At 37.7% G+C, this 124038-nt stretch overlaps 2 protein-coding genes across 7 annotated transcripts in view; one reads left to right on the top strand and one right to left on the bottom strand.

Annotated features, from left to right (window-relative positions):
* Positions 1 to 32490: 32490 nt before the first annotated feature.
* On the top strand, positions 32491 to 99670 carry pappab (pregnancy-associated plasma protein A, pappalysin 1b). Of its 2 annotated transcripts, none has more exons than XM_052555597.1 (22): positions 32491 to 33008; positions 38094 to 39165; positions 48909 to 49054; positions 49222 to 49515; positions 49680 to 49872; positions 50811 to 50932; positions 57152 to 57653; positions 64475 to 64603; positions 65797 to 65888; positions 70074 to 70270; positions 73846 to 73953; positions 74479 to 74614; positions 74717 to 74930; positions 75650 to 75818; positions 82422 to 82605; positions 82771 to 82978; positions 85052 to 85271; positions 85658 to 85805; positions 86126 to 86241; positions 89626 to 89697; positions 91077 to 91175; positions 98492 to 99670. In XM_052555597.1, the coding sequence occupies exons 1-22, from the start codon at positions 32627 to 32629 to the stop codon at positions 98594 to 98596; spliced, it is 4908 nt and encodes a 1635-aa protein (XP_052411557.1). In that variant the 5' UTR covers positions 32491 to 32626; the 3' UTR covers positions 98597 to 99670. The 2 variants fall into 2 exon arrangements, with proteins under 2 accessions (XP_052411557.1, XP_052411558.1); XM_052555598.1 differs by having other exon boundaries at positions 32524 to 33008; positions 85052 to 85244.
* A 22682-nt stretch (positions 99671 to 122352) lies between these two features.
* Positions 122353 to 124038, bottom strand: part of LOC127958450 (regulator of G-protein signaling 3) — a 40735-nt gene continuing 39049 nt past the window's right edge. For 3 of the 5 annotated variants that reach the window (XM_052557324.1, XM_052557323.1, XM_052557325.1), the window contains one exon: positions 122353 to 123358. In XM_052557324.1, the coding sequence (XP_052413284.1) occupies positions 123164 to 123358 (195 nt within the window). In that variant the 3' untranslated portion in view covers positions 122353 to 123163. The remainder of the gene's footprint in view (positions 123359 to 124038) is intronic. The other 2 variants (XM_052557326.1, XM_052557327.1) reach the window with 2 other exon arrangements.

Genomic DNA, 124038 nt, shown 5'->3' with positions numbered 1-124038 from the left:
ATCATTGACTTTGATTTTGCATTATTGAGACACTGTTTTCCAAATGAATGTTGTTCAGTGCTTTGACGCAATGTATTTTGTTTAAAGCGCTATATAAATAAAGGTGATTGATTGATTGATTGATCATCGGCATGACTGGACAAAAACATTAAAACCCATTACAAACGAGTCAGTTGTTGCATCCAGTGGGGATATAATTACTGATTATAATGACTTATACTGTCTTTTTACACGTTGCTTTGCATATTGCGCCAAGTAAACATAAAACCATGTCTGCGTTTGTGATCTGAGAAATGACAAACAACAAGTGCTACTCTACACTGCTCATAATTCGCATTTGAATCATAAGGAGCAAATCCTTTAATATGTAAATGTACTAAAAGTCTGTGAGTCAGAAGGGCCAGACTGTCCTTGCAAGAATGATGAATGGCCGACTGCTAGAGTGAGGAACTGCTTGTGGCTTGAGAGAGGAAAGTCCAGTGGGCTTGATTGAGGATCGGCCGGGGGCTTGAGTGAGGAATGGCCGGGGCTTAAGGCAACCACATGTGATGACCATGGGGCTGGACTCATCTTCGTCCACAGTGAAAACCGATCCAGTGATCGAGAGCATGAAGTTGATGTATTTCCTCAGCAACCAGCATGGATCAGCTCTAGGCATGACATAGCAGATACCGTGCTCTTTTGGAAGGCCAAACAAAGTTGTTAGTTAATGATAGTATTTCTGCCCGAATCCTAGTGACTGAGTTTACAAAAAGAAATCGATTAAAAATTAAATGTCTAAATTAGTGGTGCCCAACCCTGTTCCTGGAGATATACCTTCCTGCAAAGTTTAGCACAAACCCTGATAAAACACTGCTTTTGAAGATCTCCAGGAGCACTTGATAATCACAGGCAGGTGTGCTGAAACAGGGTTGCAACTGAACTCTGCAGGTAGGTAGATCTCCAGGAAAAGGGTTTGGTACCACTGGTCTAAATCTTATTTGACCACTGCAGAGCACTGACCATTGCAGAGTAACTGCTGCATTTCACTGTAAATTGCATGCTTAAATACTGAAGGGAAAAAAAATACTTACAAGAACAATGTTTCATTCTGCTCCACCACAGCGAGTAGGAGCTGTTAAGAATAAAAAAAAAAAAGAAAAGAAAGGAAAAGCATGTGAACTACTGAAATTTGAGATACTGCCATTAACTCACATGCTACTGCCATTTACAGTTACTGCCAGTCACAGTTACTGCCATTAACTCACATGCTTTTCCTTTCAATTGATTGAATTGACTCTGCAAAATGGCGGCCAGGATGCTGAACTCCACAATTCTTCTGTTGTTTTTGTTTGTTTGTTCTGTTTTTTTGTCATTCTTCTTCTATAGGTTTTACCAGAGACTAACTCCTTAAAGGGATAGTTCACTCTCAAATTAAATTTTGATATGTTTTAGCTTACCTCAAGGACATCCAAGATGTAGGTTTCTTTGTTTCCTCAGTATTTCCCATTTTTATATTTTAAGGTCCCACCGTTCTTGTCTGTGACTCACATAATGGATGTCTATGGTCACCACCTCAAAGAGCATGCACAGAGGAGTCAAAATTAAACAGTTCCACATTGTAAGTACACATTGATGACCTAAGACACGAAAGGAGCGGTTTGTGTAAGAAAACAGTATTTATATCGTTTTTACCTCTTGTACACAACCACGTCCAACTGATCTGAGTGCACGAGTGCTTCCCGATGTGACGTGCGTGTGCGCTTTGGCTTTAGTCTGTGCAAGCGCGGAAAGCCCCGGATGTGATATCTGGCGCACGCACATCACTCATTGTTTACCACACGCTACGCCCCCAATCTGCACTGTCTGAAATATAATGCAGTAATTGTAATTAATTAATTTGTTTATAATGCACCATATAATCGTTGCGTTTATAATAAAAATACAACACATTACTCACTTGACAGCGTGCCATTGGGTCCCTCTGGCATTGTACATCGCCTCCAGTTTATACGTGGCAAACTAAACACAATGTGCAAAACGCTGGGTCTCATCAGCGGAGAAAACTAAGGATCTTCAGTCAGGCAGGTAGGTGTGTGATGCGATACTGTCAATGTCCTCGTCGTCATCTTGTAGTTGTTCCATTCGTGACAACATATGCTCTCCACTTCTGTTGGCATCTCACATCACTTGCTACTAAAACACCACCAGTTTTGTGAGAGATCTCTGTCTCTCTGAGGCTTGAAGGCATGCTGCTGCAGCGGATCGCTCCTGAGTACTTGGTCTGTGTATTCTGGTTCAGATATAAATGGTTGTCTATGGATATATTGAAATCGTCTTCCATTGCAATTTCCTGTATGTCTAAATATGTTTAGATCTTCACAGTGAAAGGTAAAACTTCAGAAATCTGTGTAAACCATAGGCAGTAAGTGTAAACAATGAGTGACGTACAGGCACGAGAGATCGCTTCCGGCGCTTTCCGCGCTTGCGCAGACTAAGCCAGAGCGCGCACGCACGTCACATCAAGAAGCACTCGTGCACTCAGATCAGTTGGATGTGGTTGTGTACAAGAGGTAAAAACAATATAAATACTGTTCGTTTTCTTACACAAACTGCTCATTTCGTGTCTTAGGTCATCAATGTGTACTTACCAGTGTTGGGTATAGTTACTTTGGAAAGTAGTTAGTTAGGTTACAACGTTACCATCAATTAAAAGTAATCAGTTATGATACAGCGTTACCTATTCATAAAAGTAACGCGTTAGAGTACTCATGCGTTACCAAAAATTAAAAGCCGTTCGCAGCGGCTCACACATGACAGACACAGCCCCCGGCCCCTTTAAATGCACCTAGAAGTCGTGACTCCCGACAATGAATAACGTCAGTCATCCGACTAAATTAACACTGCATGATAACAATAACAGGAAAGACAGTCAGCAATCGGCTATTCCACATGGCGTTTTATTTATTTATTATCACAGAACATATTATTAAACAAAATTCGCACCTAACGTTACCCAGCCCGGGTAGCCTAGGCTACTGTATATTATGAGCACCACAAGATAACTCCTGATTTTTCTTTAACTTTAAATAATGCAGTTATCAAAGTACAAGTATGCTTACTTGTAAACACAACCTTAAACAGGCTTGCAGATTTAAATCCATTTAGAAATGATGAACAACCAGCCAGCCAACGATCTAACAGAAATTAACAGCTGCCTGTCAAACAAAAATGATAACAAACCGAATTAAATCCTTCACTGCCACACAGGCAAATGACAAATCGCTTAATAGCAGAACTAATTATTATTAAAGTGTCACTCACAGTCACAAGCCTAAATTCGCTTTAACACAGTCCTCTTACATTTACTCTTCAAAGTAGTGATTACAACGTAGCGTTAAATTTGAGGTAGAATTTTTGGCGGTCGACAGAAGCTTTTCACCAAAGCAGAGTGTGCATTTTACCGTTATGTTCTTTTCTTTTTCGTTGACAAATTGAAAATAATGTGCGTACTTCCATAAACCAAACGCTGTCCTCTCTGCTATCTTGCCGGGAGTTCGAAAAAAAAAAAAAAAAAAAAAAACCCCACACACACAGGGTCAGGCGCAGGGCACAGACGCATCACAGCCATTGACTTTACGATCACAGAGCTTCGGCTCCGCTGATACATCCGCAGGTGGCACAGTAGACCTAGGACTACTGTCTGACAAAAAGCAGGCTGCAGTCGGGATTTTCCTTTCCTTAAAATAACGGATTACTTTTTTAAAAAAAATAACGAAGTTACTGATTACTTGCGCACGAAACTAACGCGTTAAGTTACAAATTTCAGGAAAAAAGTAATTAGAGTACTCTAACGCGTTACTTTGTAACGCGTTACCCACAACACTGGTACTTACCATGGGGAATTGTTTAATTTTGACTCATCTGTGCATGCTCTTTGAGGTGGTGACCATAGACATCCATTATGTAAGTCACAGACAAGAATGGTTGGACCTAAAAATATCAAAATGGGAAATACTGAGGAAACAGAGAAACCTACATCTTGGATGTCCTTGAGGTAAGCTAGAACATACCAAAATTTAATTTGAGAGTGAACTATCCCTTTAACATTAGACAGCACATCCCAGACAACATTTTTCCAGTTTTTGATTATTCAGCATTATGTTGGACATTCTAGTCAGAGGTACAGCTGTGTCATAAACTGTAAAACTTTCTACTTGCCGTGAATCAAAATCAAATCAATTATCTACTGTGAACTGTCAAAATACAATCAGCACATTATGTGTCCTACCAGAGACAATAATATATTGGATCAATGTACACAGCAGTAAAGGATGGATATAACTCTGTCCCACAGGCAGCTTTGGGGCTCTCTGATCACTGTTTGGTTTTGCCTACAGGCAGAAACTGAAATCAGCTAAATCTGTATTAAGGACTGTTAAAAGATGGACTAATGAAGCAGAGAGTGATTTACAAGCATGTTTTGACCTCCCTGATTGAAATGTTTTTGTAGCTGCAGCCACCGATCTGGACGAGTTCACAGAGACTGTAACTTCATATATCAGTTTCTATGAAGATATTTGCATTCCTACCAGGAAATTCTTATCATTTAATAATGATAAACCATGGTTTACTGGGAACCCAAACAGGTCCGTCACGCCAAAGAGGGTGCCTACAGAAGTGGGGATAAAATATTGTATAACTTGGCCAGGAACAGACTAACAAAGGAGATCAGAATGGCTAAAAAATACTCTGAAAAGCTGAGAAAAGAGTTGTCAGCAAATGATCCTGTGTCAATATGGACTGGTCTGAAGAACATCACCATGTAAAAAACACCTCCCCCACAGTCTGTGGAGAATCAACAACTGGCTGACGATCTGAATGTATTTTACTACAGATTTGAAAAGGATAGTCTACCACCCCTATCCGCTCTGATCTGGATTTCACACATTCACTTACCACCCCTGCAACCCCTTGTGGACTTAACGACCAAAGACCTGTCGCTCTCACGTCTGTGGTCATGAAGTCACTTGAGAGACTGGTCCTGGCCTACCTGAAGGGCATCACTGGACTCTTTTGGATCCTCTTCAGTTTGCCTAAAGAGCAAACAGGTCTGTGGATGATGCAGTCAACATGGGATTGCATTATATCCTGCAACACCTCGACAGAGCTGGGAATTATGCAAGGATCCTATTTGTGGACTTCAGTTCGGCCTTTAATACCATCATGCCTGACCTTATTTCTGACAAACTCACACAGCTCTTCGTGCCCATATATATATATATATATATATATATATATATATATATATATATATATATTCAGAGTAAATCTTAACTGATATTTTTAAATCTTAACTGTGGTTTGTGTTATATTGCTTCATTTTAGAGTGTTTATAGTAAAAACAATAATTTTACATTACAAATAACATGTTGTGCTTTGCAATAGTTTGAGTATACCAGTTACTTTTAAGTTAAAAACTATCAAACGTGTGAACTTTGAATATTGGTATACTGGCTATTTCTGCTATTGGTTATTCCCCTGTGCATCACTATGGTCTATTTCAGCGGTTCTCAATTCCAGTCCTCACAACCCCCTGCTCTGCACATTTTGTATGTCTCTTTTATCGCTTCAGGAAAAGGAACATAAATAGAACTTTGATCGTTCTCACCAGAGCTGGGTCCACTTGCGGGTGGTTCTGAGCAATTTCCTAGAATGCATATATGACACAGCACGGGCTACATGTTGTGCCGAATGGTAAGACTTGTTATTCGTAGAACTTAGGCTGCTCTGTCCTCTGCATGTCTCTCCACAGAAAGCATACAATAGGCTTATAACTTGGCAAGAGGCGAACCTGATGGAACATACCCTTCACATCTCCACTGATGGCTAAAGGATGTTCACGGAACCTCAGTAAGACACCAAGTAACGATGGACCAAGAATGGGTCCAGGCAGAAGGATGTAATTTAAATCATGGCTTAGTGAATAAGAACAGTTGAAAACAATTCTGTCCTTGTTGTTATACATCACCATATGGTGAGTGATGTATCATGACTCTGGGGATTGTTCAGCTTCTTATGTTGAAATATCTGCCACATAGCCAGCTTTTGCAGTTTCTTCATTTCAGAACAGTAAGACTCAGCTCGCCTAATGTCTTTAGCAAGTTAACACACAGTGCTTCGAAGGTTTGCTATCATTGCTTCTTTAGGGGCTTTAAAATGTTCAACACTGGGTCGTCTGAGCAAGAGAGTGGCGTATCGCATAACTCCACTGACTTTTACCCTAGTGGTATGTTTCTGGAGAAGAGAGAGGGCATACTGGTCTTTCTTGGAGTGATTGGCTGTCTTCTCATTTACATAGGACAGGGTATTAATTTGCCAGAGGTGTTCCACATTCTTGAATAGCTCAGTATTCTATGTGGTTGTATTTATGTGGAGACACTGTGGGGTGGAAGGGGTGGTTTGGCTGAGCCCAATGGGACTTTAGAGGTCCAACCAAGTCTGATACAGATGGCAATCAGTCCATTTGCAGGTCCCATACGTACTCTTTGGACAAGAGTAAGCAGGTGAGGCATGTCAGACCTGATGAGGTTGGGCTTGGTAAATCAAGGGTAATGGCAAGGACCTAAGATGCTCATACTTGCGCTGAAAAGTGGACACAGGGCAGGAATGTTTGGAAAGTCTCAGGTTGTCTGTGGTGAAAGCATGAGGAATCATGTCTTCCCTGCGTGGTCTGTGCAAGGGTGACACATAAAGGGAAACAGTGGCTCTGTGCAGATTAACTACATCGTGATGGAATGTGCATAGCGTGATTGTTCCAGGTTAAGTAGGGAGATTCAACTGATCTACATCCTGTGACAAAACAATGTTACATCTGTCCCTTCTAAAGACTTTAGCTTTACCATCAGTTCAAGTCCGAAAGGGGAACAGAGTCGCATGACAGACACAGTAATGAAGCTCATATGTGTTTGCAGTACACAATCCAGGGACGGTTAAACAGCTAACTCCACTGTGTGACCCTGTCTCTCATTCCTCCTTAAATACACGCGCATGAACACACATCCAAAACTCTGCATTTGAACATTCTGTATCAATAATAACAAAACATACTTACGGTAGCTGATTCATAGTGCCAGATTGTCATAGCAAAGTCAGAATTACCTCCACTCCTAGGTTCACGAACCATAAAATGCGTTCGAACAAGTTTGAACAAGCCATTTTATTGGGGCGTGGCACAGCCTTAACTTTGACAAAGAATATTTCTTTGGATTTGAGACTTAAGTCTTTGCGACTGTAATGTGTACAGCAGGTAATATGGGGGAAGGCATTACAGATAACACAGGTTCAAAGTTAACATCGCAAGGGGTAGAATGCCTAGGTATTACTTGGGCAGATGATTTAAGATCAGTGGTAGCAGCAACCCTGTGTTGCTGAGTGCTTACCTCAGGCAGAGGATCAGTAGCTAGGCTGGACTGTGAAGCAGCAACATTAACATCTTGAGATTCCTGTTTAAGAAGTACACAAACATATTTAGCAACCTCAAGCTCATTTTGAACCTTTTTGAGACGCTGCTGGTTTTCCACCTGCTTAGCTAGCAACTCTCTAGCCTTAGTGGCTTGTTCCTGTCAATACTGCGCTTCTCTAGCCTGAGCATAAGTCTCTCACATTCTTTATCTACAATGGTGTCCTCTTCGATCTGCTCTTGAAGTTCTTCCAGGTCCAGAGTCTTTAGCCTTTCCTCCAATATGGCAGCTTGAAGATCAGAGAGTCCATGTCTGGGAGATCTGCGTTGTGCACTGCGATGAGATCTTGATGAAGTACTGGACACTGTGCCAAAAGAAATGGATCTAGACACATGTCTTGATGGTCTCTGTGAAGACAAATCAGCAGGAGGTGGCTCCGGACATAGGCTAGAAGGGATGTCATAACCAGCTAGATGAGCAGGAAGGTGTCTCTTTCTTGGAGGGTGAGGTTGGACGACGTGTTCAGTTGCACTGGGAGTTTCAGGATCCATCTTGATGCCCATTTGCCTCGAAAGACTATATACATGCATTTGGGATGCTCAGTGGGTTCAGGTGTAGTGCAGCCAAGATGGTGGTGTATGTTTCTGGTAAGAGAAACAGGGGGGCTAATCCCATTTTAACTGGTTTACTCAAAGGAGATTATGTTGTGTTACTTCACACATTTCGTCCGTAAACATTTACACACTGTTAAAACATACAAAGTTGAAAAAACAGTCCAGTCAGCCTGATTTGTAGCCTACTGCTGTCGTGACAAAATGTCCTCTCCTAATTGTGCTACAGTATGTATGCTACATTAGGGCTTTCTCACAGCCATGATTCCAGTTTGAAGCAAATGTATATGTTCCATTCAAAGTGCATTGAAGTGTGCAAGACGTTAATATTATTTAGTCACCGAGGTATATGATGTCACACTTGTCCGTGTGTGAAGACGTTGCGCAAATCCGTTAATGAATGTTCCGAAATAAAGTAAACTTCAACAGATTTCCCCTGCTCAGGGAGTAGGGAGCAATGAACACAGTTCATGCACGGAGCTCACTTCTAATGACCTGATTATCTGAATCACATGTGTTAACAAAGAGAGACATACAAAATGTGAAGAGCAGGGGGTCACAAGGACTGGAATTGAGAACCGCTGGTCTATTTGAAAAGCAGCACCGTGTGATTAATTTTTACAATCTTATTTTCTTTCAGATGATACATATCAAATTCATAAAATGCAAACCATCAGTACACATCCTCAAATAGTCACCCTAGGCTGTTCTGGGCCCTGCATTAAATTTCACTGTAATTAAGGTTAGACTATAACATTGATTGCTTAATTCAAGTTTATTTGTATAGTGCTTTTTACAAAACAAATCGTTACAAAGCAACTTTACAGAAAATTATGTTTCTACAATATTTAGTAGTAGCTAGTAGTTTGTGCACATTTGACAGGATTTTAGAAAAAATAAAAAAAATAATAATAATAATACAAGTAGTCATAATAATACGTAAGTCAATAATACGTAGTCAGCTAGACGATGAACTATCAATATTATTAATTAAGTTATTATATGATTCAGTCACACATTTAGCAATAATTGTTAGTTCTGTTTGTTGATTCAGGGTTAGCATCATCTGAGGTCCTCTGAGGGTCAGCATCATCTCTTCTCAGGTGTTCTGGATCCAGACTGGAGCTTGTGTAAATCCTAGTTACCACGGGATGTGAATCCCGTGGCGAAACAGAAACAAAATACAGACATCATTAGCATAGCTGCTGATCCAATAAAGTAAAATTAGTTTAACCCAAGCTAATGAATAAAAAAGCACCTTTGATCAGATGCAACTACACTCACAATTTAAAAGATACATTATTCGAATGCTTGGCGAAAGAGATGTGTTTTTAATCTAGATTTAAACAGAGAGAGTGTGTCTGAACCCCGAACATTATCAGGAAGGCTATTCCAGAGTTTGGGAGCCAAATGTGAGAAAGCTCTACCTCCTTTAGAGGACTTCGCTATCCTAGGAACTACCAAAAGTCCAGCGTTTTGTGACCTTAGGGTGCGTGATGGGTTGTAGCATGGTAGAAGGCTAGTTAGGTACGCTGGAGCTAAACCATTTAGGGCCTTATAGGTAATTAATGATAATTTAACTGATACGGAACTTAATAGGTAGCCAGTGTAGAGACTGTAAAATTGGGGTAATATGATCATATTTTCTTGATCTCGTAAGGACTCTAGCTGCTGCATTTTGGATTACCTGCAGCTTGTTTACTGAAGAAGCAGGACAACCACCTAGAAGTGCATTACAATAGTCCAGTCTAGAGGTCATAAATGCATGAACTAACTTTTCTGCATCAGAAACAGATAACATGTTTCGTAGCTTGGCAATGTTTCTAAGATGGAAGAATGCAGTTTTTGTAACATTGGAAATATGATTTTCAAAAGACAAATTGCTGTCTACTATAACACCCAGATTTCTGACTGTAGAGGAAGTAACAGTACATCCGTCTAGTTGCAGATTGTAATCTACAAGATTCTGTGTAGTGTTTTTTGGTCCAATAATTAGTATCTCTGTCTAATCCGAATTTAATTGGAGAAAATTATTTGTCATCCAATCTTTTAGATCAAGATCACTAAGATCAAGTAAGACTAGAAATGAGATGCAGCCTTGGTCTGATGCAAGGAGCAGGTCATTTGTAATTTTAACAAGTGCAGTTTCTGTGCTATGGTGGGGCCTAAAACCTGACTGAAATTCTTCATACAGATCATTTTTATGTAGGAAGGTGCTCAATTGAGCAGACACAACTTTTTCTAAAATTTTAGACATAAATGGAAGATTTGAAATAGGCCTATAATTTGCCAGTACACTAGGATCTAGTTTTGGTTTCTTAATAAGAGGCTTGATAACCGCCAGCTTGAATGGTTTTGGGACGCGTCCTAAAGATAACGACGAGTTAATGATATTGAGAAGCGGTTCTTCGGCTACAGGTAACAGCTCTTTCAGTAATTTAGTGGGTACAGGATCTAATAAACATGTTGTTGGTTTAGATACAGTGATAAGTTTATTTAGCTCTTCCTGTCCTATGGTTGTAAAGCACTGCAGTTTATCTTTGGGTGCGATGGATGAAACTGAAGTGTTAGATGCTGTAGAATCTACATTCGCTTTTGTATTTCTAATGTTATCTATTTTATCAGTGAAGAAATTCATAAAGTCATTACTATTTAACGTTGGTGGAATATTTGAATCAGGTGGCGTCTGGTAATTTGTTAACTTAGCCACTGTGCTAAATAAAAACCTTGGATTGTTTTGGTTATTTTCAATGAGTTTGTGTATATGCTCTGCCCTAGCAGTTTTTAGAGCCTGTCTATAGCTGGACATATTGTTTTTCCATGCAATCCTAAAAACTTCTAAGTTAGTTTTTCTCAATTTGCATTCAAGACTACGAGTTACTTTCTTGAGAGAGTGAGTATTACTGTTATACCATGGTACAGTACGTTTTTCTCTAACTTTTTTCAATTTGATTGGGGCAACAGCTTCTAATGTATTAGAGAAAATAGTGGCCATGTTGTCAGTAATTTCGTCTAATTCATGTGTATTTTTGGGTACAAATAGCAGTTGAGATAGATCAGGCAGGTTATTTGCGAATCTTTCTTTGGTGGCTGGAACAATAGTTCTGCCCAGACGGTATCGCTGCGACATATAGTTAATATCAGTTATACGCAGCAGGCACGATACAAGGAAATGGTCTGTAATATCATCACTTTGAGGTACAATATCTATAGCAGTAAGATCGATTCCATGCGATATAATTAAATCTAGTGTATGATTAAAACAATGAGTGGGCCCGGTGACATTTTGCTTGACTCCAAAGGAGGTCAGTAAACGCAAGTCCTAATGTATCATTTGCATTATCAACGTGAATATTAAAATCTCCCATGATTAGCGCCTTATCAACTGTAACTAGAAGGTCTGAGAGGAAATCTGCAAATTCTTTTAGGAATTCTGTATACGGCCCTGGTGGTCTATACACAGTAGCCAGAGCAAGAGATACATTAGATTTCTTTTGCATGTCTGACAGTGTAACATTTAGCAGAAGTATTTCAAAAGAGTTAAACCTGTATCCTGTTTTCTGGGTAACATTGAGAATATCACTATATATTGTTGCAACACCCCCGCCACGTAGGGTAGTAGGGTACAAGTTGTTCTTGAATCTGAATAGATCAGTGTGTAATAATAAAATAAAAAAATTGGTGGGGGGTAATATTACTAACTTTATGAGAGTCAAAAGAAGGCAGATTTTGCAGCTTTGAACCTCTGAAAAATATCTGAGCTTTTTTCCTTGTGGTTATCATGCACCTTGTTCTTGTAAATTCACCTTTTCCTTATTATATATATGCTGTGAAAATAAACAAAAGTTGTTCATAAAATAACATTATGTTAGTCTTCCCATATCTGACATTTTTGTGATGTTCTCCGCATAACAACATTCTTTGTGATCTATAACTGCTGTAAATGAGTAATTTAGCTGCCTAGAAGTTTCGCCAAGATTTAAATGCTTGTGAGTCCATGAGATACGCTTTTCGTGCGATTTATATCTGTTTGCAGTTATGATGGCAGCTCACCAACACTCTTTTGCTTGCAGCTTTGGCAGCTTGAAGCTCACTGGATTTTCCCCATCTATGCTCAATCAGGAGAGCAAAAACAGAACCGCAGGCAAGTCCAAGGAAGGATTTTATTTCATTGTTTATGAGAGGAGAGTTTGTTTATGGTGACAGGTAATGCCCTGGCAAGCCCGGTTGACACCACATCTGTACTTCCCCTCTGTTACATCCCAAACAAACCCAGGAAAAGCAGCCACACATCAATCAGATACTCATTCCTGTCACCACACACATTATGTCTATCAGGCATGTGTCTTTTTCCATTTTCATATGCCACATCTCTCATGTTAAATATCCTGTGAGTCATTTAGAGTATTTCGCTTCTAGGTGGCCAGTTTTCCAAAGTGTGAGATGAAACCTCAGAGTTTGATTCTTATTTGTTGAATGGTTTGGATGAAAATGTCGTTTTGACAGGCTTCTCGGATTTGAACATCAGAGTTTGATTCTTTAGGTTCGACTAAAGGCCCAGAAGTGAATCTATCCCACACAAAATCTGTTTTCTTTGGCACAACTTAGCTGTAACCATTTTTGTCTCTTTTCATCCCTGAAAGACAATGTTTTATTTTAGAGACGTGTATGGTTGTTTTTATACATTCTTTCAGGACATAAAGACCACTGACAGAGATAACAGTTTTAGTTGAGTTCGGATCCAAAGACAACGTCTGCCCAGCTAATGACTCTTTTTGAGCATGCATGTGGATATAGTTTCACACTGGGATGTACATATGGCAGTCGAGTCTAAGTTCACAAGAAACCAATGGCCGTGAAACTGTAGTCGATTCTGGGGGTAGTTGATCTCGAGAGAACGTTTGGCACATGATCAAGGAAGCGTGGCCTTAAAGACTGAGCTCGAGCATCTTTATTATCTCAAACAACAGTTTATTATTCATTGATGTCCAGACGTATATTTTATTCTTTAAGTCTGGAGCGCACGGGTTCACTGAGAAATAACAAAAGAATCCTTATGTGGAGACCTCTCGCAGGCGAGACTTCCTCCTCAGACAGCCCCAAAAGAGATGTGAGGTGATGGGCTTAGATTCAGCATGGTGCAAATATCATCCTAAATGTCAGAGAATAAGAGTGCTAAGGAAGACTGATCTCTGAAGCTTACAGTGGGAGAGGGACATCAAAAGATATGAGATATAGGTATAAGTTATTTCAAAAGAGTCTCCTTTTCAAGTCATCAGTTATTGTTGTATTTCACTCACAAATTAAATGCTCATCCTATAGCTAGTATGAATGATGCATGAGCCTCTCTCTCTCTCCTTGTGTAAGCGTTTTGATATTTAAAATGAATAAAGAACTTCAATGTGAAAGTTTTAGTAATTTTGTTATGTTTTTTTGTAATACTGTAACTTAATTTCTTTCTTTTTTTTTCTTCTTTTTTTTACCACTCCAAGGTAAACTAAATGAAAATGAGATATGGTGACATGGAAACTTTTTAATAATAATAATAATAATAATAATAATAATAATAATAATAATAATAATAATAATAATGTTTAATTTATATAGCGCCTTTCCCAAGCTCAAGGATGCTTCACAATTACAATAGTAATACATAATAATTTTATACATAGAAGGACAATAGATATTTGCCATGTCCAAGACATGTGTGATTGCAGTTGCAGTGCAAACAGTCAAATACAGCAAACAATCAAATACACCATAACAGTTTAAGAAACAAACATATTGTGAACAGATAGGTTTTGAGTTTAGACTTAAATTCATGCAGTGTGATTATTGTCTGAAGAGCAATGAACTAATTAATTCTACAGTTTTGGATCAATAACAGAGAAAGATCTGCCTCCCATAGATTGTGGGTGAGATCTCGGAAATTAAATGACCATTTATTTTATTTCAAGTAGCAAATTTTTAAAAATAGTTTTAGTAGTGAATAATAAAGATTTTGTGGAGAATTTCCAAAAAAAAAAAAAAAAAAAAAAAAAAAAAACGTTAAGCAGCAGAATGGTTTTCAACACTGATAATATCAATGTTTCTTGAGCACCAAATCAGCATATATTATAAAGATTTCGGAAGGATTGTCAGAAATGTAAACTGAAATACAGTTATTTAAAACTGTAATTATATTTATTTGATATTGTGTTGTATTGTATTTTTTTGTAAATAAATTCAGCTGTTGTGAGAATAAGATCATACTCTTTTGAACATTTATGTATACAATTCATATTGTTCCAAAGCTGGTTTAGCTCTCGAAGATTGTTAGATAGAGAGAGAAAGCTTGGAAGAAATCAAAACCCCCTTTGTCTCCTTAGAATACTGTATGTAGATCTTATAAATGTCATTTGACATTATATCTTAAATTTATATACTGTATATATTTATGACATTTAGCACATTTGACATAAATAATCAAAATAAAATGTCAAAAGTCATTATAAGAGCTCTGTGTTTTATAAACGTCTTAAATACCTCTTTAGTGTCTTTAAAAGAAATGCCTTTTGGGCCCCTTTGACTGAGAAAATGAGGATAGGATGTTCCCAGCATACCTTAATCAGTACCATTGAGGTATCTCAGTGCACAAGCCCTCAAATCTGCACTGAATCTTCCTCACTGATGGGGGATGGGTCAGTTACAGATGACATCATCGGCTGGAGTTGTGTGCTGTGCTTGTGTGTTGCAGAGATTTTGCAGTCTTGTAAGAAGGACGAAGTCTCTCCCTGATGACCACATGAGGACTGACTTGCAGCCACATTCGACAGTTAGTTTCATGATACAAATGAGAACAAACACCCATTTGCACTTTGAAAATGCACGTTCGGTGTTAAAATTGATGTGATGGCATGTGATATCACTAGAGGGCATTACTGCCCCAACACTTACTGTATATGTGTATGCTCTTCTTTATAAAAGCAACAAATAGAATACAGGAAAGAGTGATTACTGCCTAAACCGGTATAGCTAGGAAAGTACAGCACTAAGGTTGATCCTCAAAAAGATGCTAAAATGTCAATACCAGAAAAACTGTTAGGACATCACTAAGGGGCATCGATATCACAATATTTCTTTCTCTGTTTCTACATAACATCTGGGATTGTGCAGGCAATATCCATTCTGTAACATATTTTCTGCAGTAGTTCAGGCGTCTGGTCGCCAGAATTAAAATGATTGAACCAATATGTTTAGTCAGGCTGGACTACCATGTCTTCATTGCCTTCCCATTGAGATTTACAGTTTCCTAGCAAACCGATCTGGTCATGACCTACATATATCCACTGTCATATATATGGAACTCGCTAGGACTCATTGTATGATGATTGAGAAGCTATATTCGAACCCTGAGGAAATTATGACCAGCCAATTGATAAAAGCCAAACTGAGTGCAATGAATCAAGCATATGAAGACAGCACAGAGCGATGGTTGAAGTCAGATTCGGAGGCTAGTGTTGCTCCTGTGGGGAGATGAGCGGTTCGGCAGGCTGACTTTATGCACAATGACATGGCCACAGGAACCTGCCAGAGTCCATTAAAATCTTCCCCAGTCAGGTGTCTCCTCTGCTTCTCTACACACAGTCCTCCTGCTCACCGCCAATGCACTCTGCTCCTAGAACAATCAATATGTTAGGTTACCGTCCAGAATGGAACAGGTTGCTCCAGCCTGCTGTGCCATTTCAGCAGGTTTGGGTGGAGGTCAAAGTCAGTTGTTAAACAGATATTATGGTGCAGCTGCTTCCTTGAGCTTCCTGCGCTTGGGGGAATAGAGAACGATGGATAAACAAGCTTTGTTTTATAATAAAGTTTATGTTGAATCTCTTTTGCATGACATATATGGCAGCTATAAGCACCACAAATGTGGACTCGGAGGCAATTTTAGTGTTTTTTGTGGAGCAATTCATCACTTTTTATTTGATCAAGGACCCCACCTACTGCAAATGCCAGCTGAATATGGTTATTTGGATATAGTTAAGTGAATTAATGTTCGCAGGGGATCAAGAACAGATCGCAGTGTTTATTTTACCCTCTAAGCCGAACCATATGTGGACTTCCAGTTTAGTAGGTGTTGTGTCCTCTATGACATAACATCCCACACAAGCTGTGCCAGATTGATAACTTACTGTGATGTTATGAGAGTGGTAGGGGAAAAATGTTGAATTTCCAAATTGAGAACCTCGGTTTTAATTTTAATGTCATGTCTCACTCAGAAGACTTTCACTTTCATGCATTTTTGAAAGACAATTTAAGATGTTTTTATAGCAAGTTAAGAGATGTTGATAAGTAAATCTAGCAGTGAAATGAATCTAGCAGTTTTTTGAAAATTACCTTTCATGCAGTGTGTAATACAGCTCTACTGTAAGTGAATGAAAACATCCTTCAAAGTTTTAAATATGAAACTGCACCATGTATAAAGTTATTGTCTATCAAAAGAAAGAGTGACTCTGAAGAATTAAAACTAGTCGATTTTAAAACAAATCCCAAACCGTTTCATGCTGACAATAACATGAAACATTAACATATTGCAAGCACACTTGTTGGTCTTTTATTGTTGGTCTAAATTAAAATTCATTCTTTGCCACCAGTTGTCGCTTTTGGAGCAGTAAAAATAGCGTTTTCCCCCGTAACGCTGTACACAAGTCAGCACTGCACTCACAAACGCTGCTTTATCAGGCATTACAGGCAAGATTAAATGAAAATGGGAAAAATTGGACTGATCACACAGATCAGCATCACACAAAGAAGGGGTTGAGTGTTGAGCAAGTAAGGTAAAAATAAATGCATATTATAAGACTTTGCATGCATTTCATTCTGTTGTTGGGGACTCCCAAAACCAAAATATGAACCTTTCATTACCCATAATAGGGGAACTTTAGAGAGACTTTATATTATGAACAGACTGCATTTAATTTAGGCTTTTATTTATAGGCTATAAGCCAGTGAAGTTTGTTCTTGCGTGTCACACACACACACACACACACACAGACACACGCACACATACACACGCACACACACACGCGCGCGTTTAAGCTTCTGTTTGCCATATTCAGTGTGCTCTATGTGTGTAGATGCTTACATGTGAATAAAATACTGAATTAAACCTGTTCATCATATAAAGCAATAATGGTTCTTCAGACTAAACTCCTCAAGTCATATGGATTTAATTAATGAAGTGTCAAAATTTTAGTGGAATGGAGGCATAGAAAACTCTCAGGTATTATAAAAAAATATCTTAATTTATGATTGGAAGATGAACAAAAGACTTATGGGTTTGTAAAGCCATGAGGGTGAGTAAATGATGACAGAATTTTCATTTATGGGTAAGCTTAACTAAGTTAGGAAGTGCTCATTCCAGAAAGATGAGCCATATTTTCCAGCCGACAGCTCGCCAGAAAGTTTAGTATGCTAAGAGCTTTTAGGACTCTAATTAATATAGATGTCAGTCATCCTATCAGATGTGTTGGTTTTGTAATTTTATATTTTTTACATTCTGTCTTATAAGTTGTTATTCTATCCTAGGTCTAATATCTGTTCTTTGTCCTTCCTATTAATCATTACAAGTAATTCTCTCAAGTTCTAACAGGGACAGCTTCTAAGATGTCTGTCTTCTCTCTGTCTTGTTTATTTAGTTTCATATTTCAGCATCTGTCAGATTTCTTTTCCTTTTTGACAAGCAGGAAACCAATAACATAGTAGGTGTGTTAACAATGCCAAAACTGGAAGGACGTTGATGGGATTTCAAAATTAAGAAGATTGGGAAAACAAACTATTTGCAGATATTACATTGGAAACCATTCATAAACAAATACTTACACTGTAAAATTATTTTTCAAAATTGCAAATAAAGCAGATCAATGGAAAATACTTTTTCATTCTTTCTACTTTGAAATTCCATGTTTATTTCAATGGGGTTCTTGCTGTTTTTTGTAAATGTGAAATGTACCTGTCATTTCTGAGTGAAAATTATATCTACAGTTTTTTTCAATGTATGGATATGATATTGCTCTTCTTTTTGTTTTCCTTACTAAATTTGAATGTAAGGCTCATAACACACAGTGCTTTGGTGTGAAGCCAAGAGTTGAATGTTTGCTAAAGTTTCAGGCATTTGTTGGCATTTAGTCCGTGTCTGCGCTGAAATACTTTGAAGTACTTGTTTTGGTCAGTGGCTTCAGCGTTTGGGAGAGGGGAACCCTGTTTTTGTAATGCATTTGTTTTGAATGTTCAAGGTGGGCAGGGCCAGAAAGCATTGATTTGAAAATGAGATGTCCCATGTCAAGCCTCATGTCTGAGCGGAAGGTCATGGGGGTATAGAAAGAGCAGGGGGCAACACGGAGGAGCAGGGCACAGGGGTCAGTACTCTGGAGAAACACATGGGGTGGAGGGGTGTTTGAAGTGGGTGGTCTCATGAGAACGCCTGGCAAATTAGGATGCAATCTATGAGTAACTATGGATACAACAACGCATGGCTGGAATACGCATTGGAGCGACATTGACAACAACAACACACATTCTTCACTCCACTGGCTCACTGGGTGTTGATAAATGTAAGATTTAAAGGGAACTAAGTGGTTGGTATAACATTTACTCAATCAAATCCATACAGTATATAAGGAGGCGTATTGGATAATCAGTGCTATAATTTATGACCATCTGTTGTACAGATTTAAGTTTGGACTTTAGAAAACAGATTTAAAGCTAAAGGTTTAAAAGATACATCCACAGGCAGTCCGTAGAATGTTTTTAAATCTGTGTTAAGTATTTGTATATTTTGACATGATAACATTTTCTTATAAAATAAGATAGGAAAAGACCAGATTATTTCGGATTTTATTCATTGAAGATGAGTAATGTTAGTGGTGAATCATGTTTGATTGTGTTTGTTCATTATAAAGACATAATGTAAAAGAGCGTAATTTTGTTTCTGGGGTCAAGTACTTCAAAAAAGTTTGAGAATTGTTGCTGTTGGCCACAAGAAAAAATCATATTTGAATATGATTACTGCACAAAAAGACCACTGAAAAGGTCAATTTAGGATGTATGAGGTCATTGGAAGAGTGGAGGAGGGGATTTGGTGCATCTTGGGAGGTTGGAGAGAGATTGAGGTGGAGGCTTGGGGCTGTCGCCACAAGATTGAATAACTTTTCAGACATTCGTATCACATTTTAAAGGGATAGTTCACTCTAAGTTGAAAATTCTGTCACCGTTTACTAATTGTTTACATGTATGACTGCCAACACAAAAAGAAGGTATTTAAAAAAAGGTCTGGTTTTGATCAGCATACATAAATGTTAAAGGGGTCCAAAACAATGCTGTAGAGGCAAAAAACCAAGGCAAGCCATATGTTTTTGCAACAACATGAGGGTGAGTAAATAACAGACTGTTCATTTTAAGTGAACTGTCCCTTTAACAATTGTCCCCAGATACCCTGAACATCAAATGTGAAGAACACCGAAGAAGCTGAACAAATAGAAAATGTCAGTCATCTGACCTTACTCCGCAGATAATAACATAATGAATCAAAATATACCAATACTAGCAAGAAAATGTCAGTGGCATTCAAACAAGCATGACGTACACCAAATTTGGCATACAAACAAAATAATGCAGGGACACACAAGCACTCAAGAGGAGTAGAAGGGACCTGAAATGCCATTTGCGGTAAAATGAATTCATTTATTGATGTCAACCTCTAACCATTGGCTTTGTCAGCCTCACGCACAATACCTTCAGGAAGAGTGAAGGAGATCATTGATTACCCCTCTGCCAGGATGGATAAGCTATGATCTCTTTCCTCTCACTCACATCTGTCAACCATCGTCTCCCGCTGTTTATACTGTAGTGGATTTAATTCTCCCCGAGAATAATCTTGTGATTATAATTGAAACTGATTTGAGTAGTTTCAATGAGATTTGTTTAAGAGAACATACAGTTTATGGAGCATGTTTACAGACCTTGTCATTGAGGCAACTAGATCACCAAAGGATAACTCTGACCAGGTCATTGTCCATTGAAATAGGTCAGAGTTGTCCTTCTATGACAGTCTGAGAGACGCTTGTTCCCTCTCATTCTGGATTTGGCCGAGGCCACTACTTGTGGGTCGCTGTAAAAGAGCGACCTGTCCCATGAGCTCATTCATCAATTGATCAGTTGGCAGACTGAGCTCTTTCATCAGTTTGAAAGACAGCTATATGAATCCTCTTTATATCTCGATTCACTCCCCCACTGCCTTGTAATGCCATACACAAATTAAAGATGAAGAACAACCCTTTATAAAAACCTTTATCTTCATCAGGACAATTACAGTAGTTAGATGGGAAAACCAATACTGTGTTCATTCTGTCCTTCTTACCTCAATACATCAATACATGAAACATAGGTTACTATGACTCACTTCGAAACTAAATTGCTTCAAATAATACAATACGTACAAAGCTTAGTCACTAAAAAGTTATCCAGGCTGGTTATGTTCTGGTCTGACTGGTGGACCAGCACCACCATGCTTTTTACCAACATAATCTTCAACCAGTATAATGATGGTCAACTTGCTGGTTAAGCTTTTTAACCACACCATTATCTTATTCTGTCCAAAACCTAAAAACAGACTGGTCTTTTTAACAGCGATGCTCTGCCAATTCCTCCGGCTTATCATGCACAGTACAAAATTCTTATTACAGTTTTTAAAGCTCTTCATGGTCCTGCACCGCAGTATCTAGCAGATCTTATTCATCCTACTCTCCTGCTCAGACACTTAATTCCTCCGGAGCCAATTTATTAACGGGTCAAGATTGTCCTCCATGGGTGGTAGTTCTTTCAGTGGCCCCTAGACACTGGAATTCTCTCCTGCAGTATCTCTGTGAAATTTCATCTCTTCCCACCTTCACATCTCAATTGAATATGTGCTGTTTACTTTGTGTTGTTCAGATGCTTATGTGCGCTGTCTCTTTTGTGTGTGTGTGTGTGTGTGTGTGTGTGAAATGAATTGTTTGCTCTAGTTTCTCCCCTTTTCTTTTTTCTATTATTATTTAATACTACTATTCTACTATTATTGTTATTATTATTCGCAAAATCTATAATAGTAATAATAAACTAAAATTAACTGTTGTTATTAGATTTGTGAAATAATAATAAATCATTTTTTATTATTAATTGTTATTATTATGTATGTTGTATACACAGTAATAATAAAAATAGCCTTTTATTTTAAAATATTCTAAATATTATTAATAATTATTATTATTAATTTACTACTACTAATTTGACTACTACTACTAATAATAATAATTATATATATATATATATATATAAAATTAGTTTTATTTATTTGGCACTTTTGTAATGTTGCTTTTCAGAATCAGCAAATAAATCACAATAAAAATCACAATTAAATGAGCTGTTTATAGAAATAAAAGGCATTTTTCATCCATGCGAATATAAAATCTTGTAACATAATTCTAAAGATGAGAGGTAGTCATAAACAGAAGAAAAAGACATTGAAGCTGTAAGGACTGAGTAAAGGGAGCAGGGGAGGAGGAGCGGAGGGGGTTTAAAGGTGAAGGTAGTAGCAGGGCTAAGAGTGTAACAGTATCTTTTCCCTCAACAAATGTTTCCTCACATTGCCCTGTTTGGGCTGCAGAGCTGAGATCTGTCTGTCTGCGAAGGGGAAACTGTTTATTTGAATGAAATGTCATTCCTGGGGTTCCATATGGAACTGGTATATCCTTCATTTTTATGTGGTCTGTTTGATTTGCGAAATCAGGAGCTGTCCTGCACTGCACTCAGGCTGAATGCTTCGGTTAAGGTCTTTACAGTTTCCTATAGGTACACTTTCCAGACCACAGGGGGGAACTAACTCTGTGTAAATTGGCTGAGGTCCATCATGCCGTCTTCTTAGGGTTGGAGAAACAGACAAAGTCTGTGCTGCTGTCTAAAAGGACCACTTGTTTGTTACGCTTGAGTATGACCCTCATTAATACCGGCCACTTAAGTTCTCATGGATTCTGTGTGAGCTACCTGGACCCCAACTTTAAAACAACATGGTTTCAGATTTTAAAAGTCTACTTTCCATTCAGCAAATAAATACATAACTAAAGCACCAATGTTAGGGAGAGATACTAGTTTTCTTACTGTACGGCTCCAGTTTCCACGTCTTTGGTTCATTGTCTGAGAGGAAAGGCTCCAGATCTGGTAGAAAGATCAGATCCAGACTTCCGGGAAAAGAATCACTCTTTAGCTGTTATGTGAAATATTAATAAAAACAAAACACTTTCACTTCAGTTATAACTGCAATTTTTTGCTTTAATCTTGGTTTTTGTGATGCTTCTCATTACTTCATGCTCACTTTGCTGTTAAACAAAATGATTAAGTGAATGCAGACCATTATTGCTAAAATCAATAATGCTCCGAGTGCCTAAGGATGGGAAAACATCAGAATTTTAATGATTCTGTTTCAGATTCAGTTCCTATTAATGATTACAGTTCCTTAATGAGTTCTGATTAATTCAGTAACCATTACATCATAAAAAAAAATATGTTTTTGAGAGAAGTCTCTTGTGCTTACCAAGGCTGCAATAGAAAACACTATTTTCCTGTTTAACACTGTAAAGCTGCTTTGACATCATTTGTATTGTATAAAGCACTAAACAAAGGTGACATGATTTGATCTGATATTTATTTGATACATAATTACCAATAATACCGTAAAAATTTAATATTGTAAAATAATATTGCAATTTAAAATAACTGATTTCTCTTTTAATATATTTTAAAATGCAACGTATTCCTGTGATGGGAATAAATAAATGTCACCATGGAAAGAGACTTCTTTCAAAAAAAAAAAAAAAAAAAAAAAAAAAACAAATTAAATATATATATATATATATATATATATATATATATTGTAAATCTTTTAAAAAGGTTTGATAATGTATCTGTGAACAGTAATAAACAGCAGGAAATTATCCACATGTTCAGTTTTCTCTTTTTCCCTTTGCATTGTTGAGAGCTCATGTTTTAAAATCATAACCAACTGAATATCATTCAATCAATATCACTCTGTATTTTCTTTTCTACCCATTCTCGCTTCCCAACCATATTTAACTAAAATGATAACTGATTTTTAATCTAATTGCTGCATTTACAGTTTTCTGCATAAACCAGTAAAGTGGCTTAAATTCCGCTGATTCTGAAATGTCGTGAGGTCCCTATGTAATGGCATAGGCTGATTAGAATTAATGAAAGCCCTGTTTTTTTGTTTGTTTGTCTGTTTTTTTATCCTAGACTGAACTGTTGCCAAATAAAAACACAAAACTGGTTTGATTTGCCTGTGCACTGAAACTGTTGCTTGTGTTGCCTTCTGACCGTTGGGAAGCATTTCCTTGTCCTTGACCCAGTTATACAAGTATGCACCTCTTGCGTCAAGGAGCTTCTTTTTGTCCACATAGTTTGATCATTCAGATGTTCTGTCAATCCAGGAGGGAGATAAAAAGACTGCGTGATTGATAAATGAGGGGAATTGACCGCTGCCCGTGATGACCAGACGTCAGCATCTTTGACAGGCTAATGTATCGTAATGTACTTTGAAGGGATCAGTCATGACCAGTAAGAGGCTAATAGTAAAAAAGTTCATAGCCATATGAAAACAATGAAGAGATTTTTATTTTATTTTTTTTTAGTTTCTTGGTTCGTGAAGAACAGTTCTCCAGGGTACTAGTTGCATGGAAGATACATAAACCTGTGCATCAAGCATATGTGCACACCTGTTCTCCTCTGCATCGTTGATCAAAACCAGGACAAATATAGAACTAACAAGAATTATGTAAACTACAGGAATGCAGGTTATTCATGTGGATGAAACCTCAAAGTATGAGAATGTGTTTGTTGAATTAGTTCTACTAGTACATACTCTACGTCACAAGCTATCAGCTGCTTTTAATTCACAACCCAGATTTTAGGGGAACAAAGAAAAAAAGTTGCATCAGTAAACATTTATTACTTTGTTGTTGCTGTTGTTATTATTTTCATTATTATATACCTTTATTTTTCAGCTAAGATTCATTGAAAAGCTGTGGTAAAAATGTATAATGTTACATTAATAAAGTTAGAAAATATCTCTATTCAAAGAAATACTATTATTTGTACTTGCTATTAATCAAAAAAATATGTAACAATATTGATTATAATAATATAATAAATATGATAATGTTAATATTTATATATGTTATGTGATATTTAGTATAAATATTTTTACACCAATTAAAGATTATATTTTTAAAATAAATTCAAATTTACAACAGTTGTGTAAAATTGTATTATTATTTCAAAAATATTAATTAATTTATCATTTTTTTTGTCTTGCTATATTTTTGATCAAACAAATGCAGCCCTGGTGAGCAAAAGAGACAAAAAATCTCACTGACAAAATAAAATAATAATAGTGTGTGTGTGTGTGTATATATATATATATATATATATATATATATATATATATATATATATATATTCTCTTAGTCTAAATGGTTTGAAATATTTCATTTCTATCTCTTTTTGTACGCGGTACTTAGCTCACTTTTTCTCCAGGTGCTGGCTTGACTTTTTTCAGTCAGAATCTGTGCTATGCTCAGTGCCGGAGCTGGCACTATACATCACAGGGATGTGCTCTTTACGGAAGGATAACCTGTCACCCGCGCTGCAGGGTGACCTGAGGGAGTTGAGCTCTGAATGTTCCCACCACGCTGTACCCAGGCAGTATAACTGTCACACAGAGGAACACGTCCTGACTCATGCGTTCCCTTACGTCTTCCAGAGCAAAGGACACAGGTCTCTGAAGTGGGGACATCTAATGCCCTCGGAGGGATCGTCTTATGTAAAGAACTGAAATATTCATTTGTCCACATGAGGGGGCTTTTCACTGCAAACACCTTAGTTGTGCGCACACACACAATCTAGGTCAGCCAGTGTATGTTCTACTGTTATGTCAAAACTATATATATATATATATATATATATATAATGTCCATCAGAGACCTGCCATTGTGGCCAGTAGTTATTGGTAATAAAAATGTAATTATTCTAAAGCGTAACTGTATTTAAAAGTAAAAAAAGATTTTCATGACTGCAAAATGAAGTGTAAATACTGTAAATGAAGTGTCTACTTGCAATAGTTCCACTTTAGCACAATCAAATATACTTAAGTATAACTTTAGTTAGACCTCAGCTCTACTTCTGCGCAATTAAAGTGCATTAAGTACAAAATTAGTTGTTCCAATTTATTATGCTAAAAGTACAATTGCAGTGTATTTTTATTAAGCGCATAAATATGTAAATGTATTAGTAATATAAATGAGTAAAAAAAAAATGAGTTGAAATTTGTGTTTCAAACACATTTTAGTAGCCTATATATGTTTTTTTCACTGGGGTAATTGAAGTGTTTAAATTAAGTAAAATTAGCAACTGGAAAATATTTTTTTTTGCTACAATTTAATTTAATTTAATTACATTTCGTTAAATTTAATTTTAAATTAAAGTCTTTAAGGTTTTTGGATTTTGAGGTTGAATTAAGTTTACCTTTATCACACTTTTCAAGTGTATTATTGCAATTTACAGTATCTTTGGGTCTTTTCATCAGTTATTATCGTGTCTGAAACTAACTGACGTAGGAAATCATCACACCTACTATAGTACAGTGTGAGTAAAATGGGAATAGTGCGTTAGAGGCAGCAGGGAGAGGAAACAGGCACGAAAGAGGAGGGATTTCCAGGAACTGCTCATAATCTTACCTTTATCAACTTTCCTCCCTCAGGGCTGATTGACTGGCCTGGTTGTGACATAAAGCAGAGTATAAAACAAACACATTCACGTGCTGTACACCAGTGGTCACCAACCTTTTAAAGCCCAAGATCACTGTCCTCAGCTTTGATGAAAGACAAGATCTACCTACTGAAGAACTGATAGCAAAATGTACCTTCAGTGACACATTCATGAAGAAATGTAACTGTATTTTTTGTGTTATTATTGGGATCATCTTGATGGGTTGGCGAACTGCTGTACAGCCATGTCTACATCGTGAAGGGTCCCTGGTGAATTTAAAGGGTTTGTGTTGCTGCTCTATCAAAATGTGCATTATCTCGTTCTGGGAATCTGTGTTTATTGTGTTTTTTAAAAGGTCACATGGGTGGCCAGACTATGACACAACTTTCCGTCTGTCAACGAGCCATAGCTTAACTTGTTAATTGACCCTTCGCAAAGAGCTTGATTGATCTAACCAATCATAACGCCGAATAATGCCCAGACTTTATTTCATAACAGAAATAACCTGTTCTGTCTTGTCTGTCGGCGTGTTGTCAGTTTCCTATCTGCTCCGCAGTGTATTTTTTCACTGCGTGAGAACATGATGTGTGGTGTGAGAGTGGCATGGGTTGTCGGACATAGCAACAGTAACTAGGGAGGGTAGGTTTTGCGAAGGGTCACTGTAAATACATTAAGGATTCATTTTAAAGCTTTTTTTGTTTCGTTTTTTTTTTCTTCAAAATGCTTTTTGAAGTTTTTGTTCTTTGCAATAGCCAAATCCTGATATAATCAGAAGCTGAAACTTTGAAAATTGTTTATCCTTTAATTAAATTGTGAACACAGGCTTATCTTATAAAAATATAATTAATAATAGTACAATTGGTGATATAGTGTGGATGTTGTCACACACTTTACTGCTGTGAATTATTTCTTGTTTTGGGTTTATCAAATTCTCAAACAAATCTCTTTAACATCTCTACCATTATTGCTTAAAATGAGATCTTGGAACACAAAAAAAATTACTATGGAAACTATGTTAATATTTCAGCAAACAGTGGAAAAATTATGATCACAAAACCTTTAATGAAAACAGCAAGCATGTAAATGGTATAACAAATAATGTAAATAAAACTAAAATTTATAACCAATATGACACTGAAGTACCCTCGTTCTCAGTTGCATACATTTTTAATTTTTTTATTCTCTAGTTATTAAAAAACAGATAATTCAACAATATGATAATATGATGATAAACCATCATACAAAACCAGTGCTAGAGTAAACAGGTGTCTTAAAAACTTCCTGGTGTGACATCTTGGCCCAGTCTATAAAAGGTGTTACTTCTGCTTGATCAGTGCTGCCAGAATGAATAAATGTTCTAGAAACAAAATGATGTCATATGCTGTTCTCTCTTTTCCTTCCTCTCCTTCCCTATCCAGAGGGTGAATACAGATCAAACTTGCCAACTTTGCAAAAGGAAATGGGTGGAGCAGATGTTTGTCTCAATGGCTCAGTGGTGAAATATTGATTCAGAAGTTGAGAGAAATTATTTGATTCATTAAAAGCTTTTGTTGCTTAGAAACACGGATCAATTACAGCAGTAATTAGAGACCCAGGCAAAGCCACTGTCCTCTGGGAAATTCTGTTTTTGTATCTTATACAGTCAGAATGTGATTATGAAATGTAAGCTGGCTCTGCTAAGTGTACACTCTTAAAAATAAAGGTGCTTCTTCACAGCGATGTTCCACATAGAACCATTCAGTCAAAGGTTCTTTACCATCTCTTTCTTAGATTTTTATAATCTGAAGAACCTTCTTTCGCCTTTTGTGAAACAGAAAGGTTCTTCAGATCTTGAAGGTTATTTATGGAACCATGTAGATGAAAAGGTTCTTCTATGGCTTCCTGAAGCACAAGAGTGTATTTATGTCTTAAGTTGAGTCAGAATCGACACAGACTGATTTCAGCTTAACCTACAATGACAAAAAAAGAAAAGTCTATATTGATTGAGAGCTGATGTCACGCATGCTTCATTCTCAACAGCATCACTATGAGGTTATCACTGCCCACTTTAACTGAGCTCTTGCCTTGGGCTCTGTTAAATATTCATTTACATCAGATGCTTGAGTTACAGGTGTCTGACTTTGTCCATATCTGCTGAATTAAACTTGAAGTGAATGAAATCAGGTAGCTGTGCGATGGACTGTGAATATGAAATAATTCAAATAATTTATCCGAAGATTCTGAGAGGACACAAATTGGGAGCTTTATTTCAATACTTTGTTTTTCTTTCTACACAGACAAGGATTAATATACAGTGTAAAAATCTTTATTTGTTTGTTAAAGGAACATCAAAGCAACATACAGATATTCAAATCAACATTCCACCAGCTGCTATTAGTCCACCAGTAAGATCTGCTGTTCAGTTGATATGAACCAAGTTTGCCAACAAATATGTGGACTAATTGCAGAACGTTCGTTTTTGGTTATTTTGCCAACACCATCGTAATGACAACCGCTTCATGCAGCTGCGATTAATTGAATACGTTGTTCCATCACTCATTACATAATGTTCCATTGGCATTAGTACAGGGTTTTTCCAGAGTCTCCCTAATTACAAATTGATCTGTTCCATTGGGGGAACACCTTGATCTCTGGAATGAATGAGGAATGCCCATTTTTTATTATTGGATCAGATACAATAGATGTCAGAACATGCATCCTTTCCCATTTTTGTGATGGTTATCTTTTCAAAGGATGGGTACAATAAACACCAGGTGGAATTTCCCCTTACTACACACACACAAACACTTGTACACGCATACATGCTTGCTCACACATACACACATGTACATGTTGGACTTGCATAAGATTTGTTTTTAATTATCATCAGTGGCCTTTTCATATTCAGGAATCAACACACTTATCCTGCATTACATTTGCCGTGATATTAGGAAAGTTGTTTGTTGGAAAGTTTCTGCATTTACTCTCTGTACTCCCAAATTGCAGTTCATCGATAAAATCTGCTGATAAATCATAAAAAGAATTAATTTCACAATTGTTAGGGGGGATCACTTGCATTTTGCTTTTATGTGGACAAGCTGTTCACTTACTGCCAATGAATATCACACTTCTTAATGGCCCGGGAGTCTAAAATGACAGTTACTGGGATAAGAGACTTTAAGAGACGTTTAGTTGTTATTACACAATACTGTGTTAAAGCTTCTATCTGACCCAGCCCTGTGTGCAGGTGCTGGAAAATTCCACAAAGATTATTCATATGTATTTGCAGTTAAGGCAAAGGCACTATTGGTGTAAAAGAGAAAATCATGGTCTTGCATAAAAGATTAAGTAAAAAATTCCAGTGTTCAAATATGTTACGAAATCCTTAGGCCTCAGAATGCACAGAAAGATTAAGTGTTTGGTTAATTGCTCTTAGACTTTTAGTTGTAGTAGGTCTTCAGGTTTAGGAGACAAGCCAGGATCAATTCAAATGAACTGACTTGCATTTCCTGATTGCAGATGAGGGAGCAGGCAGAGAGTAAAAACCAGGATGTGTGCGTCATTGATGACATCTTCAGCTGTCTACGCAACCTGCTATTAATCACAATACAGGTCTAGTGCAGAGCTCTCTTAATGTTATCTTTGAATGATTTGTAAAGTTTAATTTATTTAATGCAGTGAGTACCCCACTAAAAATGCTGAATGTAAAGCAGTGAGTCAGTGTTGTACAGTGCAATAGCAAAACCAGAGCAGATATATGATAAAATAATAATTGACTGCACAAATCCTGGCACAAATATAAAAAAAAAAACACCACATACCTGCATGCCTTTTTATTTATTTTTTTTTTTTTTTTGCATAAATATTTCTTATATGCACTATGTATTAACATTGAAAAAGTGGTGATCATAATATTGAATTTAATACAAGAATTCAAAGTTGCAATCCTTTTGGGCAACAAATTAATCTATATCTCACATAAGAGGGCACAAAATGTTGATATAATAAATGAATAATAAAATGTATTGTTTAAAAGTATATTGACTAAGAAATAACCAGATATTTTAATGGAAAAATTTTCTTCACATATACTGTACAGTATTTTGGATATTACAGAAGGTTTGCAATTAATTAATGTTAACTTTTTGGCCAACACCCCAGAGATAAAATAGATATAGCATCAGAAAAATAATAACTTTTATGTTTGAAAATCAGATGATATTTCTGATCATTTCTCATGGCATTGAGTCAGACATGGAAAGAAATGTATTTGGAATATGCTAATAAAATTTAATAATGTATTGTAAAATGCTGCACATGTTTTTTATCCATTAATTTATATATTATATTTTTTATGTGCAAGTATCCTGAGCAAATATTAACACTGTAAACTCATTAAAGCACTCCTTCAACTTTAGATGTTTTGTTTGCTGCTCTTTATTTGTTGTTGTCGTTCATAATAAATAATGAACAATAAATGCAGCTTTCTTTCTGCACAGTAAAACCAATGGGTTGCTTTGTATAAATTCATTATCAGGGACAATAAACATTTCACCAAATTAGAAAAATCACACAACTGTTGAAATGAACTATTATATTGGTTTGGACAAGTAACAAGTTATACCATCATAGACATGAAGTGTACATGCATCCCAGAAATATGTCTGAATATAATTGCTTTGCCTCCTGAGTTTTATTAGCAAGCCTGCATCTATTTTAAGTGATAAGAGATGAGGTACTTTGGAGTATCACTGTAAAACCTTCCAGAGAAAAGGGCTTAAAGTGATTTGGACATCCTGCTGAATAAGAATGGTTGAAAGTAACTTTGAGGTAAGAACCTGCCGAATGAGGGGCTCTATAGTGGCTCACCCCAGGTTTCCCGCTGGTCCTTTAGCACCAGTGCCCATTGATATTCAGCAGTATTGACGTCACATGTTTGCAAGGAGTCCCTCTGCAGCTGTGAGAACCAGAACACTGAGATCAGGAGCAGACAATGTAGGAAGTGCATTCAGTCATTTTCCAGTCTCCCTCTGCTGCTGGCATTCAATAAGGAAAAGAAATAAGAAGAGTCTGGCTGGAAATGCTTCGATACTCTAGTTGTAGGTGTCACATGTGTATTCAGATCTGTCACTACTGTGTATGCTTCCTATGATTGATCAGTGCTTCAAAATATCCTCCCTAAATTCATCTGTGTACTCATGTGAGGGTTATTTCACAAAATAAGTGCTTTAAGATTTTAAAACCTTAATTTATTGTTAAACAAAGAATATCTTCATGTGTTAAATGTTTTCCCTTTTTATTATTTTTTTTAAAGCAATATAGTTGAAGTATTATTTTTTTCATTATTATCTGTGTATTTAAGGTCACAACAAAGTGTTTATCATAAGTAGAAAATATAACATTAAGGAATAATAATAAAAAAGAAACATTAACTTGTGCTTTACAGTCCATCCTGAAAGGATGATGTCATTTATGAGTGTATTTATTTATTTATTTATTTAGCCTATAGAATTGCAGATACGAAACAAAATATGAAAAATAAATCGAAACATTTGAACTGGAGACTGGTCACGAAGGCATCCGTGTGAAAGAAAGAAAACAAACATTTACATTTATATATGATAATTAATATTTTATTAATTAATGTCGTTTTTTTCGTTAGTGTCAGCTTTTCGTGTTTAAAGTCGTTATTTACGCAAACATATTCGTTAAACATACAAAATCACAATTTTCTTTAAATCTTACATTCATACATTTTGTCTAGCCTACTGTACCTTCTCGTTCTCGCCATCAGCATATTACGTTTGGCTTTCTGTCAGTCTGCCTCCTCAGCCAGCGCGGCACGTTAATAACAGGTCGATGTGGACAAAGGAAAGAACAAGAAAAATATTTAACGCGCCTGACCATATTTTTTTTTTCTTGTGGTTTTTCTTGAGAGTTCATGGTGTAGCCGCTAGAGGGTTCTCAACGCAGCGGTGCGCAAAATAAAAACACCGTCCCGGTTCAGACACGCACTGAGAAACAAAACAGCACGCAGGTTAACCTGCGACTCCTGTCAGAATGAACCCGGCTATTCGCACTATATGCTTTCTTTCAGATATAAACAATGTGACGTAACGAACGAGAGTTGCCCGAAACATGTAGCATTTGACAAATCCTTTCTTTTTCTTTCCAGTCGGACTGGTCGATTGAGCCAGGGGATGTGAGGTGTTATTCAACTTTAGTGTATACGCGAATCCCTCGCAAGAATATAAATACACGCCGTTCTCGTCACTGACCCCCTTCAAACGCTCGTCCATGTACGCCTATAGAGTTGTGCATGCGATATGTTTGAGCAACGCGTTTTTGCCAAGTTTATTTGAAATGCGGATGAAGAAAAAGTGAAAGGGAAATGATTTTGACCTCTCCACGCTGATTGATTACTCAGTCATCCCTGCAGTTTAATGGGATCCATTCAATTGGGAAGGTGGAGCACTTGGGTGAATTAACATATTCCTTTCCCCCCCTCAATCTGCGTTGAAGTGTCTTTGAAAGGGGCAAGGAAAGGGGGTCGTGGCTTAACATTATAAAGGAAAAAATAAGACAGCATTGCCGTCTTGGTTGGTGTTGAATACGCGTCTTGACAGGCTTTTGTAAAAGCAAAAGACCGGGACAGATCTCCAAAGACGAGCGCTAGCCTATTTAGTATTTTGAAATCATCAAATCCCCTATCCATTGACAAAAATCTCTTCTCTCCACTTGAAAATGAAACTTTTGCCCATTTGCACTTGGCTCCTATGCCTTTTGCTTTTTATCGTGTGCTTGGGATCAGAGTGTGGGACTCCACGGCGAATTGCAAGGTCTAAAAGAGACTTGGTACGCATCAGGGAAGCCAGAAGTACCTTCCCAGGACCTTGTGCCACACGCCTGCCTCGGGGCAAACGCTCACTCCTCGGGATAGATCGGCGCTCCCCTCGCCTGTCACAGGCGGGGGAAAGCAGCCCAGGTCGGCGGAGGGCTGTTTACTTTACCGGTCGAGGAGACCAACTGCGTCTGAAACCCAATGCAGAGGTGCCAAGGGGTAATTTCACCCTGGAAATGTGGATAAAACCTGAGGGTGGGCAGCGCTCTCCAGCTGTTATCGGAGGTTTGCTTTGCTTAATTATGACTTGCATTATATTCACTGCAGAAATCTTTCATAGTGTAGGCTAACTGCAGCATGCCCGCGCTTCATGAATCACCTCCAGTGTGCGAATAGTTGCATAAACACTTGCCACTAGCACTTCTTTATATCACTTTCACTATTTATGAGCCAACGCGAGCATGCACCGAGAATAGTTAACAAATAACCGATCTTTCTAGATGCGTCTTTGCTCATGTTGTTTTCTAGCTAAATAAAAACTCTCTTGGGTTTTGCATGCGGTTGGCACATGTAACTTTTGGTAGCATCTTGTAGTTTTAACGTTGTCGATTTAAACCGCCTTTCTAGTTATTCATCTTTGAACGGTTTGTGGAGGTGATGTGGAGTAAAGCAACCCAAATATCGTATTTGTTGGTGTGCTGCTGAAGTCATGGCGTTTAAAGATTTTGATTTGTTTATTTATTATTATTTAACTTTTTTATCTTTAAAACTGCATTAAAGTGTGTGCTAGAGAAAGAGAGAGAGAGAGAGAGAGAGAGAAGAAAACAATAGCGGCGTAATCTGTAGATTTTTCTGTATGATGCTGTATGATTAAGTGTCTGTGTCAGAAATCGCTTAAACAAATACGTCATCCCTTTGATGCATAGACTACAGTGTTCCTTACGTGCTCTGCTCCGCACTGAATAGCCTACTACATATACACCATACATAACCAAACTCAACATTACAGCGGGTGCTTATTTTTCTTTATGTATGCCTGTTTATAATTATATTTATATGTAAAACGTGCTTTGAAATTATGCACGCACCACAAGCGTTTGTAGTTTACAATCGAATATTGAATTATTGAAAAATCTCTACTTACGCATATTACGCATTATTCTTATGGGGATGGAGTAGCATAGGTGGGCGTGTTAGTTGCTCGGTTGTATTATCTTTTTTTTTCCTTCAAACAAATCTATGTGATTTCTTCCCCCATCCCCTTTCCAGCCAACAGAGAGCGTAATACCCGTGGAGTCGGTTTATGAATCCTGCGTGCACCCCGTGAACCTCTATAGCACGCAGTTTTGTGCGAACATAAACGAAAATGTACTGTAATGATATACAAATCAAATAGTTTTAATTATCTCTTTAAATGCTTGGGGGTTACTAAAAGGCTAAATAAAATGCGAACCCACGTGTAGTTTTTGAAAATTGCCAATATGTAAAGGGATAGTTTTGATAGCCACAGTTACCAAACTCCCTCCTAGTTTTTCTAACATGGATAGCATTAGAAATCTACAAACGAACCACATGATTAGTTCTTATTTTCTCAGATGTTATAGACAAAATGTCTTACATTGATTCAATGTAAAATGTTAACTTTATATCCAAGTGAATTTAAACACACACACACACACACACACACACAAAATAATTAGTGAGTCATGCACATGCAATTCAGTGATAGATTTCAAGATGCATGATTTAAATTGCAAATTGTAGACTCAGGACATTGCAAATTAATGTAATTATATACAGTTGGGTACGTCGTCTTTAAATAAGCTTTATATCTCCAGAGAGCTGCATGATAATAGATTGATTGAATACATCTAGTCAGTGAGTCATCTAAAATTAGTCCACTCCTCTGTCCTCAAAATGATCTCCTTAGTCACAGTAACATTAAGAAGCAACGAGGGGGCGCTGGCAGAGTTTATATAGCTTCTCCAACTATGCATCTAATAGTGTTGTTTAACAAATTTTGTTTTAAACAAAGCATTAAATGTTTGCGGTCCGTCCTAGTTGTGGCCCTTGTATATCCTTGTATATTTGTGGGTTTTAACCCACAAATATGTGCTGTTTTGGAATCAAGTTTCTTCAGGTATAGGATTATGAGAAGGGAATGCTTTAAGTGTCAGTCCAGATGGAGGAAGCTATAAAATTAGTGCCTTGTCTATCCTTTCTTCAAGTGGTTTCGTTATTGCTTGTTCTTTTAAAGATATTACAGTCCTTGCCACAAAACATCATGGAACGGACTCCTGCTTTCAGTCAGTCAGATCCTCAGATGCAAGAGCGCACACTCAGACAGATGACATTTTTACTAGTTTTACAGTATGTCTGCTGACGTAAGGCAGCAACTGTTTGTCTGAAGTTGTATGCAGTCTGATTTTAAATGTTAATACGTACATTTTGCTTTTCATTGTTGTCATTGAGGTCTCTGTGTATTACACAGTGGGATGGGATATTTTATGGCACATTACAATAACTTAATAAGCACCTCATAAAACTGTCAATAGCACCACTTAGAGGTTTGTAATTATGGCCATACAAATTTAAATATTCAATTATCATGTTGCTAAGCAGGATTTATGTTTGGTTGTTAAATATACTTTATGAGAGGTTTATGAATATGTAATTTATTTATATATAGTTAGCAATAAAAATATAGCAATAAATAAAAATTTAATATCAATTAAAAATAATAATAATAACAGTAGTCGATATATATATATATATATATATATATATATATATATATATATATATATATATATATATATATATATATTCATCCTTATTTATAAAAATACAACTGTCCCTTGTTGGTTCAAGTAAGCTAAGGACCATAAAATAAAATTAGCAATAATAATGTTAACAAATGGGACCTTATTAAAGTGTTAGCTGTTGTACTGATAAATAACATTCAGTCTTAATAATATTATGTGAGTGGAAATATCAAAAATGTTTGCACATTAAAAGGATATATTGACCACATATCTAACACAGAATGATTCAACAACTTATCAACTAAGAAATTTCACTATATCCTTACAGATGTTTAATACAAATATACACACTACAGGTGTATATACATTTATCCAAACTGCTGCTGCACTTGTCTTTCATTTCGTAATGCACACTTTGTAGTGCACTGTCCATGGTGCTGGATACTGAGTTTGAATGAACTCAAAATGGATGCTTTTTTGAAATATTGGAAAGGATTAGAAGGAAAACCATATTCGGCATGAGGAGCCAGCTGCATTAATTTCCAAAATTAAATTTTAACTTCAGCATGTACTTAATTTAATGACTGGATTGATTTCATAAAGTAAGTTAATTTGCAAAGCAAGCGGCATTTGCATTTGTGTGCAAGACTTTTTCCCCACGCTGTTGATCATACATTAGTATTTAATGCATTATCTCAGTTAAAGCTGTGTAGGGTATTCATTATGCACTGATTGTTTTAATGAAATCTCAGTTATGATCAGTATAAAATTAGCATTTTTTTAGGGCATCCATCATTCATTGAACCCCATCCATTTCCCTACATTGAGCCCCTTGCATGTCTAAAGTTCGGTGCTGGCATGAAATGTACCTGTTTGTTATTTCCCACTTAGTGGTCTCATTCCAGGATTTCACAGATTGTAATTTCCTCAGTTTTATGGCACAATTTATTTTTATAGATGCTGGCAGTGGTTCTGCTGGCAGCCTAGAAGTGAGAGGGAAGTACATGCTCCTGTCTGCTCTTTAGTAAGGCGCTCCCGAATGAATGATCTCTTTAAAGTGGTCAGTCCTAGTGGTCAAAAGATCCTCATGCATTCAGCTTCAGTAAATGGATTGAAGCAGTTCAGGTTAAATGCGTTTCCTTTTTTTGCAGAGGCATGTGTAAATTCATAGTAATCTAGTATAGTAATATTTTCCCCTGCTACCCCGGTAAGACTTAACTACATATTCGCCCTAACTGAGTTTCACCAATTACCTCTAACAAACACACTTCTCTTCGCTGTGGGAGACGAAAGACTTCCTCAGGCAGAAGACAGAATGAGGGTCACAGTTCCTCACTGTCTGTCTTCGACTTCAGGTTTCATTGCTCAGCAACTGGCTGGATAAAGCAGCACTGCTTGTGTGGATTTGTAGGACTGATTTAATTTAAATAAAATGTAATACTTAATTTTTTTTTGCCCTGTATCTGTTGAATATGCCCTATATCTGATTTCTGTTGTATTGAAATACAGCGTTTCCTATGAAATCCACGTTTACGCACTCGATTATGAAGGACGTGTACCCATTAAATGTTAGACTACGTTTCCTTCTGTAGCTCAGCGCATGGTTTCCAAACGAAACAGGAAGAAAGGGTTTTAGAGCCCCTATCATAATACGGACTGTGCCGAAAAAGGACCATTTTTGATTTCAAACATCCCTACTGCTGAGGCACATTTCAAGAAAATAGACTGAACATTCAAGTAACCTTTGCTCTGTTGATACAAGACCACACTGTCTGGGCCTGATTACTTGCAGATGCTTTTTCGTAGGCCTGTAGTCCTTGGACTGGACTGTTGCAATGATTTGATCATGGGAACCACGTTGTGTTTCCCATTTTTCTGGACAAACACATACAGTTTTTCGTCACTCTCCGCATCAGGCTGCGGTAACTTACGTCAGTGTTGTTGCGTCAGTCAGTTTGCTGAACTACTACTGTGCACCTTTCATTATACTTCTGGATAAATCAATATGTGTTATTTGTTTCTAGCATTTATTGGCCAGAAAACCTGATAAAGATATACGTACGTCTAAAAAACACAATAAAAAACTGCAATTCAAAATCAAATTTACTGAACAGAAAGGTTTAATATTTAGGGATATTAGAACTATACATATAAAGTATAACATGACAGTATAACATTTTCCCAAAAATATTAAGTGGTTGTAATAATATTTCACAGTATTACTGTGTTTAATGTATAAAAATGCTAACTTGGTGATAATAAGAGACTTCTTTAAAAAAAAAACATTTAAAAAAGTCTTACCACAAACTTTTGAATGGCAAACAAATAAATTTAAATAAATGAAATGAAGTTTTGTCACCAATTAGTCAGATGTTCTTGTTTCAGTTGGATCTTTTTGGATGATCCTTGAGAACATGAACATATTATTTTACGTGTGGAGTTCACAGAGCCTGAAAACATCTGTCATTAAAGCAACTGTAACATCAGTTACTGTAAACTCCTAAAATTCATCTACATTTTTTTTTCATTTTCACTTAAACTGTGGGTTGTTTGGACCACAATTCTCTGCTTCTTTTTGTATCTAATACCTGTCATCTTCCCACAGGTCTCTATGATAAATGCTTCTACGCATCCAGCGATAGAGGATGGTTACTTGGCATCAAAGCAGTCAGCGACCAAGCCAACCGTGACCCTCGTGTCTTCTTCTCTCTCAAGACAGACCGAGCCCACAAGCTCACCACAATCACCTCTAATGCACCCTACCCTCCAAATCAATGGCTGCACGTGGCCGTCACCTACAACGGTCTCTTTATGAAGCTGTATGTAAACGGGGCGCAGGTTGCTGTAAGTCGAGATCAATCCGGTGAGATTTTTAGCCCCCTTACCAAGAAGTGCAAGGTGCTCATGATCGGTGGCAATGCATTAAACCACAACTACAGGGGAACGATGGAACACTTGAGCTTGTGGAATCGGGCTCTGAGCCAACGTGAGATCATCAGATACATGGGTCACAGTTTGGGTCAGTTCGGTGACCTCTCTCAGCTGGTCATCCATGAGAACTTCGAGAACATGCCTAGACGGTGGCTGACGGTGAAAGATGGCAGTTTCCCCCGGCTGGAGGACTCCGACCGGAGCCTGGCAGCTGTCCTCAGCGATGCTGCACTGAAACCTCCACCTTGTGGACAGACTGTGTGTGACAATGTGGAGGTGATTACAAACTACTACCAGCTCTGGAGCTTCCGCAAACCCAAGACGGTGCGCTACCGAGTGATAAACGTTTACGACGATGAAGGACGGTGGCCGACGATTACAGACCACCAGATCAACCTTCAGCACCAGCACTTGAACAATGCTTTCCGCGTCTACAACATTTCCTGGGAGCGCACCATTCACAACGTATACAACTCGTCCTTACGTAACCGCCTAATACTGGCCAACTGTGATATCAGCAAAGTGGGCGATGAAGAGTGCGATCCAGAATGTAACCACACTCTCACTGGCTTTGACGCCGGATACTGTAAGAGGCAGAGTGCACGCTGCCCTGAATACAAGCAGGGGAATGGGGTTTGTGACCCAGAGTGCAACTGGGACAATTTCTATTACGATCATGGGGACTGCTGCAACCCCAACATCACTGATGTCACCAAGACCTGCTTTAATCCTGCATCACCCCACAGGTAATTCTCTACTGCTATTTCAAACCTATTCAGTGACACACAGAATGATGAAAACAGATTAATTAGTTCAGTTATTCATTTAACATGCAAATAACAGACTATGTCCAATACAGCTTTACCCTGTAAAGCCGGACATTCAAAATAATAGTCAGACAAATGACATTTTTACAATCATTAAATTAGAACTTTTGGTGTGAATGTTATGAAAGTTAAAACCATATGAATTCAACATGAATCATACAACTTGATTTTAAGATAACCCTTTCTTTATCTTGGACACTCTTATTTCTTATTGACCCATGTACAAGATTTTTCTTCTTCTTCTTCATAGCTGTTTAAAGATTTTGGAAGTATCAGACAAACTGTAGGGCACTATCATTTTCATTCCTATGTGTGAACCTTTCAGCGATTTTAATTCTGTTCCATTAATGTGTTATGACTTGACGTCCTAAAAACATCTTAACTGCTGAACCGGAGTCAGAGTTCTGGAGCATGAATTAATGTATACAGGGATGGGTGCAGTTTGAGGGACAGTAAAACACGGTGAAGGATGCGTCTCGGCCGTATGGTTTGGTGTGTGTGTGTGTACTAGTGAGTTTCAGGCCTGTTCTTATGTGTTTCATGTGTCCCTGGAGTCCATTTTGGCACCAAATCAGAGCTCGGCAACCAATCACGTTTTACTCTGTGGGTGAAATGAATTACTCTCGTGGTGACCAGATGTGAAGACTGAGGAGATTCTAGACATAGTTCTCCTTTTTTGTAAGCTTATAAAAGAGATTTGATAGAGAGTAACTAGGAATGGAAACTATGTCCCCCTGGACAAACAGAGGAGCCAGTCACAGCTTAGAGCAGAATCTCCAACTAAATTACTTACAGCATTAGAGACTCTTCTGGGAGTCCTGCTTAGGAAAAAGAACCTTCCAGAAATATGTTGAGGTTGTGGGGGCACTGGATACTAGGGGTAAAGCTCTGTATTTGTTCTCTGGATGGTGGGATCTGCTTTTCTCAGCAACAGTTCCTGTAGCCGTACACACTCTGCAATGGTATTGTTTAGTAGCTTGGCGTACATTTTGGATTACCTTCTGTTGCTTTCTTTAATAAACTGTTTTTATTTACTTTGGATTCATTGTCTTCATCTGTTAGGACAAAAGGTTTCATATTGATCATATGACTCAATACTGGAGAACATAATCATGCAGTTTGATCTTATGCAGGTCAATGCGGCTTGTTTCTGCCACGGGATGATAAAAAATAAAAAATAAAAAAAAACTTTTCATCTCACAATTCTGAGTTTTATTCTAGCAATTCTCAGAGATCTGAGATATAAACTCAGAATTCAGAAGAATACAAGACAATTTTAAGATAAAAGTCACGATTGCTTTTTTCTTTTTATTCCATGTCAGAAAAAAGAACAGAATAACAAGATGTAAACTTAATTAACAGAAAAAATGTCAGAGTTGCAAGATATGAACTCAGAATTACAGCTTTACTTGAAAAAAATCATGCAAACTCATTGCCTCAAGAAAAATCTAGTTACTTACAAGTTTTCATACATTTGCTTCTGAGTAAACTTGAATGTATTGAGCAAACTTAACTAGATTTAATCTTTTTTATAACTAGACTTAATCTTTCTAAGATTTTTTTCAAGTAATGTTAACATTGAAATTAACTGTGATCTAGTCATAAGTCCTAGTTTACATCATAATTGCGGAAAAATTGTGAAGTGAAAGTTGCAATTAACTTTTTTTTTTCACAATAACCTTGAATCCTGTGGGATCCTAACAAGTGTCCATTCAAATGGTTTTAAAGTTCATGTTAACTTTTCCAATACAACGTATCACTTAAATTGCTGTGCTGTGTATGGAATTAAAAACTGTATTACATAAAGCATCTTCACAGGTGGACTTATGAAACCCACTGTATGTCTGCAGCAGATTCTTGAAAACAAAACCGCTGATTATCGATAAATGCAATTTAGTTTATTTGATCAGAACTAACAAGGGTATTTAAGGACAACTATAGGCATCTGTGCCAGATTAAAAAAAAAAAAGAGAGAGAGAGAGACATGTTAAGGTCCAAGATGAAAGTTTTATTCTCAGGAACCAGAAACTGAATGATTGCATATTCAGTATCTGTAAATCTGAACAAATTATATATAAAAGGCATCACTTACCTTTGAGAGGTTCTATAAATTAAAATATTGGTTCCAGGTTTGTAACCTCATTGAAATTGTGGTACTGCTTGCAAAATTGCACAATCATACTGCTTCCTGTCCGTCTGTGGTTACAGACCCTTAGTTCACTGTATTTGTTTTTTAGTTGCCATAATTGCAGTTTGTCCTATTGACGTTTGTGTGTGTTCGTGTGTGAGATGAGACTAGAGCGTGTGGTCAAGCGGAGAGCACTCCAGCTTGTTGCTTGTTTTGATTTGATTATGGTATGTCTGGAGAGCTTTGCCGAAGGCTGCATAACGAAGTGATTTGACATTCCTTTTTGATTGTACAAGAATGCTTGAACAAAGAGTTGTGCAAGAACAGAACAATGAAATCAAATGCTGTGGTGAATTTGTTTTTGCCTAAGACTCATGCAGATGTTGCAGTCGACTTTAAGATCTGCAACTTTCAGCATAACATCTGGGTTTTATTAACCTGTTTTTCATATCTGTATTCTTTTGGTAATGCATATCAAATATTGAATTGGGTTTAAGCTAATAATAATTGACTTGCCTTTGTCTTAAAGCAAATAGCTCAGAGACAGGATGCTATTATAAAGCAGTGTTAGTTCTAACTTAGTCTCACATTGGCAGAACTTCAGACTCCTTTAATTGGCTAAAAACCACCCAAGAGGATGTCTTTCAGACATGTAAAACAACTAATCAGAGTTTTCTTTGTTTAGTATCATATTTAGGAGCGTGGAACTGTAAAGTATAATGTAGCATATTTAACATATTTAAAGTATAATGTAGCATATTTAACAAGAACTAAATGTATTTCAAATACAGTTTATTATATTTATTTTTCACTAGGGGCCACTGACCAAGACATCACACTTTCTATATGCACTTTAAGCTTATGCATTTAAATGATGCTTTTGGGTCACCCCAAGACTGCAGAGCTGGTGAGAGAAATGATGCTAGAGCGAGACAGTATAAAAATGAGTCAAGTCTGTATAATTGCATGAATCAAGACCCGTACATCTGGCTCATTTTCAAGCACTTCAGGCGAGCTCTCAGAGTCAAAAAGAGAGTGACATCATCGCTTCTCTAATCGGGTTTGGTTCAGACATTATGCAGATCTGATATAAACATAGTCGTCTCTACCTGAATTGACATCAATTTCAGGAATAAATTCAACTGAATTGCAGTATTTAGTTTAGGTGCAGTGCTTTCACTGATCTCTGAGGATTTAAAGGTCACAACACTGCAGAGAGAAAAGAAATGCATTGCTTTCCTAAAAGCATATCTCGAGTGCATACTTGTTTGTCTCAGAATAGTCAAAGGTATGTTGCTCCTGCTTTGCTCTTCTGCTTTTTTCCATGGCTTTCTTGAAGAGGAGATCCAACTCTAATAATAAGAGTTTCTCTATTAGCGCTGTTTAAGACGTCACTCTGCAGCATAATTTAAGCCACTTGGTTTGTAAACTAAGCCAGCTAATAGCCAGTTACCTTATCAAGGATTAGGACAGGAAAAGCACACTCTTATCACCTTTTTTTATTCTTCTGGAGGCTTGAGAAACCACCTGTCTACACAAGTGGCAACCTAAAAAAGTGACGCAGATCTGTCTCTCTCTTCATTGCATACAATGTTAGGCACACAACCACAGAGTCCAACCCCTGATGTTCAGAAGTAGGTTTGGATAAAGAGTTTAAGCCCCGGGGTGGGGGTGGGGGGAGAAGGGGGGGGGGGGCAGAAGGATTTCCTCTTTTTAAACTGCAGCAATTAAATAGTCCTTTAACATGCCACTGTGAGTCCAGCTGATTCATTTGTGTGCAGAGCCCTTTTCATTGGGGACTTCCACTCCACCGCATTAACAGCGCTGGACACACTTACTTGCAATGAACTAGTTTCCAGGCTTTAATTGTATTTCTAACATATTTTCCTTCTGAAATAAAGGGAGAGATTTATGAGGACCAGATAATGCTGATGCTTTGTTGCAGTGGCAGTGTTTGTGTGTCTGGCTGTCCGCATCAAATGTGATGCTACACAGCTCATGTTGAGTCAGCATGAATGTAGGCCTGGGGATACAGCTTTCAATATTCAATATATCTCTGTATTTATGTACTTGAAATAGCTCAAAGGGCTGATTTTTTAAATCATTTTTTAAGGATAATAGTTTTGAAACCGCCACTGTCTCCACATTTACAGATTTACAGTGTTTAATGCATAACACTACAATTGTTTGAAATGATCAAAGCATGTTTTTCAGATTTTTCTGGGAAAATTGTATATCAATTATTTTCCCTTTGCTTACATTCACTCACAAAAACAACGAAATATAATTTCCATTAAAACTTTTGTGAGCTAACACAAAGTTTCAAGATTTGCAAGAACGTGGAATCAGTGAAATATAAAGCTTTAGTCATTTATTTTTTCCCCAACCATGACCATGTCCCTTTAGAGAGTCCAAGGAGTAATTATATTGAATCATTTTTATATACACATATGAAGAATTGTGTAGATTTGTGTAAAATGTAGATTTTTGTCGCAATAAAATTACTAAGCTTACTGTATAAGTAAACTTCATGGGGATGAAATAATAAAAAAATATATAATAGTATAAAAGATGACAGAAAGTGGAAGTAATGGAGGACATACTGTAGGAACAGACAGTTCAGAAATGAATGTTTATAATGACTTTATGCCTCAGATGTACATACAGTAGGAACATCCGTACTATACTACGGTGGCAGTGATTGTGTACTGTATTCTTCCAGTACAATATTTCCTGCATTTATCTACTTCGGCTCTATTTCTTCATATATCAAACAGCCCTTGTTTTCCGTAGACCTTGCATAAACGTATTCTCCTCTCTTCTAGCCTCTTTTATGGTAACTGTCTGTGAATTATATTATTCCTGCAGAGGTCAGCTACAAATTATCCCACGAGCCTGTGAACTTCACGCCTGGTTGTGCATGATGCTAATTGTATATATATGATGATTGATCACTCCTCTTATGTACTTGGAGCTGATGAAAAGATCCATGAAAGGCTGAGAAAATTATAGCCCTCTCAGCCAACTGGCGAACACTGCCATGCCAACCCGCCCCGAGCAGCTCTACGCGAAACCACACTCGGTACATCTGGATGTAAGGCCGTCTTTACTGATTCAGATGAATAATACATGGGTGTAAATGGATGAAGCCATAATCACGCATTTAATAGGCATTAAATATAAATGCGTCAACACACCACTTGGAGCACTCTGAGTGCAGCCAGGCAGAACTGATCAGCAGTGACGTCTGCGCTTTTCCCCACCTTTTTTTTTTTTTTGTGCTTGTTTAATGGACAGCCTTCCCATGACACAAGCCTGTGCTCTACATGTGGAGATGTGAACGGACTGGCTTCTTTTAAGACATCCTGGAAGACTCTTTTGGCATTCTTAATGATGATCCCCTCCGAATGTGAGCCTAGTGATTCATTATGTGGCTTCAAACATTGTACTGCCAGTGTCACCCACTTCCCTACTCAGCAGAATCAGGAGAAAAAAAAAGCCTCAAATGATCCTGAGCAGCATTGTGCAATACATGACCACTGATGCCTGCATACTTTGGCTGGACAGATGAATACTTTGGCCTGCTGTTTTTGTAGTAGGCCTACGTCCACATCTGATTCGTGTTGTGTTTTTGTAAGTCAGCCAGTGGATTAAACTTAATTGAACTCAGATTAGGTGGCTTTGACCTACAGTAGTGGAACTTTTATTAAAGCAGAGGCCTACGTTTTAAAAAACAAGTTCTTTTTGCACTTACTCTATAGCTGACTTATTTATCTCCCCGTGAAACTCCCTGACCCCTTTTTCCCTTTCTGTACAGCCAAAAAGCCAGCCAAATATTTTCATAGGAAATAATGAAATTCCTGAAATTATTAGGAGGGAAACCTTATATCATCTGTTCTCCTTATATTTGTCCCCTGAGCTGGCTTCCACGGTTTCACAAGCGAACTTCTGCCGCCTTTTGATACTGCCTAACAGTTTCTTTTCGTTTTCCATTATAAAACTGTGATGTCATTTCAAGTATTCCACTATATAGGTTTACTTTGGTGCATTTTCACTAGGCTGAGTCAAGAAAAACCAGTAAGATGCATGCTTATAAGTCAAAAAAGTGAATGTTTCTTTACTGTGATCCTTGTGAGAATATCTATTCTGTTATGAGTTGTTTTCTGAATATCTGTGGAATGAAGCAGGTAATTTGAGGTCTGTACCACACAAGATGTTTCCACGCTGTGCTGCGTCTCATTGGCAGCTGTGTTGGCTTGTAGCGCCACCACCACAACTAATCATCAATGTTCTGCCGAGAGAACATCACACCCTCTGCCATGTGTTTTTTTTCTTCTTCATATTTGTGCAACATTATCACATCCCTGTCTTTCACTTTCAGACACAAAGTAGTGATAGATGGATCAATAAAATTACAACTATATATTCAGACCTAGTTTTTATTCAAAAATATGTAAGTAAAAAACATGGTTGAAAAATGCATTTATATATATATATATATATATATATATATATATATATATATATATATATATATATACACTGGCTTGAATACACTACTTCTATGATGAGAGTGTTCTTATTTAATCTTCAATCTTGTGTTTTAATTTTTAATCCTGTGTTTTTAAAACTTCAGTTATTACAATATTAGAATGATTTCTGATAGATCTCATGATACTGAAGACTGGAGTAATGGCTGCTTAAAATTCAGCTTTGCCAGTAGTGGTATAAATTACATATGAAAAAAAACATTAAAAGAAAGAAGCATTTTTTTAATTGTATCAACATTTCACAATAAATTAAATTAAATTAATGTATTTAGCAGACGCTTTTATCCAAAGCAACTTACAGTGCATTCAGGCTAACAATTTTTTTACCAAAAACATGTTTCCCGGGAATCAAACCCACAACCTTTTGCATTGCTAATGCAATGCTCTACCACTGAGCCACGGGAACAAACATTACAACTTCAATTATTCCAAACTTCCTGCCTGATTGGTGTTGGGATGTATAATAACAACCATGCTTTAAAAATAAATTGTGTATAATTGGGAATATAGTCCAGTACTGAAATGCAAAAGTGTGTTTACTAGACTTACTCTCCATGAGGCTTCTAGTGTTTCTCTTTTATGACAGAGAGTGATGACTTTACAAGACGTAGTGCTACAGTATAAGGCTTACGAGAAAATAAATACCAGGAAATGGTCATCCTGTCTCCTTAACCCGCGTCTTCCTTAGAAGGTTAATACATCAAGAACAACTACAAAGTAATACATACATTTTCATAATGTCTCAGCTAACCCAGGGCTTAGCAGCATGACAACAGATACCGTGTTTGATCGGCCCTCATGGTGAACTGGCTAACAGATGTTGCTCTTAAGATGAGGAATGAGACCTGACTGTCTTTTTTTCTCAATGAATAGTGGAGGTGGGTGTTTACTACATCTGAAAGCACTGGAGTTAGGGACTTAGCACCGCTTGTGTTCATTTTTGTTCCAGTATTTTTTCAAAAGGGAAATGTTTTTAGAGAATTAAGCAGGGCCTCCCGTAAAGACAGAGGAGGTTAGCGGAGAGGCGATATGAAATACTATACGTCTGCGCAAATATGAATATATGCATGGTTACATGCTGTTGTACTTATGGAAATGTATGTCTCCAGCAAGCCAGCATTCATCACTCCAAAGAGGCTTGTCTTTGTTTGACTTGCATGACAGTTATCACTGCAGGGGAAAGGCTTGCATGGGAATAACATGGCCAGTGTGTTTGAGGTGAAATAATAAGCATTTTAAGGGGGCCGTGTTTGAAACTATCCAAATGACACAATGCATTCCTAACTAGACAGGGCCAGTGACCTATGACCTTAGCGCTGGCCGCAGCGCGGGGCTCAGGTTTCCTTCCAAATACAAACTCTGTGTGACAGCCTCACTAGAGCCATTAAATTACAGAACACTGCTTCTCTTGACAAACATTTATACACTCACACACACTCTTTGTGTACTTTCTGTATATACTTTCCCATCAATCGTGTCCGATGTATTTCATTAAAAAAAAATTACCTCAAAATTTGGGAATTACCCTAGTAAAAGTTATATAATTAAAATGCGTTTATTTCATAATAAATTGAGTCTATTAACATATGTACTGACATATTGCTTGAGAATTACTGATATAAATACATTATTTGTAGTACTAGTTGTGTTCAACGCATGTTTCTCAATATCAATCCCAAAATGTGTTTTATTGTTAATAATGTTGAGGACTGTATGGTCTTGATATCGGTCTTTAAATGCAATATATTTAAAGTGTACCTGAAGTATACTTGCAATAGTTCCTCTTTAGCACAATCAAATATACTTCACCATATCTTTTGTTGGTTGGAATTCAACACTACTTTCACAAAACTGAAGCACAAAATTAGATTTTAAATACCAGTTTAGTATGCTAAAAGTACAATTGCATGGTATTTTTATTAAATGTATACTGTATGTATGTAAATGTATTTGTAGTATTCTTAGCATACGTGTATTTCAAATACATTAAAGTATATTTATTTTCCACTAGGGTATATTCACTCAGACGTTTAGAGAGCTGAGTAAAATAAATGTACCATTTATAAATTCAGTGATTCATATAGATATAGATTTCCCCATCTGATTCAGTTCGGACTCACAAGCTCTCAATTTGGGTATTTTTTCAGTTATAATGCCCATTAAGAGCTGGCTAATAAATGCGCAACCACAAACATTTTGGTGACATTTTTGGTAAATTATCGTGGGAAAAATGGTCCATTTTATATTGTCAATAGTATGGAGATGTATAAACCACAGCTCATACAGAAGTTAATTTCAAAACAAAAAGTTTTCTGTTGGTTACTGTAGCAATTCTATAAAAATTTAAATGTGTGTGGGCATATCTTTCATCCTCACGCGAAATTCCAGATTGTGTGAAGTTCAATTGAAACGACTGGATTTTATCCACCAAAAAAGAAAATTGTTGAACAGTGGTAAATGTGACCGCATCTTTATGAGCAACTTATTTTTTTAGTGACTCAGAAACACAAGTTGCGTGACCTTTTAAAGATTTGGTCACAAGAGTCATTTGTTGGTGTATCAGCCAATACTGGTCACTTCTTGTTTGCATTTGGGTCCTCAACAAAAAAAAACATTTTTTGCATCACATTCACAACTGATTTTTATTTTATTTTTTATGGCGCTTAATTTCCAATAGTGGAGGAGCAGTGAAAATTGATGAAGGAAACTCTGAGACACGAAAACCTGGTGCATTACAAACACTGTAAACAGACATAAAAGATCAATATTGCCATTTTTTATAATCATGATAAGTAAATGCTAGATGGTCATAAACATAAAACCCGAAAAGACAAGTGGCAGCTCAGTCAACTGAATCCTGAAAAGGATTTGGTACAGGATTATATGTGTGATTGTAAAGTCCGGTTTACAGAATATATAATTTTGAAAATAATTTTGTCTGTTTTGAATATTTTCTGTGTTAAAAAGTCTTTCTTGTTCTGTAGGGCTTACATGAACGTGAAAGAGCTGAAAGAGGTTTTGAATTTGGATGGATCCACACACTTGAACATCTTCTTTGCTAACTCATCTGATGAAGACGTGGCTGGTGTGGGCACTTGGCCCTGGGATAAAGAAGCTTTGACACATTTAGGTAAATACATAAATGCATCACTACAATACAGATAACAATCACTGGTTTAGCATAGTTTTGAAAAGCATTGCTTATCAACTTTCAGTGTCATCAGAAAAAAAAGACATTAAATGGGTACCAAAAAGGATGATGTTTATAATACCTGCTCTCGCTCTGTCTTTTTTGAGGTGGGATTGTATTAAACCCTTTATTTTATGGTACGTTTGGCCACACTCACACCATGATCCATGAGATTGGCCACAGCCTTGGACTGTACCATGTCTTCAGGGGAATCTCAGAGGTGGAGTCCTGTAACGATGCCTGCTTAGAGACTGAGCCGTCTCTTGAGACGGGGGATCTGTGTGTAGATACAAATCCCACCCCCAAGTACAAGTACTGCAGAGATCCTGAGCCAGGCAACGACACCTGCGGCAGACGTCATTTCACAAACACCCCCTTCAACAACTACATGAGCTATGCTGGTGAGACATACAGTATACAGTATCAACTCTAAATGTCTGCAGAGTAGAAGACTTCTGCAGACTCTTTTAGCATTTTCTGTGCTGATTTGGACAGGAAATCTGTGAAAGACATTTAAAATGAGTGTAACGTCTGAGAATTCTTTGTTCGTTTTGTTCCCATAAAGATGATGACTGCACAGATTCCTTCACGCTGAACCAGGTGGCCCGGATGCACTGTTACCTGGATCTGATCTACCAGTCTTGGAGACCTGGCAGTAAACCAGCTCCTGTTCCTCTACCTCCTCGAGTAACAGCACAGGACCATGACTCTGTTACACTAGAGTGGTTCCCTGCCCTCACCGGACATTACTTAGACAGGTGAAAAAATAAATAAAAAAAATAACTAGGAGGCAAGGCTGTTCCTAGATAATTATTCATTCATATTATTAATAAAGAAATTATTCAGTGAAATATTAATCAATAACTATTAAAATAATAATAATAATATATTAAAATGTAACATTCCTTGCTATTTTGAAACCAATAAGTAACATTATTTGTATTGTAAGTTACTGAAGAAAAAATACAATAAATTAAAATGTATTAAGAAAAAATATATTTTTGCAAAAACAAAAAATGACAAATATTTAGCAAATGATATGTTGTACAACATTTGATTTATTTTTAGAACCTTACAAAATCTGAATTTTAAATTGTATGTAGAAATCCCCCAACAAATACATTCTTATATTGACTTAATAGAAATAAAACATAAACTTATCAAACTAAATCAAACTAAAGGGCAAGTTTAATGTTATATAAATGTTATCGGCATGATATGTGTAGTATATTTCGTTTTAATTTAATATTTGGATAACATTTTTTGCTCCTTTTAATAAAACATTTATTTAAAAGAAAAAAAGTTGTTTTATGCTCTTTATTTGTACGAACTACATTTTTTTATTGATGTTGTGATGGTCTGTGTGTCTTTAAGGCTTGTTTCAGTAGTTAATTAATTTTTTACTGTATGTTTACATTAGGTTTTATCAGTTAATTCCAGAAATTCTTATATAATGTAAGTACCCCAATAACAATGAATGGTGAGATGCTAAACAAGTCAAGGTCAATCATGTCAATAAAGATTCAATGTAGTGCAGTACTGCACATGGCGCCCACAAGCGAGGTTTGTGTCATCTAAAACAAAATTTCTCTCTCATCATCATAGAAACGGTTTTATCCATTTTTAAAGGCATCAAGAGGATTTTGTGGTGCTGCTGTGTCTAAGTTGCTACCTTGGCTGTCTGTTGATTTCCTAGAGAAGTGGGATCAGTTTGTGACAGATGTACTGAAGTTGGAGTGCTCCTACAGTATGCCTCGAACTCTTCTTCTCCCAGACCCTGCGCTCCCTCCGGCCACTGGAGTCCTCGTGAAGCAGAAGGTAAGACTAAATAATGCTGCCGGATACTTAGCTTTAAAGATTTTCCATAAACCCCACAATAGATGCCTTCATTTGACTGATATGTGTTTTGAAATCAGATTTTCTTTTTGAAAGCAGACTGACCAGGGGAGCATTGTCCCGTTGTAAACAAAATGGCAAGGAACAAAAAATATTGAAGAAGTAATCTTTAAATGCCATTTTTGTTACAGCAGCACCCTAGTAAAAACAGTAAATAATTAAACAAGAAAATACCTATGCCATAATTTAAAATGCATTTATTTCATACTACGTATACTTCAAATACACTAGCATATGTTGACATATCTCTTAATTAATCTTTATTTTGAGTATTTCTTTGCACAATGCACATTTCTTAATGTTATGCCAAAAATGTGTTTTAATATCAACATAAATGAGGATTGTATGATCTCTGTTCAATATCAGTCTTTAAATGCAAGATAGTTTACCTGAAGTATATTTGCAATAGTTCCACTTTAGCAAAATCACCTCAGTCCTATTTTAACTACTAAGCACAGAATTTTTATTTTTATTATGCACATAAATATATAAATGTATTTGTAGTATACAAAATAAATGTATTTAATTTTTAGTATTTAATTGATCTTTTAGTATTAGTTATTATTTGCCCACCTGCGCATGTTGTCATTAATAGCAGTCCTGTATCACTGACCCAATGTGGTCCAAACATTAGAGGTTTGTGATACTGTACAGTTTCGTGTAAACACTCATAGCTAGTTGGTTAGTTTCTCTAACGATGCATTGTACTGTGGTAGTTAATCAGTGAGTTACATTGTATAGTAAACACACACCAGTCCAAAATTAAAGGTAGAATCTCATTTTAAAGGAACCGATGCTTTATTGATTTAACTCTGTCAGCTTTTTTAAATTTTATTGCGGCACTGTCCATAAAATGTTCTAGAATGTAACAATAACATAATAAGTTTTTAACTTTTGAATTCACTATCACATTAGGTCAAAATAAATCTCATTGCATATGATGAGACTTACTGGCCATTTAGTGGTTTTGTTAGTGGCCTACTTGAATCCTTTAAGGAGGTTTCCTGTCTGGATTTAAACTGGCTACTTTTGGCAAACTGAAAGAGACCTGTTTCTGTTGACACTTGGAAATTGTGTTCAATTGGTGAGTGCAGTTCAAAACCATTAATGTGCAGTTTTATTGAGTGGGATAAATGATTAAAGCATTGCACCCAATTCGGGTTGCCAAGTGAGGCCAATATTGGATGGAACAGCAAAGTAATCTATGAGGAGAAGAACTAAAAAGTGTGGAAAAAATTAGTCAGAGGGGTTGTCGTAAATTTCGATTTTCTCATGTGTTTATTTTAAGGCTAAAAATGTGGACATATGGAAGAATTGGTCCTCAGAGCTTTGTGCACATAAATGAATGTTTTTTACCACGGGGAATGAGTCATGTTTTCCTGCGCAGTATCAATGATCTTGCCCTTGTAGTTCAACCTTTGATCTGGTATCACAGAATGAAGCCAAACTGCCATGGTCAAGCTATTCTTATCGAAATTCCAAGGCATCCATTTTTTTTATTCCGATTATTCTATTTATGAGTGCAAAGTATCTGTATAATCTACCTAAGCACTGAAGAAGCACTAGGCCCTAATGGCCATGACATATGCCCACTATTTTAGCTCAAACTGCAAAAGATCTTGAAAAAGTGAATTGGACTTGACATTGAAATGTTGAAAACAACTTCAGAGGCCTACATTCCAGAGGCCGGCTGTTTTTCTGTTTAATTACTTAACCACTTCATTTGGTTTGCTTTTAAAAATGGGTGAGTCAGACTTGTGGCGGGTAGAGCCGTAAGTGCATGCTTGTATCCCTCCAAGCCAAGTTGGCCCAGCAGTGGCTTCACGCAGTCAGCTGAGAAGGCATGCCCAGGCTTGCCATGGCCACAACGCTTTAACTATGCTTTGCACTTGGATGGCTTCCCTGGTGTACTCCATTGCCCGGGCCATCTTTCCACTGTTTACAATCGGATACAAAACCTGACTTTGACTGCCTGCAGCTGGTTTGAACCTCTGCCCTTTACCGCTCTCAGAAAATCACCTGCCTGCAGTGCTCACCTCATCCAATGTATGCTCCCTGTCCTCAGTCATCTAGGTTAAAAAAGCATTTTTTTCCTCTCATTCGAGTGTCCTTAGTTGACTCTTTGGAAACGATACGCTTATCGTGTTGCTGGAATTCAATAAAAGAGCAGCACCGGCACAACAAATAGATGGATGCGAGAGTGCTGTGCAAAGTCAACTCGATTTGCCATGCAAATTACTCTGTGGTTTCTTGTGCTCATGAGAAAGATCCCACAGTTGATTGAAAACATGAAGAAGATGAGAATGAATGTGAGACACAAAACCAGGAATGCTAGGAATGACTTGTATCTCCGTCCCACTCTTACCTCAATGCTTCATTTGTCTGCAGTGCCCCCTTTGCCCAGATCTTGATTGTGTCATTGAGTCTTGCTGACTGGCAGGAGTTTCCAGTACGACTATCAGCAATCTTTTGAACTTTTTGGTTTGTTTGATGTGAGTTTAGTTCATTTGATGAGAGGCTTATGATAGAACATATTGGTTTATTTTGGAAAGTCCAGTTCTGCTTGATGGCTATTTCTGCCTTTGTCCTTTTCCATCTAATATTTCTTCTAATATTCCCTTGATCAGCAGCTGAGGTACATGGGGGATCTACGTGGGAGACATTTAGCAAAAATTAGGGCATTTGATACTGCAAAAATGCATCTAGTTTCAGAACATCCCAGTTTGTTTTGGCCATCTAACTGAGCAACAAATACCCACCCTTGAACAACGGTGATATCTGAGTCAGACATGCGAGGGAGGTTACCTAGATGCTTGGCTCAGCCAAATAAACATTGACAAAACTTTTGCCCAGCGCTTTTTCCATTTGTCATTTAACTCATAGTCAGACTCCAAATGAAGCTTGACTGAGGTCAACCAAAATAAATGTGAAAGTAGCTTTTACCTCACCTTTTTTCCATTCGTCATGCAACCAGTCAGATCAAAAAACAGCATTTTAAAAGCAACAGTGGCTTTAAAAAGGGATGCTTAAGCCACACTTAAAATGTATAAATGTAATCAAAGTAAATACAATTAAAGAGACATTTTTGTTTAGAATGTTTTTTTTTTTTCTTGTTGGTTTTATGCATTTTTCTCCTCACAAGATAAACAGTCATTATGAATACATACACACACATTTTAGACGGGACCAGAAGCAAAATAAAACTAAGAAATAAATAACGGCAGAGCAGATGTAAGATGCAAATGTATGCATTATGGCTAATATGGCAGTCAGTGGGCATCTTCAAGAAATTCCAACATGGACGTTTTTCTAATATAAGAATAATAGCATGTTTTATCCGCATTGTATTTTTTTTGTGTGTGTGTGTGATAAAAACAAGAGATGTTCTGTTCAAGCCGGGCTCACACTGCAGGAGTTTTAGGCCGATTTATATTTTCTTGTTGAGGACCTTGTTTGGTTATGAAGTTCAGCACTGCAAATGTGAGACATTTCCTCCATTGCTAATATCCAACGGGCCCATAAAGCAATTGTTATTCTAAAAGTACTGATGTAATTGTGATCATCCTGATTTAAAATCCTAAATCTCATGCATGTTTGATATGATCGTGGAGACCATAGTTTGTGGGCGAGCAGGTAGGGAGGTGCAAAATTCGATCTGTAAATGCTTCATATTACCAGATAATCCACACCGAACATCGGAACTGACCAAGGTCATCAACAATATTTTTTTTTTCTGAATCTCGGGAGGAGAAAATTTGGGAATAAATCACCCTAACTCCTGTAGTGTGAGCACGGCTTTAGTGAAACATGTTCACAGTTAATGTGATGAGCTACACCTGTGATTACTCTGCTAGGAAACTTTTAAACTTGAGGAGAACTGACTTCATACATCCACTAAAATCACTTCAACACCAGCTGGTTAAAAGTCATTGCCAAAAAGGTTCAGGAAAACAAGGCTAGTTCTAAGAAAAATTCTAGCTTCATATATTCAGGTGCCATAAGGTATTTTCATAGCCAATGCAATCACACATATTTAAGTGAGTGTCCAAACTGTATTGTGTGCATCTTCTTAGTGGTCTTTTAAATAATGGTTATTCAGAAATATTTTTGAAATATTAATTTTGAAATATTTAAGCTATATATGCCAGCTTTATTCTGCAAACTAACAAAGGTGGATGGAATTAAATCAATAGTGCTCTACAGAAAGTCATCATTGTAATATAAATGTATAATGATATTTTAGTATACAGTAGCTGCAAGCTTAAATGCATTTATTTCCCACTGCAGTGGGTCTGATTTAAGCAGAGTTTCAGTGGGGCCTCCCTGTCAAGCTCATCCCCTCTCCGGGCCCCTCCCCCTTCAGCTGCCTCACAATGACCTCTTGACAGATTCTAAAAAGGAAAAGAATTCTCCCCATGACCTCCTGCCATCTTACTGAAGAACATCATTTGGCCCACTTAGAAACTGTTTGTTTGTTTGTTTTTGAAATGCCATTCATTAATCCAAGAACCCAATAATTGGATTTAATAGCAAAAGTCATTGCAATTGATATCGCTCAGGATTATTATTATTGTTTTTATTTATGTTAAATAATTAGCAGTGCTTGCTAAGGCAAACATGGGTATTACTATTGGTCATACATAGGTTTAAGGATTTATCCACATTGCAGTACCCTGGCAAAGGCACTAGGATCCTAGTGGCATTAATATACCCCTCTCATTTTCATAACCTCATGGTGTTTTTTAGAGAAAGTAACATAACACATTTTCATCCTTTGCTGTCCTCCTTAGGTCCTGAGGATTCTGTAGAAAGGTTGACTCGTTTAGATTAATGTGTTTGTGAATTGGACTGCACTATATGTGTTCATAAGAAAACATTTTGTGAGATTCAGATAACACTTGTCACACTGTATGTTATGTGCTGTCTGAAAGGACATTTAGATGGAAAACATTTCTGATAAATCACCATTAAATGTTCTGTCCATCTTAGGTCTGAATTATAGAAAGATTCAGTATAAGAATTGAATCATTTAAAGTCATTTGTTTGTGAATCACACGGCTTAGGCTGTATGTTTCTGATTCACTAAAAATAATCATTTCATAAGAATTATTTGTATGTAAATGGGACGCTGTAAAATCTGCAAGTACATTTGAATATAAAAACCTCTAAGTAATCTTCACATTCTTACAGTTTTGTTCTCCAATCCCTAGTTGTTAACTTCTGCAGGATCCAATTCAAATGGCTTCTTTCAGTCAGTGTTGGGGAAAGTTACTTTTAAAAGTAATGCATCATTAATTTACTTGGTTACTTTTATGGAAAGTAATGCGTTATGTTACTTTTGTATTACTTTCACTTTACTTTTTTTTTTTTTTAGCAAATGTAAAACCCCTTTCCCATCGAAAGTGTAATGAATAAACCTCAGGCTGAAGGAAATGTAAATTCACATCTGTACAGTAGAACACAGGAGAAGAAGCTTCAACACTTTTCAGCAATAAAAAAAATGAAGCACAATTGTTAGTTTATATGAAGTCATTTTTGCTTATTAGTATGATTGAACTGGATCATCAAAGGCCAGCAGCAAAGACATGGAATGGGATTAGATACATTTGTGTTGTTTAACATATTTAATTATCGCAGGTTTTTGTCATATTTTGATTTCCGTTCTAATTAATTTTGATAAATACTAAATCTGTTTTTTTTTCTGAGTGGGATGAATTAATGCACATTCACATTTAATGTAGAACTACATCATGTTCACACAGCATACACAACGCCTCTGTACTTCCGCGAATAGGAAAACAAAGTAACTGGCATTTTGAAAAAGTAACTCCGATATTTTCTTGCAAATTCAAAAGTAATGCGTTACTTTACTAGTTACTTGTAAAAAGTAATCTGATTACGTAACTCGAGTAACTTGTAATGTGTTACCCCCAACACTGCTTACAGTCTGTAAAAATGGTGGGCCTATTGAACATCCATTATTTATTTTTGTCAACATTACTATTGTTCATACTTTGGATTTAAGGATTTCAACCGCATCCTGGCAGCATCAGTATACCCCTCTCATTTTTATAACCTCACAGTGTATTAACTTGTGCTAAAGAAAAGAGTCTTGGTTTCATTCTTTGCTGTCCTCTTTAGGTCCACCAGATGTAGAGCAGGCCTGTGAAGCGAGCGTCAGCACTTGGAGCCCCAACGCCGGCATAGACTCGAGTAGTGTTGGCTCAGCATCTTGCCCACCCCAGGGCTGTATGCTGCAGCTGGAGTTTGCCTATCCGCTGGTGCCTGACTCCCTTACTGTTTGGGTCACCTTCTTCTCTCCGGAGGAGACTGGACTGCCTGCAATCCACGACATCCTTCTGCTGACCCTCAGTGGTAACAACATCTCGCTGGGTCCACAGTATGTGTTCTGTGACACGCCGCTGACACTTAAGCTTGATGTGAAGGAGGAGGTGTATGGGGTGCAGTTCTTCACCATGGAGCAGCACTTGGAAATCGATGCCACATTGCTTGCCTCAAAGCCAGACAATCCTCTGTGCCGGTTGTGCCATCCTCTACGCTATAGACTGATTCGACAGCCACCGTTCACACATGCACTAAATGGGCTGATCCTCCAGGAAGCCACTCTGAGATATGTGGACAGGTAAGGATTAGGGGTGTATGGGTTATTTATAACTACTATAGCGTCTATGAATAATTTTGAATGATCTATTTTTATACTTTCACAATTTCTTTTTTTTTATTATGTGGTTTAGTTTTAGTTTGTATTTATTTCCAGCTAGTATTAAACTAAATACAAATGGGAAACTGAAGGGGGAAAAAAGCTAATAAGATTAAGATAAAATATTCATATATTTAATTTATTTCAGCTTTATTTCACTTTTTATTTCACTTTAAAAAAATGTTTTTATGGTTTTAGTTCTAGTTTTAACGATAATATCCCTGAATCTGACACCTGACAGAATCTCAAACATGTCCTGATATGATTATGATTTGATTAGATTCAGGGGCCTGTGATAACAATATAACAATATTATTTACCTATTTTACACAACCAGTTACATTCTTAAATTAAAGCTCACAAATCACAACACACAGCAGTGAACACACACACACAGTGAACACACAACCGGAGCAGTGGGCAGCCATTTTTTGCTGCGGCACGCGGGGAGCAGCTGAGGTTTCGGTGCCTTGCTCAATTGGCTTGTTCAATGAGATAAGCAATGACAACAGTTAGGAAAGTCTTTTAGTTTTCTGTGCTTCCCATGACTTGAGTTTGACAGGAGAGAATAAAGTGTCTGTGTTTTTGTTTTTTTCATTGCCAAGAGCAATGCTAGGTTGCTGCATCATGATCATCTGGCATATACATTTTAAAAGAGAATGCATTTCTTTGTGGAAGCACATAGAACAGTCACTGGACAACGTGTGGAAATGTTGCAAACATCAAAAATAAAAGTTCAAAAGTTATTCTGAAAAAGATCTTTTTCAGGTGTTGCGTTGACACATTGTATTGTTGGTCATTTAAACTGAAGTATCAGTCCATATCAATGTATCGTTACGGCCCCTAGTAAGGAGGAATTATTTGTCCCTCTATTATGAATGATTTGTTCTGGAGAACTTTGACAGGCTCTGAAAAGTTTTCTTTTGCGTGTCATCATGACATCACAACACTATTCACTATTATACATGATGTGCTTTGCCGTTGTATGAATGCCTCTTGGGAACTATGTGTGAGGTCTTCAGACATATCCTTTACTCCTTGGGCTGGGGGTTCAGGTCAGCTCGAAGAATTTCACAGCCAGCTTGTTGTCATCTGAGAGATACATGCTGAAGTGCTCCCAGGCAGTTTAACTTCATGGGATACTCATAAATTCTAAGTGGCCACAAAACAGTGGGAGAGTGTTTGAAGAGCCTCTGCCTCTTTGATAACAGCAGAAACAAACAGACTGCCAGATTGACAGATAGCCTCCAACTAGATAATCAGAAAATAATCAAAATGCCTCTTATTAAAAGGACATTAATAAAGACTTTAGTCATTTAGTAGCCAGGCATTTTGTCTGCTTTCTTTGGTATGTTTTTTGTGTTGGACTATTTTTTCCCAGGGCTTCTGAATGCTGGGCCCTCCAAAAGAACAAGACCACACCTCAGTTGGCAGGCTGCCAATAATGTGTACATTAGCTTTCACAAAAAAAAAAAAACATCTAATCAGTGCATATAAACAGGACCCAATGTGAACCCACTGAACCTCACTGTCCTCACACTGGGCTGTTTTGGGTGTCTTTTCTTGTTTCCAAAAAGTTGGCTGACAAGTGAAACTACAGTAAATACAGCGACAGCTGCAGCAGTATGTTAGGAAAAGACATGAAGATATTCTCATCGTAACAAATCAATATCTTAATATTTAAATATATATCATATTTAGAACTGAAAAAGTCTCAACACATCTTTGCAGAACTAAAGTAGTATTTATACTGACATATCCAAACATACATTAAAACGGTGTTTAGTTTGTAGTAGCACAGTCCAAGTTGTGTTAGCAAGCTATCCAGATCCAGCCAACAGCTTAATCTGTTCATATAATGTGGTTTTTAATTGAAAAGGTTTGTTTTATGTATTAATGCTGCACAGCTGTATTCACCAGATGGTGAGAAAATGTATCAGTGTATCAGCAGGCTTGTACTGCTCTGGGATCAGCGGAAAACTCCCCGCATCTGAAATTCATAAACGCAGAGCGAAAGTGCCGTTGAGAAAGCTATTTTAGGGATTAATACAAGATATTGGGAAATTCATTATTCAGTATCAGCACAAGCGATTTACAGTAACTTCTAGATCTCAGACTGTTTGGAGCACTGTTTTATTATTGCACTGAGGCTAGTCTAAATGAATGTACTGCAGTAGTTGGATTCGATATGAACAAGAAATATAAATATTTTGTAACATTATAAAAGTAAATGTCTATATATTCTTTTATTTTATTTTATTTGTTATCTTTTCTTTATTTATTGATGATAGGGCAAGTTAAAGTTACTGTTAGCTGTAATTGAGTTATAGGTTGTTGTTTTTCTCAAGGACTCCTAGGAAATGTTACTAAATTAACAGGAATCATTTGATGAGATTTGAACAGTTTACTACCTGAATTGCAGCCACGATTCTTGACAGTTATTTTGTCTTATTTTTATAACTTCTCCTCTCTTTCAGTCCTCAGTGTGGGTGTCCTTTCCTGATCCTTCATTGCTTTGTGACAATTAGCTAGAGATCGTTTTCATATCGTCCAGGAAAACAAGGGCCATAAAATGTTTTGTCAGCTCCAGAGTGGCGCAAAATTACATGGCCATTTCATCCTCCAGGTGCAAGCCTAGTTCTGCTCCAATAGAGGCAGGCAATCACTCATTGTGACCAGTGAAAGCAGCCCCAATCAAAGTGGTGTCTGGCTAAAAGAGGCAGGCTTCCTAATGAGAGCTCTTCAGCGTAGCAGGGGAATGTGCTATAATATCGGATCTCAGCCAAAGAACAGCCGCTATAGATCACTGCTGCTACAGTATGGAGAGTGATTAAGCAGCATGGCCTCTGAGAACCTCCATAGTGCTTCACACACCCCTGTTTTCATTTGCAGCTTTATCAATATGATTATGTCACAGGCCAACAAGACAAAGTGAACACACTCAACCCACAAATCAGCGCTGTGTGTCGTAAGCATGCACAAGGTATGCAAATTTAGCATTGTCTTGTGAATTTGAAGCTATAGTTCACCCAAAAAATTCAAATGTTGTGGTTACTCACCTACATGATATTCCAAAGCCATATGCTGCTGTTTTTGTTTGTAAAATGCGAACTTTCTAAACATTCTTTACCCAGATTTTTTTTGCAGAATCTTTCTTTTTTTCCATATTTCCATAACTTTTTTTAATGACGTGAGGGAAAATGTACAGTATGTATGTGTGTATAATTCTTTGATGGATAATTGCTTTAAGGCTGTGAAAAACATGCATGATTCATGACTTCAGAATAGTACCCATTCACAAGCAAGACATTCTGGGTTAGACATCTGTGTTTGTGCATCGTCTACAGTAGTAATCTGAAGAGATTACGTATTACCTACTTGAAGGTCAACATTGCAAGAATTTCACATTTTCCTCTGTCATGGATTCCAGTGGCGTGTTTCTCTTTTATTCATGGAGCATATAGTAAGCACCACTTGATGGATCTCTTGGGTTGAGTTGCGGTCCGACTAAACATCTGTGGTGCGGTAAATTATATGATTTAGGTTGTGTTGTTGTTTTATTTAGCCATATGAAATCTGATTTTGATTTTAAATGACTAATTATTTCCACTCCTTTGAAGTGATTAAGTTTTTCGATCATCATTCTCCTCCTAAACGCTTCAAGCAGCGAGCAGCTGCACAGAGGGCTTGGCATTATAAGCATCATTTTGATTTCTTTTGAAGGTATACAGCGAATACTATTATATGATTTTTCCAACATGTGGGCTGAAAGAGAGAAGTACCTTAAAAAAAAACAACTAAGGAGGATGAGTGTGCTCCTCTGTAGAGCTCAATCACAAGCAACAGAAAAGACAGACTTGTACATCTCACTCTTCTGCTAGTTTGTTTCGAAGTCCAGCTGCATTTAAGTGCAGACCACAAAAAAAAAAAAAAAAAAAAATGGGACTGACATCATAGTGCCTGTGACTCAGAATTTTAGATCTATAATTTAATCATTTATATTTGCTATTGATATTACTTGATTATACCACATTGATTACACAGTCATTAAAATTAATTATTTACATTTTTGTGTCTTTTGCAGCATCTTGAGTATGACACAGCATTCTAAAAACACAGCACTCGTGTTAAAATAAGTTTAACTTTTTATTTTTTTTACTTGTCTTTTTTAATGCAAAAATACATTCTGTCTGAAATTTGGGAAAGAAAAGAAACTCTAGAGAGGTGAAAACCCACATGTGTTGACAGAAATCAACCCATTATGATTTCAGGAAGTGAAACCGGTCATATTTATACCCAGAGATTTTAGCTGCTTTAGTGTCTGGTTACTGTCTTGCTTAACTAGCCGTGTGCTTCCTGAACACTGTCAGTGCTGCACGCTCCCAGCCTATTGACTTAAGAGCTGCGATGTTTTCCCACACTACTGCGGGGTATCCCGCATGGGGATAGTGATGATGTCATGAGCTACCACAAATTCCAGCACAGAGGCTTGAAAAATGTTGTTGTCATCCGAAAACACGAAGACAGGAAGGTGCTGTGACACATCGCAATGTTTGAGCTCCAGGGTTTCTCCGAATTATTACTCGCATGGAATTTCATTTGAACGTTGTCTTTTGTACTGTGTCTTTGTATGCGGGCTGACTTATAAAAAGTTTTATATCTGCGGGTTTATTTTTAAGAATGATAGTCTCTGAGTGTTTTTAGTATGGCACAAAAACTCCAATAAATTATTATGATTTCACAAACAAACAGCCTCGCCGCAAATTCGTAATGTAGCCGCAAGACATTGATGGCTAAATTGATACTTAGTCGATTCAATGGGCAAAATATCCTTTCCTCGTTGTGGAAGCCAAGCCAACGGTCTACCTCAGGAGTCACTGTGGCTGTTAAGGATAGCAGCAGTACTCTTTTAGCTTTGCTCTGCCTCTCCACAACAAACATGTCTTAGAAAAACACAGCCACAAGACCACATTGCGGGCCAAGATCTTCCAGCTCTTGCCTTTGGGGGTTGGCTCAGACTCAGCATGCAGTTCTAGCAAAGTGTCCTCTGGCATTCGGCAGTTCTCACACCACTGAGGCTCTCTGACCCATATTTGACTGTTTGGGAAGTCTGCAGCTGGAGGAGCTTGTGGGGTTTTAGAGCCTCATGGTGGAGCTGATTGAGTTGAGTATACCTGAACCAGCTGTGAGGCTTTCCGCACACTGCGCGATCCCTCCAAGTTTGTGTTCCTGCAGGCAGAAAGTTAAAGCGGTGTAAAGGATCTGAGCGGCACATGTGCAGACAGAGGTTTAAGGGTTGATCTGAGTCGCGATTAAAATGTTTTTGTTAACCCGAGCCCCATAAGTGGCTGGGTCGCTAACAGGAATTTTTTTTAAATATTTTTTATAAAATGGGCGTGTTGTCAGAGGGAAAAGCCTCTCTGACTGATCCTGTGCTCCCTCCACCTCCATTCTCCGTCGCTCTATTCTTGGCACTTCATTGTGAGGTGAAGATAAATGGAATGAGAGCGGAAATGCATTTTATGGGACAAGGGGGTCTTGGGTCATTTGGGTGGTCCGTGCGACGGATCCTATGCTGAGTTTAGAGGCCTGATCCTGGCACAGATGATGACTAGAGCTTTACTTTGCTGAGTCTTGTGCTTCGTGTACCTGAAGGGTTTTATTACAGCCATGAGAGCTCAGAGTGTGTACAGCACGCTTTGTACTCTATGTAGAGTCACATTTCAATAGCCATCCTTTCTTAGCATCTAATTGTTGGTGCTTGAAGATGAAAGGGGACAGTTTCAAAATCCCATAAATTAAATGCACTGAGTGGTCATCGCCTTATATAATGGCAAGCACTACAATTGTCTCATAAACACTCATTCCAAAGCAGTTTTCCATCTCTCAGATGTAAATATTTAAACAGTCTTAATTTAGGTAGAAGTAAGCAGATTGCTATTAAAGGCATGAAGTCTTTTCTTTATACTAAAGTTTTCATGATATATGTTTGTGATATGGATGTAATATAGAAAAGTGCAGTCGGGAACAGGTGCAGATCTGAAGCAGTTCTATAATAAAGTGCTAATATATAATAAAGCGATAAATGATGAGTTCTTGTCATGTTTTGTTGAGGTACTAATGGAAAGCATGCGAGCAATATATCTGTTCACCATTGTCTGTTTGGCAGCAGTACAAACTTTTACATCTAATAAAACTTTTGAAAACACCATTGAAACATATGTACCCTACCATTCCAAAGTTTCAGGAGTTGGTAAAAAAAAATATTTTATTGTTATTATTATTTGTATGTTTTTGAAAGAAGTCTCTAACCAAGTACTGCTCACCAAGAATACATTTTTTAAGAAATATTTAGAACTGTTTTATTCATTTTATAATTATTAGCATTAATTTAAAAAACAGTGCTATTTCTCTATTTTTTATTTTTATTTTTTATTATTATTATTATTATTATTATTTTTGGAAACCATTTTTCAAGACTCTTTGATTAATAGAGAGTTCTAAACAAGCATGTTTCTTTTTCTTTTTTTTTCTTTTTTTTAAATGATACATTTTTACTGTCACTTGGGTTATTTAATGTGCCTTTGCTGTATAAATATGTTCTCATTGACCTCAAACCTTTGAATGGTAAAGACCCACAACTTTAAATTGACTACAGTTTTAGGAGTGCAAGCATTGGGGAGTTGGGTTTCTCTAAATAAAAGTTAAAAAACATACTAATAGTCCTTGTTTATGTGTTCCAGGGACTTAAAGCCTGATGAGACGTACACCTACCATGTGCTGACAGTGTCCAGAAGAGCGGAGAGTGAACCATCTCCTCCTCTCTCTCACCAGCTGGGCTCACCCTACTGTGGAGATGGACTCATCCAAAAGTGAGTTCACTTTCTAAACTTTCGCTGCATTCACTATAAATCTATCGGAAATTAAAAATGTACATATCCTTGTGGTTTACTGCAACCACTGTGGGTGACAATGGTTATAGCCATGTTATGAAAATATTAGGGATTTAATGATTCACCTTATTCACACAGCAATGTGATTCACAATACTGATTTCACGATATGATTTTCTGACATGATTTTCTGATATTATATTTTTTCAAAAAAAAAATAAAATAAAAAATAAATAAATATATATATATATATATATATATATATATATATATATATATATATATATATATATATATATATATGAAAAGGTGTCCTTTCATATTGCTTGGACAAAATGTTGCACATTTCTTTGTGTAATGAATATTTGTAGAATAATATAACTAAATTTACAATTTAAAACAAAATCAAATAAATAATACAAATATAATAAATCATTCATATAAATAAACTAAGGCTTTACCTGTGCTCTTACCATTTAAAATTAGAGGCAACCACTGTATTTTATCTTGACCCAAGCAGGAGCAGTTGTTAATCTAAATTAGATTGTATAATTTTGATTGCTGAATATAAAAGCAGAATGGTCTGCTTTTAGCTTTGTGAAACTATACTAAATAAAACATCTTTACTAAAACAGCACGGGCTAATGAAAATACAAATTATGTCTCTGACAGCAGGTGGCGCTTGTGGAACAGCAGCAATACAGCGTTTCCTTGCTTGCTGTTGTAAACAAAGCAGCACTGCTACTTAAATTTGCATTATACAGAGAAAGAAAGAAAACACAATCTAAACTTTCCTAAAGACAGTCAGTTCCCCGATTTGAATCGTCACATATTTGAGTCTATTTCCAACCAGCTCGAGATGCATCGAAAATATGTAACATATTGTGAATAAAATTATCTGAAATAAACATTATTAATAAAATGGCTCATTGAATTGATTTGTTTGTGTAAGATTGTTTACAGAAGCCTTTATCTTTGTCTTCATTGAGCACATTTCCATTAGCTGTTTGGAAAAGTATGAACCTTGCCTTATTTCTGCTCATTCTTGTAACAGATGTTTTGAAAAATGACTAACTAGATGTTTATTTTTTATTTATTTAAAACAGATTTGTGGCAGTAAGGTTACTTGTGTGATTTGACTATTTTAATGATTTATGTCTGTATGCCTTTCAGATATCTTGGAGAGCAATGTGATGACATGAACTTTGCTAATGGAGATGGCTGCTCAAACCAGTGCAAGAAAGAGACGTTGTTCAACTGTGTTGGTATGTGATTGTCATCTATAGCTAGAAACATTAAAAGAATGGTTCAAACATAAATTAAGTCTTTATTTAGCCTCTTCCAACTTTAATGTAAGGTCGAATTTGTGTGTTTGAGCCTGCTTCTGAAAATACAGTGCAGTAGTATCAGGTTTTTTTTTATTGTTTATTATTATTATTATTTTATTTTATTTTTTGCTTGGCAGACATGGTCAGGCATTATAAGAAAACATAGACACTAAAGAATCATTATGCAGCTCTTTTCCATACAATGACACACATTGTATGGAAAAGAGCTGCACAATGATTCTTCAAAATACCTTATTTTATGTAAGGCGAAAAAAATGTATAACAAGCATATGTATTTGGAATAATGTGAGAGTGAACAAATAATGATAGAATTTTCATTTTGGGTTGCTTATTTTTTAGCACTATTTTAACGAGAAAGAACAATAAACTAAAGGTATATAAAGTGTAGCATCAGTTTGATTGATGTTTTGCTCCAGCAGCATTTAGCTGTATTGCACATTACTTCTCAGCGCTCTATTGATGTCAGTTCTGCCCGGTCGCCCAGCCATCAATCTCATGGCTTCAACCTGTCATCGGTGTCACATGGTGTCCTACACTGACAATGTGTGAAAGACCAAGAAAGTTCTGTTGTACTATCCCTTTATAGCACACAACTTGTTAGCTGGTTGTGATGTTAATGGAGTGCTTTAAGTTGTGAGCTAATCAGTTCTGTCAAAACAATTGGCCGCATAATTGGACCCTCTTACAGACATTTAAGTCCCCTCACAAAAGACTTTACTCTTTGCTGTAGAGCTCTAAGATCTGCCTAATGAGCACTAGCAAACCTTTGTGGCACTTCTTCCTGTTAGCAGTAATGCAACAATCCCCTTTTCTTCTAAACGTGTGGACGGAAAGCTGGAGTAGAGTAAAAAAGACAGCGAGAAGAAAAGGAGGCAGTAAAGAAGAAGAGATAAGAAGGGCTTTTTGAAGTCCGCTGTTGAATGTAGCCAACATTCATCTAGCTGAAGTCTTGTCTGACCTCTAGGACACCTCTGGAAGTCTGAGGTTGCACTAGTACAAGACAGTGCTTAATTGGCAGTTCCGCTTTTTTTTTCTCTTTTTTTCTTTTTTGGAGTAGGTTCAATGAGTTCATCCTTTACTGCATTAAAGGAACAGTTCACACAAAAAATTAAAATTAGTCATTTGCATCGAACATGCTTAAAAAGAAAGTAAAAACAACAAATGTCAAAGTGAAATCATGAATGAATCTTTTTGTAAATGAGGCTTTTTCTAACAGTGCCTTGACAGTGCACACTTTAATTACATTATGTAGTCTATTACAGTGTTACTTCGAAATCAAGATATGTGGAAAAAAAATCCCCTTGTGTGAGTTTTTGTATTATGTTTAGCTTGTATGATATAATAAAGCATTCAAAAAGGTGGCTTTCACAGTAGTACAAATACAAGTGAATAGATCTTTATTGTGAAGAATATTTTAATAATCTAAAGAAACATTCTTCACTGCAAAGAACCTTTAGTGAAATGGAAGGTTTCCACGGATGTTAAAGGTTCTCCATGGAGCCATCAATACCAGTAAAGAATCTTTATTTTTAAGAGTGTAATTAAGCAATATTGCATGAGCAGGTCTGCTGTTTTTATCAGCACAATTATATATTTGGTTCCTAAAAGAATCTGCATTTTTATATATATATATATATATATATATATATATATATATATATATATATATATATATATATATATATATATATATATATATATATATATATATATATATATAAATCAGATGAGTCAATGACTCCTTCAAAATGACACTTACTCTGTTCCTGAAGGAATACAACTACATTAATGACTCAGTGACTCTCTCGTCTCTCATCCCAAATAACTTAATTCCTTAGAATAAGAAATTACTTATCGACCTTTACAAAAGTACCTTCAGTATGATATGAATGTGTGCAGAATGGATGTAATCCAGACATACTAAATTTGTCATGTTCTCATTGTCCTCTGACCTATCTGTGTCAAATTCATCACTTCATTGCCATTCACAGCTCCTCTCCAGTGGCCTCACGGTAACCTGTCCATTGGATGTGCTCTTCAGAATCTCACCAGAAATCACTATAACTATTTAAATCATTTTAATGAACTATTGAAACTATATAGTAGTCAAGGATGCAATTTTGGATGCAGCTGCTGATTTGCCAGAAACTATTGGAAGTTTTAGTTTCCCATTTAAAGAATTGAGCCATTTTCAAGAAATTTTGGAAAACACACTCAAAAAAATCCAAGAAAATATCAAGATCCTATTTCTTTTGCCAATACAGAACACCCCAGAACAACCAGTGCAGTGCTCAAAAATTCATCTTGTGCATTTCACTGAGAAATATAAACTTAGATCTGGAAAAACATGAGGGTGAGAAAATAACAAAATTTTTAGATTTTGGCAGAAACTATCTAAATATTCCTTTAAATAATAGTCACAGACATCCAGCACATTATATTTGCTTTGCTATGTTAGTGTGTGGAGAGCAGGAGCTTTCTGTCACTTTCAACAACGTCTCAGTTTTCGGTTACTTTGCCCAAAACAGCATAACACTTGACTGATATAAAATGTCTTATCTCTGCTTAGTTTTTTTGTGCAACTCACATTTATGTTGAATGAACCCCAAGACAAACCTCTGATCAAGCAGGGCAAAGATCTAAGGCTATGTCAACCCTACGCTTCTTCATATTTTCCAGCTCCCCGTTTTTAATGTGTCACGCGAACTGTACACGGTACCACAGTATTAATAAAACACTTCCTGTGCTTTTTTAGCACAGGAAGTGATGTGACAAGGTGCAGCTTGGATCCTGCTGCCCTTTCTACATAGTAGCTTCCTCTGAATGATGTACTGCGGCTGCTGTGCGCCTGAGGATGCCTATAACTTGACATAGTCTGTCCTTGTTAATATTGTTTTATAGCTTGCCAGGGAAAGAGTGTTTGATTTGATAAGTGCACATCTTGCAAACTTGTTTCCTGACTGCTGTTTGCAATGATTGACACCTCGTAGCTGTTGATTACCAGGATGGCTGAACAGGTGACAGAACGTTGCAATTCAAAACTTGTTCCCTTAGTGTCAGCTAGACGCTTTCAGATTTTGCTGACACCTCAGGGCCTGAGCAAAGACAGGAACGGGACACATCAGTGCCCAAAACAACGAACAAACAACTCAAATCAACATTTTAAATGTCTAGACCTCTTATTAAAGACCTTCATCTGATAATGGTAGTGGGATTTTAATTGACGTGGTTAATTTGCTAGAAATGCGTCTGGGCCGCTGATACATGAAGAACATTCATAAAAGATAATCAGTCTGTCATCATGAATGTTGATTTATGGCTGTCCTTGTTTGAAAGCCAGTAAAAAAGGGCCATGTATTAACACTGTGAAGTAATGCCAAGTAAAACAACGAGTGCTCTAAACAACACTTACTGTATGGCAAACTAAAAAGAATGTTCTGTACTCAGCTAAATTAAGGATCAGCTTTTTTTTCTAATACTAATAAGTAAAATGCCTGACTCCTGTTTTATTTTTTTATTATTCCTATTGCTTAAGTGTAACTTATTTAGCTTCCATTCATATTAGTTTTAAGTTTTTCTCTCTTTTTTTATTTGTCAAATTGAACAGTGGGCTAATTTAAAATATAATTTTAAACTGTTGAAATGCTAACAAGTTATAACAGAAACGGTATTTATTTGCACATCATTTAGACTGTATAAATGTCATTTATTTGGCTTATCAATGAACTGTAATTTATTTAGCACATATTCAAATTAGCTTCAAGTTCCTTTTTGTTTTTTATTTATGTAAACAATTACAGTAAGTGAGCTCATTTCATCATTTACTTACCCACACAATTATTAATTTAACAGATTTTCCCCCCAAGCAAATTATAAATTATAGATATATAATCATCCCTTAATCCAAGACAATATAGATGCATGTGTGTGTGTGTGTGTTGTAGATAATTGCTTTGAGAGCTGCTGAAATCAAGTTCAGGACACGAATAACTGCTAGCAGCTCAAACGGTTTGCTGATCTCAGCATTTGAAATGGGCTTTTGGTGCAGTGGTTCAGTACTACTCTCTCACACAAGTTCATCTCTACCTCTCTCCTCTGAAGATGAGCCCAGCTTATGTTACTTCTACGATGGTGATGGTATGTGCGAGGACTTTGAGCGGGAGGCGAGCGTAAGGGACTGTGGTCTCTATACTCCGAGCGGCTTCCTGGATCAGTGGGCCACCGCGGTGGAGGTGTCCAATGAGGAGAAGATGCACTGTCCAGCGGAGGTGGCTGTTGGATATCCTGCAGTGACAAAGGTGAGCACTTTTCCAAGCGTACCAGCACATCTGCACATACGTCACATAGGATGTGTTGAAGACCCCATGAAAGGTTGATGACACTGAGTATGTACGTGTTATTTTAGTATTATTTTTAAACGATTATAATTTTTGTTGGTTTTATTTGAGTTAAATTTTTAGTCATTTTGTAAGTTCTTTTTTATTATTTTTATATTTCAGGTTTAGTCATTTTTGTGCATTTTCAGCTTTTCTTTTTTTTCAGTTAGTTACCGAGGCGGCAACATTTCACATTTTTTTTAGGTACAAGTGGCTCTTTGACTAAAACACAGACAATTCTCAGATCTAAAATATGATGTTCCTATTGAGGATGAAGTCAGACTGAACTACAGTAGAAGCAGATTGTGTTAAGGAGAGATTTGAGACACTGCTCTAACCCTTCACACATGGAAGTAGTAAAGAACTGGCTCTTTCTGAGGGACGGCTAAAAAAAAAAAATCTGTGTTGTTTTACTCCCGGGATATTTCAACATGATACATTTGTGATTTTACTGTTTTATTGGCCACTTCTCCTCCTCCTCTCCCCGCTCTCGTGATGTTTGTGGAGCGCGAGTCTCTTGCGCCCGAAATCGTGCAAGCTCCTGAATTAATCATGTCACAAAACTATTCCTATCACGCTGTGCGCAACCTAAGGATTTATGGCACTGAGAAATGGCCATTTTTCACAGTTGAGCTTGAACCTCATTGTTGTTTCGAAAATCTGTATTGTGGCTCGTAAGGGGAAATGGTGGCACATAGGTTACGATGACTTTGAATAGCCTTGCCAATACACCTTTGTGTGGTGGACTTTCTCTTTGCAAAGATTTTATATGAATGTAAATCAAGGCCTCGTTCGAGTTGGAAGTGTTTCAGTTGGTGATCAATGTTAGCGGCGTATCGGAATGACTAATTGCTTCTTCTCTTATTGTGTGGCACAGCGGCCGACGGAGTTGCAGGACAGGCTGCGTACAGTAGTGTACTTGACTCAGTGGAGGGGAGGTGGTGGAGTGGAGTCACTGAGGTTACTGTGGCGTGCTGAGAGAGAGCGATAAAGCGCGCGCGAGAGAGGAATCTCATGAGACTAAGCCAGGAGTGCAGAAACGAATATCCTCTCATTCTCTTTTTTTCACCCCATACTCCCTTTCTAAGACTCTTTTAAGCATTACATCAGAATTCTCTAGTTTTGCGGCTAATTTTGTAATGGTTTCATTCAAATTTTATAAGGCATTTAGAGATGAAAAAGATGTTATGAATCCCCCTGCTCCAGTCAGCTCTCTCCCTGCAGAGCTGTCTTAGAGTAGTGAATGAAGTGAACTGCCAGTCTCTTAGTCTAATTCATGTAATATTACATCACCTCTAGATCTGTGAACTGTAAGATGATTCCTCTTCGAGAGACAAATTCATTTCTGTCCAGAAAGATTATGTACATGTGAAATGTAAGAACAACTGCTGAAAAAAAAAGAAAAAAAAGAACTATTACTGGCCAAGAATTTACTGTTATGCATTATACTGCATTGCAAAAGTCAATGTTTATGTGTATGTTGAATTTCTTTCCACAAAAAAAAAATATCCAAATGTGCAATTTACATGAAAATCACAAAAATGTTTATTTTATCATTTTATTTATAGTTAGAATCAATTTCTAAAAACGAATATCCAACTATAATACTAACATAAATACAAACCATAAATCTAAACCATAAAACCATGCTGATTACTTGAAAAAAATAAACATTACTTGAAATACAGAAAAAAAAGAATAAAAAAAATTGTAGCAAGGGTAACTTTTATCATTTTTGTTTAGTTCAACTTGAAATAACTAAAAGTAAAAACTGAAATAAAATAAAATCTATATGGACATTTTAACAATAATAAAAAAACACAAAATAACTAAAACTTAACTCAATAACTAAAACTAAAAGAAAAACAGAATAATAATAACAACAACAAATTCAAAACATTAAAAAAGCTTTATCTCAATCAGTGATGTTTTCGTATAATTTATACCCAAACTATAAAACAATAAACTCAAAGTAACTAATTTTTATTAATGCAAATGAGAACTTAATTAAAGAAAATATCTTATCTTTAGTACCTTTACTTTTGCATTAAATTTGTAGAATTTGAAAAAAAAAAAAACTTGAACTATAGGTTTGAAGCACCTTTAAGCACAAAGTGAATGGATGTTAAATGGAGAGATAAATGTTTGAAGGGGAAATGAGGTCTGCGTAAAGGCCAGACAGTTATTGGCACACCTGTACTGCTGACCGAGCAGAAAATACCCTCTGCATAGCACCCCAAAAACCCTGGGGATGTCTATTGTGCCCAGCACTGCTGCCCTGATCTGCTCCCGCTGCTCTTACACATACACAAACATTGAACACATAATTAGTGTCGTTCACTCTGTGAGGAAGCATGCAGCTCTCCAGTGTCACCTAGCGTTGCAACACTGTCACCCCACAGTTGGGTTCAGGGGGTTCAGTGAGGTTCTCTGTCACATTATTCTACAGTGAAATGAAATACACTCAGTGCAATTCACCGTGAAACAAGGGCGAAGAGTCTAGAAGACTTGGACTTGGAGTTAGCTGTTCAATTAAAATACCACTAAAAAAAGCATTTAGATCAGCATTCATTTAAAACGGTCTATTAGAAAGAGGGTTTTACGTGAAAACTGGGTGGATTTTCCATCTAAATATGGACTTAGAAAAGACTGTGTTTATTTACTTAAAGTATTTTCTTCACTCTGCCCTAAAAAAAAGTCATTTTCAGCTTTTTTGATGATTAAAATGTCCTAAGCTGCCCTTAATGTCAGAAAACCAACTTTTATGATAAACTTTACTCTCACACAGAGAGTCAAATGTCTTCATGGGAGCAATTCTGTAACTCAGCAGTCGCTGGAGTTCAGGCCAGTTTTGGTCTCATTGCGGTTTGCTCTGAAGAGAGTGGTAGGTCAGTTCACCCTGTTCACCCCCATTTCACTGGCTTTAACCTGGCCACTTGTAAGGCTAATTGTGAGCTTCCAGATGGTCTAAATTACATTTTCATAGTGGACTGCAGGCTTGTAGCCTCATCATTACTCTGTTTAAGTGCCTTTGTGTTTAAAGTCCAAAATATGCTTTAAGTAAGATTTCCTTGGTTTTGAAAGAAGTGTCTATTGTCTATCACCAAGGCTGCATTCATTTGAACAACACAGGAAAAACAAAGTAATACTGTGAAATATTATTACAATATGAAAGAACAGTTTTCTGTTGGGATGCATTTTAAAATCTAATTTATTCCTGTGATGCAAAGTCATTACTCCAGTCTTCATTGTCACGTGATCTTTCAGAAATCATTCTGTTATGCATCTGAAGTAGAATTCCTGATTGATTTAACACATCCTGGCTGAATTAATGTAGACGTTTCTTTAAAAAATGGTTAAGAAAAAAACCTGTTTTTAAAGTGAAATGACTGAAACCACACATAAGAGCCAGAGGAAAAAAATGCTCATTTTAGAAGAAAAATTTCAGATGGCACTTAAGAGGCTTTTGCAAATATCTCTTATGTTTGTTTGCTCAGAGCTGTCAGTCGAAGGTGTTTGACCTGTCCCATGGCGTGTCTCAGTACGCTTGGTTTCCCTGTGATGAGTCTCAGCAGCACAGCTGGAATTCACAATATTGGTTGAAGGTAAGAGATGGCTAACCATGCTAATGTCTTTTTTTTCGGGGGGGGGGGGGGGGGGGGGGTTCAGTTGAAAAGTTTGATGTCAAGTAACATCAGGTGCATAAACATGAAGTAGTACACATTCCTGAAACAACATTCTTATAAACTAATTTAAACTGAAACAGCTTTATTACCAATCTACAGGTTTCCAGTAGTGATGAGAAACCTCTGAACTTTAGAGAATTTTCTCATTTGAAATTGGATATATCAATAGCGAATATTCATTTTTCTGGTTGAATACTCTTTGTAAGCACAATTTCTTTAAACTCCAGTAATCACAAATAACTGGTTGAGTCAGGGGAACCACATGTAGAACCTTGAATCTCATTTCCCTCAAAATGTAATAGTAGTTAGGACTAAGATTGGGGTTAAAAATAAGTTTGTTTTTGATCCAGGAGCACATGCTGCTTGGTAAAGTCACAAAAAGCAATGATAGAACTGACTGTGAAGGAGTATGTTTTTGTTTTTGTGTTTGATGTCTCCCAAAAGGCCTATTACGCTCATCCTATGGTGGCTGCGGCGGTCATTATCCACCTGGCTGCTGACGGAACAGCCGACATCGACCAGAGACAACACAACATTACTGTTCAGCTGGTGGACACTAAGGAGCAAACCCACCCACTCGGTCAGTCTCAATCTCCCCAATCTCCAATCTCAATAACATTTCAAACACACCTTTTACTCCAAGCTGTGTGTGGAAGGTGATTTTTGTGCTGGATGGTTGCAGGGGACTGGAGGCTGAGCTGCCGGAACAATCCACTGGTGATTCCTGTGAGTCATGACCTGAGTGTGGCTTTCTACCGGACAAAAGCCATTATAGTGAGCTTCAGCTCTCCTCTGGTGGCCATCTCAGGTGTTGGGCTGCGCTCCTTTCAATATTTTGACCCCATCACTATCAGCGGATGCCAGAGCAATGAAATCTATAACCCCATGGGCCAAAGGTGAGGAAATAAATCTAGCATTGCTATACGTCAGTGCAAAGACTAAACGTTTTGCCAGTCCAATGCGCTTAGATGTGGTCTGTAGATCTGTAATTATACTGTTTAAATTGTTTGTGTGTGTATCATGTTATGATGTCTATTCGTGATAAGTTGATGACACTTTTATTTATTTCACTGTTGCACAATGTTATTAAATGAATCAATTAACTTCACTTTACAAACACATGATGCATAAAAGATGGCAATAAAATGATTAATAATAAAGGACTGTCTTTAAACCAAAACCAATAAAAAGCCTTTTCTTGGTCACGCTATATCCTCACAGTCATCAGCAAAGCTTTTGTTTTTCACCCATTAAACATGATTCACAATTGTTAGTAAGACAACTTCAATTCGAACACATTTATAGTGATATAAATGATTTATTTGGTATGAGAGATTGCATAAATTTGTTTTCCTGTTAAATACCAAAATCGTACAACAGCAGAAAACATATGGGTGGACTACTATAGAGTAAATGCTGATGCATGTTTCGCATTTTGATTTAGATTTGTATTATTTATTGTGTTGTTTTATTATCATCAGTAATTCAAAACCAATGATTCATTTGATTCATTTATTTCCAATGTTGCACAGATTTGCTTTCATAATACTGCAAAATTGTACAGAAGAATTGCATTGACTCTGTCACAATGTAAGTTATTTCTGTAATCCCTCAGTTGCGTTCATTACTCATGTGACGCCATTGAATGTCAGAAGCCAATGGTCAGTAATGCAGAAATGAAGTGCAATAGTCCTGGATACTTTAATGGAGCGCGCTGTACTATCACCTGCAACCGAGGATATACACTGAAGATACACAGAGATGACGATATCATTAAAACACAGGTAATACAGTTTGGTTGATTGCCTTTGAATGTGTATTTGTGGAAGTTACACTGTGTGTGTGTGTGTGTGTGTGTGTGTGTGCTGTACTCTCTGTGTCTTACATTTTTTGCAAGGTATTTTGTCCAGGTCTGATAGAGAAGCACACAACACAAACATACACATGCACACTTGCGCACACACAGCGGTTTATATTACATTAAACAATAATCATTGACTCATGCCCTGACCACATACAGAGAAAGTAGCAGTAAAGATTTATGGCTTACGTTGGGTTTTCTAACCAAACTGTGAGACGGTAAGTGAACGGTCACAATAGCTGGCGCTCAGGCCAGTGGACTTTCTGTTATTGGCTTGATGTTGTTTTTATGTCTTTTTCTTTGCCTGGAACTGCTGGAACGGTCCGTGTGGCTCAAATAAAAGAGAAGCTGTAGGTCTTTCATAATCATTACTCTCACTCTCGCCCTCCCTTCTGACTGGAAGAGTTTTGTTGTTGTTTTTGTAATAGGCTAGAAAACAGTTTGACTGAACAGCAACCTCAGAAGTCATCTGTGATTGATGGAAAGGAAGTTTCCTTTCAGAAATCACTGTCTGGCTAACACGAACATGCCTCTTTTTCCCTTTCAGCATCCTTTTGTGATTTAACATCAGTGGTGTTTGTCTTGCTTTTGGAAATTTCCAAACAGACTTGATCCTTTTGTACAGTTCATTTAAAAAACAATTGTGCCGTATACATATGTATTTTGTCATTAGACATACTGTAGTAGTACTAATAAATGCAATGTCATTTAAAAGTTTAATAATTGTTTTTGTTTTTTTAATGGCTTATTATCGGTTTTCCATTTTAATGTGTTCATTTATTATTTCAGCAACATTACTCCTGTCTTCATTGTCACTGGATCCATCACAAATCATTCTAATATGCTGATTTGGGGCTCAAGAAACATTTTTATATTCGAATCAATGTTAAAAACACTACTTTCTTGTTAGGACATTACAAATTTTGATTCAATGACTTATGGACAGTCCATTGAATGTAATCCATTTTAATTTCAAGCCATTGACTCACGTGTAATTAGGGTGAGACAAGTGTAGAGATACATGTCAAAAAGCTACTCGCTTTACTTGTATTCAGCTTTCAGGATCAGATTCAGGTAGAGTCTGCCAGACCAGATGGAGCTGAACAGTTCACTTGTTAAATGTTTTTGTCCTTTTAATGTCATAAAGTATGAAACAGAACAGTGGCGTCCATTCCCAGGGCTCTGTCTGGTAGCTGTGTCTGCATGCGTACGTGTTTGTGTCTTGCGTATGTGTGCCATGCACATCTGTTAATTGTGCTTGCATTTTCTGGTTCACCGCTGCTTGAATGTGTGAAGAAAGTGTCCGAGTGTTGTCGGTCAGGATGCAATTTGTTCGAGTCTATTTGCCTTCAAAACAGTGGAGCACCATGCTCAGCCGCCACCGCACTCCCCGAGGACTCAGTTTAAGGCACAGCCACGGATCAGCGGCACCGGCCCAGTACACCCTCGCTAAGCAACGAGCAGCGATTACTGCAACCCATTGACCCCGGTCCCCCACACAAAAGGCCAGTGGTGGCAATGGCAATCCTTTATCCCACTCCACCTGGCCAAGGGTCTGGCGCTGCACTAACTCCACAAACCCTTGGCCATCCTTCACCCCACCCATTCACAAAGACCGTTTTGGGCCATTTGCAGCTCTGGTCTTTCAAAAACAACTCTGCTCTGTTTTCCAGCGCTTGTTCTCTTGTGATATTGACAGAAGGAGAACAAGGGGAAGAAAGAAAAGGGAAAATGCAAACGTAAAAACAGAAAAGACGAGAAAGTGCTGTGTGTTCTTTGTAAGCACTTGGGCTCTACTGTATGTTGGGTGGGTTTCTGCCAGCAGCCGCAGTCGACTGAGAAGCTTGGCCTGTGAGTTATTACGCATTTGGAAGGAAAGGCAGCAGACAGTTTTTCTCTGCTTTTGGGAGGGCTAGGCTTATTTAACAGCGGTGCACATTGGGGTCCGGGGTTGGGGGCTTCGGGGGCCATTGGGGAGATGTCTGGTCTGGTTATGTAAGGTAAGAGTGCAGAGTTTACATAAAGATGGCCACGACTGTTACCCAAACTGTAGTAGTGCTACATTTATAGCACAGCAATGTAAATATAAACTGAAATACTGAATTCTGAAACAACATTCCCCTCCTTTTACCATCACTTATCTGTTTAAAATGCACCCACAGTCACACACTGTGTTTAAACCTCTTTGTTTTGTGATATTGTTTAGTATTTGGTGTTGTCTTTAAAACAGGCCCATTTAATGCAATGTTATTATGTACAATCATAATATTTATCAATATTTTAAATGAGCTTGTATTTTTAATTTTTGCATTTTAGTTCAAGTATTAATAATTTTGTTATGTGCTTTTGTCCCTTTTTTTGTTTTATTCTTTAAATGTATCTATTCAACTTGACTTTTGTTTCAGTGTTAGTACTTAAACATTGCAAAAACAATATTTCAGATTTTCAGAAATTTATGTTTCAGTTATTTTTTAAGTAGATTGAATAATATATATTTAAAAAAGAAAATGGGATTGTAAATGGGCATTTGTTTGACAGCTCCAGAGTTTACCCTACAAAAATGTGACCATCTAAAGGTTAAAAAAGAAACTGGCGTGATGGATTTCCAAGTCTCGCTTGCGTGTGAGCAGGAGAGCTGATGACGCAGTGCGAGGGAGCCCTCGTACCTTTACAGAGCGAAAGTGCTGATCCCAGCACAGTCATTACAGCTTATCAGCCATCTCCAGGGAGCTCATAATGTGTGTTCCTAAAGGCTCTAGTCAGAGACAAATTAGCCAGTTCATCATTAACCTGTTACCGTAACATCATGGAGAGGGTGCCAATATGGTCCTATAAAAAAAAAAAAAAACATTAGGAGCTGTAACAGACAGAGATAAATGTGTGTTAATAAGGCTGTGGGCCAAGCCAAGCATCGAGGGTTATAATCTCGCAACCCATCAGGAACGGAAGACAGTTTTGGGAGCAGATAACTACAGCAACAAGCACCACTACATTGTCATGTCTTTGTGTCCGCAGCTTCCTGGCTGCCGGCCGCTTGTTTTTGCCAAGGTGTTATTGAAAGCAGAGCATGTCCTGAAATCACTGTTAGGCAAACAACATTTCAACAGAGCAGAGGGAAGCGGAGAGTTTGGGGTTTGCTTTACCCCCCGTTTCTCCTCTTCTTTTTTCTAGCGCTTATGTTTGTGTGTGTGTGTGTATGTGCCTACGTGTGTGTCGAGCGTGTTTGCTTATGTGTGTTACAATGTATTCGTGCGTGCGCGTGTGAGTGCGCGGAGAGAGAAACACAGGATGGTGCTGGGGTGTAGAAGAAAAGCCAACAGACGCATCTGTGTTGAATTAGGCACAGTAGTCAGTGGTAGTTAAATACTCAGTGGAGGAGGAATCAGCAGCTGTAAAGTTTTAAAAGAAGGAAACTCCGCACGAAGACGCCCCTCTTCCCCCCTCCACAACTTGCCACCCCCCGGTGTGACGGCAGTCCCCTTCCCCTGTGTTCACCAGAAGGAACGACCCGTCATGATATAACTTCCAAGCAGGAGCGGCGTGTGTTTATGTTTTCGTTTGTGCCTGCGGCACGGATTACGTACCGTACAGGTGGGCATTTAAACAGCCCCCTGCATGTGTGTGTTTCTTCTGTTCAACCACAACAGTTTATGTTTTCCTTTTCGTCCCACACAGCCCATGTGACTGTGGTCATTTCTTTTACTGCTCCTGTAATGCAGCCAGTGCCGGCTAATAAACCTCGTGTCTAAGCTGCCATTGAGCTTTGAAATGGCTTTGAGAGAGCCAGGGATGTCGGGGCAGGGAAAGTTAGATGACACTTTTATGTACTTCTGTAGCCTCTCGCAAGTTTTATAAAGAAGCCAGGTATGTGGACTAACACGCTCTTTGGCATTGTTATGACACAGACGGCGGTCTCTCTGACCCTAGGGGGAGATGTTGAGTAGATTGTGACTACTGTTCTGTTCTGGGATTTTATTGAGCCAGTGATATGAGGTCTTTTATTACATTGCGGCCCTCACATGAAGAAGTCAAATAGAGACTTTTTCATAAACAGTTGAGTTACTCTTCATTTTGTTTAGTTTACGTTTAGCTTTTGCTTTACCTAATTTAGTTTTAGCATTTTTGTCTTGTGCTCAGTTTAGCTTTGCTTTGTTGTTGTTTTTGTTGTTTTTACTTTTAGCTTTTGCTTAATTTCTTTTTGTTTGCTACTTTTGTCTTTATTGATTTATGCTCAGTGTAGCTTTTGCTTCACTTTTTTGTCTGTTTTTGTTGTTATTTGTTTTATTTTGTCTTTAATTGTGCTTCATTTTATTGTTTGGATATTTTTGTTGGTTTTATTATTTATTTAAATTTTGCTTCACTGAGTTTATTTTTGATTTACCTAATTTATTTAGCTTAGCTTGTTTTAACACTTTTGATTTTGTCTTTTATTTTTTTGCTTTGTTTTCCTTTTGTTTTGCTTAGTTTAACTTTTGGCTCTACTTAGCTTTTGTTTGCTTTTCTTTGCTTGTTTGGCTCTGCTTACTTTATTGTGGTGCTTACTCTGGTTTTACGTCTCCTGCTTTTTTTCTCCATTATATTTTTTTCATATTTTCACCTCAAATATTCAAGGCTCACACTTCCATGGTGAGCTGTTTTCAATAAGAGCTTCAGCGCAAGAAAAGGAAGAGGGAAAGAAGGGGGCAAAACTGTTTTGTAACTGTGTCTGGATTGCATTTCAAATGCTTCCCGCTGCTTTGCTCAGTTTTAGGTGCTGGTACATTTCCTGAGAGGGTACAGAACATTAGATAAGCTCACCACATTCCAGCCCATTTAAATCTGCAATTTCCAATAAAGAGAAAAGAGATGAGAAAAAAAAAAAAAAAGATGGCCTGGGTCACAGTAAAGCAGCAACAGAAATGCTGTTTGTACATCTTGATGTTTTGTTTTGAGTCTGCAAGTTAAAGAACATTTGCCACGATAATCTGTGCCTTGCCAGCAAAAACTTTTGGCTTCACAAAAATTGTTTCAATAAACATAGCTGACATCTTTTTTTTTTTTTGGAACCAACCAGCTTTCATCACTTGTCATAAACAAAAGGAGAAATCTGTGGAGAAGTGCATGTTTTACTCTGTGCTTCATTAAAACAGTCTGGACTCTAAGCCCACCTACGGCCCGTGTCCAAGCCGCTGGGTATGGTTTATGTTAAACATCACTTTTTACTTAATGCTTAATACCACACACAAAAATTACAACGGTCTCATAACCCACACACCATGTTAGATCACAATCTTTTTTTTTTTTTTGGCTAAGAAAAGTCTTAAATTTGCTGTCGTGCAGTAAAAGCACAAACTTTCTAAGTGGTTAACACATTTGAAGATTCATTGAGGAACTATTAGAAGAATGCAGTGTTGTGCTGCTGGTGACAAATTCATGACTGTTATTCCTGCTTTGTACACAGTACAGTTTGATTCGTTGGTTGTTTGCAGGCACAGTAAGGGATTTGTGTTAATAAAAGCAGTGATTTATGTGTTGAGTCAATAAGAGGTCTTTAAATGTCCCTGCATATTACTCAAGAGACAAGGACAACTAAATAGTCCAAATAAACTATAGGCCGACTAGTCTTCATTGTTGGACTGGATTTTGACCGAGTGAGGAGAGAGAGAAAGAGAGAGTAAGGACTCACTTTTTTACTACTTTTTTATCATGTTCTCATGCACCTTTTGAAATATGCAGTGTCTATTTTGGTTAGAGGAAGGATTCGTACTTTCTATGACCGGGATTGTTCTCATGCTGGAATAAATGAATTTGTTATTTTTGTAATAAATCAACCAAAATTACCTATGGATGTATAACAGGAGCGGGAAATACTGCTATTACTGTAAACATTACCTTAAAAACACCAGCTAGTTCATTATAAATGTTAGTGTTCAGCACCAAGGTTATTGTAATTTACCGTAAGTGTATGACCAATCATGAATTCGTGACAATTTGTAACTGTACTCTCATGTGAAAATGAGGATCTGCTTCGTCAGTCTCATTTTCACGGAACTGGGCTTGGCGCACTTGGACTCGTTCAGGGTTTTCCGAAAGAAAATCAGTTTCAAATCACTAATTAAACACAAGTCACATTATGTCATGGCAGTGATTCAACAGAAAGCTTCGCTGTTTTGTTCTTATGGGGGGTCGGGCACGTGTGTGGTTTGTGCCTCTGCTGTTAGCACAGATGTCTTTGGAGACATCACACAGGTCAAACTCACTCTGTCTTCAGTTCTGAGAGCTTTATATGCTGTACCCGAGCCCTTTATTATCACCCACTCAAACTGCTAGCGTCCAACTGCTTCCTTTCACCAAGAGATACTGGACATAAATACATTTCATTTCATTTAGTTGTATTTTTTGTCTATATAGTGTTCTTGAACCAGTGTATTATTTGATATGGTCTGGTCTGACAGATTTCTGCGGTTGCGGTGAATTGACCTAGAGAAAATAAAATGTTCTTTTCCCATGTTTTGAACTTTTGCTTTTGTTTTTTCCTTCTTAACAGTCTGAATCCACGCTGACCCTCACCTGCGCTGATGGGAAATGGAACAAGCAGGTGACCTGTGAACCTGTGGACTGCGGGCGGCCTGACAAGTACCACGTGCACCCGGCTATCTTTGAGTTCTCTGAAGGAACCACCTACGGCAAGAAGTGCACTTTTCAGTGCCGGGAGCCGGCTCAGTTAATGGGTGGGTAGACCCTGACACATCTTAAAACTAAAAGCCCTTGGGATTGAGAGGTCAGCTCTGTAAATGCCAAATGTGATATTGACAGCAACCTCAAAAAACAATGCACACTGAAGTAGGTTCGCTTCAGATCTGAAGTCAGCTTCTCCTGTTTCTTTGTCTCGGCAGGAAGTAATAACGTGCTGACGTGTATGGAGGATGGCATGTGGTCCTTCCCCGAGGCTCTGTGTGAGCTGCGCTGTCCGGTCCCTCCTCCTGTACCCAATGCTGTGCTGCAGACCAAACGCTGCAATGCCACAGGCCTCAAAGTTGGGTCTTTCTGCAAGTACAAGTGCAAGCCTGGCTACCATGTGCCCCACATAGACAAGCCCAAGAGGTGAGACTCCACTAAACGGACGTAAATGCATAATTATGACTTACATTACTTAACTTTAATGAGTTCCGTGTTCGGAACTGTATCGTCCTCTTGTTTACTGCATTGCAGATTTAGTTAATTATGTTTTGGCAAATGAATACTCAGGGCTGTATCAGTTGTTTGAAAGCTTGGATAATTTTGTAGACATTATTTACCCTGTTGGTCAATTACTCAAGTAGCCACGCGTAGCCAGACATTTGACTATAGTCGTAAATCTGATCCACTTTAAATGTCAAATTTAGATTATTCTGGCCAAAAACAACCCATTTATACAGGAAGCGTCTGTGTTACCGACATGTAACGAAACCAACCACAGTTTGGTTTTAATATATCATTTAACTCAAAATGAACGAAAATGGGACTTTGATCAGAATTTCTGTGCGTTCAAATGTAAATGTAAATCAAATATTTTATGTAATTCAGAAAAGTGCAATATACAGTCTTTTTATATTCTACTTGGGATATCTACTTGGCCTGCGACCTATGTACGACAAGCAGTTTGGAAAATGGATGGATATTTATTTGGTGATAATTTGACTCACCCTGACTCCCAGAAGTTGTGGAAAGGCAGCCAATCAGATTAGAGCTTGTCACTTTGGACAGTGCTTGCCAGTTTTGAGTGCAGTATTCATCAGATGGTCCTTACTATGGGTGGTCCATGAACCTTTTATTCTGAGAACAGCCAATTATTAAAAGCTGTTTTAAGACTGGAATACACTACACAATTTTTCAAATCTGGATTTAAAAACACTAGCCCCCGGTTTCACAGACAAGGCTTAAGCCTATTCCTAGACTAAAGTGCAAGTCTGAGTTGTTTCAACTGAAATAAACTGTCAATGATCTTAAAATATTTAATTGCCTTTGTTTTGTCTCAAGATTTGTCTCAAGTGGTTTAGGCTAAACCCTGTCTGTGAAACTGGTACTAGGTATCATACAGTAAATGACTGAAGATCACAAATACCTGACTTTTAAAGTTATTACAAATACAACACACTCACAAACACACTGGATGTAATCATAGACTGAAGCTAAAAAACCTGGCCCCTTCATTCATTCTATCATTTTCTGTGAAATCTGTCAACTCCAACTACCCAAAATCTGCAGACTGTGACTCTTTCATATTGGAAATCTGGGCAAAACTGGTACAGTGTATTCCAGCCTTCCATGTTTTAAATACTATCTGTTTCTCATTGTCTTAAAGGGATGCTCCATCCCAAAATGAAAATTATTCACTTACCCCCATGTCGTTCAAAAACCGTAAAAGCTTTGTTTATCTTCGGAATACAATTTAAGGTATTTTGGATGAAGACCGGGAGGCTTGAGACTGTCCCATAGCCTGCCAAATAAATAACAGTGTCAAAATCCAGGAAAGTATGAAAAGCATCGTCAGAATAGTCCATCTGCCATCAGTGATTCAATCGTAACATTATGAAGCAACGAGAATCATTTTTGTACATGAAGAAAACAAAAATAATGACTTTATTTAACAATTCCTCTCCTCTGTGTCTCTCAAAATCAGTGTAGTGTCATTTTGGCAATTCTGAGCTGTACGCAGGCGGTGTATACTCTTCTCTGTCAGCCGCGCTGTGCGGATGCGCTGTTTGCTTTCAAACCAAAGCGTAAATACATGTAAAATACGTATCCTTGTGATACAGTAGAGCGTACGCCGCCTGCGTACAGCTCAGAATTGTGAAAATGGCACTATACTGATTTGGAGAGACACAGAGGAGAGGAATTGTTGAATTAAGTCATTATTTTTGTTTTCTTTGTGTACAAAAAGCATTCTCGTCACTTCATAACATTATGGTTGAATCACTGATGGCAGATGGACTATTCTGACGATGCTTTTCATACTTTCCTGGACCTTTACGCTGTTATTTACTTGCCAGTCTATGGGACAGTCTCAAGCCTACCTGTTTTCATCCAAAAGAAGACGATTGAAGCTTTTACGGGTTTGGAACGACATGGGTGTAAGTGATTAATGACAACATTTTGATTTTGCGTTGGAGTAACCCTTTAATGAACGTGTTGCAGGTCAGTGCCTGTGATGTACCACAGGCGTGCGTTTAAGCGGCAGTGTACGGAGGATGGAACCTGGCAGTCGGGTGAGTGTGTGGCAGTCACATGTGAGCCGCCTCCTCCCATTTTCCACGGTACCTACAAGTGCACAAATGGCTTTCAGTTCAACAGCGACTGCTGGATCGACTGCAACAGGGCTAACCACACGGTGAGACAGCACAGCCGCTGCAAGCAGGTCTGTCGTGTTCTCTCTCTCCTCTCCTTGTTTTCTTTTTTCCACCATCGACATCTCGGTCCATCACCTCCCATTACTGCCTACAGCGCTTTCCATTCATCATGCGCACCCTATCACTCACTTTTAAGCATCACGATTGCTCTGCGTCATCCCTCTGGCTATTCATCAGCAGCTTGACTGATAGACTGATCTTGCATTCTACATGTGCTTTGTTTCATTTGTCAGTTAAACAGCTTCTAATGCATAAAATGGACAACTTAACCATAAGGCCATGCCCATCCTTGGCCTCCACCCTTACATTCAACCACATATGTTTTTTTGCCATGTGTTGATGGTTAGTGAGCTTCCTTTATGATGATTAATAGATATGTTGGCCTTTTTTCCAGGGTCCTTCAAACAACGTGATCCGATGCAGAAAGGACGGTAACTGGACCGGTTCTTTCCGTCTTTGTCCCAACCTGACAGGCCAGTGTTCCCTTCCGCAAAATCTCAGCCCGACTATCCATCTCAACTGCAAGGACGGACATGGCATAGGTCTCTGCCTATCTGCTTTTACTTCTTAGGCCCCAAACACACTGCACACACAAGTTTGCACTGCATTCTCAACATTGCCACAAGGGCCGGTGCAACCTACAACAACAGTTTTTCAGTTAGATTTAAAATTCTCTCATAATCAGAGATTTCGTTTAATCCAACTCTGTTGCATTGTATTGAAGAGCTGATTTTTGGTAATAACTCAATTGTGACTAAATATATAGTTAATGTGTCTTGTTTTTGTGGGGCAGAAATTTGCCCTGAAGCAGATGCCAATATATCATTGTCATGAATAACACCCTGTCTGTGATGGCCAACAGGAAAGGAGTGTGAGGTGGCGTGTAGAGATGCTAGCAGCAGTGTGGTCCTCCTGCCCAATAACACGAGCGCTGCAGCTGTGATGAAAGACCACTGGTGGAACCCACCCAAAGTTAAGGTGAGAGCCCAAACATGGGAAGATTTGGGTGGGCTCACTTTACTATCATAAATGGTTTGTGGTCTTAGTTTTATCTCATATTCTAAACTTGTCCATATTTTTGATTAATGTTGCACTGGATTTGTTTGGTAAATGTTTGAGACCTGGTCATAGTACAAGCTGAACCTTCAAACATTGAGTAGCTATATTTAACACCATGTGGTGCTTTTTAACACATGATTATGACATAACTTCTCAGAAATAAACTTCTGTGTAATAGTTCAGCAAAGGGTTATAACCTAAGCACTAAAAGTAGTAAAAAATAAACACCTTAAGACATAAACACACCAGAGAAGTCGGCAGTTGTTACTTAACGATTAATGATCAGATTGATCGTTAACAACAAAAATGGGAATGATACATTTTTGCTCTAGGCTGTTAAGTCCAATGTATCTTTATGTTTACGTGACTGAAATACACTGGACCACACACTCACACTCATTCGTATTGGTGACATTTGCCCTTTCCCCTGTGCCTTAGAAAGCAGGGTTAACTTACCGTCACATAAACCCCAAACTCTCCATTTGTTTTTTGTTTGTTTGTTTTTTACTTACCTTTTACCAGATATGCAGGTTGAGGTTCTCCTTTTCCTCATCCCTAAACTTATCTGGGTATGTCTGGAATACCCCAGAGGAGCATGACTAGAGGAAGGTGAAAGAAACACAAGATGCAGGTTCTGCTCCAAAGCAAATAATTGTCAGACCCACAAACAAACATTTCGTCTGTACAATAACAGCATGACGATGTGGTTGCATTGATGTTTGGACATCGCCAATACTCAAGCACTTCCTCTCAGGAAGCTTTTGTCACAAAATACGTAGCAGACACAAACAAAAGCTTGAGACAGTAATAACGCATATTTCCTTTTCATATTTCCTGAGAGAGTCACAGACTAGAATGGCAAACCGAATGATATTCTCCTCCCCTCAAACTGTGGTCAGTGATGACCAAAGAATGCAAAACCTTTGCCATGACAACATGGTGACTGTTTAAACCATTGTTTTATTGGGTTGGGTTGTAACATTTGAATGTCTTTTCTTTCACCAGCACTTCCTTTCACAGTCCTTTAAGTCTGCAAGATGAGAAACAAGTGATTTTATCTCAAAAGTAAGGTCTTTGCTTTGTGTCCTACTGACAGATGCCAACCACAAAACAGCCTGTGACTCTTTAAAACTCATGGAAAGAGTCAAAAGTGTGGCTTATTCTTCTGTATCTTTGTGGAAACTAGTGATTTCATATGACAGTATATCAATAGCTGCGGCTAGGGTCACAGAGGCCAGACAGGTCTCAAGGAATATCCATTTCCGCCTTTACTATGTCATTCATTTATATATGGACTACTGAATGGCATTTTTGGGTGACGTCATGCCCGCCAGTGGTTATGAGGTTGTCTGGATTATTCATTCCATATTTGCATTTCCTCCTCTGTACTATTGTGGACGTCCTTTGGTGTGGTGGTGCCTTTCATGCTTTTTCATTATGGTCTGTGCCATGTGGTTCTTAACTTGATTGTTTAAGCTGCAGTTAGGAAGCACAAACAAATCCACCGCCTGCATCCGAGAGCGCTGCTTAAAGTTTTCTTCAGGCCTAATTCTCCATATCATAGGATTTTTCTAGGATAACTCAGCCTCGCAAGGGGATTGACCCAATAAGGTCCTTGGAGTTTCTTCATGGAATTTGTTGGAGTGCCATTTATTCCTGTCAATTTTATTGATAGCGTTCAAATGCCGAGACTTGGAAGAAAACATCCTGCTGTCTGTATGCATCTGGTTTTCCATAAATCAGCCGATGTGTGGTGCGTACAAGGTTGGAAGCCAACAGGAAATGTCGTGTCTTGACCGTATAGGACGGAAAATACGAAAGGCCTTAAAACAGTCTCTGATACAGATAGTATAAAAGTCTATTTAATAGAAGGCAGGTTGCACTCGTGCAGCTCAGGCCTGCGGAGAAACTATAAAAACAAGCACAAGTTCAGGAGCAGACGGTTTAAATTAGGCCTTGAGTAAACAAGCCGCTTGGGTCCTTGGTGTGACACTGAATACTAAGCGTGTGTGTATGTGTGTGGATGGTCACAGTTGGCCAGCAAGGCCAAGGCCTGCTTTCTTGGAAATGTTCTGTTTATGCTCAGCCTTTCCATTCCTCATCGCATCTGGAGTTCCCCCAGACCGCGTCATTTCACCTCTCCAAACATCCTCTCTACCTGTGCTAACCCAGGAGGCCGAGCCGCCGAGGTCTGCCACCCCCCTTTTGCTCTCCTCGGCAGGGGTGGGAGCTGGGTAGCACTCCTGGAGTTTAATGAGTCTCTTACTTAGCCAAGCTCTTAAGACTGTAATCCTTCGAGCCGAGCTCGTTCACTGATTCCTAGCTGATTTAAGCATCACCACCGGAACACTGGGCTCATAGAGGGTTTTATTTGTTTGTGTTCTGTGTGTTAGGCAAATAAATCTGTCAACAAACAGAGCAAAGGTTCTCCACGTTCAAAATGAAATCGTTGCCAGCCTGAAGGCTTATAAGCGATTCTTGCTAAGGGTTTAAACAAACCCTTGACCCTGTGTGCTGAACCTTAGCGTGTAACTCGTCCTGCGCAGTGATACCTCAAATCATGAGTATTTTTGCGGGAGGCTAGGCTTAGTGTTGTTTTCTCTCAGGATTTTGGTTTGCTGGATAATAAAAGGGTTCAAATAAATCCCTTAAACTTACTTGTAGAAATCAGAATATTACAGAATATTAGAGAGACTTTGTGGTCTAACATGTAAGCAGACACAAAGAACACCATAGAAACACACTAAAAATGCTCAGAACACCTCTACAGCTGTATAGGAGCTAACCATTTATTGAGTTTTGTTTAGGCAAGCTTCACATACATTTTCTTGTCAATTTAACTGAATGAAAATGGTGTAGAAACAATATCCCTCTGAAATAAATACTTTTCACAATTAATTACACATAAATGGCAAGGACCACATAGAATTAAAAATGACATTTTGAAGTGGAAAGACTGAAGTAGTATTTTCTTGTAAGACATATTCAGATGATTGTAGTTTTATTTTAACTTTGAAAAATCTTTTTACATTTTGGGCCTAAGATGTAAAAAGCAGATAGGCAAAGACTTATCCCGTGTCTGTCCTTGCAGTTAAGATGGATAGTTGGGCTGAGATTTTGCAGAAGGGAACACTGGCCTGTCAGGTTGGGGCAAAGACGGAAAGAACCGGTCCATTTTTTACAATGTTGCTGAAAAACCCTTACAGTGACTGCATGCTATTTGTTTTGTTAAGTCACTCTAATGGAACTGTATTGTTAACACTGAATTTAAATGTTGTTATTCTGATATTTTCTCTCACACAGAATATTGTGTGCACCATGGGACTAAAGTGGTATCCTAACCCAGAGGCCCTCCACTGTATTAAGGGATGCGAGGTGAGCCCTACCTCACATATTTTTACATTTATATGTGTGCGCGCGTGTGTGTGTGTGTATTTTTAATTATATTATTATATTCATTTTATTTAATTTCTGTTTATCTATTATTTAACTTCATTTGGTGTTTTTTTTTTTAAATCATTTTGAATGATTCAGTTAATTTTCTGTTCACCATATCTGAGCTCCCACTGTAAGTTTGCATGATAACAACATTATTCCGCTGCTAGTTATAGTTTCAGGAGTGTAATCTCCTAGCCATAGCTTTAAGCTCTATGCAGTCATGGAGGTCTGTTCTCTGTAGCCTGACCTTGAACAGTTGTTTCTGCCATCTTCTCACGCTCTTTGAAGTCTAATACATAAATAAACATGCTGTGCTTAGTGTCTTCCTCTCCTTTGCTCTTCGGGCCAGTCTAGCCTAATCTGAGTCAGGTTTAACAGGGCCAACAAAAGCAGACAAGTGGGATTTGTTACCACCTTTGTTATTAAGGGCAGTTTGTTTTCTTTCTGCGTTATAGACGAACCTGGAAACCTCATTTAGAGGGTATCATGTTCCCAACTTCCTCAAATCATAGTGAGTGAGCATAAAACAATAATAAAAAAAAACAGCTACTGTGTCTTCTTGAAGAAAGAGCTGTTGAAAAATAATTTGCCACCGCAAAGACTGAACTGACATTTTGACATGTACTCTATATTGCTCTTTGAAGAAACATCATTTCTTCAAAGCACACGTGACTCTGTTCTGAAAGTGCGATTCATCTGCACCTCTCTCTCATTTATAACAAGTCTTGCTGTGGCAGTAAGATGACCGGTCCATTTTTTATTTGGGCCAGAGCTGCAGACTCTTGAACCCAGCTCATCCTGACCCAGTTTCAATGGGTGGTAATTAGCAGCCCTCTGAAAGCTTTCGGGTCGGGCCAGAGAGATGATTTCAAACTGGAAAAGGTCACAGGTGTGTTGGGCAACCTTTTGTGGCTGTCAAGATGGAAATGTGTAGTAACTCCCAAGGGAGACACATATAAGTTTAATAGGGCTTCGGTTTCCCCATTAAAAGCGGCCTCCACCATCCACAAGCTCGGGAATACTAACTCAATTTTTCCAGGGCAAAATAATTGCAACAGACTCAAGTCTGTGTGTCTATTTTTGCACAGTTGCGGATGTATGCAAGTGTGAATGGCTGTCTCTTTATTTCTTGCTTTCTGGTTTTACATGTATTTATTGTTGGGGTTTATGGGGGAACTCATTATCGTTTGACAATGAACCGCAAGAAGAACCACAAGAACAGTTCATTTCTATAGCATTATATTACTGATGTATTCTGTGTGTTTATAAATTCAGTTATTTCATATGACAGAACCGGTTTATCTGTTTTTCATTAGCCGTTCATGGGTGATAATTACTGCGACGCCATCAACAACCGAGCGTTCTGCAACTACGATGGTGGAGACTGCTGCCATTCTACTGTTAAAACCAAAAAGGTATGTTTTTTATTCTTTAGACGTTTAATTAGTCAAATTCCTTGTTTACGCTTCAATTACTCATAAAGAAGCAGAGTAAAAAGCTGTATAATCTGCATTGTTACTACAGATTCAGACAGAGTAATACGTCTTGCGTTGTAATAATTATCTCCTTGGAGAGGAAACTTTTAAGGACACCCACAGAAGCGGGGGAAACTCTCTGAACCCTACCCACAATGCATTGTAGACATTGTAGATGTAGCACGCACATATATGTTTGGGTGTTTTTCCAAAGCCATGGCAACAAACGGTTGCATATAGCATTTCCATATGGACGTTCACCTCACTTTCCAACAAAGAGAAAGATCCGTGAGGATGGTAAATAGCCCTAGAAAGGCTTTTTCTGCACGCTTGTGTACTGCTCTTTTTCCAGTGGACTTGTCATCCTCTTTCACTTGATCCTCCCTTGCTTTTTCCTTGAGCAAGTTTTCCTGGCTACCAGAGAAAGTGAACTTCTCTTTTGACAGACAAAGAATGAAGTAACTTCTACAAAGTTACAACAGGGAACTCTGGAAGCACACTGGATCGCTCTACCCACGGCATGGTGCCAAAACAAAAAAAGTTGGCATGTGTGATGACGCATTTCCCGGCAGAGTACACAACTTGTTGTGAAAGGTCTAGAAACGGTAGTTGGAGCTGGACTCTTGACATTTAAATACGGCTGTAAATCATATAGAAACCTATAAACTCAGGGGACGTTTGCTTTGTCACGGCAGAGGATTACCCAAGCAAATAATAAAACTAACTGCACATCCTCCTCCCCTCAGAAGCTGAGCTGCTGACCGATTCATTGTCAGGCCTGAATTGTGCTAATAAGTGGCTGTAAACAAGGAGTTTGGCTTTGTAAGTTTAGAACCAAAGAAATTTTACAGCATTCTTGTATGAATTCTGAAAGGTTGCTGCCAAAAGCAAATAATGGTGTAAATTGCTTCGCCACAGGGTAAGTGTGTCTGCCCAGTGTAATTTTTGTATTTAGAGAAGCCAATAAATGCTTAATTTTCATCTTTGTCGTGTCATTTTAAGGAGTTTTAGGGAGTAATAATGTAAACGCTTTCATTATGTAATGGCTATTGCGTCCACAGTTGAGCTCCACCTCTCTTGGCTGCATTCTCGACCTCAGACAAGCTTTTTAGAGATTTCTGTGAAGAGCATCATTTTCAGTAAAATGTACTAATGAAAGGGTCAAATGATTATTTTGTATGTGTACAGGAACGATTTGTGACATTGCAAGCCTTTTTTATCTGGCTTTTTAAAAGAAACTGTTAGACTATGCAATAAAGTTTCAACTGTAGCGGTTACAAATCAGAATTGGGGCAAACACTTCTCACAGTGAACTGAAAAGAGAAAGGACTCATTTGAAAGTGTTTACTCTAAGTAAACACAACTGTTCCTAGCATTTCTACAATACATTCAATATGGCACTGTGAACTAATTACTATCCACACTACAATGATCTTGAGCATTACATAAACGAAAACATGTTGACATTTCCCTCGAAAAATAATACGTTCGCACTGATATTCTTAATTTGGCAATGAGGGTGAAAGTTAATTAGCATCAACTTAAGATCAAGATTTAAAAATCCAAACAATAATGGTTTCATCCTCATTTAGTGAGCTGGGTACTGTATTTTTCTATAGTTTCTGTAAAATTGTGCTAAATGATGCTTTTACTTCAAATGAACCAGAAAATGAAGCATTTGCAAATGACCCAAATTCATAATGTACAGTAGCGGATTAAAAAGGGACATCATAAAAATGAACTAAACCACTAACAGACTTTACTCAGTAGGTGTTTTTTTTTTCATTAATTCAGTTTTATAAAACTTTATTTGTTTCTTTTTTTGGAGTGCTCAAATGAATTTGATTGATTTAGCGGGTAAAACTACGACCATAAACGACCATAAACTTACACAACTGTTCAAAAGTTTAGGGTCAGTAAGATTTTAATGCAGATTTGATTCAGCAACGATGCATTAAAGCTGCAGTAGGTAACTTTTGTAAAAATATATTTTTTACATATTTGTTAAACCTGTCATTATGTCCTGACAGTAGAATATGAGACAGATAATCTGTGAAAAAATCAAGCTCCTCTGGCTCCTCACAGTGGTCCTATTGCCATTTGCAGTTACGGACCGCTCCCGGTAAGAAATCAACCAATCAGAGCTGCGGTCCGTAACTTTGTTTGTGTTCAAAATTGAGAAAAATGTATAGACCCCTTTTGCGCGGACGTCACAGGTACGTCACAGCGCTAGCTGGAGGCAAAACAAACGGAAAAGTGGAGGCGGCTAATACAAACCAACACAGGGTCGGCTACTCAAGGAGCTTATAATGTCGTCTTGTTGTGTTGTTGGTTGCCAGAATCGACGGAGAACGTGTTATATACATTGTTGTGATTAATTGTGACCGGAATTTAAGAACATAGTTAGGAAAGAATAAATACAGAAAGTTTCCCATTAATTTGCAGTCTTCAGAATTTTTATTTCTAGAAAATATTTACATCTTAATAATAATTTTACTGTAATGTCATTCTTTATTTAATCTAAGGATTTATACGCCCTTGTAGGTAGTCTTGTCAGATCATCCATCCAATGAGTGATTGTGTACGGGTCGACCAATCTGGTTCCGTCCGTTAAAGTTAACATTTTCAAATAATCATCGCAGTCCCGGACAGTGAGTGACCTTAAATATTCAGATAAAACAGATATATTCAGATTTTCTCCAGCCATTGTTAAAAAAACAAGCTAAGATAACTCGCTAGCTACCGTTTGTTCAAGTGTTGAGGGGAATCTTTCTGCCTCCAGCTAAGCCCCGCCCACACAAATACGTCACCTTGTTTACCAACTGTAAAAGGGTCTATATAATAAGCGAGTACACCATGAATCCATTTTCCAAACCGTGTTTTTAGCTTGTTCTGAATCACTAGGGTGCACCTATAATAAGTGTTTACATTCGGACTATTTTAGATTTCTTCGGGGGCACCGCGGCGGAGTAACCCAATACCTTTGTGATTCTTCATTGACATAAACAGAGAGAAGTAGTTCCGGCTACGATGTTCTTCCGCAAGACGCAAGCAGTTCTGTTTGTTAACTGCTAGAGCGTCAAAAGATACCGACTGCAGCTTTAAGAAAGACTTTTAAAAAGACTTTTATGTTATTACAAAGGATTTCTATATCAAATAAATGTTGTTGTTGTTGTTTTTTGGCTGTTTGTTTGATTTTTTTTTTGGTATATGGCTGTTGGAAAATCAGCATTTCTATCAAAGGAATGAATGATGTTTTAAAATATGTTAAAACGTATTTAAATTTCACAGTAGTAAAATTTTTACAGTATTATTGATCAAATAAATGCAGCCTCGCTGAACATGAGATTTCTATCAAAAAACCTTTTTATTATTATTATTATTGTTGTGTACATTAGGAAAGAGTCAAGTTAGGCTTGTCTGAGAAAATGACAGACAGTTATAGCTGCCAAAGTAAGACTTGGCAGTGACATTTTTAGGGATAATATTTGAGCCTCCCAATAAACATATGCTTGTTTATGGCATGTTTATTGTGTGCTGATGTTGTTGTATTCTTATGACTTGTTCCTTCTTCGGCAGATACCTGTATTTTGGTTTTATTTTGTTTAGGAGCCGCAAAGATGTCATCTTCCATAATGACCTTAAAAGAGGACGCTTACTGTAGGTCAGGGTCATATCGGGTCATAACAGACAGCACAGAGACAATGTTTTCATTCCTCCCCTATTTGATGTGGTTGGTTTATTGAATTTAGTAAACACAGAATTAGGTGGCTTCCAGTGGGTCTTTATCGGTGGTCTTTGGTGGGCTGTTTTCATTGTTTCTTTGGAAGGACTGTATGTTCTTCAATCCAGTGTTGCAGTAACTCACAGTATACATTGCTTGTATTTGTCAGAGCTCTTGACAGCCAAGGTCTTTTCCTCCCAAATGCACCATCAATAGCGGATAACTGCCCTCACAAGCCCCACAGAGCAATTAGGAAAAACTAACTAACCGGGGCCTCTGACGTGCTACGAGCAGACAGAAAAGCAACATTGACACAAAGCATCCTATTAGTTTGTTAGACTTGAGGATGACCAGGATTTGAATCCATGCCTTGTAATGATGAGGTCTTCCATTTTAGAGGTGAGGTCATGACGGGAGAACTAAATTTGCTTCCAGTTGATGTTTAGTGGTGCCGCTAAACAATTTTCTACCAAAGGCCTCCAGATTTCTGTTGAACGCAGATGCAAAATGTGCCCCAATATAAATCCTTAGCTTATTTAACGTAGAATTGCACCCTATATATGAAACGACATTGCTTTTGTTCTCTATGTTGTGTAGAGAACACAGAGGAGTCGTATGGAAATGGGATTTTGGGAAAGTTGTTGTAGGTCAGTTTTAGGATCTCAACTGGTGCATCCAACCCAAATGTAGAGTACATTAACTCACTAAAATGGTTTGTTTGTGCATCGAATTATAGGCTTTAGTCAAATTTCAAGAGACCTTTACAAACCAAACAGTCAAACTATAAAGACAATGTGCAGCTGTATATGAGTATATTTTAGAGGACATTTCCTATTTATATTTGTGTCTCAAACTGTGACGGGCTGGCACTTGATGTTTGAGTTTTGAAGCAAAACCAGTTGAAAACTACTAAACTTCATTTTTACGTGACAAAAACAAACAATATCAAGTTATTTTTGAATGAGCTTCGTTACATTGTTGTAGGCAATTGTTCAAATCTTCTTTTAGTACTACTGAGGCTACTGGAGGAATCTCAGTTCCTCTACCGCTGTCCCAATGACATCAAGACAGAAATGTTGTGAGAACATTCAGCGGTTTCAAGGTTTGGTGAAGGAAAAGAGCACTGACAGCTCAGCTTACTGTCAAAAGCTTCCTGCAGACTTCTCAACTTCACTTCTTTCAAGCTTATGTCAGAGTTTGTCTGACTCTCGTGAAATGCTGATATTTATACTATCCAGATGTCATGGTCTCAGGGGCATGAACTGAACATTAAAAGTAAGTTTGCCTGCATTGGCGTCACCTAATGTCAGTTAAGAAGTCCTTTATTTGGAAGCAAACAGCATATTAGTGGTAGCTCGACAAATTCATACTCCAATATCTTGAGTATAAACTTAATATTTTTCTTGCTTAATATTTCCATTCTAGAAGTAAAAAATAATGTAAATGTAATGTAAAATTGTTTATATTTCATAAAATAATATTGCATATTTTTAAAGATATTAATTACTCATTTTGGCTTTGGTACAATAACAATAGGTACTTGATGTACTATATTGATGTACTATAATAGTTTTTATTAGTTTAAATTTGGATGTATTATTTTCATATTTTCATTTTAGTTAAAATGTTAATAATTTTGTTGCCATTTTTATTACTATTAATATGTCTCTACAGTTTTTATTAATTTTATTTTCGTTTTATTTTAGTTAAACATTATGAAAATGTGAATTGTTGCTTTAAAAAATAAATGTTTTTAATTTTATTTATTATTATTATTATTATTATTATGAATTATTATTTTACATTTAAATTCAGTTTATTTATTATTATTCTTTCTTTCTTTTCATTTAAAATGATTTAAAACGCCTAATTTCTGGTAAAACTCAGTTTTGATGAAATGTTCACTTCTGTCTTCGAACTGTACTGTTGTTGTTGAAACTTAAAGAAAAAATGAACAGTATTTTTTCACGAAAAAGATTTTTGTTTTGCAGTGTTTTGTTTGTTTTCCCTGGAAACAATTCAGGGATGGCTGAGGGCAACGAAAACATTCTGAAGACACAGATACACACGCACACTTAACAACTGGAGAAGTGTTGGTGGGTTGTAATGAGGAGTGTGGCAATGGAGGGAATGTTGTCAGCCAGAGTTTGTGGGCACTATGAATGGACTAGATTTACAGTTGGGAAAATCCCCTACAGTGGATGGGGACACCAAAAGGAAAGGCCTGTGTATTTCACAGGGCAAGGAGAGGGCATTCCTTCCCTCAACGCTTCGAACACAAGAGATCCCTTGTTCCTCTGTACACATATACGCTCTTGCGTTCCCTCTTTTTTCACTCTGCACTCACAGAGATCCAAGCGTGCTTGCACTGATCTGACAGCGCACACATACATAGCTCACACGGACTGAAAAGATGCCACTTTCTGTTTGACATCAAAAGTAAAAAACAAGCTGAGATGAGCATGTTGTGTTGTTAGTGTCAAATAGAAGTGCAGGAGTAGATCAAATTCTCAAAAATGTATTCCATTCTGTGGGTACTTATGGAGTTGTTTTCAATGACAAATGTATTTGTTTGTGTTCCAGCTCCAGTGTTCCGCATTCTCTTTTCCGCAAATGGTAGAACAGTTAGAACTAAATAAAAGGATAATAATGTTATTTATAAAATGAGAGCACGCTGTGCTTTGTTCAGCGCCATCATTAAACCCATTCAACCCAAATTCGTCAAACATGTAAGAATAGTTTTGACTGATGTTTGATAGATTGCATCTCACCACAGTATCAACCAAGGTCAAGTGTAAGGACTTTTTTTACCGTTTTCAGTGATGTTCGTGAAAAAACTTGGTTTGTTTCCCTTTGTCATTCTTTGAACTGCTGACATTTACATTTATTCATTTGCACTATTAAAAAAATTGAGCTTGTAAATTTTCATTCTTTTAATGCTGACATTTACATTTATTAATTTGCACCGTTAAAAAAAAAAATTAGCTTGTAAATGTTGATTCTTTTAACTGCTGACATTTACATTTATTAATTTGCACTATTAAAAAAAATTAGCCTGTAAATAAAAAAAGAAAAGAAAAAAAAGAATGAAAGAAAAGATTTTTGTAACATGTTCTTTTAGTTTCATTACCATGGACTTCTAGTTTGCTTCTCAACTCTTTCCTGTGTCCTTTATTCTAGTTTTTTCACTTTTCATTGGTCTGGTATAATTGTTTGTGCATCGTGCTCTCTCTCTCTCTCTCTCTCTCTCTCTCTCTCTCTCATGCCTTTTACTTATATCATAACTTTTTGTCATCTTTTATGTTCCACAGAAGAAATAAAGTCACACAAGCATGAGGTTGAGTAAATTGTGGAAAAACTGGTCATTTTTTGGTGAACTATCCCTAATCCCTTGGATCACTATCTTTGAAATGTAATTAATAAAATGTGTTGAAACCTTTTCTGCCGTTGTAGCACTGCTGTATTATGGTGAATATGATCATCACTTCAGGTTCTTGGACTCAACCTCTTTCTGATATTTTGTCTGTGCCAGGTGATTCCATTCCCTATGTCATGTGACATTCGAGAAGACTGTGCGTGTCGGGACCCCGACGCCCAGGAGAACAACAAAGGAGTCCGTCACCGGTCCATTGGCTGAGCTTGGTACCCCCTGTGGCACCCAGGGGGCCTGCTGGGAAACCATTCTTCTCTACATGCTGCTTATAAGAGGGCCTTTCCACTCACACCGCACTCCAACATGCTCTTGTTTCCTCATCAAACAGCAACAACTAAAGAGGGTATGACACTCAAAAACAAGCAACCAATCAAACACATCAACAACAGGTTTTCGCAAAAGGACAAGAAGTGGAAGTTTTATGAATGACTTCTGGCAATAGCAACCATAGATGTCATCAAACTAAAGCCCAAACAAGCCTGGGCTGACAGTTTTGTTGTTTTATGTTTGCTTTCATTGATCATTATTTGTAAAACGCAACCATGGCAATGTTGTTCTTATGTAAAGCCAGAGGAGGAAGGGGGAAAGGGAAAAATGCAGCCGTTAATATTTGCCTGTAGTCAGAAAATGGGATGATTCCAATCCAGTCAAATCAAGAGCTCCAAACTAAAACCAATCAATGAATGAGAGAACCTCTGATGTTTTCGTGATGCCCCTTAACGCCTGACCTCCGAGACCGTCTCGATGACAGCTTAGCCGTTCACCGTGTCCTCGCATATCAAGTGTTCTCCGCGTTCTTATATTTATCAATTCACATTGACCTAGAAATAGACCTTAAAATCAAATCCAAATTTGTGTCACACGAATGGCTTGCTCTCCTCTGAATGTTTGAGCTGCTCTTACTCACTACGAAAAAAAGAAAAAAGAAAATCTGGCTGCCGACCTCAGAGCCTGTATGAAACATAGCGGGATGATGGGAACGTTTCACAGTGCATAGGAAGATGTACGAGTGCAGCTGCTTTGGCCCTAAATCACCAAATCCTGTATATCAGCAAGAAATGCACAAATCTGATGCCGAAAAATCATCAGAGGAGGTGTTGATCCAGTGAGCTAGAGAGATCCAGAGAGAGAGGGAGCTCGTGAAAGAAGTTGTGTTAGCACAGCTGTTGCTGCTAGTTTTGCTGCTGTGGCCATGCAGCCAATTCTGTCTATGGACAGTTTGTAGTTTAATGCAAGTGCAGTCTGCCATAGATTTTACCTCTGGTCAAAATGCAGTTCTATCAGCTTTACATGAAATAAATAAATAAATAAATAAATAAATATATATATATATATATATATATATATATATATATATATATATATATATATATATATATATATATATATATATATATATATATACACACACACACATACATGCAAATAGCTTTATACATGTAAAACTACTAACAGGTTCCCCTTCCGCCTTCCCTAGGGCTGTCAAAGTTCACACACTAATCGACATAATGGTTTCATTCCGTTCTGTGTCATTTTCTAACAACTGGTCTGAGCTGAACATTAGCAGCTAATTGAAATGGATCACGCACCCGTGTTTCTATCAGTAAATGAAGAAAGATGTTGAATGGATAATTTATTTATAATCGATCCCTGATGGGATGTTTAACACAAAGTCATTTGCATGCTTGGTGAAATTTACTTCATCAAACCCAAATGTATCTTTTACTTAAGAAAGATCAAATCCATTAAGTGCTATTCCATTCGTATTTCCTGTCCTGTTTAGTGCGGATTGATAATTAATATTGACTAGAATTTCTTTTTGAAACGAATTAAGAGTTGCATAAATTTAGCTCTGTCTGGTGTTATTATATAGACATATCATTCCTATAAATTGCCAAACTCAAGTATACATATTCTTTGGAAGTGAATGCATTAATGCTATGCATTATAACTATGAAACATATTAGACTGATCATTTTAATAGATTGACAGTGACACTGAGATGATTGGCTAAAAGAGAAACACAATTATATACGCACTGACACAGCATATACCAGACATAATTAATAATTCAAATAAAATGGGCAGTCAGTCAGCATTTGCTTGCTGATGAAGACTAGCTAAAGGGCCTTTGTCAATCAGGATAAAAACTTTTTTTCTTTAGAAGCCAAGTGTTCATTCAAAAGTAATGCCAAATTATAAGAAAAAATGAGTAAAGTATTGACCAAAGGAATGTAATTTAGGCTTCATAGTGAATATAAATAGCATTTAGCATTAAGGTGTTCATGCTAGCTCGGTCTAATGTAGCATTATATTTGTAAAAGAGCGGTTATAAAATAGATGAAATCATATCAGGCTTACAGTCCACCTCTGCAGTCCATTTCGTCTGACATTTTGTAACAAAAATATCTCATCGGCAGATATGCCATCGGTGCTCCCCTTTTTGTGGTGCTCATTATTTTTGTGAAAAATAACTAACAATAACATAAGCGCATAACAGCAGTATATGTAACAACTGGCTTGAAAACACAATAGCAAATGTATTTTATAGTAAGTGTAATATGTACATGTACACCAGTGTAAAACTGGAGATTGTAGTCTATGGTGGTGTGGTAGTCAGTGGCAGTCAGTACAAGCCAATTAAACACATTATCTTTTAATATCTACACATTGGTTTACAAACCACTTTTAGAAAGTATAGAAACATCAAAATGACTTAGAAGCATTTATCAGCCACCCTCACAATCTCCCAGAGCTCTTATAAATACATATAAATGACATCTTTCTCATTACATTAGCAATATAGCATAGAAAAAAAAAACTGTTGTGATAGCAGAAGTGAGGCTACTATCAAACCAGGACGTCCCAACAGGTTGTGTCAGCCCAGCCAATGATAAGAGGTTATTTCTATGGCATTAAGGTCTAACGATAAATATTGTGTTTTTCAGAAGTGAAGAGTTTCAGGTAGGAAGAGCCTTGTGTGTATATTTATATCTGGTGGTTTTGTTCAAATGTATCTCCGTCAATCAATATTTTTATCTTTGACCACAGTTGCTGCACTTGTCTTTGTACAGTCATTTTGTCGATGAAATAGAAAAAAAAAATGCAAAGAAAAAAAGTTTACCATTAATAAAAAAAAAGCTGCTATGGTCAAACAGGTTATCATAATTGTTAAATGAGATAGTCGTTGATAGTGTATGACATCATTGAATAGTACTTTATACTGTGTGTTGTTGTTTTCTTCTCTTTTCACTCCCTTTGGTTAAAATGGCGAGTATTAAAGAGAGATGTGTGTAGTCCGATTACAAATACAAATGTTAAAAACACAGCTACCGTCAAAGGATATCCAAAGGAAAAAAATCTGACCTGCAAGAGACATGGCAACAGTGAGATGACAGAATCACTGATGTCTTATTTATTCATGTACACAAGCAGCTCTGTCCTCATTTCTTTCGATGTAAAGATCATGTCATATTTAGTCTCTATAGACGTATTTGTTCCTAGTATTAAACTGTATTCTATTATTGCATAGTAAATGCTAAAATACTGCTGCTTTTATTCAATTATCACTTGGAAAGAGTGCCTAGAACAAATACCAATATATGTGCAATCTAATGAACCAGCATCACGACCGGTTTCAGACATCACTGAAGATGGACCTTTACTGAGCATTACAGTACATCGAGTTCTTTACTGGGGTGTTGTACACAAACAGTGATCAACCTTTTCTGTCCTTTTTTGTTCTTGGAAATGTTAAGAAAAGCTGAATGCATTCTAACACAATGTTCCTTTTTTTTCTTCTAAAGCCATGAAAAACAAGATCAAATCAAATGAAGTTTGGTGAAACAGTCTACTGTAAACTTAACAGGATCTTTTTTGCTGTACCTCATGCCTGTAATGTTTGCTGCTTACTTGTTCAGTATTTTAGTAATTTAAATCTCTTAGCAATATACAATGTTGTAAATAACAGAATTATTTATTAAGAATGTTGTCTTTTTATTTATATTTACGCAGTCCATCTAAGTTATTTTTATGTCTCCAGTGTTACTTAGTGTGATCAAAAGTCTTTTTTTCCCACCCCTTACTGTTTATTTCTCTGTCGGTTCCTCTGTTCCGGTTTGAAAGCAAAGGTCTGGTGTAAGAAATGACCTGTTTTCCCAGCCACTCAATTTGTATGAGTAATAAATAAAAGTCTCTAATGCACAAGGAAAATGTTATAGAAATGTCACCTTCGGAAAATCGTACAAAGCGTTCCTTTGCCGTATTGACTTCCACCCATGTTTTAGATTCCATATGTTTGTATATTCTGGGGAAATTGGTCAGAAAGGTTCCGTTTCCAATTGCTGAGTAGATACATTGAACCGGTCTGGAGCCGTGGGGCTCGTGTGGTTTTGTGTAAATAGTAGAATAGGTGAGAGAAACTGAAAGACTGCTTGTGGTGGCTCAGCTGCTGATGTTTGGCCACGTATAGAAAGCTTCATGTATAGATTCCTTCTATAATCCAACGCGTGTCCCTACATTTTCCTCCCCACCGCAGAAAGAGGCTCTTCTTCATTACCGTACATGCAGACGAAGTTGTACCTCAGCAAATTAGTCTCCTATTTTATACATCCAAGTTAGTGATTAGTGAGTTTCAACCTATTTCAGATTTCCCTAGTGCTGTTTTTGGGTGAAGAATAGCCTAAAGGTCACTTTACATCATGGGATTTTATACAGCTTCTATATTTCCACACAGCTGTGTAGGTTTTGTACAGTGCTACCAGTAACATGACTGCACATCAATATTATGCCAGTTCAGCATGCTTTTCTCAAATCCCATATCCTGGAGATTACAGTTGCATGATCAAAACCATATTCCCAAAGTCTGAGATGTAAAAATTTGATGGTGAGCTACTTTCATCAAAGTAGTATAGCAAATTTAGATGTATTTATCATGCGTGAGATCATTTACCCCATTATGTGTCATTTGAGTATTCAGTTTGTGTGCTGTTTTTATTGTTCTTTTCAAAACCTTTATATCGAAGTCAAATATGTTACATGTTATTTGATATATAGTTTTCCTGAGTGTTTCTTTTCGATGCCCTGCTCCATTTTGTATCTTTGTTTGGTCTCCAAATTTTGCAAATTCCTCTGCGACTGCACTGACATGAAACCAAGGCCAGGCATGATGACAAACCTGTTGTTCCTTCCTGGCGTATCTCCAAATACAACCCTAAAAGGCTTGACCTCTTACACTGACGGTCTCTGTAAGCACTGGTTAGTCTCAATAAACCCACTTTGCTCAGTATACATACTAAATGCACTGTTTTGGGCACTTACCACAATATTATTTTAACAACCAATTGATTTGTACCATTTTTCATGATTATCTCTGATCTGAGCAGTTTGCCACTGTTGTATGTTCGTTTTTTTTGTTTTATATATAATATTGTGATATTATTTGTCACAGAGCAGACTAGTGTACTGTATATTTTCATGAACTCCTCAAGCATTATTAACAGTATGTACATCAATGTTATTTTTCCTGATATGTATTATTTAGAAAATAAACACTGGTTAATGAAATGAAACTACCAATTGTGTTTAATTGCTTTGTGAAACCTGATGCAGGCACTTATTCAAAAAACTGCTCCTCCTGTAAGTATATTTCTGAAATGGTCTCTAAATATTGAAATGGGAGGTATGGATGAGCGGGGTTACTGTAACTCTTTTGCGATTAGCTGAAGCATCTATAGTCATTACAGTGTCAGTTCAGTTTATAGTGTTATACATTTGGATATACTACATGGAAGCCAATGTTACAGTACATTCATAGCACTGTTGCAGAATTGTATGGTATGTGATAAATGTAACAGTAAATGAAAAATATGTGCAGTATATTGCATAAAGGAGTGTAGTGCACTTAAAGGGTTAGTTCACCCAAAAATCAATATTATGTCATTAATAACTCACCCTCATGTCGTCCCAAACCAGTAAGACCTCTGTTTATCTTTGGAACACAGTTTAAGATTTTTTAGAATTAGTCAGAGAGCTTTCTGTCCCTCTAATGAAGCTGTGTGTACGGTATACTGTCCATCTTCAAAGTAGTCCATGTGACATCAGAGGGTCAGTTAGAACTTTTTTGAAGCATCGAAAATACATTTTGGTCCAAAAATAGCAAAAACTACGACTTTATTCATCATTGTCTTCTCATCCGTGTCTGTTGTGAGAGAGAGTTCAAAACAAAGCAGTTTGTGGTATCCGGTTTCACTTATAACATTAGCACAGAATCAGTTCAGAATCAATCATCAAAAGAATCAGTTCGGTTCAGGCGCTCTGTGTGTCAGTCTGCTTCACACTGAATCACACATGCGCAGTATCATCAGCTCCTCGGTTCTCGAATCGGACGCGTCTGACAGAAACAGCACAGGCCATAGTGTGACATCCATGTAAACATAGATGACGTCACTGTTTTTTTTTTTTTCTTAGAAAGAATGTAGCCTTCGTTTGTATGTAGGCCTAGGCAATTTATATATTGACAATACTTACTAAAATATAATTAATATTATTTCAATGCTTTTGTATTAGTTGTTTGAAAAGTAAAAAAAAATTGGTCGCTCTTAACGCAAATTTACAACCAGTGTGTCGTTCGGACTAAAAAAAAAAAAAAAAGTTGTTCCTAAAATGACAGGGTCGGTCAGGTTACGGCAAACAAGAATATTTTTAAGGATGGACTCAGTGTCAAGTGTTGAGATCAAACAAATTTACTCTCACAGAGTAGGACACAGTGTCTTCTTGAAATGATGATAACCACACAGAAATTTTACTGTGTGGGCAGGCAAATTGGCGATATAATTTGTGGGCGGACATTATTCAAATGTGTTACTTCGTGATCAAACAGTATATGTTCGTGAGCCACAACAGAATATGATTCAAATTCCTGATGACTCGTTTAGAAGACTGTGAGGCGACTCACTTTATCGGCTTCACAACTTTGCAGATTGTTTATATTCACATACAGCTACATGACACAGTGCATGAAAGGTAATATTTGGGTTGCGTGCTATTTACAAGGGACAGTGTGAATTGGGATGTAGCAACAGATGATTTGGACAGAAACATTGGCTAGATTTACAGGCTCAGGAGAACATTTTGCTTAACATATCAACATGAGAATATTTCAGCAGCGATGTGCTTGCAACCTGTCATCCAATCTTGTTCTGTTTTTAGAGTGTCGTAATGTTCCCATTTATCAGTCAAGCTACGGAGATCAAAACAGAACTGATGGCAGAGTGTATCTGTTTAAACACGTGAGATCAGCTAATGCTTTAGATAGACAGAGATATAAAAAAGTGTTTTACATTGTGCTGCAATCAACAGTCAAACTGCAACACATCCTTTTTCCATTGGCCATTGCAAGTCGGTTAAACACATTTGCCCTGGCCACATCAGCCAACCGTGTTTATGTTTTCCTGTGATCAGAGGCCACTCTGAGTAGGCAGTAAAATTGGCTTGAGCGAGACAACTGTGGCTTTGTGGTTTTAAGAGTAGCCAGTTTAGTCCCAGGCTCACGAGGTCACCCAGAGGCCCGACTGCAGCTGAAATCAGAGCGGGTGTCCCTCTTTCACTGAGGGATTTTCCCCCGGCTTCCACAAGAGAGGAAAAACTGAAAAGCAAATCAGTTTTGGAAATGCACTTGACCTCAGGCAATGGCAGTGAACAATTATCCCGAGCAGTGGAGCTTGTTATTTTTCAGCTCTGTTCTGGGATCAATTGGGGAAACTGGTGAAAGAAAACGCAACTGCTAAAGACTGGTGGTTAGTGTGAAAATACAAGTTCTGTAAACAAGCCTACAGGAAATGAGAATAATTAGCTGTTTCTTTATTTGTATCAGGTTGTTTATTTACTTGGAATCTTATGAGGATCTAACCCGATCTCACGGCAATTCTTACATTTTTCACAAGGTGGCTTATTCGTACGAATTCGTACGACCACACTCGTACAAATTCATATGATTGTTGCCAAATCGTACGTATTTTACAAGTTGCACAATTCGTATGAATTTGTACGAATGACCTACACCTAACCCCGCCCCTAAACCTAACCGTCACTGGGGTTTAGACAAATTTCGTACGAATAAGCCACCTCGTAAAATAAGTACGAATTGGCCGTGAGATAGCGTTGGAGGATCATATGCATGTAGTCAACATTATGACTGCTGACTACGGTGGTATTGTTTAATTTAACTTTACCCAGAAATGCTTTCGATGTTTGTATTAAAGTAAATAATGAAAATTGTTTCTACACCAATTATCTGTCAGTATATTTGAGAGATGAATTAAATATCCAACTAATCCATAATCCATAAACTAATCCATTTTATTAAATCAAATTTCCAATTAGTTTTTGTTGCTGTTGTCTTTTTTAACTAGTGGTTTCATCATAATGTTTGCTACTTTTTAAATGCCTTTGAATTTATATTGTTTTACCCAGACCTTATATTAAAACATGACTATTGCTTGATATATATAAAAATAAAACATACATTATTATATTTTTTAAACTAACTGACTAATAATAATTAAATCCAAGCTGAATAAATTACTTAAATATTATTTTTTTTTTTTTATTTCTATTTATTTTTCACCATATAGAGATGTAAGATGCTGAGAGAAAGCGAGCTTTATGAACAATGTATTAGATGCTTCTGAAACTTATACTACAAGTAAAAAGTAATGATTTGAGGCTGCCTTTTAAATTAATGCACATTCCTTGAAACAATTATAAACTCTAAATGTGTAATGGTTAGAGGTAATAAAGGCTTTAAAAACTTAAAGAGTACATAACATACACAATTAATCTTGAGTACCTGTAGAGTAGTACTGCATCCTTCATATATCCAAAAAGTCGTTAGTTCCCTGTCCAGGGAACTTCGAACTGCGTCCTCTGAAGGGACACTATGGGGAACACCTCGTCGTGACCCGTGTCTGAAGCATACTTTGAAAAACGCCAACGTGTTGGCCGGCGACAGCCTCTGACGTCGCTACCGGCGCGACTATAAATACGCGCCCGTAGGAACCGTCACTTATCTTCTTTGTCTTCATTGACTGTTTTGTTTGAAGCGTGCATTTGAGAAACGACCAAAACGGTAAGAGCGATCTTGTTATCATGGCATCCACTAGCAAGACGTTTAGACAGTGTGTGCATCCGTGTCAGCGATATTTGACACCTGATGACACCTGGGACTTTTCCTCTCACACTCTCCGGCGGCAAACGAGAGCGAACTCCGGGAGGAAGATGCGTTGTCATTAACCCCTTCTGACACTGAAGTTAGTGCTCTGCTGGGTTCTACCCAGAAAGAGCAGGAGATGTCTGAGAGTGGTGAAGAAGCTGAGGCTGAGCCTTCTCAATCCTCCTGCCCTGTGTATGAGGAGCTGTTAGAGGTTATGGATCGCGCCACGGAAAAATTAGACTTGCCATGGAAGCGTGCCAGAAAGGTAACGTCACGAGGTCGCCTCGATGAGCGTTGTTTGCCTGACCATAGCCCTCCAGCCCAGGTGAGCCTTCCATTCTTGCCTGACTTGCATGCAGAAGTTGAAAAGGAATGGAAGAGGCCATTTTCCTCTCGCATCCATTGGTTTCAGCATACGAGTTATGCTAATATCGAGGGCATGCACGAAAACGGCTATGAGAGGATGCCCCCTGTAGAAGAGACACTGGCTAGCTATCTCTCTGTGGGTGAAACGTCCTCTCTTAAATCTCCCTCTTTGCCATCTAAGCCCCTCCAGGATACATCCTGCTTAAATGGCAAATCATATGCGGCAGGAGGCCAGGCTGTGGCTTCATTGCACACGATGGCAGTGCTTCAGGCTTACCAGGCTGACCTGCTGAAGGACCTGGATACAGGCGAGGGCCTTTCACATGACCAGGTAGCTGAGCTGCGCCGCACCACAGACCTCTCTCTCCGGGCTACCAAGCAGGCTGCCTCCGCCGTGGTCAGGTCTATGGTGGCCATGGTGGTAACGGAGAGACATCTGTGGGTGAACCTGGCAGACATCGGAAGGGAAGAAAGGGGACTTTTTCTCGATGCTCCTGTCTTGCCTTCTGAGCTTTTCGGTACCTCCGTCGAGATGGTGGTCGAAAAGTTCAGGGAGGCAAGGGCACGCTCCGCTGCCTTTAAATCCTTCATTCCACGAAGGTCCAGGTCCGAGCCCGAACAACAAAGGGGTCCTGGCCCATCTCAATCTGAGGATCGTAGACGGGTGCAGAAGGCTAGTGTCGCTCCGGATGTTTTTTACCTCTGTTTTAACTTCTGTTTTTATCCTCCCCTGCCTAATTCCCCTGTAGCCACCACCTCTCCACCTGATCGAGGTTAGATGGAAAGTTTCTCACATAACAGTCTCCTTTCCTGGACCTATGATGTTTTGGTTGGTTCTATGTTCATAGTAACCGCCTTACTGATGGTCCGGACCAAAAGGGGGCGCCCCGCAAGCGGGACTCCAGTACAGGAGGGTGGGTGAGTACATAACTCTTGCTTTACCTGCTTATGGGTGTTATGTTGCTGGTGGTTATATGTCTACTAACAAACTCTGTGAGTTTCATCTACAGAGCTTGGCTCATCATCAGAATTGGCACAGCACTGCAGGGAATTTCATGGATGTCCAGCCAGGTCACCCTGAGGGGCCCCTTGGCCGCTTGGCGCATCCGGGGAGGTAGTTACGGAGTCCTTCTGTATGTACTGCCTCAGGTGATGCTCCCCTCGCTTGAGGGTTGGATCTTGCCTCTCCCGTGCGATCCAGCGCCTCTGGGATGCTTTTCTGTACACACGCTAAGCTTGTGTACTTTCTCAAAACCACGTGGTGGTCAGTGTGCACGTGAACACTTAGCGCACTGTCTCAAATCCACGTAAGTGGTAAGTGTGCACGCAAGGCTCTGTGCACTTTCTAAAATCATGTACGGTAGGGGTTACACGCTCTGCTTCATTCCCTTTCTGAAGATGTTAGCCCTGGGGTCCATGGGCTTCATTCAACCAGTGTGTATTTGTTATACACCCCAAGCATCGCTTCCCTCAACATGAGGGGCTGTGTGGACTTCCACACATTGTGGTTATCAGGTAGTAGGCTTCACCAGGCCTCTCTGATGGTGAGCTCCCACATACTGTGGTTGCCAGGTAGTAGGCCTCACCAGGCCTCCCTGGAGATTTAGCTCCCACATACTGTGCGTTTCCACTAAATGGCATATTGTGGTTTTCAGATAGTGGGGTTCACCAGGTCTCTCTGAAGGCGAGCTCCCACATACTGTGGTTGTCAGGTACTAGGCCTCACCAGGCCTCCCTGGAGATTTAGCTCCCACATACTGTGCGTTTGCACTTAAAAAAATAAATAAACGAGCTCCCACGGTTTGTGGTTGTCAGGTAGTAGGCCTCACCAGGCATCCCTGGAGTCGAATTCCATGTTACTTTCAGTTTCCACTGAGGTGGTTATCTGGTAACAGGTAGTAGGCCTCTCTAGGCCTCTCTGTAGGTGAACTCCCACATATTGTGGTTATCAGATAGTAGGCTGCACAGGTCTCTCTGAAGGTGAGCTCCCACATACTATGGTTGTCAGGTAACCTTTCAGTACACACGCTAAGCCAGTGTTACGCGCTCCGCTTCGTTCCCTTTCTTAAGATGATTAGCCCCGAGGTTCCTTGGGCTTCATTCAACCAGTGTGTATTTGTTATACACCTCAAGCACCGCCCCTCAACATGGGGGGCTGTGTGGGCTATTCTTGTGGTAGTTAGCAGCACTCCTCTTTTCTGAAAGGGTCGCCTGTGAGCATGCTGCTCGGAGCTCGCACTCTAATGGGAGACTGAATTCTTGTTTTTTTTTTTCAGAGCGCTCCGGTACTACATACAGTTATGAGACGCACTGTGAGAGCAGACATCCTGCTGAGGCAGGGGCTGAGGCTCGGGAATGGCGCCTTCGCACCAAGGTGTTGAAGCAGAGTTGGAAAGGTTGGCCAGATTTGGGTGGATAATTTTTGCGGCTCGAGAGAGCATTGCACTATACCCTCTGGCTTCCTCTGACTCATCCAGCTCCATTGGGGCTGGACTCCATGGTACAGGTGTGGCCGAGGCTTCATCTGTACGTTCCGTCCTCCAATTGCTCTGCTCCCGGGCCATTCCATTTACAAGCTGCTCTATCAGAGTGCCAGGAGAGCCCCTCCTTTGTGACAGGCAAGACTTGGTTATAGACTGTGCTAGGTTCTTAGCCGTATCCCTTTAAAGGAATCTTTCGTTATTCCAAGCCTTCAGCTCTACCCCGGGCCGAGGCCCACAGGTAAGTTGGGTAGGTAGCTTAGGCCTTTGCCCATAAGGGATAATGTCACGGACAGCCGTCGAACCGTCCCAGGGGTGACTCCTGGTGAAATGGTAGAGTTGGTACTTAGTGTTTGCCACGATTCTGGCCTGCACTCCCCTCAGCATGGCGGCGTGGGTATACTGTTCCCCATAGTGTCCCTTCAGAGGACGCAGTTCGAAGTTCCCTTGACAGGGAACGTCTCAGGTTACCAATGTAACCATGGTTCCCTAAGAGGGAACGAGACACTGCGTCCTCTAGCTCCCTGCCATGCTTCGGATGCAAGCTTCACGAAGAAGATAAGTGACGGGTCCTACGGTCGCGTATTTATAGTCGCGCCGGTAGCGACGTCAGAGGCTGTCGCCGGCCAACACGTTGGCGTTTTTCAAAGTATGCTTCAGACACGGGTCACGACACGAGGTGTTCCCCATAGTGTCCCTTCAGAGGACGCAGTTCGAAGTTCCCTCTCAGGGAACCATGGTTACATTCGTAACCTGAGACGTTTTATCATATTTATAAAAGAAAAATACAGCTTTCCGATTGTTTCCAGAAAAAGCCAAGCTCCTGGAGGCTTGCCTTGAGCAGCAGAGCTATAATACTGATGTTTCGTGTTGTTTCAATTAAGATATCTTCACATATGTGCTGATTTCCAACAAAATACAGAAATCTGATCTAATTGTACTTACATGAATGGGGTATTTTATCACAGGGACTGCTCCATGTTTTAATAGCAATAGATGTGCAAATCCAGCGTCGACTTGGGCCTTGTTTATAAAACATTCATCACTCAAATGACCAGAACACACAAACACACTTGATACACTCCGTTGCTGCCCCAAAAAAAAACTGCATCCACTGTTAATATAATGCTAGGTTCTTGGGGAATCTAAACATGGTAAACTTTCCCTAACATCCAAAAATGCACTTATTTGGAGGCATTCTCGAACAAATCCTATGCAGCGCTGCCGATGATTTTGAAGCACGTTGATGTGCGCGGTCTCGTTCTCCTCTGATCAATGTGTGTGCGCGGGCGCGCTTTTCTGGTATAAATGCTCATATAAGGACTTCCATTCTCGTCTACCTGGAAGTAAGATTTTCGGCACAGAAATTCTCAGTCATTCTTCTAAATTAATGTTTAAAACTTTGCCCATGTTTAGCATGAGAATCCATCTCTTTAACACTGTAAACAACTCTGAATACACGAAACACCATTGGGCCTATATGTGATATTTTTATGGGCCTATGCTTACACCCGCAGAATTCACTGCTGCTGAAAAACAGCCCAAATACAATGCAGGTCTGCTGCTGGGGTTCCAGCGGATTGTGTTACTTTCCAGAATTCTCTTGGCTCTCGATGAAGACACAGGACCATTATCCTCGCATAGTTGCTTAAATAGTTCTCCCCGTATAATTTCAGCATTAATGTTAAAGCAAAAATGAGCCCTACCAGCTCATATTTTTTCCAGCGTCATGACCACCTCATCACTCTCTGCTCTCTCTCTAATCCCCATATACATTTTCAGCCCTGTGAGACCCTTTAGAAAAGGCAAATAGTAGAAACCATCACACCAAAGCAGACATGATTTTCAAATGATTTTTCACGATTTTTTTTGAGGCAACAGTAGCAGCTACAGACGACATAACCTGCTCCATCTGTTTATGCTGAAAGATGTTGACAATTATGCTGTTACAAACATTTATGACTTAGTTTATTTCGTGGAACACACACATCCATGAAATGTTCCAGAGCCAATCTATATGGAGATCACTCACAGCAATTCGTTTTTCAAACATCCATTTGCCTTCCTTTACACATCTTTAAAGTCACAAACATGGAACAATGGCAAAGTGACAGAAACAGCATACTTTAAATTAAGACTTTGCTACAATTTATAAATGAGACAAGCTCTAGAATTTTGGTCATTATATTTTACAACACTGTTTTGACTCACATTATGCTGTAAAAGTTATCGCTCTGTCTGGGTCGGCTTATTGAAACAAAGACATCTGGATCTAGGTCTTTTTTCACTGCAAAGTATTTTCTGATCCAATAAAAAGACTTTAATGCTTAATCATTTTTATGAAATGAGATATGTGTTGAAGGTTGTTTGGGTTAACATATTTGCACAAATATATACCCCTTATTAATGTAGAGCAGTGAACAGTGGGGGTTATTGACTAATTAAAGTCAATACAGACTTTTGTCCCTTTTATCATTACCTATGAATGATGACAAGCATCTGACATGAAGGGAGTGAATCACCCCCCCATCTATTTTAGGTGTTTTTGTTTATTTGTTTTTTTGTGGTTGTTGTTGGCTTTTCCAACCCAAATGCTGGGTTTAGCTGACCACCTACCAGCAAGGACTAGAGCCAAGAGTGCAACTTCAGCTCGCAGCCTATGATGATTCCTATGGTTTGGAACGGTTTATACAAATACACATCCGCTGTGCCACTCGAATGCAATCCTGCATTGTGGAGCATCAACTCACACCATACGTCAGCCAGACACCATCAGCCCTCCAGAACCAGGTCACGAACCCATGCTAGTGGACGTCACATGAATCTCCCCTTGGGAGCGGCATAGACGGCTGAGCCAGAGTTTATATTTGTACTTTGGAGCTGACAGCCATGTAATCATGGCGTGCCCTATTCATCCGCCGTGACCTATGGTGAGTGTCATTTAGCCATCAATAGTTAATATGCAGCCTCTCATGTCTGTTGTAAAACTTACTGCCACCGATATTTCCCTTCCAGTACACGCCCTCCTCGACTCTGGGTCAGCTGGGAACTTCATATCGGGAAGTCTCTGCCACCAGCTCAATCTCTCAATCACGACCACCAATCAGTGACAGGATTAGATCCCAACTTTTTATAAGCAGAATTGATACTTAAAATCTGTCCCAGCCACTGCTAATTTATTAGAAAAGTACCCCTGCTGATCCAGGGAGAATAATTGAAAAAAGTTATAATTGAAAAATTGAAAAAATAATATAATATGTTGTGTTTTACTCATTGAAATATTTAGTCATGATATAATAATTATTTTATAATTGTATTGGAGTCTTACACACATGCTATACAATTAATCTGAGCTGTGCATTAATTTGAGTGGGGACAGCTATTATGGGACTGGCTTGATGGAGCGCAGGAGATGCAGATAAAAGATAAAAGATAAAATTCAATGAATTGCTAATTACAACATGAAAATAAAAATGTAATGCATGTAGAAATACTAGAAATTGTGAATATAATTAATTGGGAATCATGCAAAAAAACAAATAATAATAAAAAATTAAATAAAATAACCACTCTCTAACCATTAGGCCACAACTTCCCATTATAACTAATGCAACCACTCTATTTTTGTTGGATTTTGCTGCTTTTATTTTAAAATGTATGATTTACGTGATTAATGTAAATGGTTGAATATGACAAAACAAGAAGCCAGGCGTATGCATGATTAAGAGTGAATGTTTGCATATTTACAAATCAAAATATTATTTTCTTAGATCAAATAGATTACATTAAAAATGCACATTGGTTGGCATTTTGCAGGTTACAGAATTGAGCCATTAGGTGGCGACAAGTGATTTTAGTTTTGGGAGTGATTTCTTAGGAAGGCCTATTCAGTACTTTGTATTGCTTGGGAGATTTGTAATGTTTGCCTGATTCTCCTTTGGTTTAATTTTAGTTGGAGGAGCACAAACAGACGACGTAACTGTTTTTTTTAATCCACAATATTTCAGATGAGCCTGTTTGTGTGTCTGTTTTCTACACAAATCTGTCTACATCTCCTATACCACTGATAAAAGATGGGTTAGGAACTGGCAGCTTTGTTTTGCAGGTTTGCTTTCCCTGTACTTGGGCTGAGTCCATTCCCCTGAGAGCACTCTGGCAGCATGTGCTGCCAAAAAAGCTCTTGAATGCTGCCTGACTGTCACTCTTATCTGCACCATGACATCACACAATGGAGGAAATATGACTGTGCGGATCTGAGGTCAGCTGGTTGACGATTTAGCAGTGAAGTGAACTTCTGCTGCACCAGTTCTGTTGCTCAGGAAGCAACAAAAGACTGGCGGGATAATATTTGGATCAGGTGACTCACCGAAGTGGTCATTGGGTCAGGGCCAGTGCAAAACATAGTTTTGTGTACGCATGCTGTCAGTATCAGAGGTGCGACACACAGCTGTTTAGAATTATCATGGAATTTTGTTTAGGAGAGAAAAATGTTCTGGAAAGCAGGATGTTCTTGTTTTTCTTCTGATTGGAAACCTCATGGTTATCCTCGTATAAGAAAGCTAGAGGTGACTCGATACTTAAAATACATACAAACTGTAAGTGTATATTTAAACACTGAGCATGATGATTTACTGTATGTACTGGACACATGAAAAAAAAAAAGTATACCTTTACTACTTTCACATAGTTCATGTTTGACAACTGTATTTACTAGCAGGTGTCATTCAAACTTAGTATACTGTTCATATTCCAGCAGAACAAGATATGTGAGCCTGGACCACAAAACCATAAGGGTACGTAATTGAAATGTTTTTTTGTTTTTTTTTAATTGACATTTATACATCATCTGAAGACTGAATAAATAAGCTTTCCATTGATGTATGGTTCATTATAGGACAATATTTGGCTGAGATACAACTATTTGAAAATCTTGAATCTGAGGGTGCAAAAAAATCTAAATATTGATAAAATCGCCTATAAAGTTGTCCAGATGAAGTCCTTAGCAATGCATATTACTAATCAAAAATTAAGTTTTTATATATTTACGATATGAAATTTACAAAATATGTTCATGGGACATGATCAAATCGATAAAAGAAAGAAAAGAAAAATCAATACTTTTGACCCATACATTGCTTTGGGTTTTGTGGTCCAGGGTCACATATGTTTTTGTGGATAGGCAAATTTTGTGAATAGGCAGATTCCTTTCTTTGTTCCCAACCCTTGTTGGGTTGGAGCCATCATTATTCTGGTGTCTGGTCATAAGCTCTAAATACTACACAAACCCACTCTTCTCAGATGTGTTGTCAATAACTCTTTGATCCATTTTAGGTATTCAGTACCATTCAATTAAGAATTTTTAACATATTTCAGTGTAACAACTTCTGGTCTAACCGATCAATACATAGTGGATGATATACAGAAATAAATTAAATAAAGTTCTGTGACACAACTTAAATGCTTATGTATGTCTTAAAGGCTTATGTATTCTCAGTAGCAAGTTCCTGTTTTAGCAGCACAACAGTTTTTAATAAGATTCAATAATATTTTTCAAAGATATTAAGAAATGTTTTTTTTAATCACCAAATCAGCATATAAGAATGATTTCTGAAGAATCATGTGATACTTAAAGATGCTGTATGTAGGATTGACACAGAATGGTTGAAGTAGGTATATCAGTCCAAATTCAAAATACTGTTTTGGAGAGGGTTATTTTCACCGGGCCCCTCCTCCTCAGACGCACATGCAGGTTGCCAGATTGACGATACAGACAGGAATGAGCGCACTTGACGATGAATGAAATGAAATATGCTGTGCCGAAGTACAATTGGGTAAACTGGCAGTGGGCTGGTTTCACAAACCAAACAAAGATCGACATTCCAGCCCGGAACGCACATTTTCAAAGGAGACTAACTGACTGTATTATCATTTTTCTGATAAACAAGTATGTTAACTTTGCATGATTCTTAAATATCTGCAAACATGTTATGGTATTTTAATGCTTTAGTGTAGTCAAAATCTTACAGCATCTGCAAGACTGGAGTAATTGCTTCTAAAAATTCATCTTTGCCATAACATAAATTATATTTTAAAATTGATTAAAACAAAAGACATTTATTTAGAATTGTAATAATATTTCACAATAATACTGTTTTAACTGCTGCACACTTAAAAATGAATGTTGACTGCACAAAACATTACCATTACCGTGGCTTACTTTATCCCACTGATAACACACGTAAGAAAACATAACATAGACTTTCTTACTAACATCATTCTTACTAACATCATAAAAAAATCACTGAGCAGGTAAAGGACATCAACATAAAAGTGTCTTATAAGCACTGGCAACTAAATTGTTTTGTATTCTTAGAAATGGATGTTAGTTTGTTATTTGTTTGTTGTTCTTGTGCTTTCTCCTTACACCAAAAGCCCTGTAAATATTTCAATAAAACTCATATTTGGAGTCTGCTGCCTTACTATATGACTTGTGTACTGCCTTTGGTCTCCTGTCCTTCTTAAGCTTGCTAATCTGCAGTGGAGTCAGCCTAAAATGACCTTTGGATGCATCAGGGATGTGCCAGCATGGTCGATTGGATTGTTTTTATGTTTTTTCGCCACATATGTTTTTTGGACGCTGTCCTTAACGTTAATAATATAAAACCCACACTGTGGAATACACCATTAACATTTATTTTCCTTGGCTCTTCTCTGGACTCAGGTTAGAGACTGAGGAAATACAAACCAGCCTCAGTTTTTTTTTTTTTTTTTTCAGAAAAGAGGTTAAGCTGTCTGTAATTGTCCATATTTTTCTAATCAGTTCATGGCACTGTTTGAAGGAGACTGACTTAAGCATACTTTGGGGGTGAATGATGCAAAATGAAAACTTTGGAGTATTTCAAACATTGGCATAGTCTCTCGAGAGTGGAGTATTTACAGCGGGAAAAATGAAAGACATAATAGGAAACATTTGAGGTAGTGAAAGAAGGCAGGCAAACATGGCAAAAAGGTCTGAATGATTCTGCTGTGCACAGAACCTGGAGGGTTTCAACGATTAAATGATAGTTTAGAATGGACCAGGTTTCTCCTCATATGATCTTCAGTGATATTAAGAGTGTCTATGACAGTGAATAATAAGCAAACAACTTTAGTTACACATTGTAAATTTTCCCTGTTTCTCGGTGTGGGCTGTGAATGTTCTCAGAGTCGTCAGCAGCAGTGGATCACTGTCAAACATAATATGAGCCCTGACCCACTGGTTTGGACAGCAGCCAAATGACCCCAAAATTATATATTGATGGACTTTTCTCTGGATGATGGAGTAATGAAATGGTGGCATAAACCCTGTTCTCTTGGAGCTCAGCGTAGGCACTAACAGTCTGTCCTACTCTTTCTTCAATTAGGCTATCGAAAGAAAGAGATGTTTGTTATATCAATTCATCTTCAGCCCAGATTTCTTCAGATTCTATCTAATGAAATTTAGTAAGAAGTGTGTGGATATAATATAATCTACTTTCAGCAACTTATGTGTTTTCTATCAGAATGTTCGATTTCAGATCACGAACCAATCGGTCTTTTGATCTTGTCGGTCAAACTGGATTGCAAAAGGGATCTGAAATTGTTCAGATTCAGTTTGATTCATTCGATTCACGCACTCACTGAATTGCAGTGAAATCATTTTTAAATCAGTAAACAAAGTGGGCGATGGAGGGAGTGGATATTCACGATCTATGTAGGAAACAACTTTCAAATGTCTATCTGTTTGTCAGCGATGAAGCAGTTTTGCGCACGCAGCGTATGAAGGTCTGTACAGCAGGTAAAGGCTAGCTATTTATGTTATAGGATATTTAAACAACCATCAAAATATAGGGACATTGATGGGGGGTTTGTGGTAGTAACTGGTGGCTGGAAACGATGAAAGAAAGAGAGAGCGACATTAAGAAAAAGGCTGGGTGCCTTTAAGAAATGAAGCCTCCTGGCTCATCGCCCGTTCTCCAATCTGCTGATGATGAGGCCTGTGATGAGGAAAGAACCGGGATCCATTTTTAGCGATGAGTTCATCCTTTACGGATGGAAAAAAAAGGAGAGAGAGAGAGAGAGAGAGAGAGAGAGAGAGAGAGAGAGAGAGCAGCCATAAAAGTGCAGTCCGTGTGCTCCTGCAGGCACCTGACAGCACGTCGCATCTGCACTTATCTGAATTTAGCCATCAATCAAGAGTGAACACATACTGCGCAAGAAGACGTTAATTAAAATAATGACGGACCTTAGGGAACAGTGAGGAATGCTGCAAGTTTAATGCGTTTCTGAACGTGGACCCTTTCCAGGAGGCTTTACACGTCGCCTGTTGCATTCCTGAACGAAATAAATAAATAAATAAAAGAATGCTAGTTTTGACAATGAGCTAAATAATACAATAAAGCTGCAATAAGCAATTAACAGGTCCAAATACGGACCAGTTAAGCCAAAAAGTTAAGTATTGTTCATATTCCAAAGCTGTTATCTATTAACTAACACTTGATGTTTAAACAAATTCATAAAAATTAATCGCAATTGTGTTATTTCTTGGTGTCCACTGTTATAGCGCCGCCTTCTGGTCAAATTAGATGAAACTATGATTATTCATTTTAATTAATTAATTAATTAGTTTATTTTCAGACTCTGTCCTTAAAGCCCGAGTTTTGTTTTCGGTTGTCCTCATGTAGGCTACCTCTCTGAGATCTCGATAAATGATTGCATTCAAAATGTCAGGGTAACTGAACAGCCCCACTTACAGATATTAATGTTAATCATTATTTTGGCACTACAAATTGACTTATAAATTATACATACATGTACTAGATTCCTATAGTACAGTTACTTTTTAATTATCAAATGGTACAAAATAAGCCACACCCAACATTATTTACTGGTGTTTGGCAGTCATGTTGAATTAAAAGTTCGGCATGTTTTCATGGCAGTTTATGCAGGCACGCCAGACTTAACTGGATGCCAAATAAATTTGGTGCACATCTGGCAAAAAATAAATAAAAGAAAAAATAAAGGTATGCTAAAAAAGAAAAAAAAATTCCAATATGGCAAAAAACTTTTCCAGGCAGAAATAAATGAAGGTATGCGGCATGTCGAGATCATGAGCCAAGGAATCTGTGCACGTAAAAGATATTTGGTCTAAATTTCACATTTCTGTGTACATACCGTTTTAAAACATAACAAAATGTATAATAAAAATAATAATAAATCCAAACAAAAACAAAACACTTTATGTTTGTGCTCCAAAATATATAAGTTTGTACATTTCTGCATGCTTCATTTGCAGTGAAAACAAATGTTCCAGGTCAAAGAAAAAACACCCCAGACTCATTTCACACTGAAAATATTTTTGTTGCTGCAGTTTTAGGAGGCATTTGCCTGTCTGCGTCATTACAGGTGTAGTACGTCTCTTTCCTAAGAAAGTCGAGGCTTTATTGATGTTTGTGTATAAGCCACAGGTGAATAAGGCCGGTGAATTTAGCAGAGGGTGATTCCTGTCCTCACATTCCCTTCATACTGAGAGTGCTCTCCTCTCCCACCCCTCAAACTCACAGAACTGCACAAACACATCCCCATCATTTCCCTACCATCCCTCCATCTGTCCAAATGTAGACTCTTTAATAACAGCTGAACAGTATGATTCTAGCACCATCTATGGGTGTGAAGGAAAGCATGCTGAAGATCTCAAATACCTAATATCTGCAGTTGAATGCCACTATGCACACTAGAATAACAATACATGGATTTCTTAAATGAAGAAAAATGAACCTGAAAGTCACAAATATCTATTTATTTATTTTTTTTAAGTGAAAATCATCTTTGTTGTCCTTTTTATGTGATTTTTAATTTAAGTAAACAGATTTTAACTTAATGTGGAAATTGTCAATTCTTGCTATACATATGTTTTTAGATCGGACAATGATACAGATTTCAGGATTTTATTTACTTTAATTTAGAAATGATTTCAATTGACATTGGCAATATGCAAAATCTATTTTTTTTTTACTTTACATGTATGTATTTAGATATGAAATTTAGATATGATTTTGATACTAATTCAGAATATTAAATTTCTTATGATTTAACTTAATTTAATAAAACAGATGTAAACTGACAATATGGATAATGCTGAATCTATACACTTTCTATATTTAGATATGACAGTGTTTTGATACATATTTCAGGATTATTTTACATTTGATTTAATTGTAATTGTTTAGCTATAGGTTTTTATTTACTGAGATATGAAAATGTTGTACATCTGGATTGTGCGTCATCACCATCACCATCACTTGACCTGTTTTTCTGTCTGCTGTCCAGCACACATCATTTGTGTTCACTGACATCTGCTTTTGGAACCTCATTGCACAAATAAGAACGGCTTTCTAATGAACAAGCTTACTAATTAGGATGTCCAGTAAATGTATTATTTTTCACATCTATGAAACACGAGGGTATAACCTGTACTGTGTAAATGTTTTGCAGTGTCTGTGTCATACCTGCAGAGCCGCCCTGGGGAAATAACTCATTGTTGATGCATTACTGGGTAAACATAATAACTGGTTTACACACACTGGTGCACTGTGGCATCATAGTATGCATACAGTAAATAGTTGTTCTTGTGCTGACACAGCTGCATGGATCATAGAAACGGTTGGATCAGAGGCAGTGCAAAATCAAAAGCTTTCATTATATATTAGGCAAAACATGGTTTTCACTTTCCTGTAATTATGTTGCTGTTTTCTTACACGCGGATCATTTCCTTTAATTTGTTTTCGTCCAACATCAAGTTTAAAGGAGTGTGTTCCACACCTTCAACAGCTGCCTGAGGGGTCAAACATTGGGCCGAAAGTAAGAGGAAGCACTGTGCTCCAACACCCTAGTATTTACCATCATCTCTGCTTTCATAGTTACGTTCATTTATTGTTATTTTTTTATTATATTAGTTGTATTTTGTGCTTAAATGTACATTTCATACATAACTTTAATTTATGTTCAATAAAAAAAAGGTTATATTTAAATAAATGATCTCTAAATAGTGAAGGCTTTGGATTATTTGCTCTTTCTAGCGCTTTGCTGCCCTCTGGGGATTTTTAGGTGCATAACCTTCTCATATATGTATAATATTCCACCTATGTTGTTATAAATATTTCTCTTTCGTTTCAATTTAAGATAAGATTCAAATGATTTAAGGTGTAAAACCTTTTCATTAGGACAATATGTTAAAATCCTATTGCATTTCAATAAAACGCAATGATACAAATGATCGTTATCAAAAAATAAATAAATAAATACCCAGCTGACCTCATGCTTGAATGGCATTTTATTTGATGAGAGTATGTTACATATGAAGGCAGCAGTGAGTGAAATATGACCCCACAAATAAATACAAGAAATATTATTACAGAAGGAAGGATATTGTTAGGATGAAGACACTGTATTTGCCAAACATGAGTCTCCAAAAGAGCTAACTGCTAAATAAACATGTAAATCAACACAGAACGCACACATCTATGTACAGTACATGCTCCTCTATGTTAAACCGCTTCTTAGGCTTCTCTGATATGTTATTCTGGTTTCTTTGACATGTGATCAACTGACCAACAGCAACGATGACAAACAGATTACCTTCAGTTTTAACATCAATGTAACTGTTAGTCTGTGTAGCTCAGCCTCTGTCATTTACATCTGGAATTACATTTTCTTTCATTTGAACTTATGATGCCTGTATGATGCATTATGGGAGAACATTTGTACACTGTGTGTGTATATATATATATATATATATATATATATATATATATATATATATATATATATATATATATATATATATATATGTGTGTGTGTGTGTGTGTGTGTGTGTGTATATATATATATATATATGTGTGTGTGTGTGTGTGTGTGTGTGTGTGTGTGTGTGTGTATATATATATATATATATAAAAAATACAAAAAAAGAACATCTGACCCCTTTAATATACAGTTTTGTTTAAGAAATATTAATAAGGATAACTAACTGTATATTGCACTTGTAAAATATAAGGAATTAGAGCCACAGGGCCACTTCATGAAGAACAGATGTAGAAATGTTACCAAAGCCCTTGAAAGTAATAAGAATTAGTGCTCTGTCAGTAGTATTGAGAGAATATAAACTATAAAAAAAAATGCTGTTAACTGCAACTCTGATAATTTTTTTTGTAACTTAGTTTTGTCCGATATCATTTCACTAGGATCTTTGTCAAATTTGAGTATGCTGAGGTCTGTGCAGGAAAGAAAAGTGAAAATGTTTGTTGGTAAAGCTGAACAAAACCGTACCAAAATTTCTCTCTTTTTTTCCCAAACCCATCATGCTTTGCACCCTCTATGTACTGCCACTGGGTCAACAGGTGCAAAGGTTTTCTGGCACACTGATTCGAGTAAACACTTCCAGCATGTTCATTACACATTTATCGCCATCTTATTGCCGCAACCATCCAACAGGGTGCAGCACAGAAGCGTCCAAAAACAATCTGTCCATGCAATGATCCATCGGGACTGAGCTCTCCAAGGTGCTTAGCTGACTGACGTCTCAATACGAAGCTGTGCATCAGTGGATTATGTGATTGTAGACACGTCCTCTTCTACTACGTCTCCAGCAGTACTGATCTAACAACATTTAAACGTCTGCCGTTTGGGGTCATGGCTTTAAGATGGATCTGCGGCAGAGCTGGGTCTCTTTTGATTGGTTAATTCCAGGTAAATGTCAGAGCGGAGGAATCGAGGATACGAGTCTCTTTCCATTAGTCCAAAGATTCTGCTCTGAGCCAGGTCAAAGCAGTCTGCGCAGATGTTCTCCATGTTTTCCTTGATGTGCTCCCTGGTGTACGAGTCCAGATTAACCTTGGAAATAAAACAAGAGTCTGCTTAGGATGCTTTTCATATTCATTCTGGATGGGTTTTCTGGCACATCTGCTCTCTGGAATCACTTACAAATTACATGTAAAAAAAAAAAAAAAAACACATTCTCACACAAACGAATCCTGTCCAAGAAAAACGGCAGGAGACTTTAGCTGAAATTGCATTGGACATGTAATAGCTGAAAACAAGTAAACTGAGAAATAGAATTCTGGTTGTTAATTTTGTCAACTAAGTGCATTTTTTCTATTTGCTCAATTCTCCACACACACACACACACACAACTGTACGTACATTTCTGTATAATTAATGTAAGATTTATGTATATTAATCACCTTTTTGTTTGGATTAAATAATTTGCTTAAAAAACATTACAAATGAAGTTATGTGACTGGAATATGTTACATTGGTGAATTAAAAAGAGTCTAGGTCTTTCTTTTAAGCATAGACTCAAAATGTCATGTTGACCTGAGATCATGAAGAGAAAATCTTTCAAAGGCTGAAATTATTGTATAAAAACCTTAAGTATTATGGCTGATCTTGTATTTTTCTTTCAGATACGTATTAAGACTGTAGTGATATGACATTAATATGCACACTTTTTGTGGTATGATTAATAACCAACATGCAAGGAGCCTTTTTGTGTCAAGAAAACCAGAAGATAA

The sequence above is a fragment of the Carassius gibelio genome, chromosome B5, assembly GCF_023724105.1.
Source record: "Carassius gibelio isolate Cgi1373 ecotype wild population from Czech Republic chromosome B5, carGib1.2-hapl.c, whole genome shotgun sequence".
Lineage (NCBI taxonomy): Eukaryota > Metazoa > Chordata > Actinopteri > Cypriniformes > Cyprinidae > Carassius > Carassius gibelio.
Note: the sequence above shows the minus strand (reverse complement) of the source record. Positions and strands in the feature narration are given on the sequence as shown.

Bases quoted from the DNA above. Each gene is read 5' to 3' on its own strand.
- pappab (XM_052555597.1), top strand. From the start codon at position 32,627: ATGAAACTTTTGCCCATTTGCACTTGGCTCCTATGCCTTTTGCTTTTT. The intron at 49,873-50,810 runs GTGAAAAAATAA...TTGATTTCCTAG, and splicing joins ACCGGACATTACTTAGACAG to AGAAGTGGGATCAGTTTGTG. The intron at 85,272-85,657 runs GTCTGTCGTGTT...CCTTTTTTCCAG, and splicing joins AGCACAGCCGCTGCAAGCAG to GGTCCTTCAAACAACGTGAT.